General features: G+C 36.7%; 2 long non-coding RNA genes across 2 annotated transcripts; one reads left to right on the top strand and one right to left on the bottom strand.

Moving 5' to 3' along the window:
* Positions 1-85,825: 85,825 nt before the first annotated feature.
* LOC116668077 lies at positions 85,826-128,289 on the bottom strand. The gene is made up of 3 exons (XR_004325157.1): positions 128,074-128,289; positions 127,693-127,777; positions 85,826-86,205 (listed from the first exon to the last, which is right to left on the bottom strand). It is a non-coding gene; the product is annotated as an uncharacterized LOC116668077 (long non-coding RNA).
* A 6-nt stretch (positions 128,290-128,295) lies between these two features.
* LOC116668082 lies at positions 128,296-134,228 on the top strand. Its single transcript, XR_004325162.1, has 3 exons — positions 128,296-128,537; positions 131,304-131,409; positions 134,145-134,228. It is a non-coding gene; the product is annotated as an uncharacterized LOC116668082 (long non-coding RNA).
* The last annotated feature ends 9,951 nt before the right edge of the window (positions 134,229-144,179 follow it).

Below are 144,179 nucleotides of genomic sequence, written 5' to 3'. Positions count from 1 at the left end.
GTTTCTATTATGGGGTTGTGTATAGCCTGGGACATTCTCCGTTTCCGGACTGGCAATCTGAAACTGTAAATAAATTTTTACATTTAATCTCTATGGTTCCCGCTTTTCTCTTAGCTGGATAACAAGAATTGCCTGCTTGAATCATCTAATATTTCCTGAAGGCAGCTTACCCTCTCCCTCTCCTCCAATACTTCAGCTGTAAATGTGACTGCCTGACAGGGTCATGCTTTAGACTTGAAGGAAGAGCTCAGAAATGAATCATTAGCCATAACCCATGAGTCAGACTCTTTCTTAGCTCAGTAAACCGTAATTCTGGTTTTACTTTTCCATTGGGACAGAGATAAGAAATCATACCTGTCCATGAAAAGTTGGTGGTTTTTGTTCCTTTACTATTATTGCATAGATGGATATTTGAAGCCATCATGTGCCTCTTTCTATTTTGGGTTATTTCTGCTATCTGAATTACACTGAAGTTATCCATGGAGGTCAGCTGCAATAAGCTCTTCTGTTTTGCATTCTGCGAACAGCATAGCCTAGGGCTGTGGACATGACAGGCTAATGCTCTCTATTCCTATAACACCTTTCACCAGCAGTAGGAAATTATCGTGTATCTCTGACTTCATTTTTTAGAGGTAAGAGAAGTGAGGCACCATGTTTTTTCTAAGATTAGATTCCAGATAATAGCTTCACACTTTCTAGCTCATTCACATGGACTTTCTCCAGATAATTACCAAGACATTCTATTTATCTGTAGTCCAAATATTTTCCGAGGTTAAAACAACAACAAAAGGTCCAGGACGTGGTAAGTCGAATTCACTCACGAGAAGCCCTTCGATAGCGAGGCCATTTGATACAGTGAACAAAAATCTTTTAGGATTTTTCTGAATAATCACCTTACTACACACCAAACGCCACGTGAAAACTGGAACTACAGCACTCTCATTCCCACAACTTCACCCTGTCCTGATGTAACCTCGGACGCTGTCTTACTCTTGATATGTCACAGTTTCTAACCCTCCTATTTTCATCCTCACCTCACTTTTCAGAATTGTCCCTCAACATCATCTTCGCAGGTTCAGGCTTGCTGCCCCCTCGAACATGATTTTAATTTTGACTCTTCCTCTAGCAATGCTCCCCTTGCCATCTTGAATAAATCTTAAATATGTTTTTTACATTCAACATTCCATTGATTTCAAAATTAATTTTATTGCAGCCAAAACCATGGAATTAACTGTACATAATAAACTATTATGCACACACACACATACACACTGCAAGTTATTAGGAATAAAGTTTGTTTTGACAGATAGCATTAAAAAAAATTAAACTTGCATACATTTGTAACATAACTCAACATCCTTGATTTAGTATAAGGTGACACATTTTTTTGCTTTCCTGTGTTCTGCTAAATCACCATAACCTAAACTGCTTTATAAAACTGATGTGCTGAAATTTAACTTTACCGTTTTCACTCACATTTGTTGATTCTAAACAAAACTATTCACAGGATTCCTCTATCTCTGGGTCTACTTCATCACCAGTATCATCCAAGGATGGGTCACCAGCATCCAATAAATCTGTTCTGTTTTCTTCGTAATCTGTGGGAAAACTCTTCTCTTTCAAGTAACTCTTGATATTGTTTAAAATAAGTTATTAATTAAATAAGTTATAATTACATATAATTACAATTAAAATAAGATATTAATTAAAACAAGTTACTAATTACTTTAAATAAATCTCCCACTTCAATACAGCCCCAGCAGTTTCTCTTTTAGGACTATCCTGTGAAGGGCAGTCTCATTCAATGAGTTCAGTCTTTGAAACCAGCCAAACTTCTTACAAGAAGGAAAAGAGGAAAGACAAAGAAAAGGAAATAAAGATCAAAGATAAATTTATCAAATAAGTGTCTTCTGAGCTAAAATTCCTTTGGGGTTCCCAAGTAGACAAAAAAAAAAAAAATCAAGGGCTTAGCTCAAAAATTCAGAGGTCTCAGCGTAAATGCTGTGTGGTTTGTTAATGAAATTCCAACTCTACCATCACCACGAGTATTTATTTCTAACCCACCTTTTGTCAGGTACTGTTACCTGGCATGTGTGGAAATGGAGGGTCAGTTGGGAAATTTTTCCAACTCCTCTCACTTTCTATAGGGTCTGGGAAGCTCACAGCATCAACTTTAGGCTCAATATTCTGCTAAGAGCCAGTTCTTTTTACCTCAAGCAAAAGGAATTCTTTCTCAGAACTCACAGCCAGTATTTGGCTGAGACCATGCTCTCAGTAATCATGACCTACCACTTTTGGTTAATAGAAAAGATTTTAGAAAAGTAGATATTGAATCAAATTTCAAGCCTGATCTTTACTATGTAATATGGGGGACAAGTCTTCTCTTTAAAAATATTTCTTTATGTGCCTCTCAAAATGCCTGGCATTTATTATGTGCCAAATATATAGAATACACTCTGTTCCTTAGTAACCAAAAGAGGGACCATGTGCACTGTCATTAAGATTTCAATGTCTTCTGCATCCAGGTTTTATTAAGCCAGTGCACTGTCCTTCTACAGGAACAGAAAAATTACTCCATTTTGGAGACAGCTGAGCACTCTCAACAATGATAGAGCCCAGAGCTGAAGTGCATCACAGTTCCCACTAGAACATTCTAAAGGGGCCAACTTAAATGGAAGAGCCTGTACCTTTCTTCAACAGATAACTCACTTCTCTTACAGCTTTATTAAATTAGAGAAGCATCATTTTTATCTTCTCTACAGCCAGGATGGAAAGTTTAGTAATCCCATCAAAATTACTCCTGGATGTGTTTCCCGCACTTCCAACTCATCCTTCATGGGTTTAACTGATCTGAGATCAAAGGCTCAATACAAAATACAATTTTTTCAATGCTAAGTAATCCAAAGAAGGCTTTTTTCTAAACACATTATAAATCTGAACGTAATGCTGCCTCACTGGAATCAATCTGACAGTAACCGAAAACAGACTGAGAGGAACTAGATTGCATAAGGGGAAGAAACACGAACAGACCTTCATACTTCTCTGTTTCTATCCTCCCTTTTGAAAAGCTGCCAATAGATGGGATAAATGAGTCAGAGTCTTAACAATCCAGCTCACATTTCCATCTATAGTGACTTGACTATATCTGACAATCTCTGATTCAATAGTTTTTATTACAAAAGAGAAGTTGTTTGTGTAAGATGCCTTATTTTATTCTTCAAGTCATTAAATGTAAATAGAAAAATGACAGCAAATATTTCTGGAATTAGGTTTTCATGTGTATTTGGGTCAAACAAACAAGTCACATCAAAGAAAGAGCCATCCCCCTTCCTTTATCATCTTTAATATTTTGTACCTAAATTCCATAGTCATCCAGAGAAGAGGTTATATCATAGAAAAAAAACTTCTAGTTTTATTGAGATATAATTTACAGACAGCACTGCATAAGGTTAGGGTGTATAGCATAATGATCTGACTTTACATACGTCATGAAATAATTATCACTATAAGTTTAGTGAGCATCAGTCATCTCATATACATACAAAATTAAAGAAATATATAGGGTTCTTGCTACATGAAGAGGAGGTATATAGCACTAAGCAACAAGTTGGGTCCTGATAGGAACTGGTGTTCCTCAAAGTCCTTCAGAGTGTCTAACACAGATCCTTACACTTAGTAGCTGTTCAATTAGTAAATGTAAGTGTCATATAAAACTAATCTGGCCCCCAATAAGGTATCCCTACATTGCGAATTTTTAGTTAGAAAGCTCTGCAACTTCTTAACATTACTTTGACACCCTTTATGAGGAAGTAGAATACATTCATTTCCTTTGGCTCCCTTCCAAAAATCTCACTAAAATAACAGTAATATGATTTGGTTTAAAGACATAAACCCATAAAATTAAGGAGAATAGAATGCAAGCCTATAGTAAAAAAAAATTATGAAAGATGAAAACAGATCTGAAAAGAAAAATGGTGAATCTTAAAGTAACAATGAGGAATGAAATACCCTGATTTACAATTCAAAATGTCCCCCAAATCTCAGGAACTGTTAGCAAAGCAAAGCAGAAAGAAAATGGCCAAAATGAGATTTTTGAAAATCTGCTTGGAGAAGTTTTAGAGCCACAGATCCTTTCTCCACTCTGATCAGCCATATGACTGTACCTCCTTCACTCTCACGGAAGCCTAGAGGGACTTCTTTTGTTTTCTTTTTCCTTTCCTTTCCTTTCCTTGGTTAAAAAATAGGGTCTCTGAATTATAGTAGGATACTATAATAAGAACAGAGAAAATGAGCAAGTGGATGTAAGTGGATGCTGAGCTTCTCTGTCCTCTTTCCCCAAATTGGCTGCAGATGTTGGAAACAAGATCTTTACCTTCCAAGGAAAACTGTCTAAGACAGAAAAACAGAGAACTCCTCTGTATTCCATCACTAGGTTAACAAGCACCAAGGGACCAACTGACAGCAGTCTACAGCTCAAGGAGGGAGAATAGCATAGAGAGAGACCAAGGAAGGCCCAAAATTTACAATAAAGCAGGAAAATTGGGGGAAAGGCTCTGAAAAACCAACCCCATGATAAGAATTAGGTAACGACAGAGACACTTAAAGCTAGTGCTACACTAAAGTTAGCCACTGGAACAATAAAACCCAAACCTAATTAAAATCCTGACTATCTCAGCTCAACATCCCACATGAATGGCTCTTGTCAGTCATGAGTACTATTTACCTCAGTCTGCCCCTCTACATACTATGTCAGCAATCAGTAAGACATTATAGGTGGGGAGGGGGAAGAAGGAACAGCTCAGGGGTAGAGTGCTGCTTAGGATGCTTGAGGCCCTGGGTTTAATCCCCAGCATCTCTGTTAAAAATCAATCAATCAATCAATCAAATTACCTCCCTCTCCCCCCCAAAAAATACATTATGAGACACATAAAAGTCAAGGAAAAGCAACACACTGTCCAAAGACAAATCAATCAATAGAATGAGACTCAGAGATAACCTAGATAATGTATGTTTGAGAGAGGAAATTCAAAGTAACTATGATTACTATGTTATCTATGAGAGGGAGTAGGCAACATGCATGAGCTGATGGGGAATTTCAGCATGGACAGATGGGGAATGGAAAGGATAAGAAAGAATCAAATAGAAATGTGAGAGGAAAAAGTCACAGTTACATAGATGAAGAATGCCTGAAGCTGGCTTATTAATAGAAACATAACCAAGGGAAGTCACTAGACATCAACCAAACTAAAGCACACACACAAAGAAAGTGATAGAAAGAGAAAGCAGGGGAGGGGTATAGCTCAGTGATAGAGTGTGTGCTTAGCATGCATGAGGTCCTGGGTTCAATCCCCAGTAACTCCATTTTAAAAAAGAAGAGAGAGAAAGCAGAACAGAACATGAAAGTTTTCCAAGATACTCTCAAAGAATCAAACATGCATGTAATGGAAATTCCTGAAGAAGGAGATAAAAGTGTTGAAGAAATATTTAAATAAAATGGCTGAAAAATTCTTCAGAAAGATAAAAGATACTAAACCGCAGGTCTCAAAGCTCAGAAAAGTCCAGAAAGGATTAAAAAATTAATAATAAAATAAAATATATATACCTCAACACGTTACTCAAAATACTGAGAATAAAAGATTAAGAGAAAATTTTGAAGCCATTTAGAGAAAAGGCCACAGTACATAGAACAAAGATAAGACGTATACCAGGTGTACTGCCAGAAGTTTTTCATATCAGAAGAAAATAGGGTGACATTTTTAAAGTGCTGAAAGGAAAAACTGTCAACCATATACCTCATGTAATTTTCATTCAAAAATGACTAAGAAGTAAAAACTTTTTCAAACAAAAACTAAAAGAATTTAATAGCAGATCTAAACTACAAGAAATGTTAAAAGAAATTATTCAGCAAAAAGGATTACATATGACACAAGACAGAAACGTGGATCTACGCAAAGAAACGAAGATCCCTGGAAGTGGTTAAAATAAAGATAAATATAAAAGACATTTTTCTTTTTTCAGTCCTTCTAAAATATGACTAACTGGCTAAAGTAAGAACAAGCAACATATTGTAGACTTAGAGCACATGTAAAATTTAAATATATATTACAAAAATAGCACAAAAGGTGACCAGGAGGTACTATGATACACTGTCATAAGTTCTTATACTACATGTAAAGCAGAATACTACTACTGAAAGGTAGACTGGGATTAACTAAAGACATACATTGTAAACCCAAAGGTAATTATTAAAATAAACTAAAATTAGAGGTAGAAAAATTCAGTCAATTAGTAGAGATAAAATATAACCTTAAAAAATACTCAACTCAAATGTAAGACAAAACAGAAGAAAGAACAAAAACAGATGAAAAAACTAGCAATATGGTAGTTATTAATGATTCCACAACAATACTCATAGTATGTATATATGGTCTACACATAAAAATTAAAATCAGACATTGTCAAATCATATTAAAAATTCTGTCTATAAGGAACCCACTGTTAAATATAAATACTTAGGTTACAAGTAAGAATATACAAAATGTATAGCATGCACTGATTAATCAAGAGAAAGGCAGAGTAACTATATTAATATCAGAGAATGCACAACTCAGAACAAACAATATTACTAGAGGTAAAAAGGAGTATTATAAAAATTTACCAGAAGGATACAATAATTCTGTATGTATTGTACCTAACAATAAAACTTCAAAATACATGAAGGAAAGATTAATAAAATCAAAGGAGAAATTGGCAAACTTAAATTTATAGTTGGAGACTTCAGTACTCCTCTCTAAACATATGATAAAACAGGAAGATGGAAAAATCAGAAAGGATATGGACTCTCTGAATAACGCTGAAGTCAACTTGACCTAATTGCCACTTACAGAACATACCATTCAAAAGCAACAGAACACACTTTTTTTTCAAGTATACATAGAACATTCACCATAATAGACCATATTTTGGGAAATAAACAAAACCTCAACAAATTTAGAAGAATTTAAATTATACAAAATATGTTTTCTGATCATGGAATTAAACTAGAAATCAATAACAGAAAAATATCTGGAAAACTCCCAAATTAAATGATACTCATCTAAATAAACCACATGTCAAGGAGAAAGTCACAAAGAAAACTAAATTTTTTTTGAAATTAAAGGTAATAAAAAATTAATAATAGCTGTGGGATGTGACTATAACAGTGCTTGGGGGAAGTTTATAGTGTAAGATTCTTATATTAAAAATAAGAAAACTCTCAACTCAATGCTGTATACTTCCACCTAAGAAACCAGAAAAAGAAGAGTAAATATAAACCCAAATCAAGCAGAATAAAATAAATAATAAAGAGTAAAAATGAGTAAAATTGAAAATGAAGACAATAGAGAAAGTCTAAGTAACTGATCTTTGGTTCCTAGAAAAGATGAGGAAAATCGTTTTTATCTAACCAGACTGACCAAAGTATAAAGCATAAATTCTTCTTGCATTTGGTGCCCTTACACTTTGTTTAGTCTTACTTGAGTTATCTTCTGTTCCTTGCAACCACATGTCCTAAACCAAAATAGGAAGAGACACATAAAATCAGCTCTGGAAAGACAGAAGCCCACAAGAATGTTAGACTGCGTGTTTGGGTGAAATAATTTAGGAAGTAAATATATTCAATTAATTTTATTTATTTCATTTAAAACAATATTCAGTCTTCACTGGAAAATGTCCATATATGAATATACTTCTTAATGAGCTTGTTTTCAAGTTTTTAAAAAAGCTTGTTTTGCATTACACTTTTAGTTATTCTTGCTTAAGGTAATGTTACTGGGGGATTCAATTCTATAAATGTTACTGAGGATTCATTTTCCTTTTCACTGAAGGATTGTACTCCTTTCATCCATACCTCCTGGTAATAACTGAAATAGAAGCCATTATCTTTATTTCATTAACTCTGCAGATGACATTAGATTTGTACAAAATATATATATCTTTAATTTGGACAATTACAGTTTTTTAAATTATTTAACTGCTCTAAGAGGAGAAATATGGAGTAAAGTAAAAAGAAAATGAGTCTGGTGTTTGGAAATGAGAGAGGAAACTAAAATAATCCTAATACTATTCAGGCACCAGGAAGTGACAGTCATTGTACCATGTCTTAGCAAGGAATATGGACAAGTTTAAAACAGTTTTTTCAATCTAGAGGTACCAATCCAATTAAGAAGACAAGAATGCTTCATGTGACAAAACTAATGTGAAAGATAAGAAAAGATTTGTTCAGAGAACAGAGAAAATTTTAGTAACTTTTGGAGCAAAAAAATGCATTGGAAAACAGTTGCATGAAGAAGACTGGAAGAGCAGCTTATGATCATTAAGTTCGAACAATATTTTGTAGTAAGGATAGCAAACATTTATTAATTCACTTTATTTATGTCAGGTACTATAATTAATCATTTCAATAATCCCATGAAGTAGGCACAATTTACTTTAATATGAATAAAGTCAATCTTAAAGAGGTAGTGTAATTTACCCAAGATACAGCAGCATTACCACCAAAGATTTCTGATCATAAATTACATGTTCTTATCCATTCTAGTGTACTTCAAAATATCTGCTAGGGTACCCAGTTAGGCAGAGTAAGAAAACTGGGGTGGGGGGAGGAGGAGAGAAAGGAGGAAGAAGAAAAACGGAGTTGGGGATGCACATTGGGAGAATCAACTAACAATATCTGCCACAGTCAAAATGTTGGGTTACCCAACACTCATTTTCCAGCACATATATCACATCTTATGAGAAAATAACACAAACTCTCTCCAAGGGAACAAAATATACAAAATCTAACCTACTTACTGTCTCCTGATAAATTTCTAGAATTTACAGGTGATGGACATTTTTCTATTACATCCTAATATAACGTTTCACAGTTTAATGACTGCAAACTAAAAGACAAATTATTTATACCCTAACCTATTTAATATTTGATGGAAGAAAAGAAATAGGATTTACTACAAAAACACCTGCCATTCTGAAAGGAAAAATTTGAACACCAACAGTTCACAGTAGAAATTAAATCCCAATGTGCAACAGTCATAAGGATTCCTTATCCAGACAGCTCAAAATTTTCTTTACTCAATTTGGTATAAAGCAAGAGCAATAATCCGTCTTCCCACTTCTGTCCAGTTTTGCAGCTCTGGGAGGTTCTTAGCTGTCTATTTGACCATAGTCGAGATGAGTATTAAAGAGAATGTACTTCCTAGGTGTTTCATGGTTTCCCAACCTACTTCCGTTAGTGTGAGTTTGGGACTCAGGTGAAGGGATTATTTCAGGAGTTAAAATAGTCACAAGCTGTTTCTAGGCTTAGCATCCACAGAGTTTTCTCAAAATATTGTGGCCTTCCCATCTACTAGTTTCTAGTCAGTCGGTGAGTGAAAAACTACACCCAGAGATCTTATCTAGAGGGGAGAAAGTCTTATCTAGAGGGAGAAAGTCTTCAGACCAGTGCTACTTGCAGTGTGGTTCAAGGACTGGTGCCAGTTAGTTTGTTATGGCTTCCTGATAAGATAAGCACAGAAACTGAGAATAAAATTTAGCAACCATTACATTACAATTTGAAAGAGTAATTGCATCTGTTAAATACAACAATAAAAAGTGGGTTTGTATTTTATGTGTCTTTGTTTTTCAAAAAGAAAAACGTCATTTTTCTAGTAATTTCATTTTAATAGTATTTTACAAATAAACTGCACTGGTCTGCAAAAAAGGGAAGAGGGGACTGGTCCTTCACCATGGATAGTTTGAGAAACACTCATTTAGACTGAAAACTCTAGCCAGTTACCTGTGGGCCTCTGTGATGGTTGGTTTTCTGTGTCATCTTGACTGCACTACAGAGTACTCAGATTAAACGTTATTTCTAGGTGTCTGGATGTTTCCGGATAAGATCAGCACTTGAATTGGTGGACTCAGTAGATTGCCCTCCCCAAAGTGGGTAGACACTATCCAATCTGTTGAGGGCCTGAATATAACAAAAAGGTGGACAAAGAAGGAACTCATCCCTTTTTCTTTCTGCCGGCCTGCTTGAGCTGAGGCATCAGTCTTCTACTCTTGGACTAGGATTTACACCATCAACTTCCTTGATTCTTGGGTGTTGGGCTTGAACTGGATTATACTATTGCCTTTCCTGGGTCTCCAGCTGACAGATGGCAAACTATGAGATTTTTTTGCCCCCATAATTATGTAAGCCAATTCCTCATAATAATCTGTGTGTGTGTGTGCGTGTTCCCTACTGGTTGTTTCTGTGGAGAACAGTGACTAATACAGCCTCCATATCCATTTGCTCCCACCTTAATGGTTGCTTTTTGAATAAATTTGAAACAATAACTTCAAAAGGAAAGGCATTACCCAATCCAGTTTTTTCTGAGACTCACTGCTATTGACTAGGAGACAATAGTTAAATAAGATTTTTGAGAAAGACCTAGCACTCCACTATTCTCTCCTTCAAGGCTCAGCTTAAATTTTCCAGCTTCAGCTTAGGGATATACTAAGGTTAAAATAACATTTTCACTTCTGCAAGTTTCCAAATTATGAGACTGGGTCAATTTAAATTCCAGGCCATCAACAGAGAGCACCTTAGCAAAACTGTATATACAATAGATAGAGTAAAACAAAATGAATCTCATAAATTGGTGGATTTCTTTATTCTAAGGCAATGAAATGATTGGTTTGCACTTGCAGAAATACCCAGCTGCGTATATAGGTCTGTCTGAGTCCTGAGTATAGTTTGGTACCATGTGGTGGTCAGCTGTGTCTAGGACAGCAGCAGTGTCCTGGTGAGATTGGGCTTGGAGAATGCTGAGAGGCAGGAATCCACCTTCCATCTCCCTGCTTCTCAAAAGAGAATTGCTTGCTAATGTTCCACTTTTCCTCACCTTCCCTTCCATACCACCCATTCTTCCAAGAAGATAAGTACTTGATTCCACCCTGTTTGAGGACAACATTTGTGAAAGACAGGAGCCAACTGTCAAAAGCAATATTTCTGAATTCATGTTATACAACATAAAACTCATAACAAATATCACAAACAAGGTGAATTTAACCTGGTAATGAAAGGATGATTTAATATTGGGGGGAAAAAATCTCTTAATATACTCATTTACTAAACAGATTAAAGTAAAACACATGATGCAAAATGATAAAATGATAAAAAGATGTCAATAAATTTCAATACTTACTCATGATAAAGAAAACAAAAAACTCTTACAAAACTAGGACTTAACGTACCTTTTTTTAACCTGATAAAAATATCTTCTGAAAACACAGAACGAGCATCATATTGTATGGTAGAAGGCTGGAAGTACACTTCTCAGTAACATTAGCAAGTTGAGAAGGCTACACCACTACTACTAAACACTGAATTGGAAGCATTAGAATAATGAGACAAAGAAAAATATATAAGCTTTGGAAAGAAAAGAAATGATTCTTTGCAGATGATAATATCTATAAAAAGCACTCAAGAGACCCTACAGAGAGTATGTGAAAACTAACAAGGAGGTTCAAAAAGCTATTGGATTCCAGCTTAATATATGTAAGATCCATAAATAAGTGGCAAAATACCATATGCATGGGTAAGAATATTAATATGTTAAAAAATTCAAGTCTTCCTAAATACTAACAATATTTTTAGCAAAATTACCAGCCTGGTAATAAAATTCATACAATGAGAGAAAGACAAAGAATAGACATGAACATTTTGAAAAAGAAAACAAGGAGCAGGTAAGAGGTGTGGGGAAGACTTAACGATATCAAATATCAAGACATATAATTACTATAGCAATTAGAACAGAGTAATCTTGGTATAAAGATAGAAATACAGAATACAGATCTCAGAATAGAACCAAGGGTCTATGAAACTTGTAAGGGATATTTCAGAGGAAGAAAAGATGCATATATATGGGGGAAATTGTATAAATGGAAAAAATAAAGTTAAATCTTTACCTCATATCCAACATGAAAATAAAAGCCAAGTGGAGTAAATAACTATATTCAGAAAGGCAAGTCTAAAACTACAATAAGGAAATTTGGGAGGGGGTTCAAGGGAAGATTGTCAGGGTACAGAATAGTTTTTGGCTTTCTATACTACCCTACAAAACAGACAGAACAACTTGAATTACAAAACACACAGCCAAATCTACAACAAAACTAAACAACAAGGTACCTCTATGAACCCCCAAATTTGAGGACTTGAGGTCAAACTAACCATAACAAGCTTCACACAGTATTGTCAACTGTGCAGGAGGAAGGAGAGAGTAGGCAGAGGGATTTCTGACAGATGGAAGAGTGGCGAGACTCAGAAACTGAGTTGCTCAAGGTTTCAAAATGGAGGGATCTATTCTGCAGAATTCAGCAGGTCATTCTCAGAATAGCACCAAAACTGGGAACTGGTTTCATGGGCTCCAATTGTGGGTGGGTGCAAAGGGGCAGCAGAAGGTCAGGTGGTGCAGGTCAGTTTGTACCTCAGGAAAATGTGAAAGAAAACAATGTAAGCTCCCTTATATGACAAAGACCAGCCTCCAGGAGCATCTTCTGGGAGTAGAATGCAAACTGAGCAGTACAGAGACACTAAAACCAAGTGAAAGCAGGGGAGGAGAACAGAGAAGATAGGTCCCAGAGAGTATCAGATTATATATTTGAGCACTTGGCAATAAGAAGAGGGGGGTCTACAACTTTGAAGCTAGGAAAACTCTGCTGGCCAATGCTGTTCTTCTGAGAGTGTGGAAAAAAAAATCTCACTTAAAATATGAAGAAGAGAGAAAACTGTGGTCAAGGTGTATACAAAGCTATTGTAAAATTAAAGAAAATAATGCATAAAACCATATAGTAAACCACATTATGAAGAATGTATATTAAATAGCATGGTACTCACATAGGAATAGACAGGCTGATCAATTGAAAAGTATAAAATACACCCAACTTCATGTGAAAATTTAGTATATGCTAAAGCAGCATCTGAAATCAGTGGGAAAGGTAGATTTTTTAATAAGTGTTATTAGAATAACTAGAGATCTAGGTAGAGGAAAAAAAAAGATAAAATTTGGTCCATTTTCACACTTACCCAAGGGTAAATTTCCAACAAAATAGAGATTTAAAAAAAAATTTTAAACGAAACCACACAAATACTAGAAGAAATTCTGAGAAAGCATACCTACGGAATGAAAATCTCCAGTAAATGAGCCATATTAAGCTATCGATATTATATGCAAGTGTATTATAAAAACTATCTAAAATTTGCTTTACACTTTACAATTACAGAATGGTTTCCTATTTGTTAACTAATGGCATTTTCCCTTTAATCCTTTGAAGTAAGTAGATACATAGTATCACTCCCTGAAAAACATAGGAAGTGAGATTCAGGACTATCAAGGAACCTGTCGCTGGTCATACGGCCAGGAAGTGACGGAGCTGCAAGGGAAAGCACCCTCTGAATCCAGTGATACTGTTTCTCTCATTTCATCAAGCTCTTCTGCTCTTCTTTCTTCCTGATCTATATGCCTTTTTAAAAATACTTTTTCTTCCCTCCCTCTCCTTTACTACCTTATTTTTTCTAGTTAGAGGGAAATGTATTATGAATGGTACATGGACAGATGGGTGGGTGGGTCAATGGATAGATGCATAAGTTACTGGATATGCAGATAGAGGGACAGAGAGAGAAAGGACTCAATAGATGAGTATGCAATACGTAAGTGAGGTGTCATGGTGAAAAAATGACGAACCTATCTCTACTCAGTCTGCTATAAAGTGTCAAGGATAGCCATGATCTACCATTGACATACCTGCAAAAATCATGATTAGAGCATTTTGTGCATCCCACACACAACATCACACTTCCAAAATCTGTCCAAAAAACCTGGTCAGAGAAGAAGAGGGCATTTTCCAAACAAAATCATGTCATGGCTGCTGGTTCTCTGTGATTTGTTGTTGTTGGAGTTGGCAGGAATAATTTTTTTTACTAATAAATTTTGTAAAACTTTGTAATTCTTTGATTTTGGCTTCTTCAGTTAAAACTAATGTTATCTATTGTTACTCCCAGGATCCTTCTGAAAACCCACTGAGAGCTCCACAAACAATTTCAATAACCATCAGGGCTGGTGGAATAATTGCACCTGCCAGCCTGACAATCAGGCACTGATTTCCTGTGTCTTGCTGAGGAAGAAAATACCTTTTTCCATTTGTTCAAACTATCAAATGTTGTCTCTGTCAATTGCATTCTGAGTCATTAACAGACACTGATTATTATTTCAGAGCAGTCACTTAGCTGCACAATTCCCAAATTACTGTTCCTGCAATACTGAGTACAGAACATGACCTACAGCTAGAATTGTGACACCTGGCTGTGCCACAGAGAAACTGGGGCAGTTCCTTCATGAAGTGACCACCTGAGCCCATGGAGAGCCTCAGTAATTCAGCAAACTCTCAAAATAAGCCTTGATTAAATTTACACAATAGAAGTGTATCAGGGTCAGAATCACTAGCTGTACTTTTTATTCTCCTACTATTTAGATGTGTCTGAACAACAAAGCTAAATATCCAAATAATTTATCTAGGAACAAGTGAATAGCCACCAGTTTTTATTTGCCCCTGTAAAGAAAAGTTGGGTCTGAAAATACAATGTTCTCAAAATTTTATTTCCTAAATCTCTTGAATCTATAATGACTAGGAGAACGTAAAGTAAACAGGGAGCTGAAGGCACAGTAATGGAGCACATAGCGTGTCTGTCTTCTTTGTTCAAAAATGCAAAGCCAAGATTCTAATTCAGGAAATAATAACCTTTATGTATCTCAGCATCAATCATGAGTGTCAACTTTCTCCTCAGTACCTAGACATATATCATTGCTTTCATTGATAAATGTGAAGGTGGTTTATCATCATTCAGTGAGTTGGTCAGTAAGTCATTCATTTGGGCAGTTTTTCTGCTGTTCCCAGAATCACAGCACGGCTGGTTGGAGCTTAAAAAGAACCATTTATTTTATTTATTTCATAAATTAATTTGTATTACCAAAGATCCTTTCTAAATACTGTATTTCCTGAAACTTCTACTTTCCAGAAAAAGGAGTAGATAAGATTTTTCCTATTCCTCCCACCAAGTACAACTGGACATTATGTAGAAAATGAACATAAGAAGATTCTGAAAAATAGAGAGAGAAGGAGGACTGGTTAAGGACCTTGAGACCCAAGGAATAATAACAGGGTAAGTGTTTTCTTTTTGCCTAATGTATCTCATACAGGGAGCTGAAGAAGCCAGCAGACCGGAAATGCTCATGGGCAAGCACAGGGAAAAAAAGGTGCCGTGTGTGTGTGTGTGTGTGTGTGTGTGTGTGTGTGTGTGTGTGTGTGTATCTGTGAGATTAGGCCACTCAAGGTGGCTGCTCTCTTGCTCCCTGTACATCCCTTGCTCCACCAGTTCTTGCTTCACCTACACCCTACTCACCTGACTGACCTTCCCTCTTAATCACAGAGCCTAAACAGTAACTGCCTACGTGCTTGCTCCCCTGGCCCCAGCTAGTGACTGTTCTAATCTTTAGATCAGAATGTCTCTACTATGACAGTTTATCAAAGGGACAGTGAGGGACATGCCCCATTGATGGTTTCCTTGGTAATCAGTGGGGCAACCTGACTTCAGTTCCTCCTATAACTGGTAACCTCCCTCTCTCCTCTGTTCCCCAGTAGCAAGGACTGAGACTTCTGCCATGTTCTGCCTACTATCTGCTGTACACGGTGGGGTGTTGCTCTAGGGCCTTGCCTCGGAAGTGCAAGATCCCTTATGCAATAAACATTGATGACTCTGTCGCTGACTCCTGGCTCTTTCTTTGGTCTTGGGGCTTGGCAATGACAAGACTTTCAGGCCTGTAGGGTGCAGCCCAACAGTGTGTGTGTGTGTGTCTACTCTCTCTAGCCAAAGGACCAGGAAAGAAACAAGCAGGACCCGAAAACTTTTAGACAGTGGCAGCTCTACTCCAGCCAAACACCACAGAAAAGCTGTGGCCCCACCAACGCCCACTCCAGCAAAGCCTGGGTGCGAGCCTAGATTTCCAGCTTTGCTAGATAACAAGATGTCCCACCACTCCCATAGGAGTGGACCATGTATGGAGCCGGGAATTTCACCTCTGATAATCAGTAACAAGCACCCCTCCATCTCCCTTCCCCTGCAATGTTAGTGAAAACCATGTGGCAAACCAGAACTCCCACTGCCCCACAGAAGTAATGAGAAGCCCCTTCTCCTGGTATCATTGGAGGCCAACTGGTGAACCTCTATGTGTTAGTAATGAGGTGACACTCCCCCTCTATGCTGGAGCAATGTCAGAGAAAGCCAGCTAAAGCTGAGGTTTAAATAAGATCCATAGTCTCATAGCATAATATAAAAATATTCAGGTTTCAGTAAAAAGTCACTTGTCACACCAAGAAACAGAAAAATCTCAAGCTTAGTAGAAAAACTTATTAGATGCCAATACCAAGGTGACAAAGAATGTAGAATTATCTGATAAAAATATTAAAGCAGCAGTTAAAGATGTACTAGTAAGCAATTATGAACACACTTGAAACAAATGAAAAAATAGAAGACCTCAGCAAAGAAATAGAAGATATAAAGAAGAATCAAAAGGAAAGTTTACAACAGAAAAATATAATGGTGGAAGTACAAGTTCAATGTAGGACTAACCAACAGAATGGAGAAAGCCAAAGAATCTATGAACGAAAAGATAGAACAACAGAAATTCCCTAATCTGAATACCAGAGAGAAAATAGACTAAATTTAAAAAAAATAACAGAACCTAGAGACCTATGGGACTATAACAAAAGATCTAACATTAACATTATTGGAGTGCTATATGAAAATGAATATATATATGTGTATGCAATATGAGGACATTGTGCTATACATTAGAAATTGATACATTGTAATTGGCTGTACTTCAATAAAAATAAATGAACAAATAAATATTCAAAAGTTAAAAAAAATTATTGGAGTGCTGAAAAGTGATTGAAGAAATATTGGCTGAAAATATGCCAAATTTGGAAAGAAACATAAACCCATACATTCAAGAGGACGAATAAACCCCAAATAGGATAAATCAAAAAAATTCAAGCCAAGACACACTATAACTGAATTTCTAAACAATGATCAAAGAAAAAAAAATCTTGAAAACAACCAGAGAAAAAAGGATACCTTTCCTATGGGAGAGACACAGTTAGAATGATAAGTAATTTCTCACTGAAACTAGGGTGATGAAAGAAAAGGAGTGTCAATCCAAAATCCTATAAACCTACAGAAAATTTCCCTCAGGAGTCAAGGAAAATTAAGATATTTTCTGATAAAGGAAAACAAAGAATTTGTCACCAGCAGATATATTTTAAAAGAAGTTTTCTAAACAGAAAGGAAATGATAAAAGAACTTCGGGACTCTAAAGAACACAGTAAACAAAAATACGGTAAACACAGTTTTCTTTCTCCTCTTGAGTTTTCTAAATCGTGTTTGAGAGCTGGAGCAAAAATTACAACACCTTCTGAAGTGATTCTAAATACATAGAGGAAATTTGTTAGACAATTATAAACAGGGAGCGGAGGAAGGGTAAAAGGATGTAAAAGGAGGTAAGGTTTCTATATTTCATTCAAACTTGTAAAATGATGGCATAAGTAGTAGACTGTGATAAGCTATGCATATACAGTGTAATACATAGGCTACTACTGAAAAAGCTCTACAACCAGATAGACTCAAAGACACTACCAGTAAATCAAATGGAATTCTAAACAATGTTCAAGTAACCCATAATAGGTAGGAAAAAGAAAAGAGAGATGAAAAACAGAGAAGATTGACAACATGATAGCTTATTGCAATATCAACAGCAAAGAGATAAAGAAATTGAGATCCAGAAAAGTCACATGTTTTGATCAAGTTTAACAACACCTTCATTACTGAATGATGAGTCCATGATGCCCAACTCATACTTTCCACCAAAATATTAGATAGAACTACATAAAAATACCAATACTGAGCCATTGTTACCTATTAAAAAATAGGGTCAATTCAATATATAATTTCCATTGTGAAAAGGACTTTGAATGCTGCTGTATTTTCTAATAAGCATTTATTTAGTATCTACTGCATATTTAATTAAATATGAGGTGCTTAACTCTAAGGAATATGTCATTTAATTCTCCTTTGATTTGTCACTATTAGCATTGTTGCCAGGACTTGGAACCCGTCAGGAACTACCAGAAATTTCATTCCCCCTAACCCAGTGTGAAGTTGTCCCATATCTCTCGTGTCCTGCCATGTTGTTAGGATTTATGTCACTAGGCTGGATTCTCAGAACACCATGGAGAAAAAAGTGGAAGACCAGCGCTTGACGTATGCTCGTGCAGAAGCATGGGCCTGTGATCTAGTCCCAAAGTTTCCTCTCTCAGAACCACCATCTACGAAGTTCTAGGTCTAAATAAGTATAAGATTACCCACAGGGCTTCTGAGAGTTTTCCAGACTGAAAAATTGCTCCTAGTCCTCCTTTTTGCTTCAACTAGAATTGAATCTGAGTGGCAAGGAATGGGTGGATGAAAGGATGGAGACCCCAGTATCAAGCTGTCCTTCTAGGAGTCTTTCACTCTGAGGATGATCTAGGACATTTAAATAGCCCAGAGCCTCTCCATCAGCCAGGTCCCAAAGCCACCACAATGCGCTGCTCCCTGGTCACACTGGGAGCACACTCCTACACAGATGCTTTTGGGTCTTCCTTTTCAGTACCTTATCCAGCAGCTGTCTACTACGGGCCACAATCAATACAAACTAGAGCAAAGAACCTGGATACTCATCCCAGCTCTGCCTATAAGCAACAGTGTTTTAGGCAGCAACTTAGTTTTTCTTAGTCTAACTTACTTGGCTGATAGAGTAGTGAAAATACCGTTATAACAATCTAATGAGATAATGCAGTGTTTTCCAAACAACAGTATGTTTATTATTCATGATATGTGAGATGATTTTAGGTCATTTATGATCAATATATTCATTATAGTATTTTTACTCTTAGCTTCTGTATAAAAGGTAAATGGTTTCCTATTTATATTAAATTCTCTTTAAAAATAAATGTGTGTACATTTTTCAAAGTATACAGTCATTTAAAGAAAAAATATTATGTATATAATGTGACAAAATGACTTACAAAGGAAACTGATGTATTGGAAACACCTACTTAACATATGTCGTGCTTATCAATGTAAGAGATCTTGTCTGGTCATTCCAACACTGTAACAGAAGGGGTGGTGCATGCTTGAATTATCCAGATGTCCATTCATACTGACAAAATTTACTGTTAAATTTAATTGTTTAAATAAAAAACAATTGTTAATTGTTTCACTTTTCTCTTTGGCAGCATTTACAGTCCCAAAGCATGCAATCACTGCTACCACAATCTACCCTAGACTTCATGTCATATCACATCACTGTCCTCCTGTGGCTTTCAGTTTCCAACATAAATTCCTCATCTTATATCTTTAAACCCTCAGGACCCATGTCATCCTGATTAGCACTTTGCTCACACAACCTCATCTATCATGTTGCTGCTCCTCTGCAGACCAATTCCTCCTGCAAGATCCATTGCTAGTCTCCAATGTTTTCATGAAGACTGAAGGACATAAGGTATATGAAAGCAATCCATAAATTGGCTATTATAGCATGACATGTGGCTCTTCTTCCTGCTTCTGTCATGGAACTTACTAGTGTGCTGAACACAGCTAGCCTGACTCTCATGAATAAGGGGCCTTTCTATGTGATGCTATTTGAGAAACTTCGGGAAAGCTACCACTTAATCAAAGGTAACTTCCCCGATAAGTTTCTGTTAATAATCGAAATTTTGAGATGGACAGCATTCCTGTGGGCATTATCTCTTATCAAATTACAAATGTCCCTTGAAACCCCTTTGTCACCAATGCATGTGAGGCAGTAACGCGAAAAGAACAGATCTGGATGGGAAGCCTGATTGTCACTTCATAGTTACAAGAATTTTAGCAAGTGACTTATTTCTCTAAATCTTAGCTCCATAGTCAGTAAATTGGGAATAATAATACTGCTTGCTTTACAGGGATTTTGTAAGAATGAAATGACATAAAGCTTGTAAAGCACTTAAGAAATGATCAATAATTTATAGCCAGTATTTTTTTGTTTTTTACAGTTTAGGATTAATGTTATCTGATGCCAGTGATCAGTTAGCTTCTGGTGTTGGGTTTATAAATGGGCACATTCCGGAAAAGGGGAGGAAATATAGACTCGGAACACAAGAGCAAATGTCTCCTTAAGGAGTTAACAGGGCACTGGTGTTGGGGAACAGGGGAGGCTGGGTGATCTGGAGTCACAGGGGTTCCATAAGGATGAAAGGGATCAAAGGCAAACTGTCAGCAGCAATTGCAATCAGAACTCTCCCTTTTCCAAGGATGTTTTAAACATTCTGAAATGCATTTACTGTCTTTTTGATTAAACAAGGTCACGGATCATTGTAATTCAGCAGATACTGCACATCACTTCACAACTAATCAATGCGGCACTAGCTGACACAAGAGAATCCAGTTCTCTCTGCGGTAGACGTGACCATCATTCAGTGGCCCTGAGTTCTTGGCTCAGCCAGGAAACTTATTAGCAAAGTTTGAAGATGTTTGGGAAAAGCAAAAAGAGCACTGAAATCTAGGGTAGTGCCCACTCATTAATTATCCTAGATGAAAACATCACTTCTGTGTCTAGAGCACTGATATCTTCTGTATAAACTAGAGATCTTTTTCTTTGTGGACAAAACTTTCATTTTCACGATTACATCATGTTTCAAAACTGGTAGAATACCAAGGAAAAGGAGTGAGAAGTAATCCAGAAAAATAGCTTTGCACCAAAAATAAAAAGGAAATAGTGTAAGTAGAAATTGAGGATCACCATGACTTTATGGCCCCTTATTAAGCCAGCTCCTGTTTTACTAAATGGAATTTTTTTTTTACATTTTCTCAATCTTTTGAATCTGTTATCTGAAACTTGTAATATTCAGTATTGGACAACTACAACTAAACTTGATAAGGAAAATTAAAAGCTAAACCTTGAGAGAAAGAAACAGAAAATGGCATTGTCGTAAATATATTATCACTTGATAAACTACACATTTATGATGTGGTCTTCTCCCAAATAACTCAGATTTGGGTTCGTGCAATTTCTGATTCACTGTTTGACTTTTGAAAAGTTTTACCAGGTTTGAGAACTCTCTCTGCTCTAATGTAATTGCATCAAAGAACAAATACACAAATATCAGTCATTCACTAGTTTATTATTGAGGGTCCATGATGCTAAAGGTGGACTTGGGCTCTCTTTCCTCACAGGTCCCACTACACTCTGTCTGTTTGGTAGTACACTTCATGTTGCAGTTAAGATGCCAGCTCTTGAGAGTTAAGCTTCTTAATTTCATCACTGTCCTGGTGCCTAGCACATATTAAGCACTGCATTGCATACCTTTTAAATTAGTAAATGAATAATGGATAAACTAGTCACCACTGGGAATGTGAACTTGTGTAAGGCTCAGCTGATCTTACAAGTTGGGTGGATAGATAAGATACGCAAAATTAGATAACAAACCAAAGGCTGAATTACCCCAGAGGCTAAACTTAACCAGGAAGGCGCATGTGGGCAGTAACCATCTTGAAATGAGGAGAGGCAGGACGGCATGCTGGGTGAGAGTTTAGGCTCTGAAATGAGATGGAATTTGTTGCTTGCCTCTACCATTTGCTAGCTGTGTGAACTCGGGTAAGTTACTGTCGAGGGACAATGAAACCATCACACATTATCTGAAATAAGAAGACAAAGCCGAATGTATTGCTTATACAGTAAGAAAGAGTAACGCTGATCAGGCACAGGCTCTGCTGGTCTTCCAAAGGATCTCGGGGAAGCATGCAGCTCATTAAGGCTTTCAGAGCATCTGCAGAAGCCTAATGGGGGTAAAGGCTGTTGTTAACTGACTGAAACCCAGAAATGTGTTTGTTGGAGTGAGTCCTGATTGGCTGACTTTCAGAAGCAAAAGGCTGTCTCTGATTGGTTGGCTTATAAAAGCACATTCACTGCAGTAGCTGTTGATCAAGGGTCTGGATTTAAAATCAGTTCTGTTGACTGCATGTTGCCATGGCTACAGAACAATTTATCTTTTCTTACATATGTGAAAACTCAACCTGTCTAAATTTCAGTTTCTTATCTATAAACTTCACAGCAGGTTTTATAAAAATTTTAAAGATAATACTCAAAGAATTTACACTGTGCTTGCCACAGAGTGAGCATTCAGTAAAAGTTACATTGAAACTTTAAAGTTACTGAAAAGTTATTTTAAGATACACACAAGGCATTTTGTTTATAAAATGGATAGAGTTACTATGAAATATGGTCTGAATGCTTTTACTGGAACATGAAACATCATTTACTTCCTCTCATCCCTTTCCCCACTCTTGATTAAAAAAAAACAAAAAACAAAAAAACCTCAACTAACATGGTATTTTATTCACAAGGCCTAATACCTGAGTTTAAATGGGCTTGTATTACCTAGGGTTCTGCTTTTGTTCTACTCTACCTAAGCTCATTTTAGAGTCTGAAGGCATGAGATAAATAGAATGGACCCGCTCCAGTGCTCTAGGAGAATATGGAGAATTGTGGTAGACCAGATTATTGCCTCCAATTCTTCCATCTCACCTTGTTATAGAATTGTATGTGACTTTACAGTATGTCCCACCAAGTAAACAGAGTCTATTCCCCACCTCCATTGATACTGGTGTTGGCCATGTGAATTACTTTAGCCAATGAATTGAAGCAGATAGGATGCAAGGAGAGGCTTTAGGCTTGCTTTTAGGATTTGGCTTGGAATTTTGCAACTCTGCCATCTACTTGAGAGTAACATATCCCATCCACGAAGAACGAGGAGGCACATGGAGCAGATCTGGACCCAATGTGCAGATTGAAGCCAAGCCCAGCTCAACAACAGACTCATGACTGAGAAAAATAAATATTTGTTGGTGTTAAGTCACGATATTTTGAAGTTATTTGTTGTACAGCAAAAGCTGACTGATATATAAAGGAAAGACATCTAAGGCAGAGCCCGGATGGTTATAGATGAGAAAGAGAAATGGAGCAGGAATTGGGAATAAAGAACCAGAGAAGTAGATTAACCTGAGAAAAATATCACTATTACTTTGTTTTGCTTTATCTGTAAGGGGAACGTTAATACATTAATACTTTCTCCTAGGTACAAAATAATACAAAGATACAGCAATCATGAAGACTAAAATATAGGGCTTTCTGGGAGAGACAACCTCAGAGTTAAACAGAAAGATAAATGTTAAATACCTGGCATTTAACAACCAGAAAGCACTAAAGACTGAGAAGAACATGAGCTGGAAAACTAGTCCTGAGGCTGGGAAGTTGTTGAAAGTAAAAAAGACCAAGATTCTCGGTGCTAGAACAGTCCTTTTACAAAGGTTTTTTTCAAATCACACTATGGATTTGATTCAATGCAAGGTTACATTCCATTGCTTATGTACATATATTCAACAAAGTGGAGTGGGTATTAAGTAAGGGGGTCTCTGAGGCACAGCTAGGAAATATGGACAAATAATAATTAGACGGGATGCATTTGATAAGGATGATTCTGACTTCCTTGCTCCAGAAGCATTTTGCAGCTGTCAGAATCATCAATATCAGCTTACATCATCCCTTAAACACTAGTGTACAATATTGAGAAAGTGGCAAATCATACCATTTGAGTCTTCTGGTTTAAATTGTGAAAAATTAAATTATTATATTATGAAGTCAGATAGCATCCCTTTTAGAAAGTGTTACCTTTGATTAAACCAACATTAAAACTCTGGCTAAAACTCCAGAACAACTTTGATTACCTAGGTCAGACCCATTTCCATGAGTCCTGTTACATGGGTATCTAGTTAGTTTCTTTCATGAAAATATTATAATTTCAGATCCCAAGGGCTTTACAGTGACAGCCTAAACAAAGAAGTCTCTTTGAAACCAAACTATAAACTTAACAGTTTAAATTATGTACACCAGATTACATCTCATAAATTTAGAATACTCTTCTCAAAAGAGTAGAATGCAATGAAGTTAAACTGTTTATATTTGGAAATTCTGAACTTTTAGAAGAAAGGTTAACTTGTCTGCATCAGCTCTCACTATTTAAAATGGTTCATGTGCACTTGATGGCTGTGAGGTTTTAATTCCTTCACCCTGTTATGGTGTTATAATAGTAACAGCTTTGAAAAAAGTACACTTTGTTCTCACTTCTGCATTTCTTTTTTATAATATTCTCAATTTATCTACACAGTCAAAGGAAAAGAAAATTTTGGACCCTCCTTTCTTCCGCACTCAAACTACTATTGCTAAAAGAAGACTTCGAAGCCTGAATTATTTAGAGGTACTCTACATTATCTGAATCTGTTGGATAATAATTCAAACTTTCACTTTGGTTCAGCAAAATAGGCTTTGAGGGATAAGTAAATACAGCTTTTGAAGCTGAGGAAGTTCTTTGAATTGTTAACAACTAGAAAACTTCTAGTTATCTTAACCTAAAACACAAGTAAATTTATTTAAACAACAAGGACTTCTGCATCACATCCTCACAGTACAACCTCCACAGACAGAAAACAGGAACGCCCCTGACTTCAGCCCTCTCCCTTTTCCCAAAAGTCCCTCAGACAGACTTTCCCTCAAGTCTCCTGGCCAGAAGAGGTTCTCGTGTCTACCCTTAAGCCCATCGCAGGCATGCAGAATAGAACAGTTGCCTTAGAACAACTAAGATTCATTGCCTGGACTGAGGACAGACCCAGGCACCCCTGAAGCCCATGGCCTTACTGGATAAAATTGGGTTTAATACATACATAACCTGAAGGCAGAATTACTGTTGAATAGATATCTGCCATAGGCTTTTAGCTACACTTTTACAGAACTTAATTTCTTCAAACTCTCTTAAATGTGTATTTTAATTCTCAAAACATCTGGAGAGTTGGAATATAACTGATTATTCCTATCTTACAAACTGAGGTCCAGAGAAGTTAAGTGGTTTGCCCAAGACCACAAAACTAAGTGATCTTGAATTTGTGTTATATTCATTTTTTAATAATCACACGATGTTAAATAGTTCCTAAATAATGAATGAATATAACTTTCCATTTAAAACATGCAGGCATTTATATGTTATTTTTTAATGTAAAAAAAAAAAGAGAGAGACACACACAGGAATCTCCCTGACATGTTCTCCTTCTGACATGAACCTTCTCCTTGGTAAGAACTTCACGCTATTATGAATTTGTATAATAGCCTCACTCAAAGGAAAAAAGAGTCTCTACACTTTAACACAGGTAAAAATAGTTGAACTATTTCAAAAGCAAGGTGAACTACCTATGCTACAGTTTGCCAGTATCCTATCCTGTATGTAGGAGATGACACTGAATGTTACTGATGCATAATTATAGGGATGTCACTGTCCTTAAACTGCAATAAAAGGCATACAGAGGACCACCTGAAGTCTGTTAGCCTGACTTCTGCCTCTTAGCTGGGCAAATAATGAGATTCTACCTCCCTTTAAAATATTTCTTGAGAAAGATCATCTGGAATTAGCACTAGTACCTTACTAACTGATTGAAAAAGTGCTCCATGTCATAGGCAGCTCTATAACTGAGCTCATCTTCTTGGTTGCTGTGTGCTCACAAAAGGTCCTTCATTTTCCCTTCTGTGAGCAATGGAGATGACAGTGCCACGAGAATGTCACTCTCTTAAGTTAAGATCAGGCTTAAGCCCCTGTGAATCCTGCTATCTTCTTCTCTGTTTTTAGAGGAGTTTACTACGTAACAAACTCCTAATTCATTCATTCCTATTAGCATTATTTTTAGAATTCCCCAGGCCAATCCATTAAAAAGTAAGTTAGTAGCAAATGATTCTTAATTAACATTACTCTTTTTAATTTCCAAAAGTATGTTACTTTTAGGAATCTATTCTCTAGAAATACGTGTACATGTACACCAAGATATATGTACTGGGAACTTCATTACTGCATTGTTGTAATAATGAAAATTTAGGAACAATATAAACTACCATCAGTAGAAGCAGAGTTAAATCAACTGTTATGTATACATAAATGGAACCTCAGGCAGTTTTTTAAAAAATTTGATAAACTTATATGTACTTGATGGAAAAGATGTATATCATAAATTGTTTTATTTTCAAAGCAAAATGTGGAACAATGCTTACCCTATATTCCATTTTTGCTTTAAAAATACATGTAGTGCACTGGAATTTGACACAACATTGTACAAATGACTATAACTCAATAAAAAATGTTTTAAAATAGAAAAAATAATAAAATAGTTGTAGAATTTAAAAAAAAATACATGTAGTAGGGGGGAAGGTATAGTTCAAGTGGTAAAGCACATGCTTAGCATATACAAGGTCCTGGGTTCAATCCCCAGTACCTGCTCCATAAATAAATAAATAAATAAACAAACAAACAAACATGTAGCATAAGCATAGAAAATCTCTGGAAGTATACACAGCAAACTAACAGTCAAACTTGTAGGAGAATGGTATTAAAGAATAAGATATCTTACTTTAACTTTATGTACTTCTGTGTAGTTAGCTAAGTATTGGGTTTATAATTTTTAAATAATCTGAAAAGGAAAAAAGTAAAAGTACAATTTTAGAATATTGTACCTCGGTATCCCATTGTTTTTTCATTAAGTGATTTGATAAAAGGCACCATAGCGTTGAAACAAGGAGCAGTGATGAACAAATTGCCCAGGTTTGAATACCAGCTCTGTTACTTACTAACCGTACATCTTTGGGCAAGTTACTTAGTTTCTCTCTACCTCAATTTCCTCATCAGTTAAGTAGGGATAATTGTAGTACCAACTGAGATTGTTGTAAGAAGAAAAGAAGACAACACATGAAAAATTCTAACTTAAAACAGTGTCCAGAACATAGTAAGGGTTCGATAATTATTAGCAAGTAATAGAGAAAAGATAGATACCTTAATGAAAATGGTCTATCTCATCAGTCCCAGAGTTGGGATTAAAACTCAGGCTGCCTGGTTCCTGGTTCAATTGGCTTTGAATGATATACTTTGTTATTTCTTTTTCACATGATCACTTTTAAGTCTCTGAGATCAGCCCAGTTTCCTCCACTCTTTATTCTAAAGGAAGCTATCTCTGGCATTTTAAAGGCATACATAGAAAACTATAAAAAAGAAAAACAACAACATTAAGAAAATGTTCAAGATACAAGGACAATAATTCATTCAAGTCCAATAATCTCCTGGAAATGTGTTTTCTTAAATGCAATCTCCTGCAGTTGTCAGCAAGATACATGTGCAGTTAACTGTGAGGAAATAGGAATCTGCTAGCAAAATTCAATCTGAAAAAACAAGTGTTATGAAAAAGAATCCTCCAAAATACGACCAATATGTCATGTTAATTTTATAGGAGAGACTAAAAGTTCAAACCATTGTTCGTCATAGGCTAAATAGTACACATATTTTTGTTCTCAAAAAGACGTTGCTGTGAGCCATCAAATGCAATCAGCACATATGAATACCAAGCCCTTCTGTGAAAGGACCAAACTATGGGGAAACATAGTATCTTGTCACATATTAGGTACTCAACAGCTATCTGTTGAATGGATTAATGAATGTATACTTTAAATCTGATGACATAATTGCATATCTGCTGGCTGTCTACTTGGGATGTACTTGAAAATCTTTCTTCTTTACCATCCCACAAAGTAAAACAAATAGGGGATTTTAAATTTAATACCATCTGAATCAACTACCAGTGTTTCCATTTTCCTACTCACAGGAACAGTAAACATTGAGAAAAATGGCTTCCTTATATAAATAAGCTCCTCTAATTATTTTCTGATAAAATTTCATGGATATCTCAAAAAAAAAAAAAGGAAAATGGAGAGAGAAGAAAAAGAAGAAGGAGGAGAAGGAGGAGTTGAAGGAGGAGAAGGAGAAAAGAGAAGAGAAAAACAGAGAAGGGAAGGGAAGAGAGAAAGATTAAGATACTTTTACAGTGCGATTAATCCAGTTCTGGCTCTCGGGTCTCAGAAGTTTCATTCCCCCTTCATTTCTTCTAAGATACACATGTAGTTTAATTTCCTGGGTAGACTACTGACCTTCACAATCCTTGAACCTCACTTTTTCTCCCATTCAGATTACCTCTACCTGGCACTGCTTTTTCTCCACCCAACCCAGGCCTGGGAGAGTGTGCCTTTTTAGACCCAAATTAAAAACAAGAAGCAAACGATTGGGTTTGCTTTGAATAACCTGTCCTTTCATCTTTTCTTAGCCTGAAGCATAAAGCAAAGTGAACCTTTTTTTTTCCTAACTTCTTTCAACCAAACTCTACCATAAGCTGCATTCACTGGAAAAAAAAAATCTATGAAATATCCACACAATTATAAGGGAACTGAGAAATTTCACGGAAGACACTCAGCTATTATATATAGCTCCATTTCTGGCAGAGTATTAGGATTTGAAATTAAGAAGAGAAAAGGGAGAAAGTTATAAATACAGCAAGACTGGAAGCTACTATATCTGGAACTAGCTGGTTTTCAACTACATTAGTCAAGAGTGTTCAGTTACCTAGCCTTGACATGTTTGCTCTTTGCTCTCTTTTGTTCTGTCATCAAAAAATCATTTCACACATAGCCATAAGTGCCACATTGTTATTCTGGTGTAATGCTCTCATGTATGATATCAGCATTTCAACATTTTTATATGTTTTATTTATGCTACCAAATTCTGATTTCTTTCATCTCTTTATACTTTACCATTTATTTTAAAGCCTGTACTATAGGGTTTTTCCCCTCCCTGGGTGTTTCATAAGCATCTTTGGGTAAAGGCATTAAGGATCTGATTAGCTTATTATGAACTGTGTGCCTTGTCCTTCTGGATAGGAACAAGAGGCTCTTCAGAATCTCAATGGCTGTATCCACAGCTCCTGAGAGCCTTGACACAACTCAGGTGCACAGGCTACACGGGTTTATCTGTGTCCTTAATACTGACCCAAAGCAAGGTGGTTTTGCTGTTTGCATTATTGTTTTATTTAAAAGATAAAAATTCTTGTTTACCACAGCATGCTAGACCAATACTTAGTAAGAAGTAGAAACCAGGGCAGCAAATACTTACTGCAAGATAATAGTGAAAATGGTAGACTTTGGAACTAAAGAGATGGTAAAGTAAGTTCCTCCCCCAGTGACTTTTACATCTAATTAGGAGAACTAAGATGTCCTGGATGAAAAACATACATATATAATGCTGGGAAGACAACCTTCAAATTTTTTTAGCCCTAGAATTCTATGATTCTATTAAGAATAAAGGATCAATGAATAACTTAAATGCCAGAGCAAAATAGATTAAATTCATTCCAGTATTAACAATGGAATTGTGGTGTCTATTTTCAGTACAAGAGAAGTGGAGAGAAGGAAAGAAGAAAATACCAGTCACTCTCTGTTTCCAGGGAGAGTATAATGAGCCTTCTCGTGCGTGGTGGGCACACCAGGCCCTGAATGATCTACCTCATCTCATATTATTTTTGCTTCCCCTTGTGCCTGGCATCTCTTAGCACCCTAGCCATCTCTTCTTTAAGAAACATGGACTTAGGCACCCATGCTGTGTGATCTCTAACCTTGAGCATTATCCCTGTCACAGCTCTTGCCTGGCTATCCCCACCGCACTGTAAGTTCCTGAAGGGCAGGGATGTTGGAATTAATCATCACAACAATGAAGACTTCTTTATTAGACAGAAGAGACTTGGACAGGCTTATATACTGAGAAGCCAGTAATTCAGGACTCTATGAATAACTATGTTGCATTTCTGCAGTGCCTCCTTATCTCTATCTCCTTATTTTCCCCAGCATACATCCTAGACACATTTTAGAACTCCTTTCCAAGAATCCTGGCAGGAGAGGGCAAGGATATGGAGCCAGGAACACTCTAGCATAGCAATTCATTTACATTGCTTCCTCAATTAAAAGTCCACTTTCAATCTATACTGTCATCAAACAGGAATATTACAGCGAGGCACGGACCAGTGCAGACTCATCACTATTTCTGTAGACCAGTATTTTATTTACAGGTTGTATATTGTTCAGTGGTGAAGAACATGAGCTCTGGAGTCAGACACACTTGAATCCAAGTATCTCTGCACTTCTGGCTATGTGAGATTGGACAACAAATTTAGTCTTTTTATGCTCAGTTTTTTGATCTATAAAGTGATGACACCATAACAAACACCTTATGGAGTTATCAGGAATAGTAAATAAACTAATCTCTATAAAAATAGCTAACATAGTGCCTAACAGTTCACAAAAATTAAGTACAATGGTTCATTTATTCTTGCTTTCAACAAATATCAGTGCTAAAGATAGAGAAAGTGAGGAAAAGGTATAAAAATCCCTGTATTTATGAGCTTTCAGACTAGTAATGGAGACAACAAACAAGACTGATAAATAGTATACATCATGTGTTTATGCAGTGCTAGGGAGAAAATACAGCAAGGAAAGAAAATTGAATGGGTGTAACAGCTTCATTCTGAGGAGGATGATTACATAAAATCATTACGACTCTTCCAAGTACCTAAGTGGGAAATTAAAATTTCAGAATATAAGATCCATGATGTCAAGAATTTGTGTATTTGGTTCATTACCATATCCTTAGTAACAGGGCTTGATATATAAGTGTCTAAGAAATATTTGACTGAACATTGATGAATAAATATTGACACTATGTGAAATATTATGTGGCATGCATTATAAACAGCTTTGTTTGCAAAAAAACAGTAAAACCATTTTAGGCAAATGACAATATAATCAGTGTGAAATTGTTAGGAATAGTGAGCATTTGACTAGAAAACTCAGAAATATTTAATGGTATCTGCTCCTCAGCCATCCCCCACCACTAGTATCTCTCTTAGGGAACCTGCTTCATGCCTTGTTCCTGTACAGTAAGCAGCAGACTACAGAGCGATCAGGTAACAACTGAGTGGAGAAGGACTGATCCCTGCCCGGGTTGGCCCACTGTAAGCACATCATTGGTTTTTGTGGTCTGGTTTGAAGAGAAGCCAAACCAATCAGACCGTCTCCTTGAGGAATTTAAACTAAAAGGACAAGGAAGGAAGTTACCTATGATTTCAGTGCTTGAACTAAAGGTTCATCTAGAGTTTGGACTGACGTGGTCATTTCGGAGCCATATGTTATGAGGAAACAGAGACTCGGAGAGCGCTGGCTGGGAGTGAGGCATCAGGGTAGATGTGCAGGGAGGAAAAGGAAAGCCACATGACAGAAAGACAAAGATGGGAATGCGGCTGGTACTTGAGATTGTCTCAGTTCCCACTGACTCTGCAGTCTGGTTGTTTAGTCTGTCCTGGGTGATTCTGAGACATCCTTGTGTCCTTAGAATAAGCTCATTTTTGCCTAAATTAGATTAAGTTTCTTTTCTTTCTAACCAAGAGAGCACAGACTCTTGGTCATCAATTATACAGTATGCACTTCATACACAGTCTGATTTAAACATTAACACACTTCTATTACCCGTTTACTTTAGAGCAAGGGGAAAAAAATGGAGGTTCACAAAAATGAACCAATTCATCCAAAGTTGAATGGCTATCGAATGAAAGGTCTGAAATTTGAACCAAAGTCTGTCCAAGTCCAAAGCTAATAATTTTTGTCCTGTTCTGGAAGAACAGAATATAAGTACTATAGGAAATCATGAAAAATAGACTCCTTTTGATTAGAGTACACAGATGAAACTTCATTAGCAGAGGAAGGACTTGAGCAGATCAAAAGATGAGTAGAACTGAGAAGCGTGTAGAATATTTTGGAGTGTTGATGGAATGCTATTCCAGATATAGGTACAACATGACCAAAATCATGGTGATGACAATGAGAACATCAGGCAAGACTAGGGAGACAAACAAGTTTGGCATCAGTGAGAAGCAGCTTCATTTTGGAGGATGGTATGAAATCAGATTAGATAGTTAATGCCTGTAAAACCTGAATTCTTGACCTTGCATGCTTAATAATGCTAAATGGCTGCTAAATATTTTTGAGGCTTCAGTAGAATGTGTAGGTGGTCTTATGCCTAAATTTAGGAGTTGGGACTCCAAACAAATAAATTATTTTAGAAGCAAACAGTTATTATGTCTTTTGTTATGCTCATTCCCAAAACCCCCCTCTCAAAAAAGAAATCTTCCTGACTCTAGGGAAACTACAACATGCCCAACTTTCGGAACTGCTGATAACATTACTATAAAAGTAAAAGATTAGGCTTGCCTTGTGGTCCCAAGATTGATTCAGTTGTCACACTCAAGTACAGGTAAGGTAATTTATCCGTATAGCTGAGGTACATTTCCAAAATTATTTCATTTTAAAAAGAGAGTTAAAAAAAATTCTCTAACTCTAAAATTCACTTAGAAGAAACCGTACCCTCAGTAAATCAGATCCCCTGGGGGAAATCATGGTTCATTACCACTGTCTTAAAAATTCATTACTTTTTCAATAGCTTCTATTTCCCTATTTCCTGGCCACCCACTCATCATTAACCCATTGCATTCTGGCTTATCTACTCTCTTTGAATGTAACAGACTGGGTGCCTTGAATAACAGAAATGTATTTTCTCACAGTTCCAGAGGTTAGACATCCAAGGTCAAGGTGTCAGCAAGACTAGCTTTTTTCTGAGGCTTCTCTCCTTGCAGGTGGCTGTGGCCATCTCCTCGCTGTGTCCTCACATGGTCTTTAGTCTTTCTTCTGTATGCTCACATCCTTGGTGTCTCTTTTTGTGTCTAAATTTTATCTTCCTATAAGGACACCATTTGAATCAGATTAGGGCCCACCCTAATGGCCCCATTTTTAACTTAGTCACCCCTTTAAAGGGCCTATCTCCCAATACAGTAACATTCTGAGGTGCTGAGTGTTAGGGCTTCAACATATGAACTTTGAGGAGATATATGCAGCCTACAACACTGTGGCTTCCTAACCAATAAATTCAAATGTCTTTTTCTGTCTTCATCATCTTTTTTTTTTTTTAACATTTTTTTATGTCTTCATCATCTTTAAATTCTCTGTAGCATTCAATCATGTTGCTAACTTCTTCAAAAATTTCTTTCCTTTCCTTGAGGAATACACCACAGCACCTCTCATCTTTGTGCCTTTTCATGTGTTAATTTTTCCGTCCTCTTTAATTCTATTCCCAGCTGAACAACATTCCTCTGAGATCCCTTCCACAACTACCCGAGTCACCTTGTGTGCATCCTGCACCTGCCTATCATAGCAATAATAAGAATGGCAAAAATAAAAAAGAAGGAGGCACTAACATTTATTGAGTAGTTTCTGTGTGCCTGACATGTATTAACTTTTTACCACAACCCAATAGGCACTATTATTATTCCCATGGTATAGATAATATCGAGACATACATGGCTGCAGTAAATAACAGAGCATTTATCACACTGTATTATAGTCACAATTATAACTGTCTGTTTCTCCTACTAGATTTTCACCTCTGTGAAGGCAAAGGATCTGTTTAATTTATTGTGGTGTTCCCAGTATCTAACATGCCTTATTGGTAGCTGCGTAATGAACAGTTTTAGTTCCACTGAATCGATGTGAGTTGAACTGTGACTCTGTGCTCTGCTTACTCTCCCCTACCCTGTTTGACAACTTCTCTTCTAAATGCTTTATTGACTCCCTTTCCTCTTTGCATCCAGTAAATGTGGATTTTTTCACCCTATCAGTTCTTGATCCTTCTCTTTCTCTCTACATATACTCTTTCCAAAGGATTTCAGCCTCTAACAGTGTCAGTTCTCACAGATATTCAAATGACTCCCGAATGTACATGTAGTTCTGACCACGCTCACTTTGGGGGGATGTCCTATTGCATTTGCACCTCAGTTTCATTGTCCAAACTGAATCATCATATTCTCCATGGCAGCTTCCTGCTTTTACTCCCATTTAACAGCAGCAGCGGTACTCTCCCCTCACCCAATTTAGTACCTGAAAATTAATCTCAATTCTTCTTGGTTGCCTCCTATAGCCAATCGGCTGCTAGTCATATAGATCTTTCTTCAGCAATACCTGTTTTGTTAATCCCCACTTCTACTGTACCTGTTCAGGACCTCATTACCTCAAGTCCAGATTTTCACACTGGCTTCCTAACTGGACTTCCTTCCACTATGTTGCTCTTGAAAATGCTGCCAGATTTATCTTCCTAAGAGTCACTCTGACTATATCACACTTTACTCGAAGTCTTTAGTGACTCTCAACTCAAATGAATTAGGATAATTTCCTCGATCAGGCCTTCTCATCAAAGTCTCCTTTCCTCTGTCCCTGCTTATTTGAGCCTTTTCCATTCTCTATACCGCAGTCACACAGACCCTCTTTTTGCTCACAGGCTCCCCCGTACTTCCTCATTTCTGCTTCTCCTGCAGTCTAGAATAATCTCTATGCCCACCCCGTCTCCACCAATCAAATTCTATCAAGCCTTCAAATCTCACATGCAAGCTCTCCAGTGATATCAGCTGGATGTTCTTTCTCCCTCTTTGGACATTTTGAACTGGAAGACCTCTGGGTCACAGGAGATACTGAATTTTGCTTTACACTGTACTAAGTTTTCTTAAGAATTTACCTTGTCCCCCTATTTATTGTAGGCTTCTTAAAGGAAAGAGCCTTACTTAGCTCAACTATATGACTGAGCACAATGTCTTATATGTGCAAAACACTCAAACTCTACTTGTAAAACTGAATTATCATAGACTAGTGTAAGAAGCAAAAACTGTCAGCTTTTGTAAAGGATCTGACTTACTCTCTACAATCTTTCTTATACTGAAGCTTACCCATAAGCAATTGAGCTATGATTCTTCTGGATCTCCCACCTACAGGACTACTTCACTGTAGTTTTTTGTACATTATGTGTGTGAAAGAGCAAGAGAAGGGCCACAGCTGCAAGCACTTTTGAAGAGATTCTCTCACATAGGGAAGGCTTGTATTTCAATTTCCTCCATGGATTTCAGAATTAAATATTCCAAAGTAGGATGTGTCCCAGCCAGAGGTAAGCCATTTACAGAAGAGCTCTATGACCAGTGTCCCTAGAACACCCTGGTGTTTTGATTCAGTTCTGTTTCTGCAAGATTGCCAAAGAACTCTGACATGCATGACTGCAAACAGCATAATGAGATTTAACATTTTTCTGCCTGGTAAAGATCGAAAAGATCTAAGCCAAACTTCAACCAATTCTTCCAAAACAAAACAAACAAAAAACCAAGAATGGAGAAAGGACTATTAACTATAAATGTTCTACCTGAAGAACCCCTTCGAGTAGCACATATGAAACACTGACCTGAAGCAACGTTCTGACCCTCATGCTCCAGACCTAACCTTACTCCCATTTCTGACTTTTTCATCAGAATCATTAATGGTTGTACAAGGAGTCTGAAGCCTTCTTAGTTCTCCAGCATGAAATAGTTCCTAAAGTATTAATGGTTGACATCTAGGCCCCTTGGGGACTGTGGGATAAGAGCAGATGGGAGGAGAACATGCCACTCACACTTACCACCCAGGAGACTCACCACCCAAACCACCGGCCTGCTCCCACTCTGTGTAGCTGGGTCCTCAAATATGCAGACCTATAAAATGCATGCTTTATTCACAGCCTTAGTTCCAAGCCATCTTTCATGATCCAACTTCTTCAAAATTAATCAGTGTTAAGTTCTGGCTCAAATGCTGATTAGCCAATAACTTTTCTTCCTTGACATCTCGATATCCAGGGGATATCAGAGTCTTTAGAGGGTCTTACTTCCTCAGTATCCAGGGATCAAGATCAGGAAGGGACAGAGCTGCCTCAGAGGGACTGACTCTCCAAGCTCAGACAGCTCTGGTGGTCACCCTTAAAATCTGGTGATGAGTATGCTAACTAAATGTCTGTCTGCTTTCACGTATATTTCTTGCTCTTCCTCTTGCCATGCTCTGTTTGATGGGATCCCTTGCCTTCTGGCCTCCGGGTAAATTCATCCAATGGGAGGAATTAACAGAGAATTGGAGGGTAGCTATAGAAGAAAAGGTATCTCTACCCCTTTCATTTCTCCTGTGGGTCTCTAAAAGCAGCTGTGTCTCCACAGGTTCTGTCAGACTTTTCCTTGGTAGCCCAGCCCTTTCAAGGCAGCCTCCACCAAGGCTTTAGTTCCAGCCAAATAATCTTGGCTTTTCCCACTGACACTCCATGCCCAGATATGGCAATGACTTTCTGTTTTGCAAATATCCAGCTGCCTCGTTATCCGTTTGCTTTCTCATCCATCTGTGACCTGTAGAACTCTTTCCTTGTCTTAATTTTCTTTGGCTTAAAAGATATAAGATGGTTTCTATTTTTCTAAATGAACTATGACCAACTAATGCAGGCAGTATTCCAGTAGTTTAACGTGTGATTAAACTACTGTGAGTGACAGCCTTACAGTGGTGTTAGAGCATTTGGTACTGCCAGACCTAAGATTCTTAACCAGGGATGAACATCCAAATAACCTGAAGAACTTTTTCGAAATCCAGATTCTTGGCTCTTGTTTAAGGTCCCTGGAAAAAGTACCTCAGACATATATATTTTTTAAATCTCCACAGCTGAATTGGAGGTACACACCTTGGTTAAGAACCACTGATTCAAGGTAAAAATATTTTTTAACTAACTAATCTTTATCACATTGATAGAATAGAAAAGAAAATCAACTACTGAAATTGCTTCTATTAGTTACCTGCCACCTGCCCTCCACACATTTATTCTTTGCCCATCAATGTTCTGCTCTGTGCCCAGGTAGGATGACTCCTATGAACCCATCATTTAGGCTCCCTTGCCCTCTGGCTTCTGGTTTGGTTTGGTTGATGGGAGGTATTGACCAGAGATCAGAAGGTGAGAAGAGAGAGAAGTTAGGGTGTTTGTTCACCTCCTACTCTCCTTGTCTGGTCTGGACTCTGGTCATAGTTGCATTCTATGGTCATAGTTCCTTTTTTTAATGGCCCCAAACTGACTTTGGGTTTTATATTTCTATCAGTTTCCCTTGCCATTTCAGGCCTAGTGATAGGAAATAACTCCCACTAGTCCTTGGGCATTTTACCACCCGTTGTGGGTTTTCTTACTTTCATCCTCCTCTGTAAACAGCTGCTTCATTAACTTCTGCTCAGTTAAATCCTCTGCACACACTTTCTTTCCTCATGGACTCTGGCAGAGGCATCACTGATCTAGAAATCTTCATGAACCTAAGTTTAGATTGTTTTTGAATATCAGAATCACTTTACAACATTATGAAGGAGTTAAAAAAAATGCCAGGATCACAGGATAGGCCATTATTCCTGTTCTAAAGTGTATCTGGAAGGACTATTTCGTTCATAGTATAAGAAAATTCATTAATTAACATAAAATGTCAAAATGGAATCTGTAATATTTCACTCATTTCTGATGTTTAAACAAAGCTACTCTTGTGATAGTTATTTTAATAATGGTGATGAAGAGATTTATTGTCTGTCTGCACTCATTTGTCAGAGTTCAAGGCATTCTATTCTTTCCTTTTACTAATTGTACCATCTTGATCCATTGGCATTGCTTCACAGCTACTTTGAAGCCTGCAACCAACTTACCTGATCTCTCTTTCTCTCCACTATCTGTGTTAAAGTATTTCATCTCTTTCTAGCCCACACTGAAGTAACCTCCTCTTACCTTTCCATCAAGATGCTTTACCCAGAACAATTCTAAGTGGAGAAAGAAATAAAAAGAAAGAACAGAAGATGGAAGACACAGATGGATAATCACACAAAAGAAGGGAGATAAAAGAGAATGGGAGATAAACACACTGGCCTGCAACCATTTCACTGCAATGGTTCTAGCTGCCTGGAATTTCCACACACAGCCTTTGCCAAACAACTTGCCAACTACAGGGGAAACGTGGATCTTCAAAATCCCTGTATCCCTTTCCAATGACCCTTCACAAGCTAACAGCTATATGTAGGTTCACTGAAGGAGAGAAGAAATATGGTGTAGAAAAGAGAAAGACATATGTAATAATGTGACTAATCTGTAAGGAGCATACACAGATGATACTGAATTTGGAACAAATGAAAGAACAGGCATGAGTTTGGGTCATTCATTTGATTACCTGATATAACTCCTTTCTATCACATGTCAAATGTTCTCATCGGACCCAAATGTCATCAGCGGATAATGCTGATTTGATATTCTGTTGAGTTTCTTCATCTAATCTGATTGGTAATTCTTTACAGTTTCTTACTTGCTTCACATATTTTCATGCTTGATTTTCTTCTTTTAAACATAATCATTTCAAGCTTATGTCTAATTTCCTTATCTGAAGTTTTTTCTTCTCTGTTTCTAAGGCCTGTTGTTTTTGCTGGGTTTTGTTGCTTTTCTCTTGTATATTTACTTCTTTACTGTGAACTGCTAGTGGAAATTTTTTAGGGCTGGGATTAAAATGGGTTTCTTCCAAGAGGATTTGGATTTGCTTCTCCCAAGCTGCTGAGGCACTACAAGCTTGCAATCCCTTTTAATTTAATTTTTGGTGTGAAGTTTTCTGGAAGCTACATAAGTAGTGTGATTTCCTGCTACAACTCGCATAGGGCCAATCCATTATTCCAAACGCTCAATAGCATATTTTTCCCACTCCATTCAAAGCCAAGGTTTGAGAGAACTGATTAGCCTCACAGTTGCCTGGGAGGTAGTTATTAGAATTTCATCATGTTGTTGAGAATGAAGGCCTTTAGGGGAGTTCCAATTTTATGTAAGTATGCTTTCCAATCAGACTCCCCATTATGAGAAGCCCTGGGTTTTCCCTTGTTCCCTATACCCTGTGAGGGCATATAAAGCCCAAGTTCATTCCTTGTTGCAAATGTTCTCAAGGTCAAAGCCAGCTCTGGGCTCAGTTTACTTCTCTAAGTGTCTATCTCTGGTCACCAATTTGAAAATTTATTCACTTTCTTATCAGCACATCCATGCTCTTTAGATGTTTGTACCCTTTCCCATGAATTTTAGTTACTTTCAATGGGATTCAAATACTTACACTACCACAGTTCCAAAAACAGAAATACAGAAGGAGCATTTTCATAATTCTGAGCTCTCAGAAGATTTTTCAAATGAATGTTTTTGTAAACAGTACACTGAGTGACTAATCAATTTCTTCTATGCAGTTGAATATTTAAAATAGTAAAACCATTCTTCATATGAGTATTTCATATGCTGGGAAAAAACTAAGGGCATGAAGTCGTAAGCACAACTTTATAAAGGAAGTCCTCTAAGGAGCCAGTGGAAGTTATACAAGAATGCTGTTTCAAGGAAACAAAGTTCTGTATTCTGGATAATTAGCCCCTCAATATACTTCATAATAAAAAATGATTAAGTTTGAGAAACATTGCATACTGTATTATCCACACTATATTATCTTAGAGATTCATAAATTACCATAGGAAAGCTGAAATAGAGAAATCTGTTCTTACTGACACTTATTTGAAGCTGAAATTCTTTCCTTTTTCTACAGGACGGGAAACTAGCATGCCACATGAAATATTTTGTGAACCTTGCCTTAAGATATATTCTGGCATATTATATGATAAAGATGGAGAATTTTCATAACAGAATACATAATGTGTATCTTACATGACTTTTCTCAATAAAAATTTTAGCAGCTGATGACTAGCAGAGAAATAAAGACTAAAAGTTTCTAACAAGACTCAGAATACAGGTGTTCTGTCCTTCTGCTTTCCTCCTTGAAACACCTTTTCCACTTAATTTCCCAGACAGCATAGTCCCCAGTTTTCCTTTGACCTTACTGGCTGATCATTCCCAGACTTCTTTGCTAGTCACTTGTCATCTACCCAATGTCCTAATGGTCAGCCCTTAGATATCTTCTCTACTTGCACTCATGAAGATGGTGACCTCATCCAGTTTTATAACTTAAATAATACCTTTATGCTGAATACTCCCAAATTTATATACCCAATCCACACTTTTATTCTGAACCTCAACTTCATATGCCCAGTTGTCCACTTGACATCTCTGCTTGGGTGTCTCAGACCCAACCTGTCCAAAACTGAATTCCTAAACTCAAAACCTGCTCCTCCTACACTCTTTGCTGTCTTGGTCAATGTCCTCTTTTCCAGGTGTGAAAACCTTGAAGTCATCATAGTTTATTTCTCTCTTTTTCTAACAATGCAAATCCAATCCACTGACAAATTCTATTGATTCTATCATTAAAACATATCCAGAATAAACCACTTTTCTCCTCCTCCTGTGCTCCATCCATGGTCCAGGCCACCATCAACTCTTACTTAGATTATTACAATGCTTCCTCACTAATTTCCAAGCTTCCATCCTTCCTTCCCCACTGTATTAGTCAGGCTTCTCCAGAGAAACAGAACCAATAGGAGACAGATTTATAGATATAGTTATAGATATAGATATAGATACAAAAAGAGAGAGAGAAAGTTTTATTATAAAGAATTGGCTCATGCAATAATGGAGGTTGACAAGTCCCAAGATTTGCTTTCACCAAGCTGGAGGTTCAGGAGAGTCAATGGAATATTCCCAGTCTAAGTCCAAAGGCTTGAAAACTAGGAGAGCCAATGATGTAGTTCCAGTCTGAAGGTCAGCAGTCTGGAGACCCAGGAAGAGCTGATGTTTTAGTTTGATTCCAAAGCAGGAAAAAAGCAAACAACAAAACAAATGCACCTGCTGAAAGACAGTTGGCCATTAGAAATTCCCTCTTACTCAGAGGAAGGTCAGCCTTTTGCTCTGTTCAGGTTTTCAGCTGATTGGATGGGCCCACCCACAGCAAGGAAGGCAATCTGCCTTTAGTCAGTCTTGATTTAAATGTCAAGTTCATCCAAAAACACCTCTGCAGAAACACTCAGAATAATACAAGACCAAAGGGCACCCATGGCCCATTTAAGTTGACACATAAAATTAACCATTATGCCCTCTATAATTGATGCTCATTAGAAATACAGATCATTCTGTTGGAACAAAATCCAGATCTTGCCATTCTCCAAAATTTTCATTGGCTTTCCATCTCTTTATAATTATTTATAAGACCCTCCCCACTGTATATCCCTTATTCCTCATTTCCCCTCTGATTTCACTTCCTTCAACTTCTTTTGCTCATTCATCTCTTAAGCACAGAGATATCCTTCCAGTTCCTCCAGCTCCCCACTCAGGGTCTTTGTACTTGCTTTTCCCTCTGCCTGGATTGCTCTTCCCCTCAGATATCTGTCTGGCTCACTAACCCCCATCAAGTCTTTGCTTCAATATTATCTTCTCACTGAGATTCTCCCTGGCCATGCTGTCTAAAATTGAGCCTCTGCATCCCATACTCCCTAGTTCCCTCCCTGCTTGAAAATTCTCCTCACTTTTTTATCACCATCAAACATGCTTTTGAATTTACTCATTTATTTTATTTTCTTCTCTCTGTCATTGGAAGATATGTTCCACAAGGGCAGGGAATTTTGTCTGAGCTGCTGTGTCCCTGGTGCCTAGAAAATTCTTGGAATGTAGAAAATGTTTAATAAACAGTTGTAAATGAATGTATGCTTTCCATCTTTATATATAATATATGAAGTTAATGTTGCATGGTGAAAATTTTTTAATCTGACTTTTTTTCTCACTTTAAATAACAAGTTTCCTACTTGCAAATAAAAAGTCTGCAAAAATATCCATAGTTTGAATTTCTCAAATAGGAAGTCCTGCTCTGTTCATGTTCTTAGATAAGTACTCAGGGGAAGCCCCGTAACTTTTTATAAGAAATGCTTAGAAAACATTTCTCAATTCAGCTGGAACAGATAGCACTAGGTCTAGGATCTCACTAATATTTACCGTAGAGCCCAAGAGGCTTTGCCCTTGTTAATTTTTCTCAATTCTTCAATCATCATTATTTTCCTAATATTCATGAAATCGTGGGGCAGAGATATACAGAAAAAGAGTGGATTCTCCATTTAAGGGGAAAATGATTACTTTGAACCTGCCACAAAAATTCAAATCCAACACAGAGATATACAGGGTAGGTCTAGTTATTAAGTAATCAATTGTGCTGGTTCCTTAGTTAGCAGGTGCATGAAATTCTTTCTCCATTTAGTCCATTGGATAGTATTTAATAATAATAACTTACAGTTGAGGAAAGTTTGCTCAGTTTTTGCTTTTTTGTTTAAGCTAGCCTTCCATAGAGGCCCAGAACATAGGGTACTTGTCTTAATAACCAAATCACCCATAATTTAAATAATCTATTATAGTCATTCCTGGCCCAGACATTTAAGTTACCTGTAATTATTGTCACCCCCATTTTAAAAGGTTCACAAAGAAAGAAAAAATTAATATCTGTGGCTCACCTACTTGGCATCAGTTACTAGGCTAAGCAAGTATGTATGTGTGTGTGATTGCTTACAACAGTCCCATGAGATGGGCAATGTTATCTCAGTTTTCACAGATGGAATAATTTGACCAAGATATCATAGCTAGTATATGCAAAAAGAGCACAGACATTTCTAATTCAAATATCTGTGACCTCTTCTTGCCATGTTGTTTTCATGTAACATTTATGAGATTTATGGCAAAGAGGTAAAAGGCTACTTCTGTCAAGGACCCTAAGGTGAACCTTTGCTTTAATACCCCATGGATTTGTAAGGATCCAGAGCAGTACATAAGATGAGAAGACTTGTGTCTTTTCTCAGCCAATTTCAAATCCTCCAGTTTCCCCAACACCTGTGGGAATTAATAATCATATGGAGGGGGAGGGTATAGCTCAGTGGTAGACTGCATGTTTAACATGCACAAGGTCCTGTGCTCAATCCCCAGTACTTCCATTAAAAATAAACAAACAAACAAACAAACAAACCTAATTACCTCCCCCTCCCCCCAAAAATAATAATCATTTGGAGTTTGGAAGAGGAAACTTCAGTTTAAGGTTGCAATCTACTCTCAACACAGCAGTCAGAGTAATCTTTGTTCTCCTTATTCTTTCTCTCAGAATGTTCCTCACAACCTCAATTCACAAGCAAATTCAGCATCTACATGGTTGATCTAACAACCTAACCTCAAAGTTCTGTTTGTTCCTGACTCCAGGAACCTTTATCTGCATCCCACTTCCTAACATATTGACTTCATTATATCCTTATTTTATAAATTGCCCCCTTTATAAATTTTCCTCAGTTATGTAGTTTTAGTATATTATCTGTATTCTACTGAAACTCTCTCATTCTATCCTCCATGTATTTTAACTTCTCATCCTTATTTTCTATCTCCTTATCTTTCTGTGCTGCATTCTGGGTATTTACTTTAGATACTTAATCTAGTTTCTTAATTCTCTCTTCAGTTATATCTAATCTCTGACCTGATCCACTGATGAGTTTTAAATTGTATAGATTTTAACTCTAGAATTTATATTTGTTTATTTTTCAAATATGCCTAGCAATTGGTACTCTGTTATTATTTATTCACTTACATGATTATGTTTTCTTTGTACTGCATAAGATAAGCCTGGAACTACATTTCTCAAAATTCCCTTCTCCATATAGTTCTGGCCTGGAGTCTACCAGTGGGAAGCCCTTACATAAAATTTTGAAAATGGGACAGAAGGAGAAGGTGTTGTTCTCTGAAGCCAGCTGCAGCTAATGTCTCCTCAGCAGATTTGAGATTGAGAACAATTTCCCGACTCATTCTTGAGAGGGGTGCTGTGGTTGAGATAAGTCATAGGAGTTCCCCAGAGGTTGTAGAAAATTGTAATGGCTTCCCAATGAACTCCAAAAACCCACACATTCTTACCACTCAGGCTGAAAATATTGGTGGTGGCTTTAGTAAATTGTAATGTCCCATTTCTTCCAGAGATATGAAGTCTCTAATTCCTTGAATTAATTTTTGAAAACTGGAATACATGGAAGAGCTTTTGTTTTTCGGACTGAACCCTGACTGATAAATCCAGGGAAAAGTGACATTCTCATTCATGCCTTAACAATATAAACACTGAGCATAGTAATTAAAAGAGTGAGCTGTATTATATTCATTAATGTATCTTTACCCCTCCCCTCAGCCTTTGCCCAGCATATTGTAAAAGAGCTGGTACTCTTTTAATTTTTGTATCCCTAGCATCTAGCATAATCCCCAGAATAACAGGACTAAAAAGAAATGGTTTGTTTTTAACGTCAAGAACCATAATTGTCATGGTCATGAACCATAATTGTAAGTCAGGTCAAAGATTTTTTTCTTCAAGATATTGGGGAAACACAAGATAAGGCATTACACACTTCCTGCAAGTGACAAAATAGTTATTTTTTTACTCCACATGCCTAGTGACTCCTCTTTCCAGGGTTTGTCCTGCTCTCCAATCAACAGCAAAAGGGGAAAATATACCTACATCATTTGCAATGCCTGGAGAATCTACCTTCTTCTACATACAAACCCACACACATACACAAATACATTTTTGTTATTCATTTTTAGCAATCACACGTCATTAGTCACTCAGGCTGTAGGGTCAGTTCATTACTTTATCTATTACCCCAAAACTCAATTCACTATCTTTCCACACAGTTGTATAAAAATGTGTTAGATAAATGTTTTACATAACATTTTTTAAATGTTGAAAAATCATACTCAGAGGATCTCTTTATGTATTCTCTTATTAATGTATCTGTATTCCTGATCATTCAGTCTTGCCTACAATAAAAATGTCAGTGGGAAAAAATAATTTTCCCACTGTTTGGTGGAAAGCATGCTCAGCTTCTGTTTGTATTGGATGGCACTGATCCCCCAGCTTCTGTGGAATAGCCAGCCCTGTTGAGAGTCACAGTGTTTAAACACAGTAGATCTTATTGCAGGTGGGCCATTTAAATGTCCATACTTCCCACCTCACTGGGGTTACGCAACATTGTCTTTTGTATGGATGAACAAATTAATGGATAAAAATTAAGTACCTCCGTATCTATACTTAAAAAGCCTATTTATAACCTAGAGGAGATGGACAAGTTTCTGGAAACATACTGTCCACCAAAACTGAATCAAGAAGAATCTGAACCCTTGAACAATCCAATCACTAGAAAGGAAATAGAAATAGCAATTAAAAACCTCCCTACAAATAAAAGTCCAGGACCGGACGGCTTCACCGGGGAATTCTACCAAACATACAAAGAGGAACTCATACCAGTCCTTCTCAAACTCTTCCAGACGATTGAAAAGGAGGGAATACTCCCAAACTCATTCTATGAAGCCACCATCACCCTGATACCAAAACCAGGCAAAGACACTACAAAAAAAGAGAATTATAGGCCAATATCACTGATGAACATAGACGCCAAAATCCTCACCAAAATTTTAGCAAATAGAATCCAACAACACATAAAAAAGATTATACATCATGACCAAGTGGGGTTCATCCCAGGGACACAAGGCTGGTTCAACATACGCAAATCAATCAGTGTAATACATCACATCAACAAGAGAAAGGACAAAAACCACATGATCATCTCAATCGATGCAGAAAAAGCATTTGATAAAATTCAACACCCATTTATGATAAAAACTCTCACCAAAGTGGGTATAGAGGGAACATATCTCAACATAATAAAAGCTATATATGACAAACCTACAGCCAGCATAGTACTCAACGGTGAAAAACTCAAAAGCTTCCCACTAAAATCTGGGACAAGACAAGGATGCCCACTATCACCACTCCTATTCAACATAGTCCTGGAAGTCCTAGCCACAGCAGTCAGGCAAGAGAAAGAAATAAAAGGGATCCAAATTGGAAAAGAAGAGGTAAAAGTGTCATTATATGCTGATGACATGTTACTATATATAGAAAACCCTAAAAGGTCCACACAAAAGCTACTAGAGCTGATTGAAGAATTCAGCAAGGTAGCAGGTTACAAAATTAACGTTCAAAAATCAGTTGCATTTCTTTACACTAACAATAAATCAACAGAAGAAGAAAGTAAAGAAACAATCCCCTTTAAAATAGCACCCAAAGTAATAAAATATCTGGGAATAAATCTAACGAAGGAGGTGAAAGAATTATACACAGAAAACTATAAACCATTGATGAAGGAAATTAAAGAAGACTTTAAAAAATGGAAAGATATTCCATGCTCTTGGATTGGAAGAATCAATATTGTTAAAATGGTCACACTGCCCAAGGCAATCTACAGATTTAATGCAATCCCTATTCAATTACCCAGGACATATTTCACAGAACTAGAAAAAATCATAATAAAATTCATATGGAACCATCAAAGACCTAGAATTGCCAAAGCATTACTGAAGAGAAAGAAAGAGGCTGGAGGAATAACTCTCCCAGACTTCAGACAATACTATAGAGCTACAGTCATCAAGACAGCATGGTATTGGTACCAAAACAGACATATAGACCAATGGAACAGAATAGAGAGCCCAGAAATGAACCCACAAACTTTGGGTCAACTCATCTTTGACAAAGGAGGCAAGAATATACATTGGAATAAAGACAGTCTCTTCAGCAAATGGTGTTGGGAAAACTGGACAGCAGCATGCAAAACAATGAAGCTAGAACACTCCCTTACACCATATACAAAAATCAACTCAAAATGGATTAAAGACTTAAACATAAGACAAGATACAATAAACCTCCTAGAGGAAAACATAGGCAAAACATTATCTGACATACATTTAAAAATTTTTCTCCTAGAAGAAATAAAAGCAAGAATAAACAAATGGGACCTAATGAAACTTACAAGCTTCTGCACAGCGAAGGAAACCAGAAATAAAACAAGAAGAAAACCTACGGAATGGGAGAAAATTTTTGCAAGTGAAACCGACAAAGGCTTGATCTCCAGAATATATAAGCAGCTCATACGACTTAATAAGAAAAAAATAAACAACCCAATCCAAAAATGGGCAGAAGACCTAAACAAGCAATTCTCCAAGGAAGACATACAAATGATCAAAAAGCACATGAAAAAATGCTCAATATCACTAATTATCAGAGAAATGCAAATCAAAACTACAATGAGGTATCACCTCACACCAGTCAGAATGGCTGTCATTCAAAAATCCACAAATGACAAATGCTGGAGAGGCTGTGGAGAAAGCGGAACCCTCCTACACTGCTGGTGGGAATGCAGTTTGGTGCAGCCACTATGGAAAACAGTGTGGAGATTCCTCAAAAGACTAGGAATAGATTTACCATATGACCCAGGAATCCCACTCCTGGGCTTGTATCCAGAAGGAAATCTACTTCAGGATGACACCTGCACCCCAATGTTCATAGCAGCACTATTTACAATAGGCAAAACATGGAAACAGCCTAAATGTCCACCAACAGGTGACTGGATAAAGAAGATGTGGTATATTTATACAATGGAATACTACTCAGCCATAAAAACCGACAACATAATGCCATTTGCAGCAACATGGATGCTCCTGGAGAATGTCATTCTAAGTGAAGTAAGCCAGAAAGAGAAAGAAAAATACCATATGAGATTGCTCATATGTGGAATCTAAAAAACAAAAACAAAAACAAACAAACAAACAAAAACAAAGCGTAAATACAGGACAGAAATAGACTCACAGACAGAGAATACAGACTTGTGGTTACCAGGGGGGTGGAGGGTGGGAAGGGATAGACTGGGATTTCAAAATTGTAGAATAGACTACACTGTATAGCACAGGGAAATATACACAAAATGTTATGATAACTCACAGAGAAAAAAATGTGACAATGAGTGTGTATATGTCCATGAATAACTGAAAAATTGTGCTGAACACTGGCATTTGACACAACATTGTAAAATGATTATAAATCAATAAAAAATGTAAAAAAAAAAAAGCCTATTTTGCAGTACCAGGAAGAGCAGAAGGAAAATGAACATTTACTGATCTCTACTGAATGGTAGTTACTTTACTACCTTATTTCATCCAATCACACAAACTAGATATTATCCTTGCCATTTTATCAATGAAGAAAGTGAAGTTCAGCAAGGTCATTTACAAAGCTAATAAATAAAGGAGTTAGGATTTGGATCTAGATCTATCTGGCTTCAAAACTCTAACTTTTTCCATGACAAATACTTCATGCTGATTCTCTGATTTTTATGATTTTTAAAGAGTTTCTCATGAAGAATGACCTGCCAAATAAAACATGTTACTTGTGGCTTGCAGGTTGTAAAGATATTAGATATACCCCAATTGTCAGATAAAACTCAGAAGTTTCTACAAGAACCTGACACCTAGTACACATTCTGAATACTTAAATATGTTAAATAAAGAAGAAAATAAATACCTTGCTTTATATAGAAAACTGAAAGTGAGGATCACAAAATGGAAAAATAAAGTAGGATATCTGTCATCTCTTTTTTTCAGATCATTTTAGTTATTAATGCAAACTGTACCTTCATATATATATTATAGCTCCTCACCCAAAGTCCACAGGATTACCATAGTGACAGACTGCCAGGGACTTCATGCAGGCACAAGGCACACTGCTAACAGGTAAATAAGCAACTGTACTGGGTATGACTTTCATACACTCTTCCTTAAGTCATCAAATAACCAAAGTGAAGTTCACTGGAGTTCACTTGGTCTATGCATATTTGTAAAGCAAAACAGATATCCCAAACTTTGTCAGCAACAAAATTCTCTTATGAATCAGAAACCAGTAAGTAGTATAAAAGAGAAGGTGCCCGAACTTTCTTCTCATCATGCTAGCTCATATACCCTAATTCTCTTTGTTCCTGGGCATAAATAAAAATAGACTCATGTTTAATGATGATGGTAATAGTAGCTAAGGTTTACAAAACAAGTTGTACTTTACCTATATTATCTCATTTAATTATCAGCTTCAAAGGTTCATGCATCTTCATTTTACAGATGGTGAAAAGTGAGCTCCAGCTTTTGCCAAAGTGTCATTCCTGGGGAGCCCAACGTGAAGCAGTCTCATTCTTATGGAGCTAGCCTTTCATCTTTTCATTAGTAAGCTGAGCTACAAAGCCCTGTGAGCAATTTGTAGAGCGAGCATTAGAATTATAGGAACTGGGATAAGTCTCTCACTAGCCAAGTACCCTTGTGCAAGTAACTTGAAGGAATAATAATAATACACCAAATGCAATTTGTTTATTGTCTGTCTCCTTCACTGGTATATCAGTTTGTTGGGGCAGAGACCTGGTCTTTCTTGTTCAGAGCTGAACTAAACATCTACAATCGTGCTAGCTTAAAGTAGGTGCTTAGTAGTAGCTGGGTGAGAGAGCGAGTAAATGAATGAATAAATGAATGAATGATGGACTATCAAGAATTATAAATTTATAGAACTATTTTTGAATTTTTATTTTAAATCCTTAATCATGTACCTTTCAGATGTATGACTTTATTAATGTCAAAGAATCTTGAATATATCTTAAAATGAGAATTTTCTTTTATTTAAGTGAAGGTAAGCATTATGTAGAACCTCATTTATTATAAGGAAAATATTCTCATTTGGTGTTTACCATAATTTTACATTTCAGTAAAATTCCAAAGATGTTAAAATTTCAAAGTATTTCTAGTAGGCTTATAATTGTTAGCTTCTTGTTTTATAAAGTATGGACATTATTTTTAAAACCAAGCAATCAACCATCTACCTAATCATGTACCTTCATAAAAGAAAGTACATATTGCAGCCAAAGAACTAGGCAGGACTTAATTCCGGAATAAAAGACAATGCTTCACAAAAAATAATATTAAGTAATCTTACACTGATGTGACTATGTGACATTATTCTTATTTTTCTCAACTGCCTTAAGATGGTTGAAATCTCTCATACCGACTGGCACTAACCCACCAATCACTTTTTGTACTAAAGCCTCTAAAACTTAGTAATCATTTTCAATGCAAAATCTATTAGTTTACTTCTTAAAAGTGTAGATTAGACTCAGAAACTCATACTGAACACAGTGGTATCTGGCACTCTCACAAACATTCAACCCTACCCAAAGTGCATGGAAGCAAGTATTAGCTCCATGGTGTGGGTTAGAAAAGTGGCACTAAAATAGAAAAGCAACTATGCAAAGTCACACACAGACATTGACTGTGTCTGTTACTTTTTCTAAAAAGTCACCATGGCCTCACCTTTCAAGACATGTATTTCAATGAGATCTTTTCTAACTCTCCTTACCCCCACTTCTCCAACTACTCAAAGGGAGACATTGATCCCTTCCTCTTTTCTGCCTGCCTGCTACCTGGTGCTTACTTCTACCGTAACAACTCTCACTGGCCTTGCTTTTGCACATATCTGTCTCCCAGGACCAAACCAGGAGTTTCTCAAAGGACAGAAATAAACTTTTAATCACTGAGTATCTCCAAAAAGAAACATAGTCATACCTGGACAGCATCTCAATAAATTTTGGTTGCAAGAATAAACAAATATCTCATTTTTCTGAAAAATGAAGTTTAAGGCATAAACTGCTAATCTGATGTTTAAGTTTATACTTGCCAAGACCTGTCCACGCAGTTTTCTGACCATGACAAAATATATAAAATCATTTTAGAAGATTCCTCATCATCTAAGAAATGTATATTTTCAATATAAGGCAAAGGAGGTTTTAGCTTTAAAGAATTTCAGAAATTAAAAGATCAAACATCATTAACTTCCAAATGAAGAAATGCAACCCAGGACGGTCGTGTGACTCTACTCATGCAGCTGAACAGACAATCACAGGCCACAACCCATATCACCAAACTCCCAATCTAGTCTTCTTCCTTCTACATCATGCCGTTTACGTAACATTCACACAGCTAGGTGATGATCCCCATTCATAACTAATCCAGCCTTGATATTTATAATCAATTAAATATACTCTGCCTGGATTAACACCCTTGGGTATTATGTTCTTAAATCTTAGTTATCCAGAGTCATAGACGCCTGTTCTAATAGTCTTCATGTTAACTAAACAGCACACATAAAACACCTGTCCCCAAACAGATCTATTTGATAGCATCTTACAATACAGGCCTGAGGGTAGAGGAGATGCTCATTTTCAAATTTAGTTACTTTTCAAGCATTTGAGTGCCTGTTCTGTAGAAAAGATCAGTTTCCATCTAAGCAATGACTACTAATATTTAACAAATATTAGATTTGGGGGGCTTATTCCAAGTTAATAATTAATTCATAGGATTGCCAGACAAACTGTGGGAAATATTTGATACATTCACATACTAAAAAAATTATTTGCTTTTCATCTAAAATTTGAATTTAACTAGACATCTTATATCTGTATTTGCTGAATTTGGCAACTCCGTTAGTTCAGCAAATATTTACTGGGGTCTTAGTATGTGCCAGGCCCTTAGAATGTAACAATGAACCAAACAGAATAAGCCCATGCCCACATGGAGCTTATATTCTACTTGGGGGATTTTTATTACTGTAAATAATGTATCAGGCAAAGATGAGTAATATGAAGCATATGAGGAAGTGAGACACACAACAGGGCAGCTGCTTATCATAAAGGAAGCATCATTCATGTTGCATGGAGGCAACATGGCAGCTCTACAAGGAAACAGCTAAGGCAAGTGTTCAAGGGAGAAGAAATAGCAAGAGTGTAATCCCTGAAGGGTACCCAGTCTTGAGGTATTAAAGGAGAAGGATGTAGACAAACAAGTGAGGGGAGGAGTGTTAGGAAATGAGGTTGGATGGGTAGTCAGGAGACAGATCATTCAGGTATTTGTAGGCCATGGTGAAGTCTTTATATTCTAGTCTAAACGTAATGGGGGGGCCACTGGATGGTTACAGCAGGAGAGTGACAGAATCTGGTCATAGAATTAGGGAGACCAGTCGGAAGGCAGATGCTCAATCAAGAGATGGTGGTGGCTTAGACTTCAAGAGGTGAGAAATGGTCAGCTTGGGGATACTATTTCCTAATTGAATCTGGAGCATAGAAAGAGAACTGTGAGAGATTCTTTTAAGATTTTTGAGCAACTCAGTGAATAAAATGGCACTCACTATAATGAAGAATACTATTGGAGGAGTAGGATTGAAGGAGGGTGAAAAACCAGAAATTCAATTTTTAGACACTAAATGTGACATCCTGTGAGACATACTATCAAACATTTGAGGTGGGCTATGGTTCAGGGAAAATTCTGGGCTAAAGATATAATTTGGGTATAATCAGCATAGAAATGCTATTAAAGTCTTGAGATGAGGTCATGTAGGGTGTGGCTATCAGTAGAGAAAAACAAAAGAGAGAGAGAGAGATCTGAGGACTGAATCCTGGGTTCTCAACATTTGAAAATCTGGAAAAGAAAGATAATACAGCAAAGGAGGACGAGTGATAGTGGTCCCTGAGCGTATTTGTGTGAGATATCTCCAAACCCAAGTAAAGAAAGGGTTCAAGGAAGGAGAAAGTGAAAATCTCTATCACATGCTCTTGAAATAAAGACTGATATTTACACTGACTTCAGAAATATGGATGTCTTTGTTAACCCTAGTAAGAGCTGTCTGAGCAGAATACTGGGATGAAAGCTCAATTGGAGGGACTACCCTGGAGACTGGGAGGCAAGGAAGGCAAGATAGCGTCTATAAACAACTTCTTCAGGAAGTTTTCTATAAAAGGAGAAACCTTGGGATTATAGCTAGAAGAAGATGTGGCATCTTGGGATGCTTTTTATTTAAGATTAAAGATGTTATATTGTATTTATATGCTGATGGTAAAAACTGATAATGCAGGAATGACTGGATAACTATAGAAGCAAACCCCATGAATAAGCAGAAGGCATTAGAGCCAGTGTTCAAGGGGATAATGAAGATAAACACATTGAAGAACAAGAGGAAGGGAAACAGTGGATATGAGCTCAGAAGCGTGCAGGTTAGTAGATTTGGATGCAGGAATTTTCGGAGGTTTTCTTTGTATTACTTCTATTTTCTCAATGAAATCAGGAGCAAGGTCACCTTTTGAGAATGTAAGAGGAAAGGCAAAGGTTTAAGTACGGGAAAAGTCTTCTCTGGAAGGGGGAGAATAATTGGTTAGAAAAGTGTAGTAGTAGGACTCGTATTTCAGTGTTTTCTCCAAATCATTAACTTTACATAAGACTGTATTTATCAAAAAGGTAAAAACACCTGAGGATGAAGAAGCTCTGTCTGTTCCAAATTCTGAATAAGCCAGAATGTAAGCTCCATGAGAGAAGGATCTGTTGTCTACTTTATCCCCAACTAAATCACGGTGCATAGAACATTGTCTCTACATAGCAGATGCTCTAAAAACATTTGACTTCTGAATTAGTAAATGAGGAACAATAGCATCTTTACCTTTTTTGTTGTTACAGATGATCTGTCGCCCACTAATATTTACCTTCTTACCTCATCCTAGCACGTTTCTTGTAGCACTTTTCCAACTAACTTTTTTAAAAATATGTGGCCATTTTTAAGAAAACATTTTGTGGTTTACATTCATCTATTTTTAATTCATCAAAATATTGTTTCACAGTATCTAATGGAAAGTTTAAAAGCTCCATGAACTAAAAGGCACATATTGCCAAAATCAAATGAACTAAAAAGAATGAAAAGTTTGGGTAAAGTTCAAAATTTTAAGCTGTCAAAGAAAAAGAATGCACAAAACTTGAGGTTTTCATTTCTCATATTCTGATATTAAACATATGAAATTCAAGGGTCCAGACTGGATCAGAGGAATGAAAATTTTAGAACAAACTTTCAACTGTGGAATGTAATGAAAGACTCTTAAACTAAGATCCCACTAAATAGCTGATCTAGCAATTATGTTTTTTTTATTTCAATGTGTTTGTTTATCTACAGCAAAAACAGTAAAATTTTTATTAAATCCCAAGCTATTTCTAATTGTTTCACAGAAATGGATGGCTTTGCATGTTTATTGAAAGAGAAGAGCAGAAACTCTTCTACTATTCAACCACTGGAGAATGTTAATCATTCTTTCCCACAAAGCTGGTTATTAAACATGTGAAAAATAGATAATTTTGCTAGCAAATAAAAAAGAGCTGCAAATAAAAGCACTAAGGCAGCATTTTCACCTATTGAAAATGTGACAAACATCTCTAACCATACAGGTTTGCCATATTTTTAATGATTTCCTTAGAATAAATGCTACACTATCGGATTATTAGATGAAGAGCAATTTTATGGCTTTTGAAATATATAACTAAACTACTTCCAGAAACTGTAATAAGTTACTGAAAGTACAAACTTTGTAATATTCTGCCAGCATTGGCTTCTTGGCATTATTTTTTTTTTACTTAGTATACAGTAAAATTTACTCTTCCTCATGTATGTCCTATGAATATTGGCAAATATATACAGTCAAGTAAACACACCACAGTCAAGGTACAAGTCAGGTCCATCGCCCCTAAAAGTGCCTTTTTGTTGTTAAGCCTCTCCCCACTTCATCTCCTAGAAACACCAATCTGTTCTCTTTCCTTATAATTTGACTTTTCCAGAATGTCATGTACTTGAGCATATACATCTTGAAGTCTTTTGAATCTGTTTTATTTCACTTAACATAAGGCATTTAAGATTCCTCCACATTGTTGGGTGAATCAATAGTCTGTTCCTTATATGCTGAGTAGTGATCTATTGTGTGGACATACCACAGTTTACTCATTCATTGATCAGTTTGGTTGTTTGCAGTCTGGGGTTATTATAAAGCTGCTACATATATATATATATAAAGCTACATATTTTATATAGGTTTTTATGTAAATCTAATATTTACTTCTGTTGAGTTTGTTGTATTTTTTAAATAATTATTTATCTGATATTTATTCTGTGGTTTTTGAGTTCCTTGACACAAATTCAAATTCTCCTATGGACATAAGTACTCCAGCTTGAGCATCAGAGGCTTAGGTAAAGCCACATCCAAGACAATGTACATAAAGCTCTTAGCACTTAGTCAAAATTTAGAAAGTACCAGGCATACAAAGATACTCTCAAAAATAAAACGGTGAAGACTTAAAATATTCAGACTAGGTAACATGGATGTTTGGGTTTTGTTCATTTTTAATAATGTTTTCAACTTTCAAAAAACTTGTTTCAAATGCTTCTGCTGGTTATAGGGAAACATGTAAGAAGACACAAAAACTCAAATTTAAAGCTCCCCCAGTAACTTGAAATCTGAATGGTCTTAATTATTTTCCAACAACCTGTTTCATTCTAAAAATAATAAAAATTGTCCCTGCTCATAAGGAGTTTACAGATTCACTAGAGAAGATTATCTTGTGTTTGGAGAGAGACACACAACAACCCAGGACAGAAGGTTAAGGATATCAAAGGAGCTAATAGGTGACTAACGGAGTTCAGAGTTGGGAGCTGGGGAAATGATTTGTGGGAAGGAAAAGGTAAGGATGAAATTAGCTGTGCCTTGAGGGAGAGATAGGACATTTCATTTCAAGTTCTAATCTTCTGCAACTGGTACACCTTAGAGTGTGAAGGCAATTTAGACAGGCTCTTAGCACTGATCCTTCTCCCTCTGCTTGTCCAGAGTCACAATGAGTCACAGTACCACCCAAGAAAACCCCTCTGGCACCCAAACAGCAAAATATAGTTGTCTGTGTAGCCAGGACACATTGTTAAGTGTCTTCTTCTAAATTTGTCTGATAATACCCACATGACAGGTTACACAACACCACTATTAAATCTGGAGAACAGTAACAAAGAAGGATGAAGGACTTATGAGTCATTCCCACATAAAGTCTCCTGATTCTATTTGTACAGCAAACTAATCAAAGTCAGATGTAGTTAGGTCTCAATTCACATACAATTTTGCAGGCAGGAAATAATGATGTCTTTCTGTAACACCAAGGAAGATGCCTTTTTAGTAAGTTTCCCAAAATGTGCCTACCTAGCATATTATATTAAAAAATCAAGCTTGTATATTAAAGTGTTTTTGCACAAAAATGATCATGAACAAGCACTTCTTTCTTTATAGTTATTAATAGTTATTATAACTATTTGTTATTAATTACTGCAGCTTATGCAATTAAATTATATGCACACATATATAATTAAATCATGAATATATTCATTCATTAATTGACGTGGCAAATACTAATTACATGTCTACCATGTGTTAGGCACTAAGAATACCTAGATGAAATGTACCACCTTCCCTTATAGTGCTGAGAGTTTAATAGTTGAGACAAAGAGATAAAGCACATTTGTAATGAGTGCATTGTGCCATAAAATAAGGAGAGTATTGTCTAGTGTGCTGTGTGAGCACAAAGAAGGATCACTCAACCCAGACTGAGTTAGTAAAATCTCTAAAGGAGATAATCCTTCAGCTAAGCCTTAAAAAGGTAAGTAGAAGGAAGCCCGATAAAGAAACCAAAAGAGAGTAGTGTCTCGCAGGATACAGCAAATAGGAAACCGTGTTTCAATCAAACTGCAAATGGTTTTACAAGGCTGCATGTATATTGCATTTGGAGAGCTTCTATAATAAACTTGAAATCACATTTTTAGTTTATGAGATTCCCAATTTATCAGTCATGACATGTCTCTTCCCTTCGTACAAGTCAAGCATTTTTAAATGAACGTGGAGTTAATTTAGTTTGTCTGGAGGATTAAATTTGTGCACATACCCTCTCTGCAGGTCCTGGCCATGCTGGATGGTGCCAGTCAGAGAGCCCTCCACCAAGAGGCCTTCCACAGCAGAGCTGCCTGCTCACCAGCGTACCTTCTCTCCCCTTCTTCCTAAGCACACAGCTAAATCACATTTCCTGGCCTCTTTCCTGACAGGCTGGCATCTTGAAACCAAGTTCTGAGAAAACGGAATGTGGACTAACGTGATGTATTCTGCTTTCAAATCAGGCCTATAAAAATCTCCCACATTCGAATCTCCACTCTCACTTTTCCTGTCCCGTAGTAATCTAGGATTTGGAAGGCAGCAGTATGATAAGACGGAAGGCACCTGTATTCCAGGACAGCTGCTTGGAGCAGAGTCCCTTCACCGATCTCTACTGGACTATTACATGAGCACAAAATAAAACTCGATTGTGTTAACCCACTGAGATTTTAGGATTGTGTCATTAAGCAGTTAACTGAGCTCAGAGTGTTTGTTCCATCCTCTAACCCTGTATTCTCCAGTATATGTATTTTTGACGTAGTGTTTTAATCATCACACTGGATATTAGTGTGTATCACGTATGCTAAGCAACACGACTAATTTTCACTGCCTACTTCATAGAAGCCTGCCACACCGACAGCTCTGTACTGACTAGTGTGGACTGAACTTTTGTGTCCTGCTGCACATCTGCTCTAAACAAGAAAACCTCTTCATTTTAGGACCTTTCAGAAAGAAAAAACAATCTCCTAAAATGACATTTACTATTTTATGCAGACTGCTAGAGATGTCTTCCTGGATACTGTTTATTATTTTCCTTAGTCATTGGGTATTTTCTCATCTTTTTCCCCCTCTTTATTTCTCCATGATAATCTTACACTGCGGTTTCCTTCTGGCAGAAAGCAACTTTTCATTGTGTGTTTAGTATACTAACCAGTCACTTACAATTTATCTGTGTATGGTTTAAAACAGGTCAGTTGTTTTCAATGAGAAAACAATTATTTTAAGCTTTTATATTTAACTTTTTTTATAAGAATATATTTAATAATAAAAGTATCAAAGCTTGCTTAAATCACAAAAAATACATTTTAAAAATAAATAATCTCTTTCCTATTCTTCCCACCAGGCAATAACCAACCTGAATTTATTGCTTTTTACCATCAAAATTCACTTTATTAGTTTTTTTTTTAATTACAAAAGCCTTGCTGAGACAAGTGAAACAATGCAACAATATATGAATGTAATAATCTTTCCTTTATCCTCCTTCCAATCCTACCTCCTGGGATTAGGCATGTTACTAGTGTAGTATATACGTCCCAAACTTCTCCATGCTCAAACAGCAGAATACAAACTCTTTTTATTTTTTTATGAATCGTGGTCGATATTTTTTATCCATAACTTACTTTTGTTACTTAACTCTAGATCCTGGATATCCCTCAAGGACAAGATATGTAGATCTAATTCATTCTTTTTTTTTAATTTTTTAAATCGTTCTTTTAAATAGTGATCTGATATTCCATAGTATGAAAGAAACAAATATTTTTAACCATTCTCATATCAATAGTCACTTTTTTTTTTTACAGTTTTCTCTCTGTGTGTGTGTGTAGTAGGATGTATACAGAAAAAGGTCACCACTACAAACAATACTACCATAAACATACTATACATAGAAAATACACTCAAAATATTCAATGGGTGGCATGGCAAAGAATAACCAGAACTGATATCCAGTCAATCGGCTGACACACCATGCCCACACACAATTTGATTATAAGCTCTGCAACTGCATTCTTCCTTTTATACTGATGCTTGTATTTCTAGAGTACAAATTTTCCCAGAGGTTACTGTCCAGGTGCCAGTCATCTATTGCTGCATAATAAATCACCCTGAAACTTAGCTGCTTAAAACAACAGCAATTATCTTATTCTTTCTCACTGCACTCTGGAATTCAGGAAGGGTTCAGTTGGCAGATCGTGACTTGTGATTTCTCATGCAGTTGTAGGTAGACAGTGACTGGTGCCCAAACAACAAGGCAGCTAGAAGAACTGAAGTCTGGTCAGCCTCCTCTCCCTCTTGGTGTAGTCTCAGTGCCTCTCCATGTGGTCCCTAGCATTGACTGGTTTAGGCTTCCTTGCAGCATGATGGTCTTAAAATGGTTGGGTTGTATGTTGGGGTAGCTCAAGGCTTCAAGAGAAAGTATTTTAGTATTTTAGAAAAGAAAAAGCTGCATGGCCTTCTATGACCTAGCCATGAAAGTCACACAGCCTCACTTCTGCCACATGCTGTTGGATACAGGTGAGTCACAAGCCAGTCTGATTCAAAGGGAAACTCATATCTTCATAGGAGAGTGACAAGGTTCTAAAGGAATATTTCAGAATAGAAAATATTTTGTAGCCACCTCTGGAAAATAAAATATGCCACAGTTTGCCCTCTGGCCACAACTGATATCTCTTACACATGCAAAGTACGCTCACTTTCTCCAAAAACTCTTCAGAAGTTTCATCCCGTTATGGCATCAGGTTCAAGAATCCAGGATTTCACCCTCTAAATTAGATCCAGGTCTAAATGAGGTTACTTGTGTGTGCTTCTTCAGATAAGGATTGTTTAGTATTCTTCCTCTCTATTTGAAGACTTGTGACCTGAAGAGACAAGTTATCTGTTCCACATGCAACCAACATACAAAGGTGGGACAGTTATAGGATAACCACTATATATGGTTCATTCAAAAAGGGAAAAACGAAAGACACACAGCAGGCACGGGTGTCCCCAACCTTGAAAGCCTTCTGGTCACTCCATTGCCAGTTTGCTGATTAAGGCCCAGCACTGCTCCCTGAGACTAATTTTTTGGAGCTCTTGGCTGCATCCTCTGGGATCTTAGTTCTGCCCTCTGAGTCATCGTTTTGGTTTACTTTCCCATAAAAAGTAGCCTATATTTTCAGCTAAGTTGAGTAGTTTTCTTAGCCTGTAGAAGTTCCTGCCTGTTGAAGATTAAGGGGGCCAAAGCTCTCTTCATTTTGTGCTGCTTCTCACCATTTCAATCCAAGCTGAAGTTGACACAATTCTTTTACAATTTTGTGGACTTTTTGTATATCAATCTATAATCTACTGTACTATATAAAATCATATTCCAATTAAGTTAATTTCTCTCTGCCTTGGGTTCCTGTGAAGTTCCTGTAAAACAACACCCTTAAGTTTCTTAGAAGCCCTGTTGTCTAATGGGGAGGGTCTGTGAGGCAGTCCATGGGTCCTTAGGAAGCCTTTGTCTGTTTAAAGGGTCTATGAGGCACTCTTATCAAAGGAGTGGCCCCAGGTTTTCCCTCAGAGTCATTTTACTTAAACTTCAGTTACAGATCGAATAGTCATGGCTGTCCAGTTTGCCAGATTCCTAAGATGCTAATCAGAAAATAGAAGAGGAAAGTAAAGGTGGCATTGCTATGGTCAGGCAAAGTGACAGTAATGAGGCATTACAGGTGAAGTCAGACATAGAGGAGGACACAGAGAAAGAGATAAAGACAAAAAAGAATAACACAAGCTGTGCAATAATCTGAGTTATTTAATTTCGTTGTAAATAATAGTCTACTCTTCAGTAGTAGTGAGATCAGGAAAACCTCAAGGAATCACAGAGACATGAGTTGACATTCATTTTGGCATTGCGGTTTAGCGCACAGCTCTGGAACTAGACCCTGAGTTTTCATCCCAGCTCCAGCACTTCCCTGATTGTACAATCTTAGGTAAGTTATTTTATGACTATAATAGGACCTATGTGGTGGGGTGATTGTTAGGGTTAAGTGATATAACCATATAAACTGCTCAGAAAAGTACCTGGGACACAATAAGCATCTGATAAATGTTAGCTGTTATTATCATTATTATTATTTTGTTTAGTTGACTTTAGAAGATCAAATATTTCAGAAGGGTTTTATCACAAGCAGATAAAATATACATCACTTGGTGCTGAAAGAACTCTACTCAACTTATCTGAAAAATCTCCTTATGTGGAATTTCTCATTCTGGTGAAACCACACTAATGATACATGAGTATCCCCATTTCATAAATAAAGAAACAGACACAACTGAAATGAGGAGCTAAACGTCCCTCAAGAAGTCAGTCCTGAGTTCCAGAACTCCTGCTCAGTAGCTCAGGGAAGGATTTTACTGTTTTGTTTTGTTTTGTTGGCTGCCTCTGCACCATTCCTCTCTTGAACCGTGTCTTTGAGTACTTATTGCCAGTCTTCCTGTTGCTGTTTTCTTACATCCCAGGGGACAGGCAAAATTTCCCTAAATTTGTGATTCAAAATGTTCTTACATTTCTTCCAGTTACCAACATTTAAGGGACATTAAAATGAAAAAGCATCTCTTACAATCCAAAGATAAGAACTTTCCAAATAATCATTTGGAGCAGCTTCTTGAACTTTGAAGGATCATAAATCTCTTTAACAATCTACGGAAACTATTGATCTTTTCTCCATTAAGCAATGCATATGTGCATTTCAGTATAATTTCAGAGGGTTCACTTGGGTTTCCCCTAAACTGTTGATATATCAGTTAAAGAATCCATGAACAGCAGTTTAAGAACCTTTTATTCAAAGGCATTAGTAGATCAATGATGTTAGAAAACTCCCTCATACCATACACAAAAATAAACTCAAAAATTACTTAAAGACTTAAATATAAGACAAGACATGCTAAGCCTCCTAGAAAAAAAAACATAGGCAAAACATTCTAAGACATAAATCTTAACAATGTTCTCCTAGGACAGTCTACCCAGGCAATAGAAATAAAAGCAAAAATTAACAAATGGAACCTAATTAAACTTACAAGCTTTTGCACAGCAAAGGAAACTATAAGCAAAACAAAATGACAACCTGTGGAATGGGAGAAAATGTTTGCAAATGATGCAACTGACAGAGGTTTAATTTCCAGAATACCTAAACAGCTCATACAACTTAATAATAAAAAAACAAACAACCCAATCCAAAAATGGGCAGAGGACCTAAACAAGCAATTCTCCAATGAAGACATAGGCACATGAAAAGACATAGGCTCAGTATCACTAATTATCAGAGAAATGCAAATCAAAACTACAATGAGGTATCACCTCACACCTGTCAGAATGGCCATCACTCAAAAGTCCACAAATGACAAATGCAGGAGAGGCTGTGGAGAAAAGGGACCCCTCCTACACTGCTGGTGGGAACATAGTTTGGTGCAGCTGTTATGGAAAACAGTATGGAGATTCCTCAAAAAAACTAAAAATAGACTTATCATATGATCCAGCAATCCCACTCCTGGGCATGTATCTGGAGGGAACTCTAATTTGAAAAGATACATGCACCCCAATATTCATAGTAGTACTATATACAATAGCCAAGACATGGAAACAACCTTAATGTCCATCAACAGATGACTGGATAAAGAAGTCGTTGTATATTTATGAAATGGAATACTATTCAGCCATAAAAAAGAATAAAATAATGTCATTTGCAGCAACATGGATGGACCTAGAGATCGTCATTCTAAGTTAAATAAGCCAGAATGAGAAAGAAAAATACCATATGATATCACTCATATATGGAATCTAAAAAAAAAAAGAAAAGAAAAAGGAGGCCACTAATGAACTAATCTACAAAATAGAAACACTCACAGATATAGTAAACAATCTTACGGTTACTGGGGGAAAGGGAGTGGGAAGGCATAAATTTGGGAGTTTCAGATTTGCAAAGATTAGCCACTATGTATAAAGATAGATTAAAAAAAAAAGCAAATTTCTTTGGTATAGCACAGGGAACTGTATTCAGTATTTTGTAATAACCTTTAATGAAAAAGAATATGAAAACAAATATATGTATGTATATGCATGACTGGGACATTGTGCTATACACTGGAAATTAACACATTGTAACTGACTATACTTCAATTAAAAAAAAAAAGCAGAATCAATGTAGACAAAGGGATGAAGAACACAATTATGTAAGTAAATAAAAAAATAAAATAAAATAAAATAAAGGCATTAGTAGGGTGTAATTTCCTAGAGGAGCAGGGTACGTTTTTTCTGATAGTTATTTATCTTCTTTTGAAAAATCATTCTAAGCAGAAACAACTGCTAATACAACATATTGAGATTATCTCCTCCAGAGTTAAGCCAGAATCCTTTCCATTTGTGTCTATTTCCCCCTAATCTACATGTTTCTATAATTATTCTTGAATTGTCAAGGCATTCTTAAATTTGACCCTCATGTATCTGCAGAATCTGTCTTCCAGGATTATTTTCCAAAATATAATTTCTGTTTGGAATTTGATTATAAGCCAACAATTCAAATATTCAAAATATAATATTCTGAAAAAATTTTGTCAAATTCTTTCAATCCTGCTGTTAGCTTTTCCTTCTCCATGGTATTCTTAAGGAATGAAATGCCCATCGCTTGAATTGAATTCTTCTTTTTTGTCTGTTTAGAAAAGCCTTTGGTTGTATATTCATTTATCAGAAGAAGAAATGCACATATCTCATAAATTGTTAGGCTTTGATTTATTCTTTAAAAAGATGTCAGTTATACATCTCTCCACATAAATTGAATTTATATGCCCTTCCTTAAGTTTTCTAAATTTGCCAAGAAATATCTTCAAATTATGTATTTATTTAACATATTCTACTTTATTTATAAAATGTTATTTTATTAATTTGTTTTATTTTTTTATTAAAAACTGAAGAAATGCCCAAAGGTATGGAAATGGAGAACACTAGTCTATGGAGGGCACCTAAAAGTTGGAGCTAAAAGAGACATTCGAAGTTGTTAAACAAATATTCTCATTTTACAGATAAAAAAACTGGGCCTAAGGAATTTCAACAGCTTACTCAAGGTCAGAGAAATGGTGATGGACAGAATTGGTGCAAACAAGAATGGAGTGAAATGCTTGGTTTAAAGTTCTTCTGCAAGGATGAATACAAAATAAGTTTTTTGCATCTAAACTTTTACCGTGACAAAGAGTTAATTCCTAATTCGATGTCTCAAAACCCACTTAGTTATTCTAGATTTGGGAGAGGGTGAAGAAAATGCCATTAAAATTTCCCCATCTATACAATTTTTTTTATGGACTCAGGATCTGGTGTATGCTAAGCACATGCTCTACCATTGAGCTATTACCCTCCCCCCATATAAGTCTTATTGCGTTCTTCATTAACATCTCTAAGTCTCTACTATATTACTAACAGCAACCTTAAAATAGGAAGAAAGACAGTCACTCATTGGGAAGAACTGAGAAGACAGTTTTTCTCTGTGTAGTCTATAAAAATTCAGTTTTCCTGAGGGAGTTAAAACCAGAGGTAGAGATGGGAGTTTTACACCCCAGTACTAAAATTCCTGCTGATTTAAGCCCAAATCCTTCTTTTTTTACCTCTTCTATCTTCTTTTCAATCATCACCTGAATTCTTGAAGAATTCGATGAATTTCTTCCTTCTTGTCTAAGCTTACACCAACTGCTGCATTGATAATGATGCAGCATGCTAAGCAATGCGGAAGCGTCGGCAAAAGTTATTTTACTAGGAAGTTGTTTTTATCCAGCACAATAAACTATCCCAGTGTCTGGGACCTCCAGGGCCCTAACACATTTAATTACTGCAAACAATAGACCTACCATCCCATGCCTTTGATATATGGCCATATGTAAATATTTTGCTTATTTTCTTGATAGTAGATGTAGAGTAGTAAATTTTTATCAGAATTTTTAAAAATTCAAGGGTGGAGGGTATAGCTCAAGTGGTAGAGTGTATGTTTATTGTGCATGAGGCCCTGGGTTCAATCCCCAGTACCTCTAAAATAATACTACTAATACTAATTCTAATACTAATAATTAAATAAACCTAATTACCTCTCCCCCCACCAAAAAAAAAGAATTTTTAAAAATTCAAATTGTGTACGTTGTAAGTTAAACAGCTTAGATGCTAATAGGGCCAGCATTAGACTTTACACTGCAGTGTTAGCTGTTTACTCAGCAATTTGGTGCTGTTTCTGTTCTAATGTTGACAGACTTTAAGTGTCATTATTACTTTCTCCTAGAGTAACTATGGTTTTACCTTTCCTACAGCACCAAGGACAAGTAAATAGCCTTCCCTAATGATAGCAGCTTATAAACACGTAGTTGCTGTGAATTTGAAAATTCACTATCCAATTATGTCCTACCATCAGCCAAAAAAGTCCATAAAATTGATAATAACTTTAATGCATATCATCTATCTACCTATAATAATTTCCAAGAAGCTTTTCCAAGCTACTTCATAATTAGCACCATTATCAATTAGCACCATTAGCACTTTTCTTAGGACACAAAAGAAGTCCATGCAGTATTTGCCTCCATCCATTTATGATAATCTTAAATAAGGCCATTTAACACCTGGCTGCTGGAGGAGGTTGAAATGTCCTGCCTGGCATCCTGGTTGTAACAAAAAACCACTACAAGATCAGGCACATGATTAACTGGAGAACTGCTATCAGACCTTAGGTAAATGAAAGGGAGCCATCAATTGCACAGCAACAAATTAGGGTTAGCAAGGCAGGGACCAGAAATGAGGAATATTGAGGTGCAATGGCAGCCTCCATTGGCTTGATTTGAGCCAGATGAAAAATCAATCCGCCAAGGGTCATTTGTCACCTGTGAGGAGTGCAAATGACCATCTCTGTCAACAGCAACAGAGGACATGTTTGAAGGTCAGCTGTCATGGTAGCTCTGAAAAATCTTAGACAACATAAGGGCTGCAAATCAAGGATGGCTCTCCCTGAGTCTGCAGAGTTATTTTCAGCTTTAAAATCATTTCTTTTTTCATGGAAATTGGTCATTTGAATGTCTTTAGCAAGATATGTGCCCTACTTCAGGATCAAAAATTGAAGATGTCTACTTCTTTTACACCTGGCAATGCGGTTATTTTAAGGAAGAGATTTGATAAATAAAAAGTAAAAGGGAGGATAAGACTATAGTTCAAAAAAGTTTTTCCATGTCATAATTTTTATGTAAATATAATGAATGAATGAACGAAGGCAACAGTTTGTTGCATCTCTAAACCCCAACCATTGCTCACAGAGGGTCCAGAGGATAGCTGTGCAAACCTCAGTCAACAGGTGGTGTGGAACTAGGACCAATCCTACATTCATTTGAGGAGGAGGCACAGTATTTGCCTTGCCTTTCTGAGCACTGTTGGCTTTGCATCTGAGTGCCCGTTGCTGCCCCCTGGTGGCCCAGAGACTCCCACAACAAAGTCCATTTCCTCCAATAAAAGCTCATCTGACCCATGTCCCCAGTGCCCTGCAGTCTTCTAGTCAAAGTTACAAGAGATTTTTAAGTTTTAAGAATAATTTGTATATGACACTCCTTTTCAAGCTAAAACAACAAGTAAAACAAATGTTTACAGAATGTGATCCTTTTAAGTAACAAAATCTTATATTTACAGATTATATTCATATTTCATTTCTTTTGATTTTGGGTGTATGTGTGTGTAAATGTGTACATAGATACATATAGTCATGTATATGTAATATCATAAAAGTAGCTGCCATTTGTTGAGCACTTGCTAGGTGCAAATGTACCTATTACATCATTTAATCACAATGATTCCCATCTTACAGATGAAGATAAAGGGCATGCTTCTGGATCTGGAGTCCTACAAACAAGAATATATGAAGTAAAGAAAGATGACAGAAGGAAGAGAATACAAAGAAATAAAAGGTGTGCAGGATGAAGAATGTCTTCTCTACAGGATCTGAATAATTCTCTTTTTTTCATTGAAGTGTAGTTTATTTTACAATGTTGTGTTAGATCCAGGTGTACAGCAAAGTGATTCAGATTTTTTTCCAGATTTTTTTCCATTATAGGCTATTACAAGATATTGAATATAGTTCCCTGCACTATAAGGTAGTAGACAACTTTCATAAACAGAAATTTTCTTTATCTACTTAACTTCCAGAGAAGTCAAGTCCAGGGTCACACAATAAGTGCAGAACCCAGAGCTGAACCCAGATTTGTCTAAAGTCAAAGTTCTCAATTGTTATGATGGTGATTATAATGGAATTTGGCCAGAGGACCCAAGAACATCCAAATCCTGTCTTCAACAAACCACCTCTTCTCCCATGAGGACGCTTAGGGAATATTACACATATTCAAAAGTGTCTGTCAAAAGAACTATTGAATGCAAGCTGAAGTTTTCTAGCTTTCTAACCTAGGCTGGATGACATGGAGAATTTTTGTGCTTAGGCTGAAGTTAGCTGAGAGCTAGACACAACAGGCTATGGAACATCCTCCTAGGTCCTAAGGAAATGTGAGGTGCAGAAAGAGCAAAGAAGGAAGAGATGGGAAAGACATAAGAGTTTCTGCAGGAAGAAGAGCAACTCTCTGACTCACTAATGCAAGATCTAGACAACTTTTTAAAATGGGAACTTTATCTACTTCCTCCGCTATTTTTTCCCTTCATTTGGACCCCTTTCATTGGGTCCTTTTACAGTTCCTACCTGCTCTTTCTAAGACCTTGACTATACATCCGATCCCAAACCTCCTCCCATCTGATGGTGGATGCTCCAAAACTACCTAACTCCTTCCCCCTCTCTAAGAACCTAAGCCTTTGGTTTAGCCTATTGGTTTGATGTTGGAGGGAAACACTGATTGAGAAAGGCTACGTAGTGTGATGATTAAGACCATGTTCTCTGAGCTGAAATCAAAGTTCTGTAACTTAGTAGCCATCTAAATGTGGACAAAGTCTCAAACACCTGGGGGCCTCAGGTTTAAGATCTGTGGAGATGATAATTATAGCATTAGTCTCATTTGTCACAAGAATTAAATGAGTTCACATGTAAAATGGATTTACAACAGTACTCAGCACAAAGCAAACCTCTGTAAGCATTTGGTATCATTTAATTCTAAGGAGGTTAAAACAACTATGTTCTCTTAACTCTCCAAGAGTTATCCAAATTTATTTTTAAAGAGGATTCATAATGACTCCAAATAATCATAAGTAGTAACAAATTTTAGTTGCTGTAATAAGTAAAGTAGAAAAAGGTCCTGTGTAGGGGAAATATTCTTTGTGTAAGTGATGGTGGAAGGGGAGATATAGAAGCAGATACTTTAGGATGAAAGATAACACATGATAGGGATTTGCGTGTAAGGTAAATGTTTAATCAGTGGAATGCAGAAACAACTGTAAATTTTTTTTCATTTTTCAGACACTATTTTTTCTACTTCTAACCTTATTTTTTTCTAAAAATTCCTTAGTATTTTTCCCTAGCAGCTTCCAGGGAAACTGAGGACTATGTTACCAGTTGCAGTGGGATAGAGAATCTGTGGAGGCTCTTCACATCCTCTGCTTATATAAGTGGAGCCCAAGAGAAGAGAGGTCAAGGGCTTTAAGCAACTCAGTCACTTCAGCCTTTGTGTTCAGTGGTAAGTAAAACAACCCTAGCATAAATGAAGGGAACCAAAATAATGGTTTCTACAAATAATGACTGTCTGTGAGGGGAGCAGAAGAGAGGGGCCATATACAGAGATGGAGGTGACCAGGAGCTGAATGCCTAGAAGAGCGATCACACAGGTGAGAGATCTAAGTGCCCATGTACAGAGTAAAACCCTGATCCCCAGCACTCTAAGAAAGAATTTATTATGGGGAAAAGGCTATAAGAGGGTCAGCACTTTGAGCCACCTAAAAGGTCTCAAATTTAGACTTTTGAAATTATCTCCAAATGAAGTTATGCATACGGATATTTTATCTGTATATGTCTTTAAGACATATAAGTTTTTTCAAATAAAATACAATTTGTATAACTTTGACTTTTTAAAATTTTCAACTCCTTGGGAGCCACAAATGTTTATGGGTAGAAGACCATCAGATCTCATATGCATAATGGGACTCCCAGGAACAAAGAGTGAAGTTTGCAGAGGCAGTGTGATTTACCCTGTCTCTTCTAAAATGTTCTCTAAATCATTGCCAAAAAATATAGGTAATAATTGTATTGTGTTTGGAGAAAGTTGAAGATAGAAGAAGATTTTGTCATGTTGTACTAGAAGGAAGGGACTTATTTGAAATTTAAAAATTATTTTTTTAAACGTACACCTTTGATACAGGTTTACAACATCACATTACCCTTATCCTACATAGCTCTTGCAAAATATATTGATTTTTGTCATCTTTCAAATTACTGTAGGAAACAGAAGGGCCATAAATGTTGGCATCAATAGGAATATGCTGAACTGAGGACAGAGATTTAAAATCTTTGAAAAGACTTGTTGACCTGGAAGATGCCAAAGGGAGAGCTCACCATCTACCACATAGGGTAAACAAATTCTAAGTGCAAATGTGTTTCAGGAACATATCATTTTCCTAATTTAACTCTTTTCTGTGTATTCTTTCAGAGACCTACCTACTCTGCTTGGGAACCAAAACATCACTCATGCATCCTTTTTCTCAGGATTAGAGTATTTTAACTCAAGACTATGGGTTCCTAAAGTATCCATTCCCACAGGAAAAGTAAAGTGATTACAGTTATGATTAATAAATTTGAAGACAAAATTAAGGCAGGCAAGTAAACAATATAATCAAGGAAATCTGAAATCAGGGCTGAAGTAAAGCAATACTATTTCAAGTTCTTGTGTAGCTGGCAGGAAGTCTGACTCGTCCACAAGATTAATCTCAGGATAATTACATAACAGAGGGAAGGGAAGATTTTTATCTTCAAGATTAAACGTTCTAGAAACCAGATAGGGAGCACGACAAAAAGGATGGTATACAAGAGAGATTCAGACATATTTTAAAAAGTAAAAAGAAAGAAATAAAAAAAGGAAAGGAGAAAGGGAAGGAAGGGAAGGGTAAAAGCAAAAGAGTAAAGAAAAGGAAGGAAGGTGCATAATGGAACACTTTCAAATAATACTGGAAGCACATTCTCAGGATCAACAGCTTTCATAGTTTCAGGGCTTCACATGTATTTATAAGTAGATCAAAAAAACTCTGATCTTGTTTTCTAGGCATCATTTTTGTTTATTCTAAAAGCGACAAATAGAATTCCTCCAGCTCTACCTGGGTTGTTATGTTCAATAAGATAAGTAATGCTAAATTCCAGTTTGGTACAAAACACTGTGGGTGGAGGTGGAGCTGGTGATGATGCGCATGCCATGTATATTCCATCCCCTGTTGGTTCTTCTTGTGATGGGAACATATGCAAGATGATGGACCTAGATGAGAAGGACAGTCTATAGTCATAATTGGGTGAAATTGTGTAAAGATAAATGATCCCCATAGATATCTGTCCCCTTGGCCTCATGTACTGGCCTTGAACTGGTGGTTTTCTTCCTATAATAAAAGTAATGATTGATGAGGCAAGCTTAGAGAAATATTAAGTCGGCCACCATTTCAGAGACAAACTCTTCTTCCTTAAATGCACTAGTACAGTGAGCCCCAACCTAGGGCGACATAGGGGAGAGAGGTCTAGGAGGATTACCTGGAGAGCTATTTAAAATTGCACATCATCATCATTACCTGCATTTGAGAAACTACTTTTAATCCCCTAAACTCCTAGGCATCAAAGCTCTACCACGTGCAGGAAAGCATTAAGGCAGAGTGCACTAAAGAAAACTGCAGCCGCACTATTTACAATAGCCAACACATGGAAACAGCCTAAATGTCCATCATCAATGGATGACTGGATAAAGAAGATGTGGTATATTTATATAATGGAATACTATTCAGCCATAAAAACTGACAAAATAATTCCATTTGCAGCAACATGGATCTCTTTAAGTCTCAGTTATCTGACTTGTAAAGTCATTTCCAGGATAAAAGGAATCATAGATAAGAAAGCACTTTAAAATATTTTAGAAATATGAACTAACATATCATTAATACATACTGGAGGCGACGAAACAGAATGCAGATCTTTCTAAGCAATGCTTTGGAAGAATTCTGCCAGCCATGAATTTCCTTAGGTGGTTAAACCTGCCACGAGAAGAGTCTCTTGAGGGATGACCACGAAGCCAGCTCTGAGACAGAATGCAGTAAAATGTTTGACTTGTCTACATTATTTCTCATCCCCAACAGCTACTGCTTCTGAAAGGTCATTTTTGGAAAGGTCAGGAAATGGAAATACATGCCTCAGAAGAGACCAAAAAACAGGATATTCTTCCCCATAAGCCCTACAAATGAGTACTTCAAGGTCCCAGTGAGAAAAGACCTTTAAACTCTCCCCATCTTCTACATCAGGATAATAACTGTGGGAAGAAATGGAAGTGCAGACCATATTTTAAGGAAACAATGGGGACTGCAGGAGCAAGAAGAATCTTTTTCCACTTTCTCACAAATGCTAGACAATTTTACTAGGAAAGAACATTATGCAATTGTAACACAGAAGCAGGGCCTGTTCTCAGAACATTTAAGAAGTAGCATATATTCTTACTCCCCTTCCAAATTCACTCTCCCTTTCTTGAGCCTCAATAGGCACAGAATGACATCAGGTTACTCCTGGTTGCTCAAGGCAACATACAGTGATGCCCCATCATACCCACTTCCCAATTTTTTCAGTTCTTTTGCTATTACATTCAGCAACATGAAGCATAAAGAACAACACAAAACCCCAGAATCAAAACCAAATAAACAGTTTGCCCTAGCTAGAGTATTATGATCTGTCTGTGACTGAAAAACAGAGAAGTGAAAGACAAGCACGGGGAATTCACAGGGGAATATGTCAGGTGGCAGGTGGGAGGTTTGACTTTAGGTAACGGTGGGAGCCATTCATAGTCACAAGAGAAGAAAAAGAACATGTGGGTAGGAATGAAAGAGTCGTGGAAACTTGATAGTGGATAGATGACTTAGTTTTATTCTGAGGCTTCTTATTTCCTGGGCCAATGAGGGATACTGGAGGTTCATGGAGAGAGAAGCTGTGAAGGCACCTCAGAGTTGGAAAGCAGATTTATCCAGGGGGATGGCTGGATAGTTCCGAGGCCCCACTTGCGAGCTGTGGCCATAAATGCAAAGTGAGACCAGTTCACAAAGGTCTGTCTCCAGAACTGCAGCCACATCCCAGGCTGACAGGTACAGTACGGAGTGGGCAGATAATTGGTTTTGCCGGTTAAATGACATGGAAGGAGAGCGTAACAAGGGAGTTGAGGCAGATCACGACGAATGTGATAGACCATGGAGTCTACCCTGGACAAGGAGAAAAGTGAGAAGGGGGAAACAGTGCAAAGTAAAAAGGGGCTGGAGTCAACGAACTGGGAGTCTGCACGGAGTAAGAAACTGTGCAGGTGAACCTGCTGGATAAAGCTGCTGGGAAGGAGCGCGGTAGTGAACAGAGCAGGCTGCCTGAAACCGACGTTTCAGAGGGGCTGCGGTAACTGATGATGCCGATGTCTAGAGCGGTGTTTTACAAATTCTTCTGGCCACAATCCTCACAGTAAGGAATCTAGTTGCACAGACATTTAGTACATATACACAAAATTTTACAAAACAAGGCTGATCCTTGAATGTATGCAATTTTAAATTCCATTCCATTTAAAAAGTCTAGTCAATAAATTATTTTTCAGCCCTATCAAGGCATCACAATCTCAGACTGAAAAACACTGGTGTAGGATGGGTCCATCAGGCGAAGCTAAGGTGGGATAGAACAAAATCATAGAATTAAGGAGACCATGGACCTTAGGGGACAGAGTGTTGAACTAATCATTTCCATTGGTGTTGCAGTACCAAAAATAATGACAAAAGTAGTAGTGAAAAAGACAAAAATTAGCCAGATGTTGAAAACTTTTTTATATTAATCTTTTCAAAAAAATAAAGTCATAACAAAAGAGCAAATGAGTAAGTAAATGAATGATAATACAGTGCCCTTTATATATTTCAGATCCTTTTTGTAAGTTGACATGAGTAAATAGATTTTAATTACTTTAATTAATTAATTAATTTTATGTCTATTCATTTAATAAATATTTGAGAACCTTCTGTGAGCCAAGAACTGTGTTCGTCTCTGGGTGAGTATATATTATAGGAGAGAAATATTTGGTTTCTACCCTCAGGTAATTTGCAATCTAGTGTGGAATAAAGACTCTGGATAAATAATGACACAATAAATAGAGTTACAACTTGTGATAAGAGCAATAGAGTGCTAGGAGAGAGAACACGGATTAGAAGAAGTGGTTATCTGAGAAGTCCTCTTTGAAGAAATGACATTTTAGCTGAATCCCAAAAGATGAGTAAGATGACCATATGGTAAATCTTTTATCTTTCTGTACCTTACCTTCTTTATCTATGAAATAAGACAGTTAGAATCTCAGGATGGGATGGAGCCTTAAAGTTCACATAGTCCAACAATTCTTCTGATTCTTGAATCCTTTCCAAAATAGCTCTGCCCAGATGTCAGTATTGTGGCAAACTTGGTCTCTTTGAAGGTCAGTTAGTGAAAGATTTTCCGATTATTATTTTAGATATTTTCTCACATATTAACTCATTCAATCCTCACAACTACCCTAAAAGATGTAATGTTCTCTAATCTGTAGAGGAGAAAATAAATGGAGTTAACCTTGATACAATGGTGACAGTAACCACCATCCCTGGGACTTGTCCTCTGAGTTGTTAATAGTGGCAAGACTTTTCTCTGATGCAAAGCATATGCAAAGCAGCTGCCCAGCGCTAAGGGGCAGTTACAGGGTCATGGGACAATATCTTTGAGTAACCATCTGGCCCTGACCCAGCATAAACTCACATCTGTGACCTCATTTGCATTACGCGCTAGCCAAATCTAGCCAATAATAGACATTTCATTCCTCATTGGCTCTCATTCTTTCTAATCAATCAACCTCTATTGAGTGTAACTGGGCACTAAGCCTGGGAATAAAGAGAAAGATTAAGAATTGTGCTCTCCTTCAACCACTTACAAATTAATGGGGGAAAGAGAAAACTAAATAGAAGTTCCTATACCAAGCATAGTGAGAAATGCATGATAAAGGTAAGTAGAGGCTGCTAAGGGAGTACAAAGAAGGAGCTAGTACACATTATTCTAAATTTAGGGGCAAAGACAGAGCTTTACAATCTTTTAAACACATGTTGTCTTTTATAAACATTCACATTTCAAATCTCTTCAAAAAAAAAAAAATAGTTCTAAGAAACTCCCAAAGGAGCCTGCCCCTATTGAGAATTGCAGCATTTTGTTTTCTTATCAGCATTTACTTTTCATGACTTAAATTACACAAACAATAGAATTTTTCTTCTTCAAAATTAAAAGTTGGTCATACTGAGTGTATTTTTCAAACTGCCAAACCAACCATCACTCCATGTCTTTCACACAAAATTCTGCTAAGCTTCTTTGGCAGAAGGATCTCATCTGTCCTCTTACTAACTACACCCCCTGGAAATCACTGGGCTTAGAGGATGCCAAAGAAATACCAGAAGAAGTAGCAATACCTCGCACTTAAAACAATGATTCTCAACTTTAACTGCTTCATAGATGTTTCAGGAGCACATTTAAAATGTTCTAATGTCCTGCCTCACAACAGACCAAATAAAATCAGAGTGGAAGGGTGAGAGTGGCACTCAGGAAGAAAGCATTGGATTTTTTTTAACATACTTAGTTCAATATACAGCCAGGGTCAAAAAACACTGAAAGAAATATAAGGCAATTTTTTTTTTATCTTCAATTGGTCTTTGGAATATTTCCAATGTATTTGGACTTTCCTGATTTAATCATCCTGGGGGGGCTACTCATTTCTATTCACCAGCACTCATTACCTCACTGAGAAACTATCTCAGTCACCTGCTTTCTGATCTTCTTATGGTTAGTCTCTCTACCTGCATTTGGTTACACATTTATTCACTCATTCAGTACAGCAGTCAACAATTAACATCATTGAGCACTCATTCTATGTTCAAAGAAGTGCTAAGAACACACAATGTTGCAGTCACGGTGACTGCCCCGAGGGACTCCCACTCTAACAGCAGAATCACACTCTGATAGCAGTGTGTACAAGGAGGTATGGGAGCACAGGAGGGGAGCATTAACTCTAGCTGGGCAAGGAACCAAAGGGGACATCTCAGGCTTACCAAGGCAAATGATGCTTCGGCTGAGTATTACAAAAAGCGGGCATAAACTGTCAACTGTCAGTTCCCTAAAAGTCCATCAGAAAAATCTGAAGATCACACAAAGCTAAACTTACCAGATTTTACTGCAGTAAGGGATAACACCACCTTGACAAAAGTTTAATAGTATCTCAGAAGAATGAAGGCAGGGAAAGATAGAGGATTTTGAGACCTGGGCTCAGTGCCTTTAAGGTGGGTCTAGGAAGGCAGGGAACTAGATAGAAATGGGCAGAGTTTATGGCATAATTGTGGATTGGTTTTGAAGCCAGTATAGATGATGCAGCTGGTCTGTCTTGGTAAGTAAATTATTTTAGCTAGTTCTTATAGCTAAAATAGTCTCAGCATAGACTTATCTTCCAGGAGCATGTATTTCCTGGAGCAAGTAGCTAAGTTATTTTGGCTTGTTCTCAGTACTATTTAATACAGGGACAAGAAAAGATATCCAGTCCCAGAATTATTTACCACAGGAATATGAAATGTTGGGTTTCAATACTCACTAAAGGAGATGAAGAAGTGGACAGAAGGGAACTGGGCAATGAGATTAGTATGTGCAAAGACAAAGCAGTAAAAGCAGAGTATGCTCTAAAAATCCTTCCCTTCTGCTTTCTGAATCAAGTCCAAACTTTTCAGCTTGGTGTTTAAGACCTTCTAATATGTGAAGCAACTTACATCTTACGCATTATTTCCTACTCATTACCTATAATGCAATCAAAAAGAATTAGTCACCATTCCTAATCTTTTGTGCCTTTGCACGACTATTTGTGCATCTTCACATAATAGGGATCAAATCCCAGTTCTAACATGTGACTTCAAATAACTTAAACACTCTGCACCTCTTTTCCCAATTGTAAAAAGGCAACATTAAAAATATCTACCTCATAGACAGATACTAATACAGGCATCTGTCAACAGATATCTACTGAGTACCTCCTAGTGTCAGGTGCTGTTCTAGGGGGAAGACCACCTGCACTCAAGGAGCTTATATATTTTCAGGAATGTTATGAAGAGAAATATTGAGCAACGCGATAGAGGGCAACTGTGTTGAAGAAGCAGTCTACTTCAGTGGGGAGATTAAAAAAGTTCTCCACATTCTTTGAGAAAAGGGACCATAATTATGCATTTTTTGTGGCGCAAACAACATTCTTTCACATTGTTGACATTGAAAACCAGTGAGTGAATGAATGAGCAAATAAGATACATTGTTACTATACAGAACATACTTTGAGTTTTTTTTTATACAAAAGCTTTTACATGACTTTTAAAAGTTATCTTGATGAAAGTTTTAAGAGGTAAACTAGTTAGGTTCAGAATAAATTGTTAATATAGAAATATAACTGTTGACATAATTATACAATTAGTGAGTTAGTATTACATAACTGAATATAATTGTTAATAATAAAAATACACAGTTATAATTTTTTAGTCAAAATTTAGATGCAGAAGTGATGTTTTGTGTCTTAAAAGTCATTGTTAGGGCCTTTTAGAGGAGGCTGATCTTGCTGATAGAGAGGCAAGATAAATTGTTTCCAAGATCAATTATACAAAATTTAATATATTTTCCCAAAAGTGATGCATCTTATATCCTTTCTCTCAAGCTTACAGTAAGAATTAATAGTCTCCTCTTCACAGAGCAACAAACTCATTATTTCAGCTGCGTTTTCCTAGCCAGTGGGAAGAATAATAGAACAATCACATTTTCCCAAAAATAATACACAATGAAGAATGTGTCCTATGTTTGCATGCAGAAATAATAGAACCACTTCAATTATCTGAATGCTAACAGTTTTCCAACCCTTGCAAAAAATTTAACTCTACCAATGTTTTCTTCAATTCCATCCTTACACAAGCTTTTAAAGAAAAAAAATACATTATATATATATAATTATTGAATAATAACTATATTCCAGGCACTATACTAAACAACTTATGTTCATTATCTCATTTCATTCCCATAGTACACCTAAGGAATAGGTGCTATCTTATTCCCTATTACACGTTAAGAAAACTAAAGCTTAATGAAATTACCACTTATGCCCGAACATAAGACAACCCAGAAAATGTCAGAATATAAAATAATCTTTCAACACCCAAATGGGAATACAAATGCAATAAAAATGAGGATAAGGGCCAATTGAAAGTATGTGTACTAATAAAAATATAAACTTTAAAAGTCAAATACATGCATACTTGATTTATTTAGTTATATATTTATTTTAAATCACGTGCCCTGTAAATTAATGCAGTCTATTAAAAAATATTTTTTCCACCCTCAAATTTCAATAAATCAATCTGGTCCCAATCCCAGAGAATCCGATTTAATTGATATGGAGTAGGGCCTGGGCATGGGAATTTTAAAAGCTCCCCAGATGAGTCCAACCACTGCTTTTAAAGTAATCTGTAAGAGGCTTTTTATATAACATCTGTCACCTGCCATGATGAGTTCATCCTTTAAGAAAAAAACCAAATCTGAGGTATTTCTTTACCTCCTCTTTTGCCATATCTATTGAGTGAACTCCATAAGCTTCCTAAACTATACTGACTGAGATCATCTGGAGTTAATGTGACTCAATCCAACAGCAATAGAAGCATTAATACTTCTGATGCTTTGCCATCTTTGGCAAAGTTCACAATGAAACAGACCCTTTATCTTTATTGACTCATTGACTCTCCTGGGGAATTCTTCTCACCTAAGGGCACAGGCTAAGATTCAGGTACAAGAAATTTTTAAGGAATTTCCCCAGTAGAAATCAGTAAAAGAGTAGAAAAGGTATATGGTGGGACTTTCATTCAGGAGTCCCACAGGACTGTAGCAGACAAAGAAGTTGTTAACAGGTTCAGGAGCATCCCCCACCTCCGCAGATGTACACCTGGCGCTAGCACAGAAAGAGCAGCCAAAAAAACATCCACTTCCCAGTTTCCCCCTGGAGGGGCCTAATTACATACCTTCCCAGCTGCTGCCTGAGGGTCTAGTTTGAAACAGGTCTGCATCTAGATGCTGACTATGATCCTCCCCTTTGGGACACTGATTGGTCTTCATATACCTTCAACTTCTGCGGGCCACTAAGAATAAAATGGCTTGTACAATCACAGAGGTTTGAGAGACTACCAGGAGCACAGGCTGGGCTAATTGATGAGATTTATCCCCTACAGGGGACCGCGCCACCAAGCCTGGGAAGTGGTTTTTTCTTTATAGAAAAACTGACATAATGTGGGAGGTGGACTGTAAAAATGTAGAGCTTTTATATGCATTCAAAGTTAAGTTGTAACCAGCTTCAAAGAGTCTGTTATAAATATAAGATGTTTTATGTCAGCCTCATGATAACCACGAAGCAAAAACCTATAGTAGATACACAAAAGATAAAAGAATCAAAGCATATCACAAAAGAAAATCATCAAATCACAAAGGAAGAGATAAAGAGAAGACAGAAACAAAAGAATTACAATACAACCAACAGTCAATTAATAAAATGTCAACAGTAAGTCCAAACCCACCAATAATTACTTTAAACATAGATGAACTAAACTTTCCAATCAAAAGACTTAAAGTGGCAGAATGGATAAAAGAACAAAACCAAACTATCTGCTGCCTACAAGAGACTCACTTCAAAAAAAAAAAAAAAAGGCACACATAGACTGAAACTGAAGGGATGGAAAAAGAGATTCCATGTAAATAGAAACTGAAAGAAAGCAGGGGTAGCCACACTTACATCAGACAGAATAAAACTGGCATTGAGCAACCTGCAGATAAGAGTAGTCATCCTTAAGAGAAGGGGAACACTAGAGAGGAACTTGGCATTCGTCCAGGTTTTCTGCCTTTCTGCCTTTTCCAAGGCATGGCACAAAGTGGAGCCTAGAAAGCAATGACAAAGGTCCCAGCGTGGGAATGCTCGCATGTTTAGAACCTGTGGAGAAGGAGCCCAGGGACAGGTCCTTCTTTGTGCAGAGAAGATGCTCAGGGAATCTTCACAGGGGTCCTTTGAGTTTTGGCTGAATGCTAAGCTGGATATACGCAGGACGACTCTACGAGGTCTTACAAAGAACAGCCGCAGGGGTTTCTTGAGATGAACAGAGACTCTGGAGGGTTCACAGTGTTGAGAGATACTAGTTTTCTGACCAGCCAGAACATCTCAAACATTTAGCTGAAATTTCAGAGAGGACATACTTTAGGAGTACATTTACTCCAATCCTAGAACAAGCGTCACTCTAGACCTGCTCTAACAAAGCCTAAAACAAAGCCCAACAGGATCAAGTGAACTTGGCAGTAAACTGACTGCCTATCAAAACAAAACTCAACATCCTTTATAGGAAGACAGCACAGCATTCATGATGTTCAGCATCCACTAAAATAATCGTTAACAGGCAAAGAAGCAGGAAAATGTAACCTGTGACAAACAGAAAAATCAGTTAATAAAAACAGATCAAGAAATGACAGAGATAATAACATTATTAGACAAGGATTTTAAAACTATATATATACACACACACACATATATATATATTCTCATCATGTTCATGTATTCCTATAAATCCTTGATTAAGGAAAATATGAGCATAATGAGAAGTGGTAGACGTATCAAATAACTGAATGGTACTTGGAGAGCTAAGAACACAATACCCAAAATAAAAAATCAATTGGATGGACTTAACAGCAGATTAGACACTGCAGAAAACAACAGAAACTATCCAAGATGAAGAATGAGAAAAAATGACTGAAATAACATGAAAAAATCTCAGTTACCTACAGGCAGGGCAGTCTTCACAGGTGTGCAACCTTTCCTGTCACATAAGCTCTACATTCAGAAGGAGCCTTCACTTTGTTTAATGTTCTGCTGTTGCCTCTTGAAATTCTTAACAATTTTTGAATGAGGTTCACTCATTTTAATTTTGCACTTGGGCCCTTCAAATTATTTAGCTGGTGCTGCCTAGAGGACAATACTAAACAATCTAACATGAATGTAGTTGGATTCTTAGAGCTGACAGGCAGCAGCGGGTAGCACTAAAGATATTTGAAGAAGAAATAGTTGTAATTATTTCCAAATTCCTTCTGTTCCAAGAAGCTCACTGAAACGAAATCACAAAGAATGTGAAGAAAACCATACCAAGGTCCCATGCCATTACTCTACCTAAGTCAGACCATTCCACCTTTTTGTGTGCCATTCTCCAGTCTCTGAGATCCCCTTCCCAATCCTTTCCCCTTCACCTTCACAGACAAACTCCAATCCTTTCTGTTCGTTAACATAAATGTATCCTTGCTCCTCAAGTTCACTTTGCTCTCTCCATAAATATCCATAGGTTTATTACCTCACTTGACATTTATTATGTGTACTGGAGACAGGAATCTGGGGAGAAAGTACAATGGTTTATAGGACTACAGTTTTTCAGAATAGCCCTCTCCAAAACTTGTCCTCAAATTATCTACATCTTATTTATAATAAGTATCATTTTCTGGCAAAGAAAACACATGCTATAATACTTACAAAAACAACCATTCAAATCAGGTGCAATGTATGAATAATTTCCATCTTCAGAGAGTATATAACTGATTATATTTCATTTATGTATACAGTATATATATATGTACTTTTAAACTATATTAAACATTGAAACAAACTGCAATATGCTTACTCAAATGTGCTATGCACCAAATTTTCAACATATTGGAGGATACCAACATAATAAGGGCTGTCAAATTACTTTGCCTTTGTTTAGTGTCAGAATACAGATCTTTCTGCCAGCTCTAAGCACCTATTTAACGTTCTTTTAAGTGTGTCATTGATTAGTCCTTGTACTGTTCTTTTTATGAATTGAATATGTTTGCTTCTATAAAGTTTTACTACTCACTGGGAAGAATCAGACATTTATTCATATACTACAACCAAAGCAAAACTAAAGAAACAAAATGGAAGCTGAGACTAACAGAAGATGGCAACTGTCACCCATAAAATCCAATGTCAGGTTACTGAACCATCAAAACTGTCTCCCTGATCTTATTAATTACCTTCTTTTAAGTAAGTGCTAAAAATTTGAATTTTTGAAATCAGTTATTATTAATTATACATTGATTTTATATATTTGTAAGTTTTACATGTGGGATGTTTACAGATGATACCATTTTTCATTAAAGATAGTTCCCTTCCAAAAATTACTTTTGAAAACCACTATTTAAGATGAACAAAAAGCTTCAATGTTCAGGGAAAACTCAGATTTATTCTGGCTTAAATGCTTTGCTTTATCCTGGGCCTTCTTGTCTTTTTCTTGTCCTCTGTCATCTTCTTCCCCTGTTTCTACCTCCTGTGACAAGCAGAAAGGCCATTTTTCATAACCATCATTTCTAATAATAGCAAAGGTATAACAAAATTACCTAACATTTCCTCTACTAGTAAACATTTACTTTGTTTTCAATATTTCTTCACTATCATAAAGATATTCAAGACTATAAATTGTTTCTTTTCTTTTTTTAGAGTATTATCTTGTGACAGACTCAAAGTAGTAGAGTATTGGATTAAAACTACGATTACCCATTTTTTAAAAGACTTTTAGCAAATCATTTCAGTAGATAGTGAGAACCATTTCAAATTGGAAAGCAAATACTATCTTATGTCATCTGCTCAAATTTAATTTTACAAAAGAACCTCTGCCTTTTAAGTCATAACCTGTTAGACATTTGTTTTGCATTCCTTGCTCCAGAGAACTTCCCTCACCTCCCCACCACTCCAAGTCTGTTTCTTCCTGGGTACCCTCAGGGACCTTTTTGCTTTTACTTTTTAATAGCACTAACTGTTTCATAACTACTTGTTCCTGTTTGCCTCACCCCTAGATTGTATATACCAGACATCACAGGCTTGACCTTGCTCACAGATATATTCCCCAGAACCTGCAATCGTGTCTGGCACACAGCAAGGATGCTATAATGTTTGCTGAATTAACCAGTTACCTTTATTAAGAAAGGGACTATATATCCTTTTTCATGTCCTTAAAACTCACAGTTTGGTCTTTTGTTTTGATTTTTGTCCTACTAAGTACAGCAGTGTGTAACATACTTCATGGCACATGACATACAAAATAATAAGTTTATGTATTAAGGATGTATTAATTAACTAGCTCATTCACTTTAAAAAAAAAAAAAAAAAAAGGACATGATACTCCAGAAGAAACCAAATCTGATCAGGTGTACTGTTTTAGGGCCTGGGGATTAGAAAGAGATCTCGCAGTCAGCGTACACGTTTGCCTCGTTGATACGTCCAGGCAGACCGGATTCATATCAGGGTATCTGCATGTCAGACCTGAACTTACCATTTCCTATGTGACCTTAAGTAAGGCCATTATGCTTCTTAGTTTCAATCTCCTCATGTATAAAGTTATGTGGTTAGACCAGATAATCAGATGTGTTCTTCCAGTTCATTTTAACTTTACTTTGGAAGGGAATTTATTGAGCTATAATTAAGATAATGTGACACACAGAGCTCAATAATGTTGTGTTTTTGTTGTTCTGATTTATCTTGTTTTACTGTAATTTCTTAATTACAACATTTCTTTGAGAAAACATAACTGCTTGTGAAAGCCTGAGGTAAAGCTGAATGACTGTCCACTGGTTAAAGTAAACTTATGTGTCCCTGATGGTCATCAGAGGAGTTATTTGGGGCCACGAACGTTTCTTTGTTCTGGTGGGGAGCTTGTTATTGTGATGGTTGCATAAGCAACTGGCACTAACGCTCAATGTAAACCTCTCAAGATTCTGGTAGGCTTTTTCAGATGCAGGGCACATAGTACTGTATGTCAACTATACTTAAATAAAAAAAAAAAAAGTACGGTATTACCCATACGCATTTCCTTTTGAAAGACCTAAGTCTACATACCTTTTACGACTCCAGAGATAAACCAAATTATCTAGGAATCTAATAGTTTTGCTCCTACATTTTAATTCCCATTTGAAATGGCATTAATCCCTCAGTAGACCAATAATTATATATTTGCACAATGGAATGTGCTAGTCTTGGGAATGCTAAAGGGATATATTTCTCCATCTGCCTCTGGTTTCTCATAGAGATAAGGCACAAATATATCACTTGGAGTGCAAGTCAGTGGTTAGTGGTGCAAGAAGCAAGCCCACAGCAAAATCAGGAGTGGTGGGACAGGTTTACACACTGGAAGAGCCCTCCAGAGAGAGGACACAGGTAGGAAAGGAAGACTAGGCATTGTGCTTACCATAGGTCAGAGGGCATTGCCTTCTGAAAGAGGAAAAGAGGGGCATCTAGCAAACTACACAAATGCACATTTTTGTTGTTGTTGCTGTTGTTGTTGTTATTGTTGTTGTTGTTATGTGCTTCTGGTTCAATGGCTTGAGACTGTGACTAAAACGTAGATAGTCTGATTATCCAACAAAATATCTCTGCTTTTTCCCTTTTTGCTCCTCCTTTACCTCCTCCTCATCATCAAGTTTATTTCCTTGCCTTATGACTTTCAGACATTTTATGTTCAGATTAAGAGCCTTGTTCAGTATGTGTTGTTTTATTTTCTTATATGTAATTGTTTTTATAATTGTAAAAATTTTTTAAATAATTTTAACTTTAACTTTATTAAGTAGTTTATTTAAATTTGTAATCAGGAATTGCTATAATAAAGGAAAAATTTTTATACTTGCTCATATTTCAAATAACAAATCTTAAATGCTTTATTTCCTCCAAGTTAACTCCTCAGAGATGCTTCTAGCATTTCAAATCATTTCTAAGTCTGGTCTTAGATGGCAGAAAGAAGAGCCCTCTGGAAAAGGCTGATGGTTTCATACTTAAAATCTATTCTCCTGGTCATGCTGTAAATTCAGATATGCTCCAGATAAAATTTTTCCCATAAAAAGTCATAATTCCAATCTAAAATTCCCAGAATTTCTAAAGCAGAATAATTTTACCCAAATCTTCTCTCTACTAAATCTCTATTTATTGGTTTCTTTTGCATACTGACTTCTTAATCAAAGCCTTTCTCCTACCGTACAAACTTGAAAGTACTCAATTCTAAAGGAAACCATCTCAGTACATATTGGTCAGGATGAGCTAGGCTATGCTACAGCAACAAGTAACCCCACAATCTCATTTTATGACACTGAAGTTTATTTGTAGCTTATATCAATGTGTGTTGGTTGATCAAGCCTCCTCCAAAAGATGATTCAGGGACTCTCATTAGGTACTCCGTTAGGAAGATATGAACCTTATAGTTGCCATGAAGAGCAAGCTAGCATAAATGGAATAAAAGATCAGAACTAAAAGTGACTTAAATCATTTCTGCCCACATTCCATAGCCCCAATTTAACTTCATGGAAGACTAAAAAATATAGCTTTCCAGTGTGTCCAGAAAGAGAAAATTATGTGGCATTGTCACTGCTACACACTATAATCCTTAGTCCCAAGAAGCAAACACGGAATTTCATAACCACAAAATCTATGAGACATATAATTAAATTTTTTCTAACTCTGGAAAGATTTGGAAATTGATTTCCCAAAGATTTTCCTAGGGTCTAGCAAAATAGTAAAAGCAATGTACTGATTCATACTTACATACCTACCTACCTTTATTCATCCACCCATATGTTCACTCAACAATATTTCTTTTATACAAGCAAAAATATATCTGATTGTTCCATGTAATGATGCATCTTAAAGGTTGTCCCATATTGATCTATCTACACACATACTATAGAACTGTCTCAGTCATTTAAATAGTTATAGCTATTCCCTGTACTTCTGTATGAGAAGACAGGTTGTTTCCAGAGAACACACTTAAATAAGTACGTCTTTGAATACATACATGATAACTGTTTCAGATAGACTCCCAGAGGCAAACAGAATTGTCAGTTTCAAAAGTCAAAAATTAATGCATAGTTGTGATCATTAACTTGACCAAAATGACTGGTACATATTTTCTAACTGGTTTTGTTCTGCCTTAATTGTTTAACTTTAATCATCTTTTTGTATATGTATTTTATTATAAGAATCTATTACGTAGCTTAGCAGCTAGTGTGTTGTTCATAACAATTGTCAATTCTAGAAGCAGACATAAAAGCAAAGGCTATAAGGAAAAGGAGAATGATAGAGAAGGAGAGAAAAATAAGCTTTAAAAAGTAAAAAGAGAAGAAGGGAAGGATGGAAGCAGGGAAGGATGGAAGAAGGGAAAGAAAAGAAAGAAAATAAATGCAGATAAACAAGCAGACATTCAGAGAGGACACTTTGGAAAAAACAAAATTATGTTTTCAAATTATGTTTCCAAAGCCAGATTGACATTGACACCAAAACCCAAGAAGACAGCATAAAAACAGGAAACTACAGACTTCTCTAATTTGGGAAATTACCCCCAAAATCTTAAATGAAACACTGGCAAATAAAATACAGTAATATATTAAGGAATGATTTTTCCATAACCCAATGAGATTCATGCCACAATAAATCCAATATCTAGATTTCCTAAATTCATCTGTATCCTCAATACCTAGAACCGTGCTTCTCATGTTAAGTAAATATGTACTAAGCTGATGAATAAATGCATGAATAGCGAAAAATTTTAATACTATTCACCATGTTAATAGATTCAAGGAGAAGAGTTACATGATCATCTCCATAGATGTCAAAGAGGCATTGATAAAATTCAGCATATATTCTTGATTCAAAAAAAAGAAACGATAAAATGAGGTCCTACTTTAACATTGATTTAGATAGATAGATTGAGAAGCAACTAAATATCCATAAGAAGCAATTACAAAATTCATTAAGGTGGACCCTGCCACATTACTATAAGTCAATGGTTTTAAAATATACAAATAATAACTACTTACAAATATAATGGAAGAAATATCCAATGTATAATAGTAATAAAAAGATACAGTTCTTAAGAATAACCACAACAGATAATGTGAAAGATTTATATGACTGAAAATTTTATATTTTACTGAGGGACAGTTTAAAATTTTTATAAATAGAAATATATATCCTGTTTCTGAACAGAAAAGTTCTCAAGATTATAATATTCTATCATTTTTAAGTCAACCTAAAAAATTACATATATATTGTGTTTATATACATATATATGCTTAGTGGTAATGGTGATAGAAAAGGGGCTTTGAGGGGATTACAGTGTTTCTAAAAGGCTTTGAAAAGATAGCAAGAGTAACCAAAAAGTTCCTGAAAAAGATTAACAAGTGGGTTCTAGCCTTATCAGGTACTAAAACATACTGTCCAATTCCTGCAGCATAATAAACAACTCCAATACTTAGCAACGTGAGATAAACATTTCATGATGTTCCTGAAATCCATGGGTCAGGCATGCAGGCGCAATGATGGTGTGTTGTTTCTAGAAAGATTGGAACAAGTGGGGGTGATTCAGCAGTAGGGGGTTGGAATCAGAAGTAACTTTACTCACACGTCTGCTGCTTGGATTGAGATAACTTGCAGACACAGCGTGGCGGGAGCACCTACACATACTGTCTTCATAAGGCCAGGCCAAACATTCCTAGAAAGAGCCACAGAAAAAACTGAAAGAAGCACGATAGTTGGCAGAGGTGGGAAGAGGAGGAGAAAAGGGAAGAGATGAGGAATGACAGTATTCAGTAACAGGGAGCTTCATCATATTTATGTATTAACTTTTAATTTCTTAAAACTAGGTCATATTAAAAAACTAGTCTAAGTAAAGTTTTACATCTACTTATGATATACCTTATAAAACTGAAACTTCAAATTTCTTTACATTCTGCTAGAATTTTTTCAGGATAGTATGGTTTAAAAAACTATTTTTTGAAGGTCAATCATTGAAACTGTTGAATTTTTAATTTTTTTTATTTTTTAAACAATTTTTTATTGAGTTACAGTCATTTTACAATGTTGTGTCAAATTCCAGTGTAGAGCACAATTTTCAGTTATACATGAACATTCATATATTCATTGTCACATTTTTTTTCACTGTGAGCTACTACAAGATCTTGTATATATTTCCCTGTGCTATACAGTATAATCTTGTTTATCTGTTCTACAATTTTGAAATCCCGTCTATCCCTTCCCACCCTCTGCCCCCTTGGCAACCACAAGTTTGTATTCTATGTCTATGAGTCTGTTTCTATTTTGTATTTATGCTTTGTTTTTTTGTTTTTGTTTTTTTAGATTCCACATATGAGCGATCTCATATGGTATTTTTCTTTCTCTTTCTGGCTTACTTCACTTAGAATGACATTCTCCCGGAACATCCCTGTTGCTGCAAATGGCATTATGTTGTCAGGTTTTATGGCTGAATAGTATTCCATTGTATAAATATACCACATCTTCTTTATCCAGTCATCTGTTGGTGGACATTTAGGCTGTTTCCATGTCTTGGCTATTGTAAATAGTGCTGCTATGAACATTGGGGTGCAGGTGTCTTTTTGAAGTAGGGTTCATTCTGGATATATGCCCAGGAGCGGGATTACTGGGTCATATGGTAAGACTATTCCTAGCCTTTTGAGGAATCTCCATACTGAAACTGTTGAATTTTTTAAATGGGAAAATTATTATTTGCTTTTTTAGAGGATGAATACAAGTTCTAATGCACAGAGCAAGATGAAAAGTATACATATATGACTGAAGTCAAAGAAAATTCTTACTATCACTTCCAGTTATTCATGCCTAGAACAAAGTAAATACAATGTTTTTTTCTTAGTTTTAATAAAATCGATAACAGTATTTTCCTCATATCTATTCATATTTGACACTATTGCTCATTGTTTGGCCCAAGTCAGGGCCTTACCTCTGAGACAACTCCGATTAATGGCAACTTACTGGCAGTGGGTATAAGTAGAATGCCACTAGAAGACTGCTAAAGTGAGCCTCAGGAAGGTAGCTTGTGAGAAAAAAAAATTTAAATAGAAAATATGTCACCACAAATTCAGCTTTGGAGTCATATTCACAAGATCAAGAATGTGGAGTCCTGGAGTTGTCCAGTTTTATATATGAATGGCACTGTCTTGTTAAACATTAAGTAAATGTATTAATACCATTCTGTAGTGAGGTTCTGTCTGCATTTCAAATTTCCATAGTGATCCAAAGGAGACTATCACAGTAACGTCAACTTGCCACGAAATGATTACCCAGAATTTCTAAGTAAGCCCTGATTCATTAACTACACAAGCTGGGAAATGAATTTCATAACATTGAGTTAGATACCAAAGCATCATGGAATTTCAGTAATAATTTTGCTACAAGGGTATCAAACCCAACCTTAGTCTAGGCATATACAATTACTCCAGCCAAGAGGTCAATAAAAGCTCTTCTTGAAATGAGGAAAAGAGTGAGTCTCTCATGAATTGTCAAAATCAGGACACCTGCCATAGCATACTCCCTCCTGTCTTTACTATTGTTGCCATCTGGCCCAAGAGCTCTCTTTTCTGTAGTCTACTGTTGTGCCCTGAGCGTGAACACAGTACTTAGCACGTAGTAGGCAAAAAGAAAAAAAAAAAAGATAGAGATTTGTCCATTGAAACTAATTGTGAATATGATAATAAAATTTAGCTTTCTCATGGGCAAATCTAGTAAATCCATGATTTGCTATTGTCAGAAACTATGCTAAGCACTTTATATTCATTATTTATATTCATGCATTATTCTCAAAACAACCCTGAAAAGTAGTTACTATTATTTCCATTAGACAATTAAATAAAAAATGAAGCTTAAAGAAGTTGAGTTACTTCCCCAAACATACACAATGAAAGAGACAAAATTTGAATGCCTGCTCAAACTCCTAGGCTGCTTCTTCACTCAGGTCAGTATAGGACTAATTGCGCTCTGTAATCTCACAGCCAGCCTTCCCCACTCCAACTGCATACATTAAAGAGAACCAGCAAGGACAAACAAAAACTACTTGATAAACAAAGTTATTTGAAAGAAACCTTTTGAATATATATCAGGCCACTTAGACATACTGACCTTCCCACTTAAGAAAGCATCTGCATTCTACGGCATTGTCACATTAGTGGTTAACTTTTGCTCCTTAATTTCTAGAACACTAGTGTGAACATCACTCTGAAATTTTGCCCTCGAGGGAGAGGTCGGCAAGGGAAAATTGTCTTCCAAAGGCTTATACACTAGTCACTTCTTATTTTATGGTTGCTATTATTTTCCTAAACTAAGTTATTTAAGGAAAAGAAAAATACACTTAAAAATCAATATCAAATAACTCATATTCTTTTTTGCACTACTAAAGGTCAAGGGTTAAATAGCTTCCTTCTGGCTTTGTAAACTCCTTTAACTTCTTTAAATAAGAAAGTCACAGAAAGAGATTTCTGTGTCAGTTCCCAGAGAGAAAGTCCAGGGAGGATCATGGTCAAAAGATACTCTCAAGGTCTCACTGAAAGACAACTTCCAGTGATTAGATATATTCTTCTGCTAAGCTGTAGTTTCCACTTGTATACTTCCCTCAAGTATGTGGAAGAGTGGGCCAGGTTAACAGAAAAATGAGAATCTGGAGATTGGTGCTTGACAAAGTCTGTCATTTGACTTAGTCTATAACGCCAATTAATCTTTTGCAAAAGACTATTGTGATGCCTTCCATTCATTTCCAGTGACAATATATTTGCAAACACAGGTCTTTCTGTGTAATATCTACTAAAGTTGCTGTAATGAGGTTTTAGAAAGGAAGTGCTTTTTTATTTCACTGTATACTAATAAAGGTTAATGCATGTCTCCACTTTTTTCCTGACAAAATATGACTAAAACTGAACTTAAGAAGGCAGTAAATTTAAATCACCCACCGTCTTCCAGGGCTATAAACATTCATTTTCTGGCACCTCCTGTTTACTGATGAAATTATATTAAATGGTAAAATACCAGTTCTCTGAGCTTTCACTTGTATCTGACAATGTAATGATGAAGCACTGTGTCACTTAGTCTGCTCCTTCCTTCTGCCAAATTCATTTCTGAGTTTCTGGCAGGACTGAAAGTATATACCCAAGATGATTACTAATGCGTTAGATTATTAAAAATTAAGTCCCTCAGAGTTCTCTTCTGTATTCACTTCCCAGGAGTGTAGCCCAAAATACCTGAATTAAAGGCTACTCCTTGGCCACCTTAACCTTGAATTGTCTTATTCTGAAGGCTGAAGGCCTGTCTCGCAATCTGGGCATTTTAATGGCAAGGTAAATCATTGATTCTAAAGAAATAGCCAACTTTACAAGGGGCAACCATCTAAATCCTGGAATAAATTAAGCTCAATGTTAATCAGTTAGGAGACAATCAATATGAATCAGAATTCATTCTCTCCACCACAAATATCACCAACAATGGTGTTTTTATCATGGTAATTGGCCTGGGCTGGGTGAACAGATTTTAGGACAGATGGATAAAAACCATAATAAAAATAACCACAAATTGCAAAGCCACCCTAAACATAAACATCTGAAATTTAACCTTTCTGTCATGTCCTAGGAAAGGCACAGGATCCCAAGATACACATACAAGGACGTTTAGTTTCTTCTTCTGTATTCACAGCAAGAACCAGTGATCAGATGAGGTAGTAAAAATCATCAAGCTGATACAGAAAAATGAATGTGGGGCAAGAGGAGGGCCTTGTCCCAAGTCTCTGTTGAGTCCCTGGGATGCGCCCGTCAAGTGTGGGTCCTTGGCTTTGCGCAGGAAAGAATTCAAGAGTGAGCCACAGTTGAGTAAAGGTAGATGTATTCAGAGAGATACATGATTTATAGAGTGCAGGCTGTTCCAGAAGGCAAGAGAAAGGCCACTCCTTGGCCACCTTAACTCAAGATGTGGGGGTCAGGTGCTCAATAGATACACACTTCATAGAGTGCAGGGCAGTCTCAGAATAGAAGGGAGCAAGATGCCGTGAGGCGTGGTGTTGCTAGTTTTTATGTGCTCGGTAGCTTAATATGCTAACAAGTGGGAGGATTACTCTAACAACTTTAGGGAAGAGGCTGGGATTCCCAGGAATTGGGCCCTGCCCACTTTTTGACCTTCTATGGTTAGACCCAGGACTGTCATGGTGCCTGTGGAAGTGCCACTTACCATGCTAAGGTATTACAATGACTGCATAATGAAGCTCAAGGTCTACTAGAAGTCAAATCTCTTGCCATCTTGGGACTCAAGTCCTGTTGGGAGTTTAATTTTCCACCACCAAATTTATTCTGCCACCAAGGATATTCCGTCATTGATAATTGCTGTGTTATTTCTTGAATGTCTGTGCCCTGCGCTCTTCCTTCCTGTCTCAAAACAACTTTTACTTCATGTTCTGATATTAATTGGGTGGCCTTGTGGGAAGTTACTTAAGCTCACTGTTATAAGTCTATTTGGTTGTAAAATTAGTATATTTTACTGTATCTTCTACATCCCCTATAGCTATAAAACTCCAAAATTCTACAATAATTTACTATGAAGCATGTAATATAAGATCTTTGTTTTGTTCACTGCTGAATTTGAGCACTTAGAATTGTGCCCAGTACATAGTATGTTTTCCATAACGATTTATTGAGTGAATATAGGCATAGTTGTTTGTTGAAGAAATTTATGCATAAAGCATGTATCCTTTCAATTTCTTACTGGCTATATTCTTACTTACATACAGAGAATATGTTGTGAAGAATAAAACCCCCAAAGTACCAGGAGTTAAAATCTATGGTATAAAAAAAAGAAGTTAACCAATAAGGACAGTACTTTCTAACTTTTTCACTCCATACAATACCCAGAGATTAATATACAAGCAACCATATGCAGTACAACAGATCAAGATCAATGAAAACTGGTGAGCTCTTGCGGAAAAGAAAAAAGGTATTTTAAAAACACCTTTTTTTAAAAAAATGTTTAAATCTACGGACAAATATTTCCCAGATTTCTGAGTTATAAAACATGAAATTATCAAATTTCAAGACTAGATATTCAAACAGCTAAACTGCAAAGAAATCCACCAGGGCCTTGGACATATCTGTCTGTCTCCTATTATCCACATGCCTCAAATATGTATTCCAGTTTGAAACTAGGAATACATGGTAACTGTAGGAGAAATATACTTTGTTCAACCTAGCAGAATGAATTAGTTGCTAGCTAAATGAGTTGATCTTTTGAGTGAAATCATTTATATTTGTCTATTTAAATGTTGGAACATGTATCCCAAATGTTGGTTTGAGCAGAATTAATGCTAAGCTTTTGTTGTTGGCAATAAATAATCATACATTCACTTTCTACTTGAAGCCATTTCTAGTTTGTGATTATAAAATTGTTTCATTTTTATAAAAGAGAGAATTTAAGAGAAAGCGTGGTAGAAATAATTCAAGAGGGGAAAATCTGTATGTGAATAAGTCACAGAGATTAAAAAGGCAGATGAGGAGACAAAATAGTATTAATAATAGCTATCTTTTGTTGAGCATCTACTATGTGCAATAAATTACATAAACTTCATAACAACTATTAAAAAATAGATACTATCACCCTCTTATAGATGAGAAAGTTGAGGCTCAGAGAGATAAAGTAACCTGCCTAAGGGCAAATAAAAAGTCAGAATTTAAACTAAAGTGCAATTTTAATCCATAGTCCACACTCTTAACTACATAAAACTTCCAAAAGAGAATTTTTGAGGTATCAGTGATAAATTCACAGTGCCTGATGCTGAGAAATACTAAATTTGATTTACACTTTGGTTGTCAAGGCTGATCATTTGGCTATTTTATTACATATATTACATCATGAAGACTTCAGTTGAAATATGCTTACATTTCTATATATTTCATTATTTCAAAGCAGGTGAAACTTTCAAGAATGAATTCCACTTTTTAGAGCGGAGCTGAAAATATGCCTTTCCTTTGCCTTTTTGCATTAATAATAAATATATTTTATATATCTCACATTCCAGAAATAAAAATTTCATTCTTTTGACGAACCTATAGTTTTTATTTCTAATTTGTCATCTTTAATCTTATTTCCCTCCTTCTAACCAAGTTGAGGTCCCCGGACTTTTCACATGGTTTTCTTTGTCGTTTCTTGCATCTCCAGTGTCTTCTCTGTGGCCTCTCCTCTTCTCTCTTCATTCCCTTCACCCCTCACCACCTTCCTCACTCAGCTGCAGCACCCCAGCCTCCATGATGTTCCCCAAACATGCCAAGATGTTTGTGCCTGGCAATTTTGCAATTATTGTTTGGCTTTTGCTTTTTCCTGGAATATTCTCTCTCACCAAATATCCACATGACTAACTCCCTTACCACCTTTAAACCTTTCCTCCAATGGAAACTGCTCAGTGGAACTTTGCTAAAAACTATTTACTTTCACAAACTGCTCCCCAGACCCCACACTTACCCTGCTCTATGTTTTTAAAGCATCTATCACTTTCTAACAAACTAAATAACCTACTTTTTATTTTCTCTACTCTTTATTTTCTCTCTGTTCCTCTACAATGAAAGCTCCATCGGGGAGGGAGCTTTGTTTATTTACTGATACATTCCAAAAGCCAAATCAATGCCTGACAAATAACAGGCTCTCAATAAATATGAGATACATGAATACACATCTCATGAATCTAATTGCTTAGAGTGAAACTTCTTAGTCAAAGAGTGGGCAGATTTCAAAATTCAGATGTTTATTTATAAATTAGTAAGTAGATTAAAATACTTATTATAAAGAATATCTAAGCTAACAAAAATGTATAGGCTTAAAACAGAAGTGCTTAACACTCTGCAGAGGACTCACTTTCTCACTCCCTCTCAATTATTACTCCTCCTGTGACCACCAGTCACAATAATACATGGAAACCCATCGTTGAGGAGCAGTAAACATCTTCCAACTTTATCTCCTCACCCAACAAAGGTGCTTAAAACTAACGTTAAGGGCAATGACATAATCAGTGTATTCCCACATAGCACATGGATGTCAGGTACCCCTGGGGAATGATACTGTGTCAAGGATCAGCCCCAGTGAGGGGAAGGACATGTTTTGAGCTTCCACCACTGCTGCCATAGCGGTGTTTGTGCTCAGATCTAACACAAGCTGGAAAAGGCGGACGGACAGTCATCTTGCCAGGCTGGTTACTGAGGGCCCTCTGCTCAGGACGCCCTCTGGCGGCATGTAAGTGAGGCACAAATGCCTCTGCGGTCAGTGCCCACCATGAGAGGAGCATCACACACCTCTCTCCCACCCCTCTTGACCCTCAGACTCCAGCCCTGGCCCTGAACCATGTCTACTCCGTGACTACAGGAGAGGAGGCACTCTTCAAAGCCACCACCGAGACATTCCGGTTTTCTACTCATTACAGGGTTAAACATCCAGTACTTCATTTTTCCTCTTTCTCATCCCCTTGACGAGAAGTTTATCTGTGAATATCCAATCTCAGAATCTCACTTGGGAAGTATAAATTTTAGGGCCACGCTGGAACCAATTACTTTATCAGTCAAGGCACAATCAAGCTGGGTAACTAAGGAGAATTAAAGGGTTAAAGTTGTAGGCAGGGATTTAAAGAAAGCAACAAAGGGATGAATAAATATTAATATAATCAAAGGAGGTAGGAGCCAGGAGGAAGAGGTCTCAGCAAAAGACAAGAATATTTATTGAAATCTATGATATGCCAGGCTCTTTATTTACATTACTTTATGTAAATTTTCACAACAACCTTGCAAAGTAGACATCATTATTGTTTTATAAGTGGGAGCCTCAGAGAGTCAAGGAGCTTGCCCAAAGTCACACAGCTTACTCAGTCGGAAAGCCAGAATGTGAGTGCAGGAATTTCTGACACCCCAGTCCCTGTCCTTTCCACTGCCTCATACCACACCAGAAATGCTAGAATCTCTTCCCTCCTGGCACAGACTCACTCCCTAACTCTTTTCTTCCTCTATTTTGTTCCTTTTTTGACCCTTTTTCCATTACTAAGTTGGTCCAATTTAAACCACCCAGCTGAACAGTGATGCCTCAGTTCCATTCCTTTCTGCTAGTATTCTGCTTTGGCCTAGGCTTTGAAGAAGACACAGAGAATAAAAGTCTCAGATGGAGGCTTTGCTTATGAACACTTGAAAATCTTATTAATATGACATCTAACAACCTTATTGAAGATCTCACACACACACACATATACACACACACACATACACACACACATTCCTTTTGTCATTCATTGAACCAATATCTCTTGAGGTCCTACTAGGTGCCATGTATGTTTTGGACAAAGGAGAATAAATTAGTGAATAAAATATATTAAAATCCCTGCCCTCATAGAGTTTACATTCTATTTCAGGAAAGAGGTGTTAGGGAGGAAGCAGACAATAAATAAAATAAACTCAAATAAATACACAGTGTGTTAGATGGTGATAAAAGGGAAAGGCAATGGGGTGGAGAGGGGCAGCTGTGACTTTAAATAGAATGGTCCAGGAAGGCCTCATTGAGAAGGTGACATTTTAATAAACACTGGAAGGAAAGAGGCAGTCTTTATATGTTTAGTTGGGAAGAGCTTTTCAAGCAGATGGAACAACAAGTGCAAAGGCCCTGAGGAAGGAGCATGCTGGGCATTTATGAGAAACAGAAAGGAGCCAATGTGCCTAGAGAAGAGTGACTCAGGTGAGAGTATCACAAGATGAGGTCAAAGAAGTGATATGCCAGACTGCAATGCTTTATAGGTTTAGAAGTTTGCCTTTCACTCTGAGTGAGATGGCTAGCCACAGAGGGTTGAAACCAAAGGGGAACATGACCTGACTTTTTGTAATAGGACCACTCTGGCTGCTTATTTAGAATGGATTGTATGAAGACAAAGGCAGAAATGGAGAAGCCAGTTAAGAAGCCACTGAAAATACACACACACACACACACACACACACACACTCCTGTCTGCTATAGGTGTTTCATCATTTGTTACTCTTCTCATTTAATAAACATTTATTGGGAATCCACTATGTGCAAAGAATTATAACTGATATTATGTAAACCCTCTAGCTCACTGCCTATCCCTAATCAAGAACTTGGAAGGAGGACTGCTGTAGACAGAATATTTGCAACCCACCAAATTCGTATGTTGGAACCTAATCCCCAGTGTGATGAGTTTTGGATGTGGGGCTTTTGAGAGATGATTGGGTCATGAGGACAGAACCCTCATGTATAGGATTAGTGCCCTTATAAAAGAGGCCCCAAAGAGGTCCCTTGCGTCTTTCACCAGGTGAAGATACAGCCAGAAGACAGCTGTTAATGAAACAGGAAGTAAGCCCACTCACTAGACACCAAATCTGCCAGAGCCTTAATCTTGTACTTCTCAGCCTTCAGAACTGTAAGAAGTAAATTTCTGTGTTTATAAGCCACCCAGTCTTTGGTGTCTGTTATGGTAGCTCAAAGGGTTTACAAGTATTATATAGCCATCTTGCCTTCCAGGAAGACTCAACAAAGCCTTAAAAGAATTTTTGTATCTTTAACACTTTCTCAAAGTAAAGACAGACAACAAAAGAGACCAACTTTCTGGATTGCCACATAATCAGCTTACTACACGTGATATTGTTCCCAGAACAGCTGCATGTTTCCAAAGAAAAGCTGTAGTGTTCATAGAAATATGACTAACGCCCTTAAAAAAGACAGATAATATCAGCTATTATTTTTATTCAAAGAGGAGATTTCTATGGAATTCAAGAGACGGACTGCAGTCATTTTTGCTATTAGAAAATACAGCATAAACATTATTCAAGGTTTTTACATCCTAAGATTCCAGGAAAAGGAGTTTGTTTTTAAATACCACTGAGATGATCGGAAGGCCCAAAGCTCCACAGTAATCCCGATGCTGCCCAGGACTGAGGTTATTTAACAAGAATTTCTAATCAGAAAGGAAGCAGATCAGAGAAGCACAGGCCAGGGTCACTGGACTTTTTAGCTTTAGCAGGTTTCTTGTACTGAAGCATCACCCTAGAAAAGCACTGACTTTAGCAATTGCATGTATGTTTACTGCTTCTGGGATCTTAGGAGAATGAAACAGATCTCCATTTCTATTATGGTGTCCTTTGGTTTGAAGTAAGAGGTTGTGGAAAGAAAAATTAAGTTTTGGGAGAAGTATAATGGTGGAGGTTAAATACCATCTGCTTCACACCTTGGTGCCCTATTCATGTAGTTTCCTTTCCCATGTCTCCTCAGCTGGCTCTCACTTATTTATCCCTCCAGACTCCCCTTGGGCACATCTTCCACAGAAGTCTTCAGTGAACACTGAACCCCCTTGACCTCTCTAGCATCTTGTGCATGCCTATCTCATCACTCACCATGAATTATATTTGTCTTGTCCCAAGAGTATAAGCCCCTTGATGAAAGGGATCTTATCTTACTCCTCTTTGTACCCATAGAACCCAGTATGGTACTTAACAAATAATGTGTTCAATAAATGTTTTGAATAGAAATAAAGACTTAAACATAAAACCTGATACCACAAAACTCCTAGAAGAAAACATGACGAAGAATCTCCTTAACATTAATCCTGGCAATGATTTTTAGATATGACCCCAAAAGCACAAGCAACAAAAGCAAAACTCAACAAATGGAACTACATCAAACTAAAAAGCTTTTGCACAGCAAAAGAAACCACCAATGAAATAAAAAGGCAACCTACAAAGTGGGGGAATATATTTGCAGACATACACTGGATAAGTGGTTACTATCCAAAATATATGAAGAAATCATACAACTCAATAATAAAAAATTTAAAACCTAATTTAAAAATGAGCAGAGGAATGAAAGAGACATTTTTCCAAGGAAAATATCCAAATGGCCAACAGGTACATGAAAAGATTCTTAGCATCACTAGTCATCAGAGGAGTGCAAATCCAAACCACAATGAGACAGTACCTCACACCTGTTAGAATGACTATTATCAAAAAGACAAGAGATAACAAGTGTTAGAAAGGGTGTGGAGAAAAGAAAACCTTTATCCACTGTTGGTGGGACTATAAATTGGTTTAACTACTATGGAAAACAGTATGGAGTTTCCTCAAAAAATAAAAAATAAAACTACCATATGATCCACCAGTTCTACTCTTAGGTATATACTCAAAGGAAATGAAAACAGGATTTGAAGAGATACATGCACTCACACGTTAATTGCAGCATTATTCACAACAGCCAAGATATGGAAACAACCCAAGTGTCCATCAAAGGATAAATGGATAAAGAAGATGTGGTACATATATACAGAATATTATTCAGTCATGAGAAAGACAGAAATTGTACCATTTGAGACAACATGGATGGACCTTGAGGGCCTTATGCTACGTGAGATAAGTCAGAGAGAGAAACACAAATACTGTATGATATCAATTATGTGGAATCTAAAAACGCAGAACTTGTAAAAACAGAGAGTAGAATGGTAGTTACCACGAAATGGGGGTTGGGAGAATTGGGAAGATGTTGTTTAAAGATACAAACTTGCAACCAGTAGATACTTAAGTCCTGGAGGTCTAACATACACTATAGTGATTTTAGACAACGGTATTGTATTATAAATGTCAAAGTTGCTAAGAAACTAGATTTCAATTGTTCCTGTCACACATACACACATGCACAAAAGATGATAATTAATTAATGTGATAGAGGTGCTAGCTAAAGCTACAGAGGTAACCATACTGCAATATATTTAATGTATCAAATCAGCATGTTGTATACCTTAAACTTACACAATGATATATGTCAATTATATCTCAATAAACATTAAATAAATAAATAAATGTTGATTAACCAAACTGATATGACACTGATACTCCCCAGTCAATACCCAGAGATGCTCTAGTATCTCCTAATATGTATCTTAAATATATTTATAATATTTTGTTCTTGGGCTCTCTTTCCAATTACTCTTTCACTTGTCTTAGAAACAAACGAAATGTTTACCTCAAAAAATGTTTTAAGCTGGCTGAATTAATTGATTGCACTGTGACTTCCATCAACTTCATTTTCTACTACCACCTCAGTTGTAGAAGAGCAACAGAAACTTCAAATTTTGTCACTCTCAGGAAAGAACACTCTCACTCTGTCTTTCATTGATCTCTCTTCATTTTTATTTTAACATATGGTATTGAATCAAAATTCTTACAGCAATGAAGAAAAAGAAAGCTACCATTACATTCAGCATTGCTATTTTATTTTACTGCAACTTCATAAGTGCCATATTTCATAATAATAGCTACCATTCTCACTTTCCTTGATCCCTCTTCAGAATTCCAGTTTGATACATTTTCTAAGTCCCCCAAGGTCAAAATCTAGGAGCTGCCATTGACTTCTCCCTCTCCTTTACCCTAACCACAGAATATTCAATCAGTTGCCGTATCCTCCAGTTCTCCCATCAGACTCCCTCATATTTGTCCTTTCCTTTCCACTGTAACTGCTATTATTAATTTGGATCTTGAGCTCAACTATTACAATAGTCTCCTAAAAGGTCTCCCTGATTCTGCCCTTTCCCCTTCTGGATAACAACCAGATCAGCCTTCCTAAATCATCTTCAAGATCATGCCACATCCATGTGTAAGACTTCTATATTTCCTTTGTCTGATATCAAGGCCACACAAGGTCTGTGTTTGTTCACAAACTGGAGAGTTCCCCAGGTGAAATCTGGAACTGGCCTCCATACACACAGAGGGCAAGAGAGTCAGGAGAAAGAGGCAGTCCACTCCAGACTGGTAGGTGGCAGGTTTAAAAAACAAGGGAACTTACATACAAGACTTGTCTTGGGTGACCCTGATACAAGTAGATTTCTGAATGTTTTCCTCGCCAGTGTGACAAGCCTTCTGTTGAGAAGTTTAAAACAGTTTAAGTCTCTAAGTCACCATCTGAAGGACAGTTATCCACTAGATATCCCAACAGATTTTGTATAAGAAAAACCCTTTGTTGCACTGATTGGGATTTGGAGGGTTGTTCGTTTCTACAGCACAGTTTAGCCTATCCTGACTAATACAGAGTCAGAAGATAGTTCATTTCCTAAGATAGCCATAGCAGGATTTCTCAGAAGGTGAGAGGAACACACAGACATCATTGTTTCCAAATTTTATAAGGGGACTATATGCATTTTAGGATGTGTGAACAGTCATTGCATTGTGACTTCAGGAAAATAACCAGACATAAATGTCTTGATTTACACAAGACATTGACCTAAATTACCTCCAAGGCACTTTTTAGCTCAAAGGGTATTAGGGAAGTCTAAAGTTTCACATCCTTTTAGTAGATTATTTCAAAAAACAAGTATATGTAGACAGCAATCAGTTGGAAGGTGACTACTGACAACTCATTTTTATTGAATTATTTGTGTAAGGTAGAGAAATCAGCTCTACAAGAACAAGATTTTACATCTGTAAATAGAAAATCTCTTTTATTCCCATAAAACAGAAATGTCTCAATAAAGAGGTTAAAGGCTTTGCAATGTCAGAATTCTTATTTGTTCCTTTTACATAAAATACATGGGCTAAGCACTGGTTTTTTGGTTAAAAAATTACTATTTGCATAATTTATAAAATAACTCCTCTAAAATGACTCTTCTAGAATTATGTCTCTAATGAAAAACCCTATGGAAAAAAATTACTTTTGTCTAGCTGAGCTAAAGGGCATCCCATCTTTCCTTCAACTGTGGCCAGTGAGATATTTTCCTTTTGATGAAATATTGCCTCTAAAGGTATTTTTCAGAAGCCTCTTTCACAGTTTTAATCTTCACAAAGCACTAAGGCTTTTAGCTGCATCTGACAAATTTACCCTTAAATTTTTGTCACTGCAAAAAATGTTGTACAGATATTCTAAATTGACTAAAATCCAACTGATTTTTCCAAAGTAATAACTACCTAGTCTATATTATTTAAATTATTAAATTACTATTTAAATATTAATTTAAATTACTAGAAATTAACACAATGGCTCATTCTGTCACCTATTTCAGGTTTTTACTCAAATGTCACCTACACCCTTCCTGAGTGTACTATTTAAAAATTGAAACCCCCCAATCCAAGCACACACAGTCTCCCTTTCCTACTATATTTTTCTCCATAGGTTTTATCACGTTCTCAGAATATGCTAAATACTTTACTTATTTATCACCTATGTCAGTCTCACTAGAATGTAAGTTTCCTGAAAATAGGAATCTTGTGTTTGCTTTTGTATCTTAAGAATCAGAAGAATGTCTGGCCCATAGTAGGTGTTCAATAAATATTTATTGAATGAATGAACGAGTGAAAAAATGAGCACTCTTCCAAGAGACCTTTAAACACAGACAAAGCACAGTATAATAGAATCTCTGCTGCTAAATAATACGAGCCCAGAAAATGAACTGGCTCTTCCCTACAAACTCTAGCAGGAAGCAGCACAGATACAAGTGAACCTAGGTTCATAATATCAGAGAACCACTTCTGTTTTATCTATAAATAGATGTTCTTTGAATAAGAAAAGAGATGGCAGGTTAGCCAAAGCCTTGTCCAACATTATATACTGAACAACAAATAGCAATAAAACATTACCCAGAATTTGACAAGAGCATGGTGTTTCATCAGCTGCCCTTCTTTCTCAAAAGAACTATATCTAACACTTTTCCAAATTGTACTTGGTGTAAATTGTTTGGATAACCTGACCATTAGGTTAATATAATAGAACTGCCAGTATTACAGCGCCCTAAAGGAAACAATAAAGAAAACAGTGACATGGGCATGGTTAAGCTTCCAACAACATGCTTTGTCTTAGCAATCTCTAAAGGCCTATTTTCAAAAACTTTAAAATCATTTGTAGGAAATGGGACTCTGTGACTTTGTCTGGTCTTATTTATTTCCAATAATTAGATTATAAGAGATTGATAATGTCCCATGGATTGGATTATTATTTTTAGAGGACAAAGAGAGGGAAAGTAGTTTAATTCAAATAGATTACTTAGAACTATAAGACTGTAAAGGAAACTGAGTTCAAACAACAAAGGTATAATGCATCTTAAAGACTTAAACATAAGACAGGACACCATAATACAACATTGTAAAATGACTATAACTCAATAAAAAAATGTTAAAAAAAAATGAGACAGGACACCATAAATCTCCTAGAAGAGAACATAGATAAAACATTCTCTGACATAAATCAAAGCAATGTTCGCCTAGGTCAGTCCAAGGCAAGAGAAATAAAAGCAAAAATAAACAAATGGGACCTAATTAAATTTATAACTTTTTGCACAGCAAAGAAAACCATAAACAAAATGAAAAGACAACCTACAGACAAGGAGAAATTATTTGCAAACAATGTGACTGACAAGGGCTTAATTTCCAGAATATACAAACAGCTCATACAACTGGGTAACAAAATAACAAATGACCCAATCAAAAAAGATCAGAAGACCTAAATAAACATTTCTCCAATGAAGGCATACAGATGGCCAATAGGCACATAACAAGATGCACAATATCTCTAATTATCAGAGAAATGCAAATCAAAACTGCAATGAGGTATCACCTCACACCATTCAGAATGGCCAGCATGCAAAAGTCCACAAACAATAAATGCTGGAGAGGGTATAAAGAAAAGGAAGCCCTTCACCTTATTATCCATAGGAGGAAATAACAAATTCCAGTTTGTTGATCAACAACTTTATGCACAGCTTATTAGAATGTGTGATGAATTATATTGCAAGTATTTCTATGGGCCCTACTTCCCCATACAAAACTGTGAAATCTTCAAATGCATTAACCATTGTTGAAGTCATTCATTCCATTCTTCAAATATTTGTATTTCCTCTTTCTGAGCATTTGGTTAAATTATACTTCCCCACCCATTCAAAGGTAGCTGTGATCATGTTACGTGCTTTAGGCAATGAAATATAGGTGAATGTGATCTTTACTGCTTCCAGGCAGATGCTATTATTAATAACTGGAGCCAGGGATTTGTTGGGAACTATGTTTCTCAGGATCCTCTTCCCTATAGGGTTCTAAGTTGGAATTGGCCAAAAAACGAACTTACAAGAGATCTGGGAGGTGGAAATGAATAGTGACTATTATGCTTAAGAGTCTTTTCAAAATCAGATGGAAAGACTCAAAAGCCCACTAGGTACTGGTCTGTCTTTTCTCTCCTTTGTCCCATGTCTAGCTCTTCTTCCCAACTGATGGACCTGATGACCATCAACAGCCTCAGAGCTAAGACCAGACACCTGGCTGTTGACACACAGAGGTGAAAGCTATAAAGAGGAAAGAGCTTCTCCTAAACCTCTCCATTCACTCCCTCTTCACTCCCACTTAAGCAGTTGCACACGCTGCACTTTTCAGATTCCCCTGCAAATTCTGTTTTGTCCACCTACACTACTGCTTCAGGAAGATTGGTAAGTGACTTGTTTTCTGATACATCAAGTTCTTATTCTGGGATTTTGCTTCCCTAAGACCTCCCAAAATTGTGTAAGGTCTTACTCCTGTAATAAATCCCTTATTCCATGATATTCATAGTGGCTCTGCTTCCTTTACTGAACCCTGACTTATAAGATTATTGATATTCAATGTGGTTCCAGGGAAACAGAATCATAAGGGTGGGAACCTATAAGTTATTTTTAAATTAAAATTCCTATTTTGAGATAAAGGTACATTGATATGCAGTTGTAAACAATAATACAGAGAGATCCCATGTACCTTTTACCCAGTTTTCCCCAATGGTAATATCTTACAAAACTATTACTCAATATCATAACCAATATATGGGTACTGGTATAGTCAATATACAGAACATTTTTAAATCACTACAAGGGCACATCATTATGCCCTTTTATAGTCATACTTTTTGTCAAATATCATGTGGGCATATTTGTGTGTTTATTTCTAGATTTTGTTCTGTTACATTGATTTATATCATATCCCTCTGCCACAGTTTTGATTACTATACCTAAATGATAAGTTGAAATAGGTGGACTGATTCCTCCCAGTATGTTTTTTAAATAAAAATTGTTTTAGCTATTCTAGTTTTTTTACCTTTCAAATAAACTTTTAAATAATATTATCTATAGCTACAAAAAATCTTGCTGAGATTTTGATAGGAATTGTGTTAAACCTGTGTATCAATTTAAGCAGAGTTGGTATCTTTACTATGTTGAGTCTTCCAATCCATGAACATGGTATATCACTCCATTAATATAGATATGTTTGATTTCTTTCATCTGCATTGTGTAGTTTTCAGCACATATTTCCTGTATATGCTTTGTTATATTTACCTCTAAGTATTTAATTTTTTGAGTGATTTTAAGTGGAAATGCATTTTTAACTTAGCTGTCCATGTGCTCATTTTTAGTATAAAGGAATACAATAAATTTTTAAGATGTTTATCTTGTATCCTGCTACCTTGTTGAACTCAGTTTTCAGTTCAAGTAGACTTTTTGTAGATTTGGGAGAGATATTCCATGAAAACAACCATGTCAGCTGCAAGTTGGGACAGTTATTTCTTCTTTTTCAACCTATTTGACTTTTACTTCTTTTTCTTGCCTTGATGCACTGGTTAGAACCAGTGGTATGGGTCTGACTTAGAGATAATTTCTCTGATCCTCCAATTATTTCCAGACTTGCTAAGCTCCTCCTGTAAATGTGTCAGGATCAATTCTTGTAAGTCCCTTATCTTGTAACCTCATAGAGACTCAGCTTTCCTGGCTAAACCCTGACCAACTCATATCTCCATCTTTTTTCCTGTTTCTCTCTACACATTGACTTAATTCTTTTGTGAAATAAAATTCAAGTTTTATGGCAAAATAAGAAAAATTTAAACATAATAATTTTCTCTGCCCTTTGGCCTCTCATATCCCCTCTGCTGTGCATGGTGTATCTGCATTATGTACCAACAAACCTCCCCCATCAGCAGAAATATCTGCTCAACCATAAACAGCGACATTCTCCCAGCAACAAGATAGCTCCTTAGAAGGTAACATTCCTTCTTGATCTTTCTTATAAGGGGCCATGATTATGCTTAGATCTGGATTGTATAAACTGTCAGCAATACATCATTTAACATATAGCCCTCTGTCTCAAAAAACTATATAACTGTGCCTTGACTTCTAAAAACCAAACAGTTCTCAGAGATTTCTGAGATGCTCTTCCCAGGTTTTAATCCTCAAATTTGGCTTGAATAAAATTTTCCACTTCATTCTTAGATCAACTGATTAATTTTTGCCTACATTTAAAAAAATATACTTTTATTTTAGACAATCACAGACTTATAGAAAAATCTCAAGAACATTACAAAACTTTTTTTTCTAAAGTATTTGAAAGTGTTTTGCAGATTTAAAGCCTCATTCCCTACAAACACTTCAGTGTGTATTTTATACAAACAAGACATTTTATAAGGCTGCATTACAATCATCAAAATGAGGAAATCGATATTGAGGCATGACCATTCAAGTCTAACCAATGGTCCCAATAATGTCCCGCCTAGCAAACAGACCTACTTCTGAATCTGACGTTGTACTTAATTGTCCTTTTAACATGTCCACTTCATTCTCTAGGTACTTCCTTGATTTCTGGCACAAGGTATTTCAGAAGCATTTTATCCTTTTTCTGTCTCAAACCTGGAATCAGCCATTTCCTCAAAGAGCCCTGTTTCCTTTCTGTGGAGAATAGTATTTAGAAGATAAGATCTAAGCCCTTCTCATTCTACTAGCTCCCCCATGAAAGCCATCTGTTATGGACTGAATGTTGGCATTCCTCCAAAATTCATATGTTGAAGTCCCAACTCCCAGTGTGATGGTATTTGGAGTTGGAGCATTTGAGAGATAATTATGTTTAGATGAGTTTTGTAATGGGACTAGTGTCCTTAAAAAAGAAAAAAGAAAAAAAGAGAGAGAGAAAGAGCCAGATCTCTCAATCTGTTTGCCTGTGAAAACACAGCAAAAAATGGCCATCTGCAAGCCAGGAAGCAAATCTTCACCAGGAACAGAATCTGCCAACACCTTGATCTTGGACCTTCCAGTCTCCAGAACTAGGAAAAAAAAAGTATTTGCTAGTTAGGCCAGTCTTTGCTATTTTGTTATAATATCCCAAGTTGACTAATACAGAAAATTGGTACCAAGAGTGGGCAAATACCCAAAAATGTGGAAGCAGCTTTGGAACTGGGTAATGAATGGATAGAGGCTAGAATTTTGAGGTGCATGCTAGTAAAAGCCACTATTGTCATGAAGGGACTGCTAAAAGTGATTCTGGTGAGGATTCAGAAGAAAAAAGAGGAGAGCTGTAGAAGAAGCTTTTGTTATCCCAAAACTGGATATGCATCTTTGTGGGTGCCAAACCAAAAAACACAACCAAGCCAAAGATCATGTTGCTGAAAAATCAGCCTCTGCATCCCAGAAAAAGAATTCAAACTGGGAAGCAGTTCTGGGAACAAAGAAAAGAGCAGCTGTATTGCTTTGCCAGGCAAAGGGGAGTCACGGCAGGCTAGTGCCTCGAAAATTGTGAATCCATCTTGGGGTTGAGGTCTTGAGGTTTTACAGAAAAACTGGATGGAACAGCAAAGGTGATAACAATCGGGGCATTTTACAGAGTGTTACATTCTTCTCATCTTGATAAGAACTTGCTCTTGTTATGGAGGAATTTAGGAGGGTCTGCCCATTTTCTTGAGATTCAGTCCATGACCTTTCAAGACCTCTAGGGCAAAAATGTATGTGTTATTCTAAGAAAAGAGTGAACAAGGAGGGAAGAGTGTTAGTTATAAGATCAGTATAGCTAAAAGTACAGGCCTGAACAACTCAACAGCCATCTTGTTATGTTTTCTACTCTTTCAATCAGGAGAAGGAGGGATTTATTATTACTTGCAGCAAGAAAGGAAGACACCAGGGATCTTTCCCAAAGCAGTAACTTCTCAAACAGCAAAAGTGGGAAAATTTTAAGCTGAGGGTGCATGCATATTCATGAAGCGGCTTGAGCAGAGGACAGTTCAGCATAGAATTGGGACAAAGGTCAAAACAGTCCAAACTTTAGCTAACTAAAGCCAGGAGGGTCAACATCATTATTCCATCCTCTACCTGGGTGGGGACCTTAGTTCCCGCAGAACTCAAAGACTGTATCAGATTGTTATGCACATCCCTTGAGGAGGAACTAGGACTCTATTTTATTGCTGAACTATTATTATTTCTTGACTGCTTTTCCTTTGTTCCTGCATTTCCTGACTTCCCTTAAGATCACTGATTACTGAGACCTGTTCAAGGGCAAGCATTGTGACCAGGCTTAGATCACAAAATGGCTTATGAACCAGGCTGCCCTTTGGAGAGGCCCATGTGGCAAGGAGCTGAAGACAGCCTCAGCCCAACACCTATGATGAAGTTAATCCTACCGTAACCATTTATGTGAGCTTGGAAGCAGATCCCTTCCCCAGTTAAGTTTCAGATAAGACTACAACGTCGCTGACACCTTAACTGCATCTTGTGAGAGTCCCTGTGCTAACCTGTGCCTGGACTGCTGAACCACAGACATTGTAAAATAATAAATTTTGTTGTTTTAAGCTACCAATTTTTGGGGTAACTTCTTGCATAGCAATAAATAACTAATACAAATTTTGTACCTGTAGGTGAAAGATTACCATACAGATACCTAGAAATGTGATAGTTGCTTTGGAATTGGGCTGAAAAGATAGTGACAAAGCCTAAGTTGCCTTGAACAGGCTGTTAATAGTAATCTGTATTTTGAGAATGATGAGCGTGAGAGCTCAAAATTAAGTGCAGAAACTGAAGGGAGAATCCTTGTTAAGGCAAGTCAGAAAACTTAGTAATGTTGTCATCTGCAATGATAAGAAAAGGAAAATGTGTACCATCAGCCACCATGCCATGAGGAAGTCCAAGCAGCCACACAAGAGGATACTTAGCGGTGTTCTGCTGACAGCCCCAGCTGGGGTCCCAACATGACCCCATCTCATTCCCAGTATGAAAGGAAATGAAAAAGCTTTTCTATGATTCCAGACCCCAGGTGTCAAGTTACTCCCAAACATAGAGTCTTCCCATTGATCTCAGACATCATGGAGCAGAGTTAAACCATTCCTATTAGTTCCTTTCTGAATTCTTGATTCACAGAACTTGTAAGTGTGATAAAATGTTTGTCATTTTACTCTACTAATTTGGGGAGGCATGTTATGCAGCAATAACACCTGGAACAGATCATATTAACAAAAGTTGCAATTGGATCAGAAAGTGATACTCAAAGACCAAGGAGAACAGAACATCTCAGTGAAGGTCAGCCAGGAAATAGGACAGCATGTAGACCAGACATTTCTCCCCTGGTGCTATGATATCATTTGCATAAACTACAACCAAATGGCATCCTTAGGAAACAAAAAGAAATGTTCTTCAAAGGGGAAAACAGTCTTGATATAAGTATGAATTTTGAACTGTGCATGTCTTTAAATTAATTAAAATATTCATTTAAAATACTCTATATTTTACACTGAGAATGACAGTTACCTGCAAGTGGCAAGTCTGAGAACTTCCAACTGTTTGTAAAAATGGGGATTCCAGAGCAAAATTGAGTTCAGTTATAAAACAGTGAACTTACATTTATGAATTCTTGAGTTGTGACTGTGAATTTTAAACTCCTCACACTTGACAATTATTTATGTGTTTTAGTATATCTGTATTCTCTATTGACAATAAGCTTTCAGAGAACCAGGGCCATAATTCTACTGCTCACTGTTATATTCCTAGCTTCTAGCACGTGATCTGTCACATAATAGAAGCTCAATAAATATTTGTTGAATGAATGAAATGAATAGAAGTACATGCTAATTGACAACCACAGGGATCATGATGGTAGAATTCTATCATCAACCAACAAGCAGTTTTAGCAAGTATAAATCTCTTATTTACAATCATAAGCACTTTATTTCCTCCAAATTAATTTAATCTCAGTTCTGAACAACTTAGTTATTGGACTACCAAGAATAGTATCCCGGTCATGACCAGGGTTTTCTCTCTCTCTCTCTCTCCCAGGGTCACACTAGTATTCAGGAGGCTTATTTTGTGCCCTTGAAAGCAGGAACAGGGGCTCTAGTCCTTTACCATCTTGGTCGCCACTGCCTTCCTCGGAGTCCAAGTTCTTGAAGTCTGTCAGCTCTTTGTTGCCTCTGTACCTCATTGTAAGCATGGGAAACTTACGTGAAGCTGGACCATGATTCCATTTCCCTGGATGCATTGTGCAAACATTCCCGTCTGGATGCTATCATTGTGATGAAACTAAATGAACTACTGGTCCTTTGACAAGGATCCTCGAGGGTCTCCTCAGAGGCGTGAATTATAGAGGATGAAATGTAAATAGATGAAAGCATTAAGGCTGATAGCTTGGAGGGATTTACAATGAGGAGGGTCCAGACTCCTTTCCCAAGATGCCTAAGTACTAATTACCACAATGCTTCTCAATTAAGGGCAAAATATCCAGCACTTGTGCAGTAAAGACGAAATTACCCTGAAGACTACATAAATCCTCCCACAGCAGCCACATTATATCTTAGATCAATTTTCTAGAGATAGTAAGTACACTCTGCAATACCACTGTACTAGCTCCACACAGGAAAGAACCCTCATCCTGTATAAGCTGCCCCAGTATGTGAAGGGATATATCACCAACCATGCACTGTCACAGTGGCAGGATAGCTTGTCTGAGGTCCTCATTTTTAGTGCTGCTGAATCAAGTAGGACCTATGATTTCGCAGGTGTCTCTGAACACAGATTTTACGTTATGCTGGTTGGAAACGAAGACATCAGGTGTATCATCAGTTAGCAGAGTTCACTCCAGACAACATACACATTCCCAGCCAAAAGGACCCCACTGAGACTTAATTTAATTAGTTGAAAAATATAAGCCTTGCCACTCTAATGGTAAGTAGTTTAAATGGAATGATTATTACTTTTATTATTAAAAATATTATTACTTTTATTAAAAATATTAAATTAAAAATATTATTAATGTAAAACAGTATTACTAGCTTTCATAAATATTTCACATGGATTCTCCTCTGTGGCTGTTCAACAATAGTAAATATAACTAGCACACTTTAATTTGTTCTACCGTCACCAGTAACTAAATAATACAGATGCCAGAAACAAAGTTTTTCATTAAGAATCAAAGAGGAAAAAAAAAAAAAAGAATCAAAGAGGAATTAAGAGTCTCCTTCCAGAAAGAGGAACTGTCCCCAGGTTTATTATTCTGGATTTATCTCCATAAGATTACATTATCCCTACAGAAAGAGGAAAATTCAGGTGCTTATAAATATAAAATAGACTACTTTTTTTCACTGTTACCCATTTATTTGGCTCATATGCTTACTCTAGAAGCTGTCCTTTGAATATATAAAAACTGGATTTAAAGAAAAAAATTCATCTCAGTTTAAGGAGGAGTTGATACAACTTTCCTCTAACATCTTCCTATTTTCTGGTCTAGAGTGGTGTCAAATGTATTTCAAAAAGATCACATTAATTCTAGTAAAAATCCTTAAATTTGATTTTTTAAATGGACTGATAAATAAATAAATTAGGAGTGCCCAACAGTTAATATCCATTGGAAAGCAACAAGCATGGGACAGTGCCTGGGACTGAGGGGGCAGAAAAGCTTGGATAGGAATACCTCATTAAATAAACACTAATTACTTCTCAGGATTATTACCATTATCACATAAATCTCCAGGTACTGGGTCATTGCTTAAATGTTAAAATCATAATTTAAGTTGGCAATGGACAACTAACAGACTTCAAACTCTTGCTTGGTAATCCAAGGGTTTTTGTTATCAGAGTGAATTTCTCTGAGAGCTAATGGTAGCTGGGAGACAAATCTATGATTCTTTTGCATTTCTGTATACCTTGCCAATAAGGCATGGACTGCCCTTTGTTACACACTATCTTTACAAAGATGTTTGCATAGCAAACAGCTATACAGACAGTGTCTCTTTCTGAAGCAAAAGGAAGGTATGTTTACTGCCTACTATAAAATATTTAGATTTCCTAAACTGAAGGCTCCTCTCCTGTAACCTAACTCACTGCATACACAAGTGTATATTTGTCATTCTTGACATCATCATGTGGGAGCTGGGGCTCTAAAAATGTTGACTGATACTCTGGCTAATGCTATTGTCCTTTGTCTCTGACTCAGGAGTCTCATATCTTCTACCATCACCCATGAGACTGTGTGGCAGGCTAACTTGTTAGTTGTAAGTAGGGTAAAGCCAGACTCTGCAGTTCTTGAAAATGAGATGTTCAAGAATAAAAAGAAATTCTTTGTGCATTTACATAAATGCTGCTAAAAACACAATTGTAGCTGTATATGTTTTAATATATTAACTCTATTACTCTATGATTCTTCCTTACTAAGACTGCATGAATATAATGATGCTGTGTCTAAAGGGGAGTAACAAATTAGCAGAAAGGCAGTTACGGCTTTTGAGTTTCGAAACCCAAGACACTTAATTTTCAAGGTTTTGAGTTTTTGAGAACCCAAAATCTGAGCCCTTAAAAACAGAAAATGTATGCTTTAAATAATAGATTGGAAGGAATGAAGGAAAAGTCACATCACATTCAGACTAAACAAAGCCTCCCTTTGACAGTGAGGATATGGGGTAGGGGGAGGAAGAAGAAAAGGGACAGTATAGGCAAGAAGGCTACACACCAGTGTTTCCCTACGAAAAGAGCCCTTAGAGGATGGGGACTGGAAGGCAAAGAAACCCTCGAATCTGAGAGGAGAGAGGATCTGTGTCCTTCATTTTCACAAAAACCGGAGAGGAACTTGACTGCTATATCCTCTGTCTGTAGCACAGTAGGAGAATAGTAGACAGAATGTCTGTGGGACTTGTCTAAGCGGAGAGATTTCTCCTTCATCATTGGGGTCCAGGAAGCAAAGCCAAAGGTTCTTTATATACCAAGTAGGGTACAGAAGCTATATGATTGAGGCAGCTGAATATGGTATTGACACACATGGACTAATTACTGAAAGTAGGAAAAATAACATAAATCTCAGCTAATGTCATACTGGATAGTCGACAATAACCAAGGATGAAAAGAAATTCTCCCAGAGCCCCCCATAAGACCTCTGGAACTTGAATACAATGTGAAGGAAATGTGTAGGAGGGCAGGTACCCTTAAGTGACTGAGTTGACTAATATTTAGTCTTTACCAGCAGGCAGAATAAGGGTTCAAAATAAAAATTGTTATGAAAAAAAAAAAATAAGCGCTTTTTCTGTTTGTTTTGTACATTGTTTGTGGCCTAAAATATGTATTTGCTAAACCTGCATTCCTAATATAATCCATTTTAAGAATACATTTACTGTGATTCATCATTTAGGAAAAAAAAGGAAAACTATGTCTTCTTTTATGTTCTTGGCCAGAGTCTCCTGAATTGTCCAGCTCTTATTATTTATGGATTCCCAGAACTGCAGTGAGATTGAAACCATGATGCAGTCCACCTGACATTATTTCTACAGCAAAGGGATTTTTAAAATCTACCTCTAGCTAAACAACTAGGAGTCTCATAAATAGTGGAAACTATTCCCAACCTCAACCTACCCTCCTCTGTTGCTACTTTGAAGACACATAGAATTGGCGATTTCAACTTGATATACATTTCCTCTATATAAGTAAGAAAACAAATGAAATTTTATTTACAAGAGTCTCAATTTCACATGTAAAATTAATACCTATATTGTATTCCTCAGAGTCTGGAGAACTTTAAGACCTTGTGTATTTTTTGAATCTCTCTACATTCTTTTAAAATTGTACCTTAAGGGGTCCATTTTTACCTCAACATATTTTGAAAACAGGAATGTTAAATGAAATTAGAAAACTGGATAAATTTCCAATCTTTTGTGAAGCTTTTTCTTCTGGAAAAACTTAATCCATTTTTATAACAATCAAGCAGCAATTCTAAAGGTTAACTTATTTTTAAAGTTTCTACCAAGCTGAGACATGCTAGAAAAGATTACTTATTTAGCTTTGTCCATAAAATAACTCAAGGTTGACAAGAGCAAAAGAGAAAAGTTATATGATTTAATAAGGGCACTTGATAGAAAGCAGTCACCAATTTCAGGTAAAGGTTATCTTTGAGAGACAAAAATAGAGAATAAAATTGTACTTCCCCAGCACAAATCTTCCACAAGCCTGCCTTGAACACGAACCTCCTGCCCCAGTATCTATGCTATTCCTGCATCATAATGATGTTGTAACTCTCTATGAAATATTCCCTAACTTGTGACCCCCCAACTCTGACCTTTTTTTCATGAATATATAAATCTTAAGAATCTCTTTAGGCCTAACCCAAATCACACACACATACACACACACACATCCCTAAGCCTTAATTGATATGTCTCCAATGATAAACCCAAAAGACCTCTATACGCTCTCACTGCCAGGCCATTAGCACCTGTTTGGTCTTCTAATCTGTCACTCATGTTTGACCTACCCAATGGACCTTGATGCTATCTGAGGGATGGAAATGTGACTAATACAGTTTTTCATTCCTGAAAGAGCCCAGACCCTTGTTGGTACTCAATAAACCGCTTGTTGAATTGAAGTAACTCTGAAAAAGCTTTCAGGGTGTATTAAAAAAAAAAAAAAAAAAAAAAAAACCTTGACTCTGTCAAGAAAGTATCTTGCAATCTTCCACAAAGAAGAATTTCCAAGAAGAATAACCCTAGTTTAAGTTGTTGACTATGGGAACTTTATGTAGTGGCTAACTTGGAAAGATATCCCTAGATACCAATAGCAACTTTTTCTTTAGGGCTTTGTATTATGATTTTTAGTGTTTTTCACTATGAGAAGTAAAGGAAAATTGAATTTAGCACTTCTTGAAGCCCTCTATTTCAGAGATTATGTTACAAATAAAATAGTAAGTTGATGAGTAAAGTGGAAATGAACCAAAAACAGATGGACATTTCCTTCAAATCAGACATGATTTTAAAAGTTTAAGATAAAGGTGATTGGCACACACATACACAAAATCCTGAGTATAATACTTTCTGGAAACTCATACAAGACATCTTGAAAGTACAAAATAATTTAGATCCATTCATCCATCCCTAACAAGTGGTACATAAATACAAACCATAAAGTCTCTCCTCTTTTTTAGGCTTCAAGATAAGTTCTTTTTTCAGTGAACAGACATCCCTCCCTTCTAATCTAATCTCTCCAAACTTTTCCCTAACTGTATGCTTCTTGTGTTTAACATCATGACATCTTGATAAGCAGTTTTACAGAGCGAAGAAAAGCTTTTTAAAGACAAGAGATTTTTTTTCTTGCTTCACAAATTTTTTTAACATTTTTTATTGAGTTATAGTCATTTTACAATATTGTGTCAAATTCAAGTGTAGAGCACAATTTTTCAGTTATACATGAACATACATATATTCACTGTCACATTTTTTTCGCTGTTAGCTACCCCAAGATCTTGTATCTATCTCCCTGTGCTATACAGTATAATCTTGTTTATCTATTCTGCATATGCTTCATGAATTTTTTAATTGAAGTTCTACACCCAAAAAAAACACTATACATGAGGGTTAAATCAATACACCTAATCTTATTCTGATTCCAGTTTTCAGGTTTGAAAAAAAAAAAGAACTTATTTGTTCCCTAACATTTTTTAAAAATATCAATTATAAGTAAAAACAACTATTTATGTTCACTGAAAATTATGTTAAGAATTATTCTCATCTTGGTAAAACACTTGTAGTGTAAATATGTTAATAAAACAAAAAAATAATGCTAACCCTATAATGATGGTGATGATTACATAGGATGTCAAATATCAGGTTTCATATCCAACCTCCTCTATATATTAACTGTGTAAACTTTGGCTAGTTACTTAAATTCTGAGTCTCAGTTTCTTCATCTTGCAGTCAGATATTACAATTATCATGATTTACCCAAGCAGGTAAATGTTATGTTATCACATAACAAGAAGACTGGAGGCATAAAGTCCAGGTTTGGTGCAGTGCCTAAGGAAGTTAGCCAAGACCCAGGCTCCTGGTGGATTTACTCACTATAGCTTCATTCTTACAGCCACAAGGCGGCTGCTCTCCTTGCAGGTAACAGTTCAGATTTGTTAGCATAGTATGTCTTTTTTCATCCCTTTACTTTTAATCTTTTAATCTCTTAATTGTCAAAGTGGGTTTCTTATAGATAATATAGTTGGATTGATTCTTCTGAATTTGTACCCAGAAGTAGGATTGTTGGACCATATGGTAATTCTATTTTTAGTTTTTTGAGGGACCTCTTACTGTTTTCTATAGTGTCTGCACCAATTTACATTCACACTAACAGTGTACAAGAATTCCAATTTCTTCAAATCCTCACCAACATCTATCTTTTGTTTTGTTTTGTTTTGTTTCTAATACAACAGCTCTTCAAACAGATGTGGGGAGATATTCCATTGTGATTTTGCTTTGCATTTCCCCCATAATCAGCAGTATTGAGATCTTTTCATATACCTGTTGGCCAGTTCTATATATTCTTTGGAAAAATGTCTATTCAATTCTTTTGCCCATTTTGATTGGGTTATTTATGGGGTTTTTGGTTTTGGTTTTTTGCTATTGAGTTACAGGAGTTCCTTGTATATTTGGGTATTAACTTCTTATCAGATATTTTCTCCCATTCTACAGTGTACCTTTTTCACCTTGTTTTTTTCCTTTGCTAAGCAGAAGCATTCATTTTATTGAAGTATAGTTGATTTTTAATGCTTCAGGTGTACAGGAAAGTGATTCAGTTATACACATATATCTCTATCCTTGTTTAGATTCTTTTTCCATTATAAGTTATTAGATGATATTGAATATAGTTCCCTGTGCTATACAGTATGACCTTGTTTATTTTACATATAGTAGTGTGTAACTGTTAATCCCATATTCCTAATTTATCCTTCCCTCCAATTTTGCCTTTGGTAACTATATATTTGTTTTCTATGTCTGAATCTATTTCTGTTTTGTAAGTAAGTTCGTTTGTATCATTTTTTTTTAGATTCCACATGTAACTGGTATCATATGATATTTGTCTTTTTCTGTCTGACTTACTTCACTGATGATGATCATCTCTAAGTCCATCCATGTTGCTACAAATGGCATTATTTCATTCTTTTTTATGGCTAAGTAATATCTTCTTTATCCATTCATCTGCCAATGGACATTTAGGTTGCTTCCATGTCTTGGCTACTGTAAATGGTGCTGCTATGAAAATTGTAGGACATGTATCTTTTTGAATTAAGAGTTTTCATCTGTTCTGGATATATGCCTAGGATTGGGACTGCTAGATCATATGGCAACTATTTTTAGTTTTTTAAAGAACCTCCATACTGCTCTTCATAGTGGCTGCACCAATTTATATTCCTACCAACAGTGTAAGAGAGTTCCTTTTTCTCCACACCCTCTCCAACATTTATTATTTGTAAACTTTTTGATGATGCCCATTCTGACCAGTGTGAAATGATACCGTACTGTAGTTTTGAGTTGCATTTCTCTAATACTTAGCAATGTTAAGCATCTTTTCATGTGCCTGTTGGCCTGCAGAAACATTTTAGTTTGATGTAGTCCTACTTTATTTTTGCTTTTGTTACTTGTGGTTTTGATGTCATATCCAAGAAATCTTTGCCAAGACCAATGTTACAAAGCTTGTCTCGTGTGTTTTCTCCTAAGAACTTTCTAACTTCAAGTCTTACATTTAAATCTTTAATCCTTTTGGGATTTTTGAGTTGACTTTTGTGTATGGTGTAAGGGAAGGATCCAATTTTATTCTTTTAGATGTGGATATCCTGTTCTCTCAGCACAATTTGTTGAAGACACTATCATTTGCCCACTGTATATTCTTGACACTCTTATCAAATATCATTTGACCATAAATGCATAGATTTATTTCTGGGCTCCCTATTCTGTTCCATTGGTCTATATGTCATCATCATGCCAATACTGTATTGTTTTAGTTACTGTAGCTTTGTAATATATTTTGAAATGAGGAATTGTGATGCCTCCAGATTTGATCTTCCTAAGATGGCTTTGGCTATTTGAGGTTATTTGTGATTCCACATGAATTTAGGATTTTTTTTTCTATTTCCATAAAAATGCCATTGGGATTTTGATAGGGATTACATTGAATTCGTAGGTGACTTTGGACAGTATGGCTATTTTAACAATATTAAGTCTTCCAACTTGTGAACACAGCATGCTTTTCCATTTTTGTGTCTTTAATTTTATTCAGCAATGTTTTGTAGTTTTCAGTGTACAAGTCTTTCACCTCCTTGGTTAAGTTTATTCCTAAGTATCTTATTCCTTTTGATGTTATTTCTTTTCTTGTGGTGCCTTTATCTAGCATGGTAATGATGGCCTCATAAAATGAGTTTGGAAGTGCACTCTTTTCTTCAATGTTTTTGGGTGAGTTAAGAAGAATTGGTGTTAATTTTTCAGATGTTTGGTATAATACACCAATAAAGACATCTGGTCCTGGACTTCTCTTTGTTAGGATGTTTTTAATTACTAATTTCTGCAGATCTCCTTATTTGTTATTACTCTGTTCAGGTTTTCTGTTTCTTCACAATTCAGTCTTGGCTGGTTGTATGTTTTTAGGAATTTATTCATTTCTTCTAGGTTATTCAATTTGTTGGTATATAATTGTACATAATAGTCTCTTATGATCCTTTGTATACCTGTGACATCAATTATAATATCTCCTCTTCCATTTCTGACTTTGAGTCTTCTCTCTTTTTTTCTTAATCAGTATGGCTAATTAAGGGTTTGTCAATTTTTTCTTTTCTAAAACTCAACTCTTAGTTTCATCAATTTTTTGTTTTTCCATTCTCTACTTTATTTATTTCCAATCTAATCTTTATTTCCTTCCATCTGATAACTTTGGACCTATTTTATTCTTTTTCTACTTCCTTGAGGTGTAAAGTTATCCTGTTTATTTTAGATCTTTCTTCTCATTAATGTAGGCACTTTATCGCTATAAACTTCCCTTTTAATTCCTGCTTTTACTGTATCCTGTAACTTTTGGTATATTTTGTTTTCTTTTTTCTTTTTTTCTTTTTTTTTTTTGCCTTGAGATACTTTCCAATATCTAATTTCCCGTTTGATTTCCTCTTTGATTCAATGGATATTCAAGAGTGTGTTGCTTAATTTCCATCTATTTGTGAATTTTCCAGTTTTCCTTCTTCATTGATTTCTAGTTTCATTCTATTGTGGTCAGAAAAGATATTTGGTGAAATTTCAATCTTGTATTTGTTAAGACTTGTTTTGTGACCAAACATGTAATCTTTCCTGGAGTTTGTTCTGTGTGTGCTTGAAAATAATGTGTATTCTGCTGTTGATTAGAATGATCTATATACATCTGTTAGGTCCATTTGGTCTTATGTTCAAGTCTGCTGTTTCTTTACTGATTTTCTGTCTGAATGTTCCAGCCACTATTGAAGTAGTATATTGAAGTCCCCTCCTATTATTGTTGTGCTGTCATTTCTCCCTTCAGATCTGTCAATGTTTGTTTTATATATTTACGTGACCTGATGTTGGGTCCATATATGTTTATAATTGTCATATCTTCCTGCTGAGTTGACCCTTTAATCAGTATCTGAATAGCCACCCCTGCTTTCTTTTGGTTACCATTTGCATGCAATATTTTTTCCATCTTTTTACTTTCAGCCTATATGTGTCCTTAAATCTAAAATAAGTCTCTTATAGACAGTATATAATTGGAACTTCTTTTTAACACAATAGCCACTCTATGTCTTTTGAATGAGAAGTGTTTGTGTCCCCTACAAAATTCTGTATGTTGAAATCTTAAGCCCCAAAGGTGACAGTATTAGTAGCTAGGGATTTGGGGGCGTGATTAGGTTATGAGAGTGAAGTCCTCATGAATAAATTAATCTTCTTATAAAAGAAATTCCACAGAGCTCCCTGGCTCCTTCCATCATGTCATTGACACAGTAAGAAGTCTGCAGCCCAGACGAGAGCTCTCACCCTAACATGCTGATACCCTGATCTTCGACTTCTAAGCATATAGAACTAAGAAGAAATGTCTGTTGTAAGCTACCCAGTCTGTGGTATTTTGTTATAGCAGCCTGAAAGGTCTAAGGCAGCTTCTTTATGAAGATTGCTTTGAATTTTTGTCAGGCAATTCATATATTTTCATTTCTTTAGGGTTAGCTACTAGAGATTTATTTTATTCCTTTGGTTGTGTCATGTCTTCCTGATTCTTCTTGTTCTGTAGTTTTATGTTAATGTATGTGCATTTAAAGAAACAGCCACCTCTCCCAGACTTTAAAGGCTGCCTTTGACTGATCTGCAACCTGGCTAGATTCTGGGTCTTTGTACTTAGTTGCCCCAGGCAGTCTTTTTTTTTTTTTTTTTTTTTAGGATTCGATAGTCTCTTGCTCCCTCTGGTGTCTGACTGTGCTGGTTTCTTTGGCATCTGATGTGAGGTGAGACAGATCGGCCTCTCAGGGAGTGCACTGAAGACTGATGATGCTGGAGACATGTCCTCCTCCCTACTGGGGGAGAAGCCTCAGTTCTGTGTCTTTTTCCAATCTTGCAGATCTGTGCTGGCTTCAGGGAATCTCCCTCCCCTTTTTCTTTGCTCCTACTGTTCAAGGCATCCAGACAGTGCTGACTTCTTCAGCACTTCGTGTGAGGCAGGACAAAAACCAGCCCCATTGGGTGCACTGTGAAAGGCAGAGTGGTCAGGCATGTGCTCCACAAGTAGCTCCCACCACACTCAACTGTAGAAGTCACAGGATGAGCTGATTTCTCTTGTCACTGGGCTGTGCCAGTCTGTGAGAAGGGCTGAGGCAGATAAAGTGAAATCCCTCTTTTTACCCATTTCAATGCAGCTGTTTTCAGTTCTGTGTTTGTCTGGGATGCTGCAGCTTCTTAAATGGATCCAGGATTTCTCATAAAGATAGGCTTGGACTGCCCATGCCACCATTTTTCTGACATCACTCAGAAAACTCAGGTGAAATTCATTTTAATGATGTATTTTATTTAACCCAATATATCCAAAACCTTATTTCAACTTATAACCAATATGGAAAAATTAGATATTTTATATTCTTTTTTACAAACTAAGTCTTTCAAATCTAGCATGTATTTTACATTTACAGCAGATCTCAATATGGAATAGACACACTGCAGGTGCTCAACAGCCATATGTAGCTAATGACTATGTCACTTTATAGACAGTGCAGCTCTGAATCTCCCCTCTCCCCCATTCATTTTCCTCCACAGGTATCGATTCTGCTCCCAGAGAGGTTCTCTTTGACTATTACCCTCCAGGACTATAAGTGATGTGGACATTAGGGAGGATGTATTACCTAGAGCTGCATGGTTTTCACAGCCCACCTGTATTTGATACATGCTTGGAGGATCCACTAGTAAATTTAGGGATTGAAAAATCACACAGTTGCTTTCTAAGCTTGTGTATGTTTGGGGATAGAATTCCCTCAAAAAATACACTGCTTTAATTCCTTGTAGAGCAATCACAATCAAATATTTTTGTGTAGACGTTTTCTTAGTACATCCTAGGAGGTACCTAAATTTAGGAGAGACCTGGAACTTCAATATCTCTTGCTAAGGGCACAACTTTCCTTACATTGGTTTTGGTGACAGATACAGAAGCAGTTGGCATTTTTATTCTTATAAAGCTCTCAGTTAATATAAATTGCAGGCTGAAGTAAAGAATGTCTCCCTTATTAAAGATGTACTTCCTTCCATCCTTGCTTGTAGGAGGGTAGCCAACAATTTGGGGTACCAGGACTAAGAGGGTTCCCAGGATGTAGAACTCTCCATTTCAAGGCTGGAATAGTCTCAGGCAAACAGGGATAAGTTTGGCACCCTAATCTGCAGATAGGTCAGATGTAGACTTAGGTTCTCACTCTCAGGATTTTGTTTTCCAAAGTCATACCTGCTCATTTTAGGATCTGTTATTTGTAGCTTCACTTCACATTTCAATAAAAAAAAGGACGGTTAGAGTGGTTGGTGCCAATAAATGCTAACGAGGGTCAATAACTGTTTTTGCAGACAAAGTACTAGGTCTTAACTTGATCTACAAAAATCTTCAGGGCTATATATTAAATAGAAGCAAAAATGTTTGGGGGGGAAAAATAACTACAAGTTGGATAAATAAAACTTTAAGTCTAATAGAAGGATGGTTTAAAAGATAGGCTTTGGAATCAGGCAGATCTGATTTAAAAGCCAAGACTTGCCACTTACTAGTTCTATGAAATCTAATAAATTATTTTACTTCTTTAAGCATAGTTTTCTCACCTGCAAAATCTCACTAGTGATAGTCCCTATCTTAAGGATTGCTGTAATGCTTAAATTAATGTTTAGACAACATACGCAAAACACTTAGCAAAGTACTTGACATAGAATAAGATCTTCAATACCTGATAATATAGAAATATTCTGACAATATGCACACATTTTAATGTATATTTATTATAATATTCAAGTAAGCTACTACATGCAAGGAAATTCCAGCAGTTTTTCCAGTTTAAAGTATTTTTTCTCGAAGATTTAAAATATTTATAGCATACTCATTCTGTAACACTTAGTTTAACCTTAGGGTATTAATATGTTTTCCCTGGTTACACGAGCATTTGTTTTAACTTAAGATGAGAAATACGTGCCCTAAAAAACAACTTAAATTTTACTCTGTTTTAACCACAATCTCATTTTTTGTGTGGATTTAGCAGACCAGAGGTGTTTTCCTTTCAAGGAAAAAGTAAGAATCTGAATGGCAGCATTTGACAAATGTTGTGTCAAATGCCGACTGAAACCTGGAAATCAATTGACCACATTTTTCTCACTGAGCAATGCGAACAAGATAGAACATGCCTGTGACCCCAGATTTCCCCTTCGGAATCTTTAGAGCGTGGAGGAAAAGAGTACCACCTTAGTCATCATTTTTTGAAATCTCAGAAATTGCCTTTCAATAGAAGACTCTGTTCCCTATAAAACTCTTTTCTACTTTTTTCCCAGCATCATGCAGGCAGGGAGTGTTGTTCACAATTACATCCTATCATATACAGGAAGTGTTCACCAAGCATTTGTTGTTATGAGTGAATCAAAGCCCAATCTTTTTAAGTTAATAATCCTCCTGGTAGACAAGAGATAAGTTGAAATGTCCAAAATAGCACTTAAAGTTTGCACCATTCATTTGAACAATTAGTCAATCATGCTGGTTTTGAGTGAAAAAAGCAAAGTCATTTTTCAAGGTTCTTTTTCCCTCACAACAATTAGCATACAATAGATGTTCAATAAGTATCTACTAAACTAAACTTCTAACCTTTTCCATTTCCTTCTGACAATGGCTAGCAAAGTCAATTTCATACTAATGTAATCTATAGGATACCTAGCTTGTTCCTGAAAATAAAATGGCATTATAGTGAATTCATAAGATGAAACCTACAAACTGTGAGAACAGAGCTAATCCTAATGAGAAAGGCAGAGCACAGGTTTTGAGTTGAGAAAGAATGAAACATTCTTTTTCTAGATCAATACTAATTCTTCCTTAACTATGAGGCATGTTGAACAGAGAAGATAATGAGCCCATCTGGTTTAAAGTCCAAAATTATTGCGTTAAACAAGGGCATCAGGATATTCTGTGACTGCAAAACTCATTTGGTTACCTATTACAGCGTTCAGTGGCGACCTATTTTGAGCAATTTGAACAAGGGAATTAAGGTTTCATAGAGGAGAAAATGACAGCAATTCCAGTTACATAAATGTAACTAATTCAATAAAATACAATTTTCCCCCTAGAATTTATTAGCATATCAACTAGATGAAATAAGCCTATATACAGACAGTTCTCATTAGTAACCTAACAATGAAACAGATGGCATCATTCTGGATAATGTAAAAGACTTGACTCTAAAAAGAACAGATGTAGCTCCAAATATTAAGGTACAACTAAACAAAACTTGAACCCTGAAATTTTAGAAAAAAATTTTTTTAATTTATTAAGTACATCCCACCAATTCTTGTATATATGTCTGAAACATTCCATATATGCTTCAACTCACACTGGGTAGGAATTTGATTTTTGCCATATATACTTTTTTTGCCTCATATACTTTCTACTTAACTTCTCTGTGGAGAATGTATACCTATTTTGCCTTACATATGTATATTTACATTTATATTTAATTTTCTCTTAAATATTTTGCTTTGAATTTGCAGTGGGACTAGTACACTTGAGACAATGTATTAGGACATTTATTCACTTCCTGAAACATGCGAATTCCAAAAGAGAAAATATTTTCTTCTATCTCAGAATGTAAAGCAGCATTAGAAAGTAAATACAGGAAGGTATCTATGTGATTGGACAACATGGTAACAAAAACCAAAAGTTCACTGAAAAATCTAAAATCCTCCTCTTTGAATATATAACTCTTTTCCTTGTGTCTAAGACAGAGGAGTCATGAGACAATACTTCACATATACCAAATGTTGTAAGTGCAGTCTAGACCTTAATAAAGAACCAGCTCTTGCTTTGTTGATCTTCTGTTTGTTTCCTATTCATTCATTTCTCTTATTTTTTTTACTTACCTTCATCAATACTTTTTGCCTTCTTGAGCTGATACTTAAAATGTTGAATTATTTTCAAATTGAGTTATAAATGAAACTTACTTTTTTTACCACTTCAATGAGCAGAACTTTCACTGTCATTCAATTCTAAATTTATTTTCATTGTGATTTCCTATTTATCTCTTATGTAGTAGTACTGTTTTAGTTTACAAATCTATGGAGTATACCTAAATAATTTTCTATTCTTGACTTACAATGTAATGTACTGTGTTCAGAGGACATGCTCTGACCTTCATTGGGACGTCTTTTGAGAACTAATACCTGTGCTTAATGCCAATGTTTATAACTGTTTCATGTATCCTTAAAAAGAATGTATATCTTCTATTTGGGGGTACAGATCAAGGTATTGCTTTTGTTCAGGACCATTACTTTTTTATTATCTACTTGATCTATCGATTTCTGATAAAGTTTTGTTAAAAATTTCCCAGTATCTTCGTGAATTTATCAAAGTTACTTTGTAATTGTGTCATTTTATATTTTGAGACATTGTTGGGTACATAGAAGTTCATAATTTTTATATCTTTTTATTAATTCTAACTATATTTATTATGTGGTAATCTTCATCTCTGTTTATGCTTTTTACCTTAGTTTCTACTTCATATTATTTTGCTTAACAAACTTTTTCTATTTTAATTATCCTGATATATATTTTAAATCTTCCTTTATTTTCTATCTTTCCATGTGGTTTAATTTCAGATTTGGCTCTTAAAGACATTAAGTGTCTGGATTTTGTAATGTTTATCCAATCTAATTATCTATTTCTTAATAGTGAAGATTAATAAATATGCATTTATTGAGTTTTCATATTACTATCACACTGGCCATATTTCTAACATTTTTCTCTGTTTTCACTTTTTCTTTTTTTATTTTGTTGCATTCTATTGGATTGGTAGTTTTATATAACATTGATAACTAGAATTGAGCATTTGGTATAGGTATGCATTGTAAGGGCTTTACATGTATACATTCATTTAACCTTCACAACAACTGTAAAAGGGAAGGACTATTAATATCCCCCTCTTGCATCTGAGGAACTTGAGGCACTGAGAGGCTAAGTAACTTGCTCCATGTCACATGGCCAGTAAGAGGTGGAGCTAGATTTGAACTTATCAAGTCAGCTGCTAGAAATTACACTTTTAACCACCACATTGTATTCTTCTTAAGGTACCTTTTACAGTGATTTTTAAATGACTTTTTGGTTTCAGAAAAGATTTACATTTACACCCGTAAGAATTTCCAAACTATGAACATTTTAGAGAGTCTAACATCAACAATGGAAAATAGGCACAAGCTTTCTGAAAAACTGCTATAATGTTACTCTTGTATTCATTGCCTAAAACTGAAGGGGTGGGTGGAGAATCAACACAAGGCCTTGTGATTCTTTTTAGTTGCATTTTTGAAGTCCAAACCATTTACAAACTAAATCCATTTGAAGAAAAACCACTTTAACTTACGAAATATACAACAAATGACCCAGGACTCCTCAGCCTAGGCTTTAAGAAGGTTTGGCAGTTTCAGCTTTGTGCAACTTGGACGCTAAACTGATATGTAAGAAGTAACTAGAGAGAGGGCAGCTGTGGAGAGGCCCTAAAGGCAATGCAATGTGGAACAAAGGCCATATGAAGCAGCACAAATGCAAGCCATTCTCAACATTCCAGCCTCCAGCCATGCTAGGCATTCCAGCTGAGGGACATCATGGAGCTGAGACAAACCATCCCCATTCTGCCCTCCCCAATATGTGAAATATTTGAATGATTGTCATTTTAAGCCACTCTTTCCTCCTCTTTCATTTCCACATCAAAGTCTCACACTGGTACCTAGGATTGTCACATGCCTGTGGTAGCTGCAAGGCTGTCCACTAGTCTGCATCCTGACTCCTTCACTAAGGGGTAGGAAATAACATGGAAATTACTCCGATACATGGAAAGATAATGAATCAGAGAAATGAACACTAGACATATCTAACAGCCAAGATATGGAAATGTGAGCAAGCTAACCATGGATTGTGCAATAAATATAGATGCCACCTGAGAGCAAGGACTTAACCGCTGAGTTGTCCTTGCAAAGAATCTATCAAATGAATAGTAGACACTATCTGTTAAATAACTGACAGAATTATAAAATGCTGATCACATTTGGCATATCTCTCATTTCAATAGATAGTAATATGTCTTTCATACTGAGAAAAGAGAGTTTCCTACATATCTTTCCTTTTTGATGACTATCATTAGGTGGGAATGGGGGCAGTAAAAGTAGTAACAGCTTCTGGGGACTATTCATGAAATTATGTAAAATTGACACAGAACAATTAATATAACCTAGTCAATTTTAAGGACAAAGAAAGAATACTTTAGTCACTCAAGGGAGAAAACACATGTGATAGCTAATTTTATGTGTCAACTTACCTGGGCCACAGGGTGCCCAACCTTTGGTGAAACATTACTCTGGGTGTGTCTGTGAGAGTGCTTATGGGTGAGATTAACATTTGAATTGGTAGACTAAGAACAGCAGATGGCCCTCCCTAATGTGGCTGGGCCTCATCTAATCAAATGAAGAGAATACCATAAAAAACTGACTAATGGGAACTTTACCTGCCTAACTGATTGAGCTGGGACATCAGTCTTTGGCCCGCAGACGAGAATGGGCACCAGTTGCCTCTCCTGGTTTTCAAGCCTTCAGGCTTGGACTGAAACTACACTATCAGCTCTCTTGGGTCTCCAGCTTGCCAACTGCAGAGCTTGGGACGTAGCCTCCAAAATCATATGAGACATATATCCTACTGGTTGTTTCTCTGGAGGTCCCTGACTAATACAACACGTCATCTACAAAGAAAAAAAAAAAAAATCAAGCTGGCCTCAGACAGCTCCATGATACTCAGTGCTAAAAAATAATGGAGCATGTTTCAGAAGAAAAGAAACCCAGCGTCAACAGAACCTGGAGGAACGTAACCCAAGAAGTTCATAGAAAGCCAAACTGTACTTCAAATATAAAAGTAATAAATATCTTCTCATACACAAGATCTCAGGAACACATAACTTATGAGCCTTTTTTGGACAGAATAGCTACTTGACAGTGAAATCCAACCAACCAAGAGATGAATCAACATAAAGATTTTATTCAATAGAGAAGTTATGGTGAAACAACTGATGGCAAGATTTGTGGCTCCGTAACAGCACTCAAGTGTCATAAGCTCGAAAACATGAAAATGACAACTTACCCAAGAAATCAGCAGGAGGAAGAAGGCATGGGAGTAAACATAAAAGCACAAATATTCTCATTTATCATTTTAGTGAAATAATAGATAACATTTAAAAAATACATCATGGGAGAAAAATGGCTCCAAAGACTTTGCTTTTCTCATAACCTTCTATTGGTAACCGTAGAAGTATTCTTTACAAAATAAAATCTCTTTGCGGATAAACATTCACTTAAATTCAGCAGTTCCTTCTATTTCATCTATTTCTCTTTCTTCCTTTAAAATTATGTGAATTTAATATGAACTTAAATTTTAAATGTTTAGTATAAAAACAATAGATATAATCTTTTACAAAATAATTTGATTTTATATCTATTTATTTGTTCATGAAATATTTATTGAGCATCTACTAGGTGCTAGAACCATGCATTGGTTAACAATACTGTGATGGTTCTTTTGGGTGGAGGGGTAATGAGGTTTATTTATTTTTTATTATCATCACTTTTTGATGGAGGTAATGGAGATTAAGCATGCTAAGCACGAGCTCTACCATTGAGCTATAACCCTCCCCCCATGTAATCCTATTATTAAAAAATTATTTTTCTCTAACTTCTATATCCAAGTGTATGTAGGAAAATATTAGGAAAATTTTTTATATTTCTGAGAAAAAGTTTGCCCTAAGAAACTTATATTCCACCAAAACGCTTTCCACATTAAAACAGCAACAAACATCCTCAAGCATGAAATAACCCAGGGAATATAACAAATCTGAGACTTTTCTGGGGAAAAAAAAATATGCTTTAATTTGTGCCAGTAAAATTAAACCAACAAAGAAGTGAATGAAAAATATATTTAATTAAAATTAGTTTTATTTTAAAGTAGTGAGAGCTGAAACCATCTTCACCACACAGCTTACTGTCTACAGTCACACGACTTTATTAATATTCCACTGTCATCATCAATATAACTTAAGTACCCCAGGAAACTCTGGCCCAGGAAAATTAAAGCAGCAAATAATTTTTTTGTTTATTCCAAGAATTTTATGAAAGATTCATAAACTCTTCAATAAAAAACATAAATGACAGTTTACACCCCCAGACTCTGAACCCATCACCTCAAAATCCACCAATTTTAAACTATTACACTACGACCCTTACCTAGTTCTAATCAAGCCCCTGTACTGGGAGTCCAGGCGTAAACTGGACTTCAGAACCCTCACAAATATCCCACCTTAGTCCCCCTCCCTCTGGGACGCGAAGACACTGTCAGGGCAGTGTTCCCCCTTACCACGGTGAAGGTAAAGCAGCTTCGTCTCCTCAGTGAGTTGTCTGGGTGGGATTTTGGGGTAACCAGCATTCAACAAAAATCGCGACTAAAAAAAAGAAAAAGAAAAACCCATGAATCAAAGCAAGGAAGCACTTACAAGACAATCCACGCAGACCCCAGACGGCAAGGCTAGGAACGGGCGGGGGCGGGGGGCGAGGGAGACGACAAAGACCAAGGCTCCTCCACGAAGGTCTGAGGTGGGCTTAACGTCCTCAAAAGCAGGGTCTTCGAGAAAGCCGCTGCGTTCCCTCCTGGGAGGCTGAGGGAACAAAGACCACGTTAACGCCTTTGCCTTCCGTCCTGCGCAGTATCTATCCAAACCGTGGCTCGCGGGCTGCCTACCTCAGAACCCTCTGGAACGCTGGTGGGAATGGAGCTCCTGGACCCTATCAGACTCTCTGGAAGGAGGCCTTGGAACTGGGGTGTTTAACAAGCTCTGTGCACTCATGAACTCTCACACCCAATTAGAGAACCCCTGAGCTGAAGGGGACAACGTGTCCTATGAAGGATAAACGTGCCCTTCCCCGGGGCTCCGGCGGCGGCGGCGGCGGTGGTCGCGGCGGCGGGGATTAGGGGAGGGGCGGGGAGGGGCGGGGAGGGGGAGGGGCAGGGCGGTGACGGCTCCGCAGGAGCGAGGGCGGGAACGGCCGAGGCCCCGGCTGGAGGCGCCGCTGGGAAGGGCAGTAGGAAGACCAAGGCTAGGGCAGTGTCTGGCTCACAGACAGAGCTGAGCTCGGGTTTTCCGTGGGCGCATCCATAGACGTGAGGCCTCGCATCGGAGCCCTGGACGGCGCTGGAGCTGGCAGGTAACGCGCCCGCCCCGCAGCTTCTCCAAGGTCGGCGGCAGGTCACCCGGCGCCACTTGCCGCTTGGACCGCTGCGGTGAAGGGCCGCTTCTCTCATCCAGCGAGGGGGTGGTGTGACCTCTCACACCCACGAGTCTCTGATTAGAAAGAAGGGACAGTGGAAAACTGCTTAGGGGGTTGTCTTCACCAGCCTCCTTCCTCCCCGTGACTGTACTGTAACTGGGACAGAAGGAAAAGAATGGGGATAGGTGGCCTTTTTTTTAGGAGCTGAGCGGAAACGCGTAGACAATTACTGTAGGCATGGCAAAAGAAACTTTTGTACGTTCTTGGACTTGACGTCTAATAAAAGTACCTTTTCATGTGGTAAATTATGTGTTGATCGGCTAGGTTTCTCCCGTGTGTTTTATACAGAAATGGAATTGATAAACCATTTTAAAAATTACCCTTTCCAACATTACCTTTTATTAAAAGAGCTTTGACTCTTTAATTAAAACAGCTAAGAACTTTTGGGTGGAATAGGTGATTTTGATATAGCCTTCAGCAAATTGCATGCCCAAACTCTATCTCTCTTCATCCAAGGTGGCGTCTCAACTCTGTAAACTACACCTCCCTCCCCACCCCCTAAATTTTGACTGATTGGATAGGAGCCATTTACAGGACCTTTACAGCAACCTGACTTCTTTCCCATTCCTTTCATTTTTCAGTTATTTAAAGTTTGTTTCTGGATAGTAATCTCTGTTAGAACCAGGAAATTTTGTCTTATATCCTGGCATTTTTAAAGAAAAATTATTTACGACACTTGTTAAAGAACAGTAAGGCAGAATTTATTCAGAACTATCATGAGAAGGCTAGGGACCCCAGCAACAGAGTTTTGTAGGGAAGGAGAGGGATGGAACTCAACTCTGAACGCAACAAGGAAAAGTGGTAATTTATGGCAAAGGAATGAGGTGCATGGGAGTAAGGGGAGTCAGTAAGTCGAAAATTACCGAGAGGAAATACCAGGGATAAGGGGATTCCAGCTGAACTGATCTGACACGATTCTTGCTAAAGGCAGGCGAGAGTGATCAGACATCACCTGGGGGATTACGGAAGATGAAGGATCCAACTTGGATATTGAGGAAGATCAAGTATTAATGATAGTGCATTCCAGTTAAACTGATTTAGCAATGTTTTTGCTAAAATGTGAAAATACAGAGACCAACACAGAAGTCCAAAGTCAAGGCCAAAGTGGGAGGGTAGAGCTCAGTGGTAGAGTGTGTGCTTAGCATGCACAAGGTCTGAGATTCAAGCCCCAGTACTCTCATATAAATAAATAAATACATACATAAATAAATAAATAAATAAATAAACAAACAAACAAACAAACAAACAAACAAACCTAAATAAAAATAAAATATAAATTAAAAAAAGAAGAATACAAAGTCAAGACCTAGTTGAAAAAGAGGTCAGAAGAGCCTGCTCAGAATTCAGTCAAGGAAAGAATCTTTGTCACCATATCTTCAGATCCTAGCACAGTGTTTTATACATGGTAGATATTCAATAAATATTTGTTAAATTAAGTAGCACCATACTGGAAAATGTTGGTCAAATGCGATTATTTCAGTTTTAGTGGAATCAATGGTTAGATAGTCTTTCTAACATTAACTGGTCAACAAGTTATAACTGTTACTTAATATCATTCTTCATTTGTTCTAATAAAATAAAGCAGTCCATGTAAAAGATCAAATCTGAGAAGGAATTAGTGCAATGGAAAGATTAAAATGTTTAGAATCTTATGAGAACTTTTTTAAAATCCAAGATAGTACATTTACACTCTGTGTGAACTCAGGCAAGTTATTAAACCTTTCTTAGATTCCAGTTATCTGTAAACTGGTGTTTATATTAGCTACTTCCAGAGTACTTGCACACATTCAGCAGGCTTTTCTTCTAAAAACATATGAAAGATACACAGACAAAAAATTACAATTGAGGTCAACTTCAGCATTAGCCAACTTTTTCCTCCTTTCACTTTTCTGATACTTATTCTTCCCCCTTCCTCACCTTTTTCAAAATTATCATCACCTCTATGGCTTCTTCAGTAAGTAATGCACAGTATGTGAAACCATATTTATCACAAGTGCCAAGTTTCAAAATCTGATGCTAATGTGAATTCTGAACCTTCATCCAGTGACTCTTGATTTCTGGATGCTATCAGTAAACTGAAGAAGTTCATTTTTAAAAAATAATAATAATAATCTCTCCATACTTCCTTTCTGGTAAATTGTTCTAACAGTGCCTGGACCCTGTGTTTTTGTTTTCCTTGACTGTTTTAACTGTAATATTCTTCCTTTTTTCCAACCAGTACTGTATTCATCATAGTCAACTATTTCTAGGCCTTCAAAGCAAAAATGGCCTGCCTTTTCTGGCTCTGATTTTATTTTGTAAGTTTTTTTCAGAACTTTATTGGCAAAGTAGTCTTTGGGTGCAACATGGAAACTTAAAACAAATGACACAGACTGTCAGGATGTGAAAAATTTAATATCCTACATGTTTTTCAAGATTGGTTCATCATATTCCTGTACTGATTCACTCACCTATCAAGAGCATGGGAACATTTCTAACACAGGGAACCAGAACTCTGGAATTTGGAATCTGGCTTTCCTGCTGTTACTGCTTTTTCTTCTGCTCTCCTTTATTTTTCAGGACTGTTTTGTCCATTTGGGCTGCTTTAAGAAAAAAAAACACAAATTAGGTAGGTTATAAACAACAGGCATTTATTTCTTACAGCTCTAGAGGCTGGGAAGTCCAAGATCGGGGTACCAGCGCGGTCGGGTTCCGGTGAACTCCCTCTTGCAGGTTGCAGACCGCCTGCTTCTCGCTGTGTCCTCGCATGGTGAGTGAGTGAGCTAGTCCTCTGCCGTCTCTTTTAAGAACCACATTAATCCCTTTCATGAGGGCTCCTCATCATACCTAATCACCTTCTGAAGGCCCTCCCTCTTAATACCATCAACTTGGGGTTAAGATTCCAACATATAAATTTTAGGAAGACACAAACATTCAGATCATAGCCAGCACTCCAGCCAATTTATGCTCTTCATCATCTTTCCTGTACCATTCTACTTCTGCTTCTGGAAGGTCAGCATTACCACAGAAAACTCCTTCCCTTGCCAAAGGAAGATTGGTTGAACACTGCATTCTTCATTTCCACACATAATTTCTTACAATAGACCTTGACTTCCAAATGAGCACGTTTCACCTGAAGTTATTTCAGTGCCTTGAGTCTTCCTTTTCCTGCATAAAGTTCAGTGTAGCTTGAAGGGGTATAAAAGACGGTCTTAAATCATTCTTGTAAAGATACCAAAACTTGAAGATTCTGCATCACCAGGTACATGAGTATTTCTTTCTTAAGTTGGATTTTTAGCAGGTTTAAGAAATCTGAAGGAACATCATCGAATTTCTTCCATGTAAAAAAACAGTAGTAATCTTATACATGTGTTCATGTACACCTGTGTCCTCTGTTTTCAGGGGGCAATGGAGTTCTCAAAGGCTCCAAGACTAGTAGCACGTAGGAGGAATCACTGCGTAAAAGGCGTGGTTTGGGCAGAAGAGGGACAGATGTGGAAATGCTGCACAGTATCATCCCACCACTGGATTTAGGTCCAAAAGGCTGTGCATGTTCTGACCCCTAGCAGTGATTCCAGCCTTGCTTCCTGTTACTCCTAGTCCTTCCCTTCACATGTGTTCAAACCTGTGCTTCTGCAGTTTATCATCTGTATGTCATCACACTGTAAGGTCAGGATGTGATCTTGTTTCTTTCCTCTCCACTAGAACCCTTCAGGGGAAGGTTGTTAGAGTAACAGCCCCTCTATCTAATAGTACTTGTGATAAATATTTAGTTAATATGAGTTAATGAATAAAGCAAATGATGAACGTTGCTCATCACATACTGGATTTATTTTAATTATGGAGTATTCACCTTACCTGTCTCCTGATAAATAGATATCGACTCACTTCCATCATTGCCACCGCCCAGCTCCCACTTCCATCATCACCAGTGGACTATGAGGTCTCTGAGAAGAAGAAAAACATTTCATTAGCTGTGTCCCCTGAAACATATACCACACTGCCTGGAACAAAATGTATATTTTAATTGAATTCATAATTCCTTCTCAGATTGGCTTTTGCGCTTTGCATATCACTAAGTGGACACCATAGTAGGCCTTAAAATGCATTTTATAGATTTCTCACTTTATCCCACAAGATTTACTGCAAAGGGAAGTCACTGTGAGTGAGTCAATACATCACTGAGCTATTATGAAGATTTCAAAATGTTTTAAAATTGTTAAATATTTCTCCATTGCTCCTTGGAGAGGCTCGGGAAGTCTTTTCCATCTCCCCATGGCTTTGTTTTATTTTGGTTTCTAAACATTTTAGCAGGATATTAAAACAAACCACTGGGCTGGGGGTGAAACCACTGAGAAAAATCTATGAGGCAGGTTAAATGTGTTGGAATTTGTAAGAACTTTCCTTTTTAATCTGGGACCTCTAGGGACTGTTAAAGGCAGAATTTGGCTCTTGGAGTTAAATTAATTCTATATTTTTCTCTAGAAGCAATAGAAATTCTAGTATCAGGGCTCATTATTTCAACTTCCAAAAGTGGCTGAATACATCTAAAAAGATTACTCTCACTGTGAGGTATGAGGGACTGGGAAATCCATGACATAAAGCTGGAGTTGAAGATACAAATCTGATCACCAAATAACATTCTTGTTGGGAGTCTACTGGAGTCATCTAGTAGGGGTGATGGGGTCCAGTGTTATATTGAAGACACAATTCTTATACAAAGACCAAAAACTACTGCTCTTTGTTTTTGTCCTCTCCTCCAATATTGTCAATTTCCTCACATGGTATTTGGATTCATTGTCAAATTATACCACCCTGTGGGTAGGCTTCCAGAACCTTCCCACTACCAACAGCAGCAGTGGATATCTGACTTGAAAGCACCCCAAGAAATCAAATAACCCTAATTTGATATTAAGAACTTCAGATTCTTAATCTACAATAGCATTTCAATATTCTGTGCAGAGTGCTACATCATAAATTTAATGTTTATACTAAATATGCTTTATTTTGTCTGAAGTTAAAAAAAATTTTAAGGAAGTTATGAGGGAAAAAAGTAACTATCTTGTAAATCCTAAAGAAAAGAAAACTCACTATATAATAAAAATTAAAGCTCTCTTTTCTTATACAACTCAGTCACATCTCATAATGTGAATTTGATATTTGAACAGTGATTGTGAAAAATCAAATGGTCCAATTTTGTTAAAGAATGAAGTGTTTAAAATATAACTGAACTATTTTAATTCAATTAAGGTAGAAAGTTCTACTGCTTTATTCTATTTGTCAAATACGTCACATATTAAACCTTATTTGGGAATTACTTCTGAAGTTAAGCGAACACAAAACTTCTAACAGAAGCACAGAACTCTCATCAAAAGATTCCCGCAGAAGCAAACATTGGTACCATTACTTAACTGAAAGGAAGAAGCAGTTGCAAGATTTAAAGCCAAATGTTTGTGGCACCCAATGTTTGAAGCTAATATAAACTATTTCTTCTTTGTCCATCAGAGTTAACCATTCACCTCACTCTCAAAGACTCAGGTGAATCAGAGTCAACACGGACCTCTCAGCGACATCCTTCAGGGAGGTAAAAGGAATAAAAGAAACAAATACTAAATTTATATCATTATTTTCAAAGGAAAAATGTTTAAAGAAGCTTCTCCAACTGATTTTCTGTTTCGTTGTTTGGTCTGGTTTTGGGGAGTGGAAATACAACCTCAGCTTTGGGACCTAGATCTCTCCAAGTGCACAGCAATGTCTCTTGTGTCTGAATTTGCAAAGTTCTGGTAGAAACATGAAGAATCTTAAAGACAGGAATTCATCTGAAATATCCAATGATTTTTGTTATGTCCACTTTGTATAATCAGAAAAAAATTATAAAATTTATCATTCCATAAAACTATTAGATTAGAGATAATCAGCCACAGAAGTTCATGAAATTAACTTTTTCTGAAGCAGATCATTAGTTTTTATATCAATCAGTCAAAAAGTGGTGCTGAAATACATACAACATTTGGGAGGACTCAAATCAAGCCTGAAACAGCAATTCAGGACCCAAGAACCCAGAAGTTTGCAAACTCGAAATGAGAGAGAGTGAGCAACAAAATTCACATTTATGCTGCTCCTGAATCCTTGTGCTATTCTGCCATCTATATTCCCCACACTTGAAATTTAACTGATTAAAGTCCCTGAGCATAAGAACCTGAAAAATATTATTGTGTGCTTTTATAAATATTCAATTAATACTGATTTCATCATTTTGAGATTTTTGTGACCAAATAAGAATGCTTATCCTGCAACAATTCTGTTTGGTCTACCCTCTTCTTTCTTTAACAGCACAATCTTTAAAAAAAAAAAAAAAAAAAAAGAGGCAAGGCAACATCACAGAGTTGAAAACAACAAAAATAAACACTCTTGGAGGATGGCACAACAGAAGAGAAATTCTCTAAATAGATAGTCTCAATTTACCATTTTTCTCCTCTTATTCACTGGAAAAGATCCTTACTCTCCCAAGAATAAATTTTTGTTTATCAAAAGATAAACAAAAGAATCCACAATTTATAATGTAAGAATGATAATAATTTAAAACGCCATCATCCATATTCCCTGTGGCATTTTTTAACTAACAGCTATCTTCTCTGTCTCTGCTAATTCCCAGAAAAACAAAACTAAATCTAGACAGCCCTCTTATAAATTATGATACATTTCTGGGAGCATGGGAAAATCTTCAGTTATACAACAATTGGTGTCCCACTATGTATAGTGAGAAAATTGCCCTCAAAAATTTAATTATAGAATTATCAATTGAGTAACTGATCATAAACTCTCATTTTTTAAATTATTCTACTAACTTTTAAAAATTATTAATACCATGTTACTGGACATCAATAGAGGCATTTTGTAGTGCTTACGGTAAGTACCTGATACTTAGGTAGACATTCAGTAAATGTATTTTTTAAGTGAATGACAAAGCAGTTATTCCTGACTTTTCTTTATTCTCTACCTCCATGTCAGATAAAATTGTTTTCCCCTGTTACTATAATATAACTGAGTTTTAAAATGTTCTGTCTGATTTTAACCACTAGCCTCACCTTAAAATAATCTGAATTTAAATTGCCAGTATAGTTTATTGAGATCCACTATATTTTTATTGAATACTGATCATGCAGAAAATACAGAGCTATAACAATCACCCACTGGCTCTGGAGAGCTTATAAAATAGAAAGGACAACAAGTACATTAAAAGTTATGACAAAGGAAAATATAAACATCAGAAGACAGGAGGACACAAGGGTGAACCAAGGAGCTCAGCCTGAGGTGTCATGGAAGAGGTAACATCTGAGATAAACTGTGGGGAGAAAGTGGCAAGTCTTGACGGATGAGATTAGAGAAGAAGGGTCTCCCAAGCAAAGAAAACACAATGTCCTTTTTTAGGTCTATTCAGGGAACAATGACTGACTAATTTTACTGGAGCAAGAGGAAAATGTAAGAATAAAGTCCAAGCGTAGCCTGAAAGTTTATGTTCAGCTTGAGGCTGGAGGGGTCTATACTTATTTTAGTAGGCAATGGAAAGGCATTTAAGGTTTCTACCAGTCAGGGTCTGAAGCAAATAGCACATTCAAAGGGGATCAGTGGGTGGAGTTTGATGGAGAGACTATTTTCAAAGGGTGTGGGTAAGGGACACCAACAAGGGATGGTGGACCCCATCCCGCCAGCAGCAGTGGAAAAGTTCACCACCACCAGTCCTGAAAGGGGAAGTGGAAAGAGACATAATTGGAACTTGCATAGAGAAGCTATAACTGTAAGAATGTGTCCCTGACTTGAGGCAACTCCTTCTGTGGAGGAGGACAGGTAACCTTCTGCTGGAGAGCCGAGGGAGTAAGTACTCAACCTGACTCTGTTCCCTTGAGTCTCCTGCTCGTGCCTCCTACTGGCTAAACCTAATTGGAAGCCAGAAGGGAAGGAAGTCCATGGATACAGTTCATGTGGGCCTTCCCCCCAGGGCACAGAGCAGGACCGAGAAAGGAAAGGAATGGGTCTGGAGGGACAGAAAGAAAATATACGGAACAAGACTTTTACACAGAAGAGAGACATACGTCCCAGGAAAATTCATACAATAGGTACAGAGAGAATCAAGAGATATGTAGATGAAGAAATTAGGAATATAATAGAGAAGACTGGTAAAGTCAGAAATAGGGCCATAGCAGTGGGAAAAAAGTTCAAGATTACCAAAAAGTGATCAATTATGGGGCTTCTAACAGATTAGAGGGAGAGAAAGCAGGAAATTAGAAGTCCAAAGTTTTCAATCTTGTTTCCTGGGAAAACAAGGCCATGATTAGAAACATGAGTAAGTGCTGTGAGTGCAAACCGGACGGCGCTGTCAGCCATGCTCTGCCTCAGAAGCTTCCCTCCTAAGCCTTGCCTGTCTCTAGAAGTGCTCTGAATATGGAAAATCAGAATCTCTAGGGTAGCCTAGGATGAAGTGGAAGTTCAGGCCTTTGGAAGCCTGAAAAGAATGCTTATCAACTGGAACCTGATAAGTGGGCGGGATACCTGGTGCATATTTGATATGTTCTATCTTTTCACATTTTTGGAAATACGTATTAATGTTCAGTGACATTTCCTGAAAGCAAACTTTGCTGGCCTGTGGTCTATTGGAAGTAACATCTAACCCTGCTATTTAAAGCTATGTGAATTGGACAAGTTGTGGAATTTTGGGGGGGCTTAGTTGTCTCAAAAATGTAGAAAAATAGCTCATCTTTAAAAAGCCAGAAAGCTGAAAAAGTAGGATATAAGGTGTACACACACACACACACACACAGAGGGAGAGACAGAAAAGATTTTGATTTTATTCCAAATCAAAAATAAAACAATAAAAAGGGGGAAGGAAACAATACTTTTTTTTTTCCATTTTCACTACCTTCCAGGAATAATAATGAATTTTTTAATATATATCATTTCATTTATTGCCTAAAATAACTTTGGGGAGTAGGTACTTTACAGTAACTGGTTTTAGAGATGTTTAGTAATTTCCCCAAGGTCATACTGATAATAAAGGCAGAATCAACATTCAGCCAGGGTCAGTAAGATTCCAGTGACCTTAATATTTTCACAGATTAGTATTTACAAGTTTTATTAATTTTAATGCATGCTATACCCTTATGATTTTTGCCATATCTATATGCCATCAATCGTATTTTTAACTTAATTTTAAAATTAAGTTGCCATCTTTTTAATTTAAAATAACTATTTGAAACTAAACTTTATTCCAATCAATAAAAAAGTATCCTCTTTAAGTGAGGGATATATTTTAAATAAATACAATGAAAAGACAAAAAAATTAAATGCTGCAGTTTAGAGTGAAATGTGTAGAGTTCCTAAGTGTACCTGACAGGAGTGGGTAGGCCTGGGGAACATGTGCTAGGAGGGGTGCCCTAGGAGTCGGGTGCAATGCAGGACAGGTTTCTACCCAAGGTCACAGCAAGAAGCACAGCAAGACAAAGAGTCCAGATCAACTTTGGGCCCCACATCACCTTTATACCCTTCCTGAAAAATCTACATAAAAAAATTATACTGCTGAACCATCTCCCCCCCCAAAAAATATCATCCAAAATAACACATAAATGGGTAAGTCATAGGGGAAGACAGATGGGAAGAGCCAAGCGTAAAATGCAAACCAAACAACTGTAGTAACTGTGGTTACAAAATAGACTCCAGTGTTACAATTCTTGAAAGAAAGGCAGTGTAAAGTAAAAGTAGTAATTTGGCACTAAGGCAAATGGAAATCAACTAAAGCAAGGGGTAGGAACGGGAAGAGAGAAGAAGGGTCAGTGTCAACAATTGAAACAGCGTGGTACTGCCACAGGAATGAAGGACAGGTGAGAAAAGAATGATGTGCCCGGACAGGGACAGGAATATCAGGGGATTGGTACATGATGCATATGTAATTACAGTTGGAAGCGGAGTAAAATCAGGAATTAGTACATGATAAATACCTATTTAAAATTAAAGGGGGATTAAAATTCCCAATAAATTGCTTGGGAACAATTAACTTTTTTTTTTTTGGAAAATATTAACGTGAGATTAAGTATCATTTAGGAATGACTTCATCTGCAAATAGCAAAAGCTCCAGCTCACAGTTGCTTAAATAAATTGGGGGTTTATATGACTTGTCAACAAGGACTCTGGGGATAGGCTGTTCAGGACTGACAATGTCTCAACAGTGTCATTTAAGACCTACGTTGTTTCTCTTTTCACTCCACCATCATTTCTCAGCAGGCTGTTGTCCGCATCCTTATTACCTCAGGGTATAGATGCCTGGGCACCCCATGATCTCGGGCCTGTGTTCTAGGCACAAAGAAAGGGGAAAGGCGGAGGGTAGATGGGGCAAAGCAGTCACACATTCACCAAATCATAACAGCAGTGGCATATGTAACCAGATTGTTTTTATCTCTAGTTTCTTGTGTGATCTGAATTTTTCCAATGATTATATATTGAGTTTCAGAAATAAATTATGAACCTATTTCCATTTTGCAGAGAGATTAATTAATCCAGGAAATCATAAATCTCTTCCAAAATCAGTAAGCCTCTGTTGCTCTGTGATTCTCAATATTTTGAATCATCAACTTTTATTTTTAGTACAGACCACTTACTAGATTTCTTCTTGTGGAAAATGAGCCGTACAGAAAACTTACTTTCATGTTCCAAACCCCTGGGAACACAAAAATTATGGGTTGTCTTACCAATAATGCTGAATCTCTAAGAACTATATTTAGTGCTTTAGGTAAGCTGTGTATTTCCAAGCATCTAACTGCAACTGCCAAAAATCATTCCTGGCATGATCTTCCCAGAAAGAGAAAATATGGGGGGTCAGAAGAGAAAAATCAACCTACAATGAAATTTTCAATACTTACCACTGTTAAGTTCGGATTTTGTTTAAATATTCTGTTCTACCCTAGAATATTTTCATTTTTACCATAAAGATGAATATGATTTTTAAGAATTCAGTACAAATATAGAGTACCAAAAAGTTTGGCAGATTTTAGAATAAACAGAAATAGAATTCGAATTCTATTGAATTAGGGAAAAAACTTCACCTTTCCCTAAACTAAAATGGTTCTTATGATTAAGTTATATGATATGCTGAAGACTTTAATCCCCGTTAATTATTTCATAATGTGTAGGCTCAGTCATACTAACATTGGTGGTAGAGAAGCACTTAATGAAATGGTATTTAATTGGAGGTGACAGATTTTTCCTCATTCCTGATCTTCAGAGAACTCAGGAAAGCAATTTTCCACATGCTGTTTTCTAAAGAGTTAATATGAAGCCCTTAAATAACCACTCTGAACATCCTCTCAATTCCTGGGAACGATGAAGAGAACAGGCATCCAACCAGGCTGCTCACCAGCCCCTGGAGTGCAGCTCAAAGTCATTCCTTGTAAATAGAGAGAGATTGAAATTGCCATTTCATTTTCCCTTCATTCTTTTCTCCACCTGTGGGATTGTCTCCGATCCATGGAAAAGTGCAATTTGCTACATGAAGCGAAGCCAGTTTTATTATCACTTTAATAGTAGTCTGAATCCTTACCCTCTACTCAAGAGGTCTGTGATCTTTAACAAGTTATTCAAAATCTTTGGCATTCAGTTTCCTCACCAGTAAAAATAGTGCCATTATGAAGATTAAGAATGACTGTGTTTCCTACAATGAAAAAAGATATGCATATGTATGACTGATACATTATTCTGTACACCCAAAATTGACACGACATAGTAAACTGACTATGCTTTGATTAAAAAAAAAGAAAGAAAATAACAGTACAAACGTTAAAAAAAGAAAAGATTGTGTCTGTGCCTGATAACCACTTACTATATTTTAGCTGTGATAGACATTATATATTATGTTATATAATTAAAATCCCATCCGTTTTTCAAGATTCTGCATTCTTGTCCAGCTTTCACAATGAAACCATCAGCCCTACCAGGTAGTCTGAGCCATCTGCCCTTGCTGTAAGACATTATCTGTATTATTTGAGAATTTAATTATATCCTGTGTTATAAGTCACTCCCTAGCTTTCCCATGCTCTCCCAGGAGGAGACCTTGCTCCTGCAGGGTCTGATGCCCTGCCTTAATCCTGACCAAAGTAGGGGAAATATATGCTGAAAGCCAAGAGTTCCTGTGGTCTGGAGTAATTCTCACTCTGTACTGTGTATAAATGGATGAGCTCCATCCACCCAACTTGTTTCTCCACTAAGCAGATTTGCTTCTGGTTCAGGTCTCAGTTTCCTTACATGTTTATCCAGGTGTCCAGATCCCAGCATCTTTGCCTGAACTCAGCCTCCTTGGCTTCCATCCCTCACTATCTTCTGCCAGCCCTGTCCACAAAAAGTGGTAAAGTTATTCCTGCTTCCTACCCCCACCTCCCTGTCACAAGTAAGGATTAGGTCAAAAATGTACTCATCAGTTAAGATCAGAATATATATCCTAGCAAAGCCTATTCATCTCTTCTTGGTTTCTGAATTCTCTTTGTCATATCCCATCCTCCAGATTAGACCTCCTTTAATATAGATGCCCTGTGATTTCATCATCATGACCTTTGAGTACTACCTATTTAACTTGCCCACAAACGCATGTCAGGTCAAGCCTTCAGCCTGACGAGAGGTCGTGACCAAAAGAATTGAGATTATACAGACCCTTAAGGAGAAGTAACAAAGTTTACACTTTATCATAATGAGAAGACTTTGAGGGTTTAAAAGGGAAGTGATGTGATAAGATTTGCCTTTTAGGAAGATCACTCTGAGTGCAGTGTGAAGACATCTGGATAGTATCTTTTTATTATAAACATCAAACCAGTTATGAAAGGAAGGAAAAATCTTAAGGGCAGGAAGGCGAAAGGAGACTGAGATAAAAAGGTCTGATGTTGGAAAGTGATGTACAGTTAGAGAGAAGTGGAAGGAAAATGTTACAGAGGTAGAATCAACAGAATTTGATGATAATTTGAGTATGTTGTGGGGTAGGAAAAATGAGAAAAGTTAAATAAGTTGTTTAAGGTCAAATATCACATGTGTGTTTCTGGCCTCATCAACTGGACTGTATATTTTTTGATGGCAGGAACTGTTTCAAATGTTTTCATATGCATTTTGGTACCTAATATGAGTTCAATTAACCAACAAAGAATCAATAAATCTGCCATGGTATCTATCATAAGCCTTGTCTACAAGGAATTCTCTAATTAAAATCTAGAACCTAAGCTGTGAGGCAATTTTAGCCAGTTTTTCCAGGTTTCCATGTGAAGCAATAGTGCCAAAAATTGCAGATGCCTAGAAACTAGAATACTAATTCACTCATGGTTTTAGAAGGTCATAATGCTGACCTGATTCTTCCTTATGTTATTAATAATCATTAGAGTTCATAGATAGGTACTAGTTAAGTTTATCTAGTTTAAAACAAACTTAGATGATCTAATTTAAGACATAGCAGTGGTCCTCAAACTTTAGTGGGTATCCAAATCATCTGGAAGTTTTTTTTTTTTTTTAAGTAAGATTGCAAGGCTCAGAGTTTCTGATTCAGCTGGCTAGAATGGAATCCAGGAAATCACTTTGAGAAACACTGCCTTCGAACAATGTTCCCAAAACTTCTTTATTTAAAGTACTTCATGTGATTCTTAGAATCAGCCAAGTTTGGGAAATGCTGCCTTACAGCATCCTATGAGGTAGGTGCTATTACTATTCTGATTTTACAGAGGGAAAAACAGAGGATTAGCGAGATTTAGTGCTAATAGATGGCAAAGCTCTTAATCCTTCCACTAGAACACTTAAGTCATTCCATGCTCAAATAGAAGACATTTCTTATATGAAGTTACTATGAGCATCTTGGTGACAGAGACTTTAATCTTATCTTAGTATCTCTAAATCCTGGTAAGAGGCACACTGAATGGATAGTTACAAGTAAAATAATGCTAGCCTACAGAAAATTTAAAAAATCAAAGCAGCTAACAACAGACAAAAAAATCCAGTCAGTTCAAACAACCAGTGAAATGAGGGAAGGCAGAATCAAATCATTATTTAAATGAATTCACTAGAAAATTAAATCAAAATTCTCAACTCAGTAACTCTTGGTAAGCAGAAAAAAAAAAAAAAAAAGATACTGACTTTGATGCCAGAAGGTTTTACTTTGTATTCTGTAACAGGTTTGATATTTATAATAAAAAAAATTATCCAGATTTTAAAAGCTTAAATGTGCCTTACAAATTATTTTACTAGCTTATTCCAAGATTTTCAGAAAATGAAATATCACTGTTTGCAGCAGAACTATTTCACATGCAAGCTGTCCTTTAAAACTTTTCCTCTGAACTGTTCCACAATTAGATTAAAGTACTTTTTAAATATACAGTATTTTAAATTATTGGATTGTAAACATATGTAAATAATAATGGCTAAGGTTTACAAGTGCTCTGTATCTTTTAACACATTTAATCCTCACAACAAACTTTTGAGATGAGTACTATTATTTTCATCATTTACAAATAAGGAAACACGGGCCCAGAACGGTATGACCTGCCCGTGGTCCGCTTAGCCGGTAAGTGGAGGAATCCGGCACTGAAACCAGGCGTCTGGGTCTAGAGCTCACAGCTTAACCACAATGTTATACTGTCTCCCATATTTTGAATAATAATAAAAAAAAACCAATATCCTCATTCCACTTACTTACTTGAATTTGCATCTCTAGTTGCTATTATTTGCAATAACAGAAGCAGTTTCTGAATGAAACAGGAATAGTAAATTAAAGAATGACCTCTCAAAGGAAGAGGTGCTTAATTTGAGCCATGCCCAAGCAGACAAAGAAGGAAAAAGTAGTCAATACAGTTATAGGGAAAGAAAACTCGCTGCCAATCACTGTTCAAAGAGCAGTTCTCCGGGGACAGGAAAATTCTGCCAAACCGTTTTGAAAATGTTCTTAATACAAGGCTTGTTACGCTGCTTTCCTCAGAGATCTAGCCCAAGGACCATATCACAGGTAGTTTGATGGATTCTGATTTTTTGGTGTGCAGTCCCACGTTCATTTTTGGGTCACAGAAATGTAATGTAAGTTGAAATCACTGCCTCTCAGAATTGGACTGCAAATTTTGAATGATTCCGGTGAATCTGTGACACTTAAATCCCCAAACGCCCCTTGCTGCTCTTGCTACTGAAAAAAGACCTTCCTCCCAGCTCCCTCCTCCTGCTTGAAGATCCAGAAACGACCCCACCCACAGGATGCCAGTTCCCCTGTTTCTAATTTCCTGACTGAAAACACAATGGCATGAGTAGAATAACATTTTAATAATAATAATTATTATCATTGTAACAAATTTTGTTAGCTTTACAGTACTAGGTCCACAACACAGTCATAATAAACATTTGGATGGAGAGTTAAACAAAGCCTTAGATGAGCCCACGCAGTGTCAAATCCCAGATTCTGGTGAGGCATTTTATAGCAAGAATCTAATAGTCCCCAGTATTTTCTTTCTAAACTAATTTTTCTAAGTCTAATCTGAGTCCAGG

The sequence above is a fragment of the Camelus ferus genome, chromosome 13 (genome assembly GCF_009834535.1).
Source record: "Camelus ferus isolate YT-003-E chromosome 13, BCGSAC_Cfer_1.0, whole genome shotgun sequence".
NCBI lineage: Eukaryota > Metazoa > Chordata > Mammalia > Artiodactyla > Camelidae > Camelus > Camelus ferus.
The sequence above is the reverse complement of the archived record's forward strand: the minus strand, read 5'-3'. Positions and strand labels throughout refer to the sequence as shown.